Source organism: Emys orbicularis, chromosome 8 (assembly GCF_028017835.1).
Source record: "Emys orbicularis isolate rEmyOrb1 chromosome 8, rEmyOrb1.hap1, whole genome shotgun sequence".
Classification (NCBI taxonomy): Eukaryota; Metazoa; Chordata; order Testudines; family Emydidae; genus Emys; species Emys orbicularis.
The window spans coordinates 20,760,062-20,904,240 of record NC_088690.1 but is presented as its reverse complement, the minus strand read 5'-3'; the positions used below and the strand labels follow the sequence as shown (position 1 = coordinate 20,904,240).

At 42.8% G+C, this 144,179-nt stretch overlaps 2 protein-coding genes across 3 annotated transcripts; both read left to right on the top strand.

The window, feature by feature from the left end:
- The first annotated feature begins 89,055 nt into the window (after nucleotides 1–89,055).
- On the top strand, nucleotides 89,056–105,853 carry DEPDC1 (DEP domain containing 1). The gene is made up of 12 exons (XM_065409561.1): nucleotides 89,056–89,103; nucleotides 89,675–89,940; nucleotides 90,553–90,703; nucleotides 92,073–92,188; nucleotides 92,606–92,736; nucleotides 93,059–93,106; nucleotides 95,897–96,037; nucleotides 96,547–97,428; nucleotides 98,349–98,521; nucleotides 101,681–101,857; nucleotides 102,161–102,346; nucleotides 105,710–105,853. Exons 1-12 carry the CDS (start codon nucleotides 89,056–89,058, stop codon nucleotides 105,851–105,853), a joined length of 2,463 nt encoding a protein of 820 aa, XP_065265633.1.
- Nucleotides 105,854–126,215: 20,362 nt separating this feature from the next.
- On the top strand, nucleotides 126,216–143,616 carry RPE65 (retinoid isomerohydrolase RPE65). 2 transcript variants are annotated; one of them, XM_065409637.1, is made up of 14 exons: nucleotides 126,216–126,313; nucleotides 128,612–128,694; nucleotides 129,999–130,149; nucleotides 131,421–131,528; nucleotides 131,630–131,771; nucleotides 134,390–134,537; nucleotides 134,896–134,977; nucleotides 135,453–135,585; nucleotides 135,696–135,835; nucleotides 137,858–137,987; nucleotides 140,889–141,003; nucleotides 141,102–141,196; nucleotides 141,301–141,412; nucleotides 143,465–143,616. In XM_065409637.1, exons 1-14 carry the CDS (start codon nucleotides 126,216–126,218, stop codon nucleotides 143,614–143,616), a joined length of 1,689 nt encoding a protein of 562 aa, XP_065265709.1. The 2 variants fall into 2 exon arrangements, with proteins under 2 accessions (XP_065265709.1, XP_065265710.1); XM_065409638.1 differs by lacking the exon at nucleotides 126,216–126,313 and adding an exon at nucleotides 126,854–126,864.
- The last annotated feature ends 563 nt before the right edge of the window (nucleotides 143,617–144,179 follow it).

The window sequence follows — 144,179 nt, the reverse complement described above, 5'->3', positions numbered from 1 at the left end:
GTTTCGCCTAGGGCGTGAAATATCCTTGCACCGGCCCTGAGGTTAGGGGTTTGATACAGGGGTGGGTGGGTGAGCTTCTGTGGCCTGCATTGTGCAGGAGGTCAGACTAGACGATCACAATGGTCCCTTCTGCACTTAAAGTCTATGATTCAGTGGATTTACTGAACCTGTTTATAGCGAGTAGTAGTCTGAGCCCAAAACTGGGATCTGGAAACCTCCTGCTTTCTATTCCTGACACTGATTTACTCTGTGGACTTGAGCAAATGACTCAACCTCTCTGCCTATATTTTGCCAAGGATGTTGTGAGGATTGACTAACCTGTGCTAAGCACTTTGAAGCTAAAACGTGCTATATAAATGCACAATTTATCAAGCAAACACACTTACTAAACAAAATATCCCCCCCCCCCTTTTTATAAAAACATACAGTATGCATTTTGGTGCCTTTGCTTCATTTCATGTTTTATTCAGGCAGTTTCACTTTTTCAAATTTATAACATTAGGACCTGAGCCTAAAATCCTTTCTCAGGCGAGTAGTTTCACTGACTTCAATTAAACTATTTTATGTGAGAGAGGAGGACTCAGGTGTGTAAGCATTCACAAGAGCAAGCCCTTACAGTCTGGATGTGTGGTTTTTTGAGGATTCCAAATGACTACTATTAAAGCATTCTTTGCTAAAACAAAAGAAAATATAAGCTCATTTGTTTCCTTTTCAGATCGTTTTTGTATTATTGGGTAATATGAATTGAGATGAATCAGAATAAAAGATGAAAGAGCTGTGCCTTACTGCACTGTACTTCAGCTTAAGAGAGAGCAACTAGCCTGAGGAAACAGATGAAGATGTAACACTATTTATTATACACCCTCAGTGCTATTTCAGTGATTAAATCATTAGGGAGAAATATTAAAAATTATTCTAGATAAGCTGAAGTTTTAATCACACCCTCTCCCCCTTCCCCGTGAGAATTTCAAAATAAAATTCTGCATTTTAAAAATAGTTGGGAAAAGAAATACCACAGTAAAATAAATAAAATATCAATGACATAAGAAACAAAAAATATTCACGCGTGATCTAAAGTTGTTGTATTTGCTACTTGAATAAGGTGGTGTCCTAACAACATTTCCAGCCTTATTTTGCAGAAATAAAAATGGGGAGATTCTGCTTAAAAATCAATGGCTCAGTACGAGGTCTTATTACATAGGGCCCTAATTCTGCAGATTTAAATTCCATTTGAGTCCCGTTCCATTGCCCCTGAGTAAGAGGTGCTGAATTGGTCTCCAAACTTGTAGCAAGCAATATTCACCCCTAACGACACAATGATGGAGTGAAATTACAATAATTCAGTGTTGTCTTTCATTTGCAGGTTACACTGGAGTATGCTAATGTGGCGGACTTCTTCGAGCAGACTACAATAATTCGCTTCAGTTTTTCTTTACTCCTGCAGTCTGTGCAATTCGCTTCAGTCAATATCTTTTCATGTGTTACTGGGGCAGAAGACAGAAATGTTGAAATGTAAGACAGGGTTCTCTAAACCATTGGTACTGAGTTACCTATATTGCAACAGTACCCAGAAGCTCTAAACAGGGCCACGCTTTGCTAAGTGCTGTACAAAGTAATAAAACAGTCCCTGTCCCAGAGAGCTCACAATTTAGGATTATGAAAAGATGCAGCCAGCAGATGAACAGGGAAACAAGGGGTTGGATGGAGAACAAAGTAACGGTAAAGGGGGAATAAGTACATAGCCACAGATGGCAACCGCCCTCACCCATGCCGGATAATTTTGTTTTGTAGGCATCCTGGCAGAGAAAAGTTCTAAGGAGGAGTTTACAAGTTTTGATACGGAGTTCTTCTGATACTTAAGGGATATCAGGTTCTTTATGCACAGGAACCACATCTGCCAGTGCTTGCCATCCCAGCAGGGAACTGCATTAAGGACACAGTCCTGCTTTTCCTTGCACAGTCAAAACACGCATTGACTTATATTAGAGCAGGTAAGAGCAGCATCAGGATCTAAACTCTACATCAGTCTGGCAGTTCACGTTGTCCAGTCCATATATATCACCTAAGTGACATGCTGCAGCACTGCAGTTTGCTCCAGAACTTGTTGATCCTGAAAAAATAATTAAATAAATAAATAAACAAATAAGGATTGTGCTAATGAGCACAGGCAGATGCATCAAGTCAGAGTCCATGCTGCAATTCCTATGCAAGGAGATTTAAGTGAGCAGAATTTGTGGGAAGTGCAGACGTCGTGACAAACAGGAGAAGCTTTGTGAAAAGACCTGAGCTACTAAATTTAAGGAGCAATTCGGACAAAAATGTGCTTCATGACCACTGAACGTCTTTGTGACTCCACAGTTCCACACCAGCAAAGCCCTGATTAAGAATCAGCTACCAGAAAATATGTAGGTCCTTGAAGGCAGTCTCCTGCGTACAGGCCAAAACATTGTCTTCTTACAGCCTCTGACCATACACGGAGAATTCTATTGCAATGGAGCAACTGGCCACGGAAGACAAGAGTACAAGGTGGAGAGCTATTAAAAGATTAACACAGAAATCCCTTCGCCAAGAACAATATCCCTTCCTTGAAACCGTACATGCAGTCCCCAGAGGAAAGACAAAGAAGGAGAAATCAACCTCAAAATTAGCTACCATCTCCTTCCTCCAACACAGTATATAACACTAGAGGAGGCATTGGGCACCCTTATTGCCAGGGTGTATTTTTCATGCTATTATGGGTTTGCTCGGTGTCCAGGAGAAGCCGGATGTACTTGCTGACAGACGTACTCTTCGTGTAAGCTCACATGCCAGCAGGAACACAGCACTGAGACTTCTCATTGAGATGAATGGCAAAACCACCACTTCCTCCTGACCTGAAGTGACTTAGCTGGTATATTGTTTTTAATGGTTAACACACACTAAACAAACAAAAAAGAAGGGTAGGAAACTGTGGAGTTGGAGGAGGAAAGATGGAAAGATGGAAGGGGAAGAGTGACTGAAGCTAAAAGGAGGTGGAGCTAAGGTCTATAAAGGCGTTCGCCAGGAATCAGGGTAAGGCAGAACAGAGCTAATCCACTTATATATTTGGTACATCAGACTCCTGTCTTATTTCTGTTCTTTCCCTCACTGATTTGAAATGAGACTTTGACCCACAATTCCTATGTGATAAAGACAGTGTGACATCCATTTAACAAAGGCATCAGGAGTCTTTGATATCACTTACTAAAGGAAGGCCTTTTTGTGTACCATGGCTGATTGGCAGGCATGACACTACTATTATGATGGAGTGAAGACAGAAGACCAACTGTGAGCATTTTGCCCTAGTTCACATAGAAAAAGGCACTTACCAAACTCAGTTATAGTTTTTCCTTTTAAAGAACAAATTGTGTGGCCAGCCAGAGCCACCTGGTTACACAAATGGGTAGAGGATCTATCCTAGCCGTTTTGTCTATTATTTCCTTCTGCAGAGGGTGAATCAGGAGGGAAATGTTGAGGAAGGAATCTCTCCATTCAGTCCACTGAAACCATATCAACCACAGCCATGCAATCCCCTTGATGAATAGGTCAGACATGAACCTAATACACACCACCCTTCTTCTTGGACTTTAACACAGCCTGCATTTGTATGATTCAGCAGTCAGTTTGGCACAACTGTAATATGAATGGTACCACCAACCTCACAATGGTAGAGTGAGGGTTAATTCATGTATGTAGAGCACTTTGGGATCCTTGGAGGAAAAGCACTGAAGGAGTACGAAGTTTTATTACCATAAAATCTTCCCAGAATGAAGGTTAAGAGACTGGTGACATTCCTGTCTGATTGGCTCCCTTCTGTAAATATCACTGGCTTTGCAAAAGGTGCAAAAATACTTATTCAGGGCAACGTGCAGAGTGGGAGTGAGAGTCCTCTCTGAGTCACAGTGCTGAGACTGATATAAAAAAACCTATTAAAACAGCAGCATGTGAAAGTAATATTCTGAGAACAAAAGAAACCCTGAAGGTCGCCTATTTCTTTGTTGATAAGGATACAAAAGCTTAAAATGTCACCACTTGAACTAGCTTTCTCTACCACAAAGTTAAATATTCCCATACATACTATATACAGTACGCTCTCAGTTATCCAAATTCTCTTTATCCAAAAATCCTAGTTATCCAAATCCACAGTGTGTCCCGAAGTAGCCCTAAAGATCACAAGCAATACATTCACAAGGACAGACTACACCAGTGATATCCTTCCTTTTAAAGAAAATCCCCTGTGAAAACAGCATCCACCTGCCAGGGAATCCCAGAACTAATTTACAACAGCCTAACCCATGCTGTACCAGTGCACCAATGAATCCCCTCACAATATGATTCCATGGCTACAATACTGTGTCCAGTTCAAAGTGCAACCCATGTAACTAGTTGTTATCCACAGCAGCATCTCTACTCAGTGCTCCTCTCCCATCATGGAGCCCCACAGCCTGGGACATGGCTCCTCCCAGTGACCAGAGAGTTGGGGGTCTCACTGACACCACAATCATCACCAAGGGGGTGCATCCAGCCACAGCCCAAGGCAGGCAGCCTGGGCACCAGCACTGGCGGGATGTGCGGGGGAAGAGCTGACATGCAGAGCGCTGCCATTCATTGGCTTATAGCCCACAGCTAGAACCCAGCTCAAAATTGCACTTCAGTTCATCCAAATGCCCAGTTATCTGAAAGTTTCAGATATCTGCCAGGCCATTCAGATAAATGGGATTGCACAGTATACCATGTAACCTTCAGATTTCTGTATAATTAAAATCTCCCATACTGCATTCTGTAGTAGTTCACTCCCAACTATTACAAATAATAACATCCTGAAGATAGCGAGAATGGAGTAAGGAAGAAAACTGTGTGTAGGACAGAAATTCTGTTTCAAGAAGGATTTAGAGATTTCAAAAGCTGGCTTTGTTTCAAACTGGAACAAAACCCAAAACTTTCAAAGTACTCCACAGAAGAACGTTCAAAAATTAACTTTGGATGAATCCAACATTTCATTTTGACAAAACAGAAATGTTCCATTTTGATTTTGACTTTTATTTTATATTATAATACACAATGCAAAACTACAAAATGAAAACTCAAAATGTTCCATTCTGAAAATGTCAAAATTTGAATGTTTCAATGTTGTTGGGGCATTCCCCCCCCCCCCCCCAGTTTTTCTCCAAAATGAAATTTCTGGAAATTGACACTATTTCACTGTTTTGATTTTGACTGATTTGCATTTTCTGACAGAAAATTATCTCAAAGTTTTTCCAACCAGCTCTAGTAAGGATAAATATTGTGAGGTACTTACACCTTATCACAGCAGGTTTTTTGCGAAAGATCTGGGTAGCCAAGTTGCCACCTCAAAACGCCCCCTTCATGGCTGGATGTGGCTTGTGGCAGCTTTGCCTTTGTTTCCCTCATGTCCTTCAGCTTATTCCAACCGTAGGAATGGCCTGACCCTCCAGCCAAGATAATTAAAGAGTCTGACTCCTTCCAGGGCCACAGAGTCCTTTAACACATACAACAGAAATATAAAGATAACAAGATCTTCAGCCCCCATCAGTCTCATGGCTGTCCCTCTCCCCCACAGGCAGGCCTCAGCTATAATGCAAAGTCCTCACATCTGTCCTCAGGCTCGTGTCTCATTCCACCCACAGTTTAGGGCGGACACAGTTCTCTGTCTTGCCAGGATTTTCAAGCAGGTTGTCATCCCTCAGAGGCTCCTGATCATCTCAGGAACAGACAGCGTTCTTCTCTGCCCTTCCAGCCTTCTATCAGGCCCTTCCCCAGAGAGAGGGAACTCACTACATCCTCTTCCCTCCTTTAAGTCCATCCACCACCTCACCTTACCACACCCTCCCCAGGTGCAATCAGTGAGGTTATTAGCACTCTCAGCCTCCCTTAATCTTCTGGTGCCTGTGTGGTGTTCGCACCCCGTCAGGCTGAAATACAACACCCACAAAATTTGCTAGGCAAATTCTAAACAGCAGCAACGGTAAAAGTAATAGATTCCATCTGTGGGGGGAGCAGGGAAGGTCAGTGTAGACACTTAAGTATGAGTGTTGCAAGAGCTCTGTGTAAGCTCGAAAGCTTGTCTCTCTAACCAACAGAAGTTGGTCCAATAAAAGATATTACCTCACCCCCTTGTCTCACAGGGAAAAGCCAGAGACGATATGGATGCTAACTGCACTTGGACCTTATACACCTCTACCTCGATATAACGCAGTCCTCAGGAGCCAAAAAATCTTACCGCGTTATAGGTGAAACCGCGTTATATCGAACTTGCTTTGATCCACCAGAGTGCACAGCCCCGCCCCCCCGGAGCACTGCTTTACCACGTTATATCAGGTCGTGTTATATCGGGGTAGAGGTGTATTATGGTACAGCTCAAACTCCTCAATCAGGATTGGGACCCTGTGGTGCTAAGTGCTGGCTAAATATATAGGTAGACATGGTTCCTGCTTCATATGTCTTGTCTACACTAGAGAACTGATCAAATTCTTCTCAACTGGTTTAAGCACAAATGGTTCAGTGCATTCACACAAGCCATTGGTTTAAGTTTTGCTCTACATCCACAGCAGCACTCACCTAAATGGCTTCAGTTGCTTGAAATGCCTTCTGGGTACCTATCCCAGTTTCCAAATCAGCTTATAGAAGCAGTGCATGCATAAAAGGGTATTTATATGATGTTAATTTCCAATTTATTTGCTGGATCAAGAGCTGGATGAAAAATGGGGAAAAAAGATTGCAAAAAGTTTGTCTTTTTCATCAACATTTTTTGAAATTAGATGTTTTTTAATCAGCTCTAGTTAGATCATTTGCTTTTTCCTCCCTATCCCCGTCTACACAAACTATCCCCACAGCACGTCTCCAAAACTTCCTCAGAAGCTGCTTGCTGTACAGAAGACCCCCTCTCCCTGGGCTGCTGAGCGCCTGCCCCATGCAGGGGCTGTGAGGATACTAGGGCCCTGAGGTTTCTCCCACTCTTTCTGCTGATGTTTGGATGGGACGCATTGGACTCTGAGGGCACAAGGGCAATGTCCATTGATCGATTATGAAGTGTGTGCTCTGATGTCATTGTTGCCGAAGGCTGAGAATGTGTTCTCAGGGCTCATCTATTACCTCCTTTTCCCACCAAACCAACAGTCAATCTCCCAGCCCCACAAAACAGTTTACAGCGTCTGGACTTGCTGACATCTAATTGCTCTCAAGGCTGTGAATCCACTGCACCTTAGTGCTGCTGGGGCCATAAGACACAAAATATTAGCTCTGAATAGGAAGAAGGATGGTTTGGGATCTGGGCTAACTCCCTTCCCCTGCTCAAGGGTGTTGCTGAAGCTTTCTTAAAGATCCCCTCCACTTGGGATAAGCTTCGGATGGTGGCCAAGGAGGGGACGGAGGAAGAGGCTACTGTGGGAACCATGTACTGTATGCTATTTACATTATTTTATATGCAGTATTGTTGTAGCCATGTGGGTCCCAGAATATTAGCGAGACAAGGGGCGTGAGGTAATATCTTTTATTGGACCAATTTCTGCTGATGAGAGAGACAAGCTTACACAGAGCTCTCCTTCAGGTCACTAACAGAAGTTGGGCCAATGAAAGATATTACTTCATCCATCTTGTCTCTGTGCTATGATTGGCCTTACAAATACCAGCCCAGTGGAAAGGATGGTCTTGTGACTAAGGCACTGGATATCCCAGTTGTGGTTCCTGACTCAGCCACAGATTCAGTGGGAGTTTGGGCAAGTCACTTTATATTTATTATTATTTATATTGCAGTTGTGCCTAGTGACCCTAATCATGCATCAGGCCCCAGTGCTTGAATCTATACAAACACATAGCAAAAAGACAGCCCCAAACAGCTTACAATCTCTGTGCCTCAGCTCCTTGTCAGTACAATGGGGAGAATAATACCTCCTTACCTATTGAGGTTGTGAAGGTAAATTTATTGATGTATGTGAGGTGATCAGATATTATGGTGAATCATGCTGTAAAAAAGCAAATAAAGTAAAATGAGTGTCATGTGTCTAATTCTCTGATGGCACTTTACCTGTAGGAGACATAGTGCTGGATCCTGTTCGGTGCTGAGTGCACCTGCTACAAGTTTCTGAGTACGTTCCACACACACACTGACTATTTTGTATTATCCACCTACACGCAATAGCTTTTTTAGTTTAATTCCTGTTGATTTGTAATGTCTTTTAGTGATGTAAAGTCCCCGTTGCTTTGGCAATAAGGCCAAAAATACTTTCCTAAATAGAAGGCTTTTTTTCAGTTGTACTTCTCTTCTCTCTCTAAGCACTGCTATACCATAAGGATTCTGCAAGATTCTAAAGCTTGTAAAGATTTTAACAACTTTCAGGGAAGTGGCCAGGGCCGGCTCTAGGATTTTTGCCGCCCCAAGCAGAAACAATTTTGGCCGCCCCCCCCACCCGTTTTTTTCTTACCCCACCCACGGCCCCGCCTCAGCTCCGCCCCTTCCCCAAATCAACAGCCTTGCCTCCTCCCCCCAGGCTCTCAAGCCTATGAGGGAGGAGGAGAAGCGGCGCGCGTGCCGCGGCCACTCGGAGTCTCCCCCTCCCTCCCAGGCTCTCAAACCTGGGAGGGAGGGTGAGCAGCGGCGCGCGAATCAGCTGTTTCACACGCCGCAGCCGCTCGGGATCTCCCCCTCCCTCCCAGGTTTGAGAGCCTGGGAGGGAGGGTGAGCAGCGGCGCGCGAATCAGCTGTTTCGTGCCCCGTGGCGCGCGAGCGGCAGCAGCGGAGGTGAGCTAGGGCGGCCGGGGCACATTTTTAGGGGCAGCATTCTGGCGCCGGCCATGCCGCCCCTAAAAATGTGCCGCCCCAAGCACCAGCTTGTTTTGCTGGTGCCTAGAGCCGGCCCTGGAAGTGGCTAATACGAGGTTATTTATTTATTTAGCATGTGCACAGTTGTCTAGCCAAGTGATGGCATCTTCAATGGTGTGATAAAGTTCTTCTAGGCCACTGCTGAACCTAGTCAGCAGACATTCATCGACAATGTGCGTCATCGTCTGTGTTGCGTCACAGCTGCACAAAGGGCTGTCGCGAAGGCCCCAGCAATACTGGTTAGCTGCACAGAGACCTTGCCCGGTCCAGAACCTGTTCAACAGGGACCACTGGCGACAGGGCAGGTCAAAACCAGGCGGGCAAATTGTGGGGTCAGCGACGAGGGACTGGTTGGGCATTATAACAGATATCCATTCCTCTTGCCAGAGTGTTTCCGCCCTAACGTCCTGGCGTAGCAGACGAGACCATAATGGGCAACGTGATGGCAAACGTGCAGCTGGTGGTTTAAAAAAGTCATTGGCAGCGGCAGGCTTGGGTCGGCGCGTACTTTCTCCAGTAACTTGCCAGTGGCAACCTCTCATCTGATATGAGGAGGAGCAATATTGCTCAGAACTGGAAGCCATGGGAGTGGAGTCGGATGCAGGGTGCCGGAGATGATGCGCATGGCAGCATATAACTGCGTATCCACCAGTTTGGTGTGTGATGATCGACTCCATACTGTTGCGCGGTACTTCGCCACCGAATAAGAGGTGGCAAGATCTGATGTCCCCAGAGTTTGAGCATGGGCACCCTATGACAAACCTGCCAATTTGCTAAGAAGATTGTTACGCATCTTTAACTGCTGTCTTCTTCAGGTGGGCATGGTAACTCAGTGTGTGGTCTAAGGTCACACCTAGATAGACCGGTTCTACTTCATGCTTCACCTTCTGACTATTCAGATAAACATTCATTTCTCGGGTTGCGCTGGTGTGATGATGATGGAACAAACTGGAGACTGTTTTTATGATGCTTGGCTGGAGGGCCAAGTCTTACAGGAGTCAGCTAACTTTACCATGTCCCAGTTTAAGGTGGCATCAAGCTCGTGAAACGTCCGGGCCTGGGTACCACAACAGATGTCGTCTGCATAAATGAACTTTTGTGACTCCGTTGTTGGCAGGTCATTGATGTAAAGGCTGAACAGGGTTGGAGAAAGCACAGAGCCCTCGGGTAACCCATTGCTCTGTCATATGCAGGCACTTGTCTTCTCCCCCATATGGACTCTGAACTGCCTATCACGGAGGAACAGTTCAACAACGCCTGTGACCCAGGGTAGCAGGACCCGTGATACCTTCACGAGCAGGCCAGTGTGCCATACCATATCGTACGCCACTGTTAGATCAATGAAAACAGTGCCTGTTTTCAAGTTTCTCTGGAAGCCATTTTCAACAAATGTGGTCAGCGCGAGTACTTGGTCGCATGTGCTACGGCCTCAGAGGAAGCCGGCTTGGTCAGGGCTCAAAATTCTCTCCACGTTGGGTAATCTGCGCTGTAGGACCAAGCGCTCCAATGCCTTGAAGCACACCGACAATAATGATATGGGATGATAGCTTGATGCTTGACTTGGGTCCTTTCCAGGCTTTAGGAAGCCAATGACTTTTGCAGTGCGCCATATCTTCGGTAGCCTGCCTTCACTGATGACCCTGGTGAAGAATTTCACAAGCCAAAGCTGAGCACGAGGTAAGCCGTAGCAATTCATGAAGTAAATTAGGTGAGGTTCCTGTGGTTTGTGGAGAAGCTGATTGATATCAAACCTGGAATGTAAAAAGTAGCCTTATTTCTTACAGCTTTTTTTTAAGTACTTTCAGGTTTGATACTAATAAAACAGTACAGCTTTGACTGAAATGGCGGATTTTCTGAAAGCTGCAGTACACACTAGGCCTTTTTAAAAGGTCCTAACCTTAGAATGTATTTCTATTCATTTGAAATTAAAGAAAGTGAAAACTGGGGATCACTAACAAACAAAATAAAAAGGAAGATGCTACTGCTATAGAGTCATGGCTACTACAGACACCACAGAGTAGGTATTTGCCAAGCAGTAGGAAAATCTCCTGAAGATTTCAGAGCTGCAATATGAATGTTCATGGTGAAAGACTCCATGGGCCAACTTCTCTGCTGACATAAATTGGCACACTCAGTTGAAGTTAATGGAGCTGAGCCAGTTCCAACTAGAAAAAGATTTGGCCTCCTATCTTTTAGAGGTCTGGGAAGCAGAGTAGTCCTCCTCTGAACAGGACCAAATTATTCTGATCCTCAGAGCTATGTGGCATGAAGATGTGTTTTCCTCACTCAGTATAAGCATGCTCTTGTTATTACTATTTATATTGTAGTAGTCCCCAAAAACACAATCAGGATCAGGCCCCTATTGTGCTAGATAGCATACGAACAAAGTAAGAGTTTACATTTCAATTTGAATCACAATGCAACAAAGTTGTGTAACAAATATTAGCAGGGAAGGGATGGAGGGAGGCTGAGGGTACGAGTCAGAAGATTATACATTTACATGGGTTAGCTATATGTACAGCTTGATGGGTCCAAACCCTAATAAGTTTTAATTTTATAAATAAAATCCATTGTTCCCAAACTCTGCTCAGTCTAGCATTAATTTTTGAGTGATTTTTGTAGGAATCATTTCAGAAGTGGATATTTTGATAAGATTCCAACTGTTTAGGATTGAAGTAGCATCCACCGTCCACAAATTATTGTGCTAGGAGCTGTGCTAATACATAGTAAGATAGTTCTTGCCCCAATGAGCTTGTAATCTAAATAGACAAAAGGTGGGAGGGAAACAGAGACCCCGAGAGGAGAAGTGACTTGCCCGAGGTCACACAACAGACAAGAGCCAAGAACAGAAGTCAGGTCTCCCCCGTTCCAGTCCAGTATGCTATCCACTTAACCATGCTATATTTCAATACTGTGTCTACAGTAACAAACATTTTCAATGGCTTATACTAAGACCTTTTAGACCCTATTCAAATATTAATTTTGCATTTGGGCTAAGTTCTTCCACAATATTTTTATGCACGACTCCATCTGTGTATTGCAAAAGCAATTCTAAAAGAAGAATGACATATTTATATGGGGGCATAATAACAGCTTGTTAACACAAGAACAGACCAATCAAAGACATGCCTAAATGAGAACATGTAGATTCCTCTATTCTTCTTGTTTTCAAAAGTACAGAAGAGAGTTTAGGCATGATTTTCAGAGTTGCTGAGCACCCACTGCTCGCATTCATGGGAACAGGAGTTGTGGATGCTCTGCACTTCTGACAATCCGATGCTTAATGAACCCTAAAGCATTCCCAAGTCTTCCGGATTTCTCCCTAAGCTCAGACAATTATGAGAGGGGGGGTGAGTAAAAAGCAAAACCTATCTGAATATTGTAAATAATTTTTTAATTAATTCAGTTAGACGGTGTTCACTTTCCTCAAATAGCCTAGCAGTTGAATTTACAAGGAGGAATGTTCATGAAAACAGTGACTATTACTCACAAAACTAAGGTAAATTTCTTTCTCTGTGAGCACTATGTATTCACATGGGAATACCAATCAGGGATTTATGCCTCTCCAATTAGTGACCAAATACATATCATGTGACCTATGCAAAACAGTTAGAATTTTGCATCTCGAACACAGACAATGATTTGCTCACATACAAGCTACTGATCAAACTGTCATAGAGTTTATTCATGATAGCCATACAACCCTGGCAACATTTCACCCTACTGGAGGCTAAGGTGACCAGATGTCCTGATTTTATAGGGATAGTCCCGATATTTGGGGCTTTTTTTTATATGGGCTCCTATTACCCCCCAACCCCCGACCCGATTTTTCACACTTGCTATCTGGTCACCCTACTGGAGGCAAGAGGGTGTTTTAGCAACCTGGCCCAAGAGCCAGCATAAATTGGGTATATAGAATAACCCCAGCACAGGGCCAGATCCCAAAGTCTGTATTTTATTCACATCTATTCAGACAACACTCCCATTGCCTCAGTATTTGTCCCACTATGAATACATGGAAGACATAAAAAGCCTTTCACCATTACAGTTCACAGAGGTGATGGTAATGAATTTAATAGAGCCACAAGTATAGGACAACCCTTTCGTTTTGTCCCCCAAGCTCAGTATCCTGAGATGCTCAGAGGTGAAAGAGAATGCTGAGTATTGACATATACATGAGCATCCTATTCACTTCAGACCTCCTACTGTATACCTCAGAACAAACAGATTTGGTAAAGCCTTATCAAAACTCTTCTAGCCTAATCCTATCTAATGCATCCATCCATATGGCATCTGGTACCAGGATTCTAACAAAATGATATACAGTAACTCCTCGCTTAACGTTGTAGTTATGTTCCTGAAAAATGTGACTTTAAGCAAAACAATGTTAAATTAATCCAATTTCCCCATAAGAATTAATGTAAATACGGGGGGTTAGGTTCCAGGTAAAAAATTTTACCAGACAAAAAATTTATATATATATATATATATATATATATACATACACACACACACAGTATAAGTTTTAAACAAACAATTTAATACTGTACACAGCAATGATGATTGTGAAGCTTGGTTGAGGTGGTGAAGTCAGAGGGTGGAAGAGGGTGGGATATTTCCCAGGGAATGCCTTACTGCTAAATGATGAACTAGCACTTGGCTGAGCCCTCAAGGGTTAACACATTGTTGTTAATGTAGCCTCACACTCTACAAGGCAGCAGGAATGGAGGGAGGGGAGACAGCATGGCAGACAGAAACAGAGACACCAGGGCCGGCTTTAGGCACCGCGGGGCCCGATTTGAAGGAGCTGCCGCCGAAGTCCCGCCGCTGTCTTCGGCGGCAGCTCAATCGCTGCTGCAGAGGAAGGACCCTCCACCGAAATGCCGCCGAAGACAGCGGAACGATTGAGCTGCCAACGACGACAGTGCCGGGACTTCGACGGCAGCTCAATCAGCTGCCGGTGCCCTCGGCGGCACTTCGGCGGAGGGACCTTCCTCCACGGCAGCGATTGAGCTGCCGCCGAAGACAGTGGCGGGACTTTGGCGGCAGCTCCTTCAGGACGTTGCGGGGCTCTCTTAGGGGCGCGGGGCCCGATTCCGGGGAATCAGCTGAAACGCCTTAAAGCCGGCCCTGAGAGACACACACCCTGTGTGTGGGAGAGAGAGATGCGCATTGCCCCTTTAAGTACGCTGACCCCACTCTAAGTACATTGCCTTTTTAGATCAGGAAGTTGAGACAGCAGCTGCTGCCTGCAAGCTCCCTCCGTCCTGAGCCCTGTCATGTCTCCCCCCCTCTCCCCACCCCCGCTCTATGGAGAAGGGGTAAGCAGGTGGCAGGAGCAGGGGGGAGGGGGACATCCTGATATTAGCCCCCCTCTTTCCCCCCCTGCGCACAGCAAGCAGGAGGCTCCCGGGAGCAGCTCCAAGGCAGAGGGCAGGAGCAGCACATGCAGTGGGGGATGGGACAGCTGAACTGCCAGCAATTGGTAGCCTGCTGGGCGGGTGCCGCACAGGGAACTTAGGGGAGCGGGGAGCTGATGGGGGGCTGCCGATCCACCCTGGTTCCAAGCCCCCACCAGCTAGCTGCAACGGGCTGCTCTTCCTGCAAGCAGTGGACAAAGCAAGCGTCTGCCAAACAACGTTATAAGGGAGCATTGTGCAACTTTAAACGAGCACGTTCTCTAATTGATCAGTAACATAACAACGAAACGACGTTAACCAGGACGACTTTAAGTGAGGAGTTACTGTAGAGCAATAATGCTCCTGAAAGACTATAAAGCATCAGAGCCTTTCTAGTCATTTATCTTCACAGAAGTGACGCTATAGTGAAACTATTCTTGTAATTGTAGGCAGGCTTTTACAAAAAGAAATAATCTTACACTACATTCTAAAGACTGTAAGAACTGTAGACACCTTGAGTCTGGTAAAGGAGTTGCACAGTTGAGGGCCCACTGCCTAGAAAGCCTTTAGCCAACGCAACTAAAAATACTGCTCACTTCAATGGAAAATTGCAAATGTGCAGTAAGCAAAATATGAAAGGCACTGGACTAAAGTTGCAAGTGTTCAAGTAGCGTCCTATGTCTTTGAATGACATCACACATTATCATTTCAATAGATCTTCGTTATCTCAGCATACCGATGTAGAAATAGAAAATGTATCAAGTTTCAGTGAATTACACTTGGTGAAATCAAGTATCAACCACAATAAGTCAAATCAAGTGTCAAACCGCCAACACATACATGCATGCACAACTGAAGTGGCTGAGAAATCTTTTAATCAGTTCTTTGTGTAATAATCTGAAATGTATTTGTTTTTAAATTTGAGCTTGATATTGTGACTTCATGATGTTTTTGTTGATGTTATGTTAGGGCTTATCAGCCCTAATTGTCAATGTCTGCATTTTCTTATAGTATGTTTAAAAGAAGGCAAAGCAGGTTAATAATAGAAATATGGTTGACCAATATAAAAGAATGATAAGAAATGGAACAATTTACTTTCTGCAGTTGATTAAAAACTGAACTGCTTGAAGAAATAGGGGCCAAATGGGATTGATTGATTTTAAAAGATCATTGATGTAGCTTTTATAAGAAGGATTTGTATTCCTTCCATAACTAATAACTTGTCTCAACATTACTGTAATTCCTGTCATTTTTGTATTTTGTAATGTGTACCGTCAACAACGGTTGTCTTTTTTTAAAAGTTAGTAATTAAAGATATGGCACTTTATCACTGTTTTGGCAGCTAGGAAAAGGAAGTTTGCTGTGCTCCTCACAATGCCTCCTCACTGTGCCTTTGTACCCTTTGGCCTTCCAGTCTCTTAACCCCAAAAACTGTCTGAAATTTCCCACCTCTGTCCTCATAACGCTCTCCCTACTATTACAGGTGAACATGGAGAACAGCTGCAACTGTGCTGAAACCAGGCATAGCATATGTTTGTAAAAGAACTCTTTTCTGGGGAGTTAGATCCCTTGTCACTCAACTGGAAGGCACAGCTCCAAATTCCAGTGTGTGCAAGGCTTGTGTTAGTGCATTCAAGGCTTCACAATGTACCAGAGCAGACAACAGTTTGATGGAAGAGACACTGTGCTGAGGCTAAGAACAGAGACAAATGGATCCTGAGTTCAACTTTGCACCAGAGAAAGTGCTAAGAGTGAGAAGAGTCAGAGTGGAGTGGCGGTGGCTCTTTCAGCAGGATAATTAAAATGACACTATAACAAAACTGATGTTTCGTCTCAATCACTTGGCAACCCTGCAAAATTGGTTCATTCCTAGTAAAACCATGATTTCTGATCCCTCGAGATAGCACAATAACTCGTATGGCTTTAAGTTTTGTATAATGTATCTGTGCTACTGCCATGCAAAATTCATATAGCGTGTGTAAATAGAACTGCAAACTAAAGGATGTTATCACCACAAAATATCTTATATAAGATATTTTATTTTATAAAAGGAAGGTAAGGGATGATTGAAAATGGAAAGAACAATGGAAAAAGCTGGCATGAACTGGAAAGAGATATAAATAACGGTAACTACACAGGAAGGCTGTAATAAACTACCTTGTGTATGAGTGTGCCACTGCCCTCTACTGAATGGAAAGTCAGAACCTCCTAAGGAGAGTAGTCAAAAATGGAAAAGCTTTTCATGAAAAATTCATCCCTATTTCTAACCAACATTCAAAATTTCAATATTTGTTGAAACTGGGAAAATCCCATCAGCTGTACTCTTAGGTCTAATTACCCTTTACTGTATAAGGACCTGATTCTGTAGCCCTTATATCTACTGGGTTAGTACTTGCTCATTTGAATAGCTCCTCTCAATAAGTACCAGTCAACATACATAAGGGCAACAGAGTGAGACCAGAATTAGCAGAACTATTCCTTTAGTTCACTTTCTATGCGATGGATCCCTGGGTCATGATTTCTTTTGAGACACGTATGCAGTTAAACTTGCATGCACGTATATAATATGTGTCCTTCTACCATTTCAGATTCACAGGTGAACCTGAAAGAGAATATTTTAAAAATCCCATAGTGATAAATACCCATTCCCCAGAGAACGCTTAAAGCCATCAACATTTATGAGATCATTTTTCTCCATTTTAACATTATTGCAGTCAGTTCTCCTGTTTGCGGCTGTCATTAGGAAGAATGCATCATATATACTGACTTGTGATTAAATCCTTCAGTCAAAATAAAAAATATTACTGTCTAGGTGGGACTGAGTGTCAGGCTGATGGGTAATAAATGTGTTTGATTCAAAAGAATACACCATTGCAGGGGTGTGCAGGGTGTAGCTCTTGTGATAGCGAAAGGTGTGTTCTGAAGAGTAAGAGGTGTATTCCAACACACAAAACACTGATATAAGTTAATCGGTATATCAGAATATCTCACTTACATCATGAAAAAAATGTAGAAGGCTGCAAGACTAGAGGCACCTTTTTGGTTTCTGATGGGTGTTTCAGGTCCCAAACATCCTCCACATGAGCAAACAGACAGTGCCATGAACAATATTACCATTGCGGGAACTCATATTTAATATGTGATAGCGTTTGCTTTGCTGTAGCTTTAAATTAAAAGGTTGGCATGGCAACAGATGTTCCCACTCTGCTGTGTCTGCCTTGTGCTGCCATATTGTTCAGGATCCCTGGTGGTTTCAGGATTAACCGCCTACAGTATTTCATTTTGAATAAATAAGTCATTTTTGGCTGGAGCATCAAACAAGCAGCTGAAGCCTGGTACGAACTGTGTATTTTTTGTTGCTTAGCTGCTCTGTAATTTTAAAGCATGCCTTTATGCATGCAAACTATTTTTGGTATGCTTAGCTTCTGCCTGATGTAATGTCAAACAGCAGTGGAAGAATATTGTGCTCAGAACAGGAGCTGACTAATTTATTCAACAGGTATTACTTTTTTTTCTCTTTGCACATTGTCCAAACATACACAACAACTCTCAGATACACACATTATTCAGATATATTTGTCTAATACATTAAGGATGAAACTCAGCCCTGTGTTGAAGCCCTATAGCAGAAGGTCAATACTCCACTAAATTCCCACCTACAATCTGGCCTGGCCCTCTACACCGGGATGAATTTCACTCTGTATTAATGAATTTTGCGCTGCAGATTGTTTACAAGCAGTTTGTTGTGCTTGATATTTTAAATTCAAAATTACAGCCGTTTCGGTTGGGCACATGACAAAGTAGGAATTTTCTAGAATATTTTTGTGAATGATATGCAAGACAATGACTTATTTGATTTGGAATTGTTACCCAGTGGGTGCAGAAGAGTTAAAATGCTGCTTCTGGGGCAAAGCAGGATACAGGAGGTGTTTCTGTCACAAGAAACATCTGAAGAAGTGAGGTTCTTACCCACGAAAGCTTATGCTCCCAATACTTCTGTTAGTCTTAAAGGTGCCACAGGACCCTCTGTTGCTTTTTACAGATTCAGACTAACACGGCTACCCCTCTGATACTTGATTTCTGTCACAAAACGCTCTGAGGTGGTATGACTGGGTCATTAAGGACTGGCTGAAACCAACCCATATCAAAGGAGGATCCAGAAAGACAATGGGAACCCCAAGGATTGAACAACTGATTCCTAACAATGGGAAACTCCAGCAGGTGGAACATGTGACCTCAGCAGGGGTCCTGCAGGAGGACAACTATGGACCGAGAGGTGACAGGAAGCTAGGATAACAGCTGGCCTTTTAAGAGAAACAGAAGCACTTTCCTGGGACTCACAGAAAGGGACAGAGACAGAGAGAAAGGAAACCAAGATGGTTCCTATAGCAGCATAGCTTGAGGGAGCCCTAGCTTTGGCCTATAAGGACTATGTCTTAACCTTTGCTTCTCTATGCTAACCTGAGAACTTTCGCTGCTGTATTCCAGTGAACTAATAAACCCTAGTCTGTTTTGAAAAGGCTGCCTGATGTCACTGAAAATACTTGCTGACTTGCATTGGTCCCTGCAGAGGGTGAAAAGCTCTTAACAGGAATCTATCTCAGTTGGACTTGTTGGGCAGAGCTCATGGTGTGAAACAGGGGCACTGGAGACCAGAGGCACAGGCTCAGAGGCACTGAGGCAGGATAGCTTACCATTAAGGAAGAGTGGGACACCTTGATGGTCTGGCACACTGAATGGCTTCCTCTAAAGAGCTGTTTAAAAGTCGGGGCATAGCACAGATCCTGTGGCTCTGTGACACACAAACCTAAGTTATACTTCTGTTCCATGACTAAATGAGTGTAAGAATCAGATTTCTGGTGCAAATACTCCAGTATCTGCTTAAAATTGGATTTTCTGTTAATATTTCCTATCGATATCCTGTCCCAGCTGAGCGGCGAACAGCAGAGGCTAACAGAAGGAGTTTGCCTGGGAGTTCGCCTGGAGAGAGCTCACTGAGGCTTTCATCTGCAGGTTTCTCTGAGTAGTTACTGCAACAGCTGAGGAAGCTCTTAAGAGGAAGGTGATATGGAAGGTGAGCGATCAGCTGTTGTAACCTGCACAGGTTGTGCCATGTTTGTCTTTCTTCCACAGGACAGAAGCGACTTTGTCTGTACAAAGTGCAAGCTGGTCTCCATATTGGAAGAGAAGGTTCGAGGTCTGGAGAAACGAGTATCGACTCTGCGTTGTATAAGGGAAAATGAAGATTTCCTGGACAGACGTCAGGAGATGCTTCTATGGCCACAATGTTCTGAAGATTCAGAGCAGGCGCAGCAGGGACAGAAGGATGGTGAAGAAGTTTGGCAGCATGTGACCTCCAGAAGAAGAAAGAGGAGCGTCCGTGTACCAGCAATGGAGATACAGGTGAGCAATCGTTTCCATATTCTCTATACAGGTACTAATGCGGAGAGTGGATTAGATGTCCCATCTGAAGGAAGGTAGCAGAAGGAGACTCCACCGATTGGAAGGCAAAAGATGCACTGTCCTAGGGATGAGGGTTCCACAACCACCACTCCCAAGAGGAGGAGGAGGGTGGTGGTGGTTGGGGACTCCCTCCTCAGGGGGACTGAGTCATCTATCTGCCGCCCCGACCGGGAAAACTGAGAGGTCTGCTGCTTGCCAGGAGCTAGGATACACGATGTGACGGAGAGACTGCCGAGACTTATCAAGCCCTCGGATCGCTACCCCTTCCTGCTTCTCCACGTGGGAACCAATGATACTGCCAAGAATGACCTTGAGCGGATCACTGCAGACTATGTGGCTCTGGGAAGAAGGATGAAGGAGTTTGAGGCGCAAGTGGTGTTCTCGTCCATCCTCCCTGTGCAAGGAAAAGGCCTGGGTAGAGACCGTCGAATCGTGGAAGTCAACGAATGGCTACGCAGGTGGTGTCGGAGAGAAGGCTTTGGATTCTTCGACCATGGGATGGTGTTCCAAGAAGGAGGAGTACTAGGCAGAGATGGGCTCCACCTAACGAAGAGAGGGAAGAGCATCTTCGCAAGCAGGCTGGCTAACCTAGTGAGGAGGGCTTTAAACTAGGTTCACCGGGGGAAGGAGACCAAAGCCCTGAGGTAAGTGGGGAAATGGGATCCTGGGGGGAAGCACGAGCAGGACAGCGCAAGAGGGGAGGACTCTTGTCTCATACTGAGAAAGCGGGACGATCGATGAGTTATCTTAAGTGCCTATACACAAATGCAAGAAGCCTGGGAAACAAGCAGGGAGAACTGGAAGTCCTGGCACAGACAGGGAACTATGATGCAATTGGAATAACAGAGACTTGGTGGGATAACTCACATGACTGGAGTAGTCATGGATGGATATAAACTGTTCAGGAAGGACAGGCAGGGCAGAAAAGGTGGGGGAGTTGTATGTAAGAGAGGAGTATGACTGCTCAGAGCTCAAGTATGAAACTGCAGAAAAACCTGAGAGTCTCTCGATAAAGTTGAGAAGTGTGAGCAACAAGGGTGATGTCATGGTCGGAGTCTGCTATAGACCACCAGACCAGGGGGATGAGGTGGATGAGGCTTTCTTCCGGCAACTAACAGAAGTTGCTAGATCACAGGCCCTGGTTCTCATGGGAGACTTTAATCACCCTGATATCTGCTGGGAGAGCAATACAGCGGTGCACAGACAATCCAGGAAGTTTTTGGAAAGTGTAGGGGACAATTTCCTGGTGCAAGTGCTGGGGGAACCAACTAGGGGCAGAGCTTTTCTTGACCTGCTGCTCACAAACAGGGAAGAATTAGTAGGGGAAGCGAAAGTGGATGGGAACCTGGGAGGCAGTGACCATGAGATGGTCGAGTTCAGGATCCTGACACAAGGAAGAAAGAAGAGCAGCAGAATACGGACCCTGGACTTCAGAAAAGCAGACTTTGACTCCCTCAGGGAACAGATGGCAGGATCCCCTGGGAGAATAACATGAAGGGCAAAGGGGTCCAGGAGAGCTGGCTGTATTTTAAAGAATCCTTATTGCGGTTGCAGGAACAAACCATCCCGATGTGTAGAAAGAATAGTAAATATGGCAGGCGACCAGCTTGGCTTAACAGTGAAATCCTTGCTGACCTTAAACGCAAAAAAGAAGCTTACAAAAAGTGGAAGATTGGACAAATGACCAGGGAGGAGTATAAAAATATCGCTCAGCCATGCAAGAGTGAAATCAGGAAGGCCAAATCGCACTTGGAGTTGCAGCTAGGAAGAGATGTTAAGAGTAACAAGAAGGGTTTCTTCAGGTATGTTAGCAACAAGAAGGAAGTCAAGGAAAGTGTGGGCCCCTTACTGAATGTGGGAGGCAACCTAGTGACTGAGGATGTGGAAAAAGCTAATGTACTCAATGCTTTTTTTGCCTCTGTCTTCACAAACAAGGTCAGCTCCCAGACTGCTGGACTGGGCAGCACAGTATGGGGAGGAGGTGACCAGCCCTCCGTGGAGAAAGAAGTGGTTCGGGACTATTTAGAAAAACTGGATGAGCACAAATCCATGGGGCCGGATGCGCTGCATCCGAGGGTGCTAAAGGAGTTGGCGGATGTGATTGCGGAGCCGTTGGCCATCATCTTTGAAAACTCATGGCGATCGGGGGAGGTCCCGGATGACTGGAAAAAGGCTAATGTAGTGCCCATCTTTAAAAAAGGGAAGAAGGAGGATCCGGGGAACTACAGGCCAGTCAGCCTCACCTCAGTCCCTGGAAAAATCATGGAGCAGGTCCTCAAGGAATCAATTATGAAACACTTAGAAGAGAGGAAAGTGATCAGGAACAGTCAGCATGGATTCACCAAGGGGAAGTCGTGCCTGACTAACCTAATTGCCTTCTATGATGAGGTAACTGGCTCTGTGGATGAGGGGAAAGCAGTGGATGTGTTATTCCTTGACTTTAGCAAAGCTTTTGATACGGTCTCCCACAGTATTCTTGCCGCCAAGTTAAAGAAGTATGGGCTGGATGAATGGACTGTAAGGTGGATAGAAAGCTGGCTAGATCGTCGGGCTCAACGGGTAGTGATCAATGGCTCCATGTCTAGTTGGCATTCAGTTTCAAGCGGAGTGCCCCAAGGGTCGGTCCTGGGGCCAGTTTTGTTTAATATCTTTATTAATGATCTGGAGGATGGTGTGGACTGCACTCTCAGCAAGTTTGCAGATGACACTAAACTGGGAGGCGTGGTAGATACGCTGGAGGGTAGGGATCGGATACAGAGGGACGTAGACAAATTAGAGGATTGGGCCAAAGACCTCTCTGGCTTCAAGATTAGGCTAGATAAGTTTATGGAGGGAATGGTTTGATGGGATAACGTGATTTTACTCAATTAGGCAATAACGTGCCATCGCTGGTAAAATGAGGGTCCGGCTGGAGAATCTTGCCTGTATGCTCAGGGTTCTACTGATCGCCATATTTGGGGTCGGGAAGGAAGACATTTAGGTGGCTCCCAGAAATTAAAGTACTCAAAATTAGTGACCATTTTGAAAATGTTTGGATTAAAAGTATTACTAGTCAGCAGGCATTTCAGTCAGGCAGGGGGAGGAAGAGAAAATGCCATGGTGTCATCCCAATTCCATTGGTACAATTAACTCAAATAAACCTGATTCCATAAATAGCATCAGAGCATTGGCTAACTAGCATTATCTGATGCTCTGATGTCCTTTGTGAAAGTACCAAATCTGAAGGGTAGAATGACATCCTAAATATCAGTATCTGACAGTTTACAAAAAGGTTTCAAGTGCACAAAATATCAACTGGCTCATTTGCCAGTGAACATTTATTAGGTACTTTCTTTGTGTTACTTTTTCTGACTTCTGTTTAGTAACACCCAGGTGTACACTGGACCCCATCCTGCTTGTCTTATACAAGAATTTCCAGTGATGTCAATGCAAATACTCACATGAGTAAAGTGGCCAGGATTTATCCCCACATCTATTTACTAATGTTCCTTTGTGGCCCCCTCCTCAATGCCCATTATACTAATATTCATATAATTTATTTCTACTAACTTTAGCTGAGATGCCAAGAGGATAAGAAAACAAAAAACTCTCCAGGTTGTTCTGCACTCAGCCCTTGTCTACACTACTGGGGTAAGTCGACCTAAGTTACGCTACTCCAGCTACGTGAATAACGTAGCTGGAGTCAATGTAGCTTGGGTCAACTTACTGCGGTGTCTACAACGCTCTCCCGTCAACTTACCTTACTCCTCTTGTTCCGGTAGAGTACTGGAGTCGACCGGAGAGCACTAGACCCGCTAAACTGACCCTTGCTGCATTGATTGCAGCAGCATTGATCCCCTGTAAGTGTAGACATGGCCTTGGTCTGAGACCTGGATCATTGTCCATATCTAAAATGGAAACAGCTACTTTATGGCCACTTTTCAAAAATCTGTCTTTTGAAGCAACGAAAGTTACCTTTTCTACATTCCCAGGGATCTTGGGTGTGAGGTGTGTTGGTTTTAGTGCCTCCTGGCTTCAGGCTCCATTTTACCAAATGCTGCTTTTCCTGCGATGGTATGAGATGCTTGCATTCATTTAAAAAGGCAGAAAAACAGATGGGACATATTTAATTTGTGAAGACAACTGGTAATCTTGTAAGTACAGATGGAGTAAGCATCTCTTAACAATTACTATCTAACTGGTCTTTGAATAAGCCAGATGGTTTTTTAAAGTCAGGGCTCATTGCCAGTTTGATGGAGGAGAGGGGAGAGCAGAGAGCAGTATTCCCCAGGTCCAGGACACCAAAAGAAATGCCGATTAAAAGACATCTAGCCAATGGAATGAGTGCCCAACCCAGCGAGTCAAAAGCAGTGCATCCTAATGGTCATTAGGTGCTATCCATTCTCCCAGAAGGCCAGATTCACTGTGGAAGAAACAGGTTTACCAACAAGCAGTGGTCTTACTAAAGATGAATTAGGGAGATGAAGACTGTCAGCAGAACATGGTAGCAGGAGAATACAATTTTTCAATGTCAACTAAAAACAAAGGCGAAATGATATAATAAGGAGAAAGTTTGTATTATCTAACCGTTTGCTGCTTTCCCCAGTGAGGTGCATCTCTTTGCTCGCAGTCTTCCCTGTGCTATCTGAGTTGCTGGCTACCTCAGTGTTCATTCTCTGCCTTGCAAATCCGTGTATTAGCAGCATCTTTGGGCTAAATTCACTGGGAATACTGACTTAATTAAACTGGCAAATAGCAGGAGAATTATGAATGGAAAGCTCAGTCATCCAGACACTGTCGGGGTCAATGATGTTGATTAAGAAGAGGAGAGCTACACATAGCATTGTTGCTGATTTTACATTTGGGGTGGGGGGAGTATATTTTTGGAGATTTATGTGCACCACTAGTGGTAGCTACATGCCTAAATACCAGCACATCTTCTCTTGAGTTGTTAATGCAGAACATAAAGAGTAAGTAGTTCATGAGGAGGATCTTGAGGGTGAGTGAATATTTGGCTAGCTGTGGCTGTGACGAAAGTTTTGGCTGAATTATCACGTAGCTGGCATACGAAATAAAGAGTAACAGAGGAGAGATGAGCTGCTTCTTATCTATAACAAACCCACTGCTAATATGGAAAATTACCTTGGCAGTAGTTAGATTAAGAGTTGAAAAAGAATTTAAAGGGAGACTCTATAATCCCCGGAAAATACATCCAGTGGTTAACATGGTTATGAGTTAGTCCAAAGATAAAGCAACGGATAGTTCTGAGACACGGTGAATATCTTCTATGTAACTAGGAGCATATACAATAATATTGCTGAATGTAAATTACTTGTTTTCAAAGATAAGTATGATATTATTGGAATAATTTGAACCAATGGTTCTATGAATTGTAGGAAACCTATCACAGAAAAGAAGAAAACTTTTACCTGATATCTGGAAAGATGTCAACTGAAATTCTCCTGAAGTAACTCTAAACTCAGAAATGGGAAAAAGGATGATGTGGTTAAGTAGGGATGTAAAAAAGAAGTGTAGGGAGGAAGATGCAGACTGCTTTTTAAAATACAATCAATCTGGTAAGGTGTAGAACTTATACAAATAAACAAATGCAAATAAAAATGATACTAAATAGGAAAAAATACTGAATATTGGAGTTGCCAAGAATATTTCTACTCACAAAAACAGAATGTTCAAAACTGTTTGCCAAAAATATTAATACTTAGCACTTTATATTTTCTAAGCACTATTCAAATATTAATTAATCTAACCTAAACTTAATTTAGTACCTTTTAAAATTCACTTTGTGTGACACATCTATTATCCCTAAACCTACCCTAACTAACAAGCAGTCACAATCTGGGTTTATTTATGTCATTATTCAGTATTATTTGTATTACAGTAACACCCTGAGATTGAGGCCCCTTTGTATTTGTTGCCCCAATCCTTGCCCCAAAGAGCCTGAATTCACCAGACAGACAAAGGCCTGGTCTACACTACCCCCCAAATTCGAACTAAGGTACGCAACTTCAGCTACATGAATAACGTAGCTGAAGTCGACATACCTTAGTTCGAACTTACCACGGTTCAGACGCGGTCCACACGCGGCAGGCAGGCTCCCCGTCGACTCCGCGGTACTCCTCTCGCCGAGCTGGAGTACCGCAGTCGACGGCGAGCGCTTCCGGGATCGATTTATCGCGTCCAGACCAGACGCGATAAATCGAACCCGGAACTTCGATTGCCAGCCGCCGAACTACCGCGGTAGTGTAGACCTGGCCAAAGAGTGGGAGAAAGGAAGTACTATTATCCCTATTTTATAGATGGTGAATGGAGGCATGACTTGCCTTTCATACAGGGAGTCTGCAGCAGAATTGGAAATTGAACCCAAATGTCCTGAGTCCCAATTCCTTCCTAAATAGGAAAACAGATCCATACAAAGCTATTTTGAATGAGATCTTGATTTTTTGCATAGCACAGCATTCTTTTGGTGGAAAACATACGGTTTCTAATTGGATCTCCTGGGGAACATGGGTTGTGTATATGTGCAAGTTCACAGAAATTTGTGAGGACTCCACTGGTTATAGCCCATCCCTAGGCAGAAGGTGCAATTCAAGCTGTAAATGGCAAAAATACAAACATTGCATGCAACAGCCAACCCATTTTTCTGTAAAACGCAGCATGTTTACCAAAATCACCACTGTCAATGCCATGTAGCTTATTTCACCTATTAGCAGTTGTCAATCCATAAGAAAAATGCAAGGGAGTGAGCAGTCCACCTTGGTACTTTTGAGCCAACATGTTCCCTATAACACAGGAATTTTCAAAGCCTCATATGCAAAGTGTCACCTCATGCCAACAGAGAGGCGAGCAAGAGAGACTGGTGGCCCTTTTGTTACCCCATTAGTGGTGGGCTACTGGATGTCACACAGAAGTTTCTCCCACACTGCTGCATGCTTGCTTTTGAGTGGCTTTTTTAGTACAGATTTTCTCTTGGGTTTTCCTTTCTAATCCATCTCTAGAGCGACAGGAGGATTGCATTGCTGCTGCTCTTGGCTTCACAATGCACAGAGTAGCTCTTCCTTCCTTCCTTCTCTCAGCACTGCATGCCCTGTTCTGTCTTTTCACTGTCATCATAGGTCTGTAGGTAATGTGGCTGTTACAAGGGATATGCCCGGGGCTCTTTGGCACCTGGGACCCTGACTAGCCATTTTGCTTGATGGGGTGCTGCGGAAAGGTTGCCTTCACCACCACCCCCATCCTTTTCAGCTGCCAAACAGGGGGCTGCGGGAAATTTCATTCTTAGAGGATGGCTCAGCTGTACTGTGGATAAGCAGTGCAACTGCTCACCCTCCCATGAGCTGGTCCATTTCACCCCCATGACTTAATCAGTCTTTCCCCTGGGCTGGACATTCCCAAATCTCCCTCTGAAGGTAAAGAACAAAGACAGTCTGCTTAGGTACTCCAAGTCTGTGGTGCTGCTGGGGAAAACACTGGCTGCAGCTCCATGTGCCCTCTGTTCCCAATACTGGAGTCGCCGATCCAGTGTGTTCTTTTAGCCTCGATATCCTCTGCACTCCCTTCACTGGGATGTGGGGGATGTGGGTTAGTCCTCGAAGATTAACAAGTCTGTACAAGTGTTTCATCCCAGACAGAACCAGAAACACTGGGCCCAAGGGAGGAAAAAGCAGCCAAAAGCAATACTGCCATGGAATCCAATCCAATCCCCATTGAAGTCAATGGGAACCTTTTCACCCATTACAATTGGCTTTGGATCAGGCTTGTCATGAGAAAGAATCCACACTTAGCATAGGTTTAGCATTTTACTTGTCCACCTTCTTTAATAGGATTTGCTCAGCAAGGGAAGACTTGGAGCCTGTCCATTTTGTCAAGCTGCCTTCCATAGTCTGGCATCCCTATAGCTTTTATTGCTGGAAGTAAACCTCATGCTCTGTGTGAGATGTAGCACATCACACAGCTTCCACCAGTCATGAACGTGGCCGGGCACTGGGATGGCAGACCTCACATGAAGACAGGGCTCACTTCTCTTTACACAAGTCTGTCTAGGACAAGGAAAACTCTGATTTCATTAGCCTAGGAAGGCAAGCAGACTAGTATGACAAGACCATTGATACCTGTTCCTAGCAGGCCAGCAGGCTATGACATGGCATTCCCATGAGCTGGATAGCATGGACTGGCCTAACAAGCCATTATAACCCAAACTTACTTGCTATAGAAACAGTGCAGCAAGCCAGACTGATTTATATGGATTTCAACCCAGGCCTAACAAGTCTAGCAAATGGAAATGGTCATGGATTTCGGATAACGGCTAAACATAATACATGTATTGTGAGCTGGAATGTTAGAACTCTATTCACTCCAGGTCACACTGAGCGTTTGGCAGAGGAGTTAAGGACGTTTCAAGTTTCCTTTGCTGCCAGACAGGAGATACATTGGCTGGGTATAGGAGTATTCACAGCTGGAAATTATACTTTCTTTTGTTGCGGACATTCAAGTGGACAAGCAAAGCATAGGGATGGGGTTGCTATGGCAGTGGACAGGAGAACAATTACGTCAATGAACAGCTGAAAGCTTGTGTTTTAGTGGACTGCCTACAATAAACTATGTAAAACTGATCTGCTGTTACACAGCAACGGAAGCAGCAAAAGATGAAGAGAAGAACAGATTTTATCAACAGTTGGATAGTGCTGTAGATAAGATTCCTGATCATGATATGAGTTGGAATATGGGAGATGTGTGTCACAGAACGACGATATGAGTGGTCAGGCCTAATGGTTACAGCAGCAGCAGTCCGAGACAGACTCAGGAACCAAGCTCGGGATTAGAGCTGGAGGCAGGAACAAGCCTAGACTGCTGGGAAAGCGGAAAAATAAAAGCATTGTGCAAAGCACTACAGAAATCAAAGATCGGACAAGCAAAAGTTTTGGAAAGAAGAGGTTCAACAACTAGAGGCATCAAGAAAACAAGATATGAAAACAATATACAACAAGGTTAGGCTATATGGAAACACAATCAGGGCAACAATTCAAGCAGTAAGAATGGCTACCAGTGAACTGACAACAAATGCCGAAGAAGTGCTGGAAGTATGGAAGGAGCATTTTGACAAAGTGCTCAACACTGTAGTTCTTCCCCATGCAAGAATTCTAGATATTTTAGATGAAGAGGGCAGCATTCAAGCCAGAATGGATATCAGCACTGAACTACCATCAGAAAGAGAAATAAAAAGAGCAGGGAAGCAGTTAAAAAATGGGCAGGCTTCAAGAATACACAATATAACAACGGAGCTGCTAAAAAGCCAGTCAGACAAGTGCTATCAAAGCATTAGGAAAAATACATAAGAAGGTATGGAAGGCCATGGATAGGAATGCATGGTGATACTGTTCTGCTCCCTGTGTTTGTAAAGATGCTTTGGGATAAGAAGAGTAGTACACAAAGTCCCAAAGCAAGATCACAACTACACTGTGCTAGTCCCTGTACAAACACAGAGTAAGGCACAGCCCCTGCATTGAAGAATTACAATCTAAATATAGAAGACATTCAAAATGTGATAACTCCCCCAAGCTTACATAGCAGGTGTAAAGTGAGCCAGGAATAGCACTCACGTCTGTCCCAATCCAGTGCCCTGTCCACTGAGCCACTGCCCCCTCAATTTGCTTCTGGGGTGTAATTTAGAGGGTTGCCACTGATCTATACAGCTCGTATCCTGGCTATCTCGGAGACAGTCTCTCTCCGTGTGTGCCGGCATAGCAGCCGAGATCAGCTGGCACTCTCACGCTAACAGCCTCTAGCTTTAAATGTCAGGGATCCAGTGACAGAGCGTCTCATTTGAGGGCATCATTCCCTGAAACAAAATTTCCCCTACCAGTGCACCAGAGCTTAAACTTGTCCTTCAGGGCACAATACACGGCCCGTTTCTCTTCCAGAATTTCCATCCCCCATGAGGAGAATCTTCTGATCAGCCAGTTCTGTGTGTTCTTTTCTATTATTGTTCAGTGCCTAAAGACTATGTGATGATTACTTTTGTAAAACTTAATAAATAGGCAAGCACAAGCTGTTGCTAGGTAACACAACCACATCATCACTGGCTCTTCAGAACTGTAAATGCTACCCAGTGTGAAAAAGAAGCTAGGATTTCATACCTATAATTCCAAAGAGCGTGGAATCATCATATCTCTCTGTGTTTAAGCAGATCTTATTTAGTACTTGCTTTCGACGTTTCCTCTGACGTGAATCTGACCTCATTCCCTTGCCAAGCACATCTCACTGTGACAGTTAGCTGTACCAACCATATGAGAAATGCTAGTAGTTAAGACAGTGTGGCACAGAAATCTGAATTTCAGCTATGACTTGTCAGCTCACCTCCATTATGACGCACCTTGTGCAACACAGAATTATTAAGTGAGGAGGGAGTGGCGGGAGAAGTCAAAACAGCTTCCCTCTTATGGCCAAAAGACCAATTTTCTGATCCATACACACAAAAAGGGGAATTGTATCTATTCCATTGATTGTGAAATAGTTTGCACAAAGTTACAATTACTACCATGCAACAGGGATAATTTGTTATTAGTAGCAACAACACTCCTAGCATATTTAATCATTTGTAGTTAATTTTGCTTCCCAGTTTTTGCAAAATATACTGTTTTACACCACGTAAACAGAAGACATGTGGCACACTGTTTAATACCAGACTAAATTAATCATAATCAATATTACTTTATTTGTGGGTTTCTTTTTAAAAATTGCTTTTGAAGAGAGTAAATAACTTCCCTCACATTTAATTTAATGCAGAAAGTATCACACTATGGAATACATTTATAGTTACTTCATCAACATTAATATTTTATGCTGTACCACTAAAGTAACTCAAACTTGTAACCCTTGTTTCCCTATTCCGACTGTCTCTTCCCTCTGATTTTGTCTTCTTTTGTTAAGTCTCTAGTAAACCTGATCCTGCAAAGGCTGACACATATACAGTGGTTAACAATGACTGAAACAGGAGCGGGAGCTCTCACTCACCAGCCACGGAGGAGGTGACTGCTCAGTTCTCCCACTTCTATACACCTTTGCACACACTATGCTCTGTAAATGTCTCCTGCCTCAGTCTCACTGAGACACTGCTAAATTGGCTTCCAAAACTCTACCTCTAAACCCAAAGATGAGCCTGAACTGCCAGGTTTGGGGATGCTCAAATCCAGGGTCCATCTCTATTTAAAACTTAAACCAAAGAACACTTACATGGCATAACAGCTTCAACAAAATCAATCATACCTGCCTACAAGCTTTTCCATACCTCCAAATACTCCCTTAGCTTTATGCAAGAATACTTAAATATGCAATTAACTCCAAATCACAAAGCCTCTCAGTCATTGACTTATTATAGCAATCTCCTCCAGCTACACGTTGGCTCACTGTCACCTTACCCAAACCTGATATTTCATCCTCACAAAACTTACATTCATGCAAACTTTCAGGAAGAATGCTGGAGATACCTGTTTTTTTTATTTTTTGGCCTTGCTCCAAGGAAAAAGGGTTTTGGCAATAGGTTACAGAAGCCATTTGCAACATATTAAGTGAGGACACAGAAAATGAACTCCTACTTAGGGTATGTCTACACTACGAGAGTAGTTCGATTTTACTTGAATCGATATTACAAAGTCAAACGTGTGTATCCACACTAAGGACAGTAATTCGACTTTGTGAGTCCACACTAACGGGGTAAGAGTCGACATTGGAAGCGGTGCACTGTGGGCAGCTATCCCACAGTTCCCGCAGTCCCCGCTACCCATTGGAATTCTGGGTCGAGCCCCCAATGCCTTCTGGGGAAAAAAATGTGTCGAGGGTGCTTTTGGGTAACTGTCGTCATCCAACCGTCACTCCCGCCCTCCCTCCCTGAAAGCGCCGGCGGGAAATCAGTTCGCACACTTTTCTGGTCAGTGACAGAGTGGACGCCACAGCACTGCGAGCATGGAGCCCGCTGCGACTATCGCTGCAGTTATGGCCGTTGTCAACACCTCGCACCTTATCATCCACCTTTCCCAGAGGCAGATGCTAAGAAATCGGGCGAGGAGGCTACGGCAGCGCGGTGAGGACCTGAAGTCTGAGAGTGGCACAGACCTGTCACAAAGCACGGAACCCCGCGCCGAGGACATCATGGTGGCAATGGGTCATGTTGATGTTGTGGAACGGCGATTCTGGGCCCGGGAAACAAGCACGGACTGGTGGGACCGCATAGTGCTGCAGGTCTGGGATGAATCACAGTGGCTGCGAAACTTTCGCATGCGGAAGGGGACTTTCATGGAACTTTGTGAGTTGCTGTCCCCTGCCCTGAAGCGCAAGGACACCCGGATGCGAGCAGCCCCGACTGTCCAGAAGCGAGTGGCCATAGCCCTCTGGAAGCTTGCAACGCCAGACAGCTACCAGTCAGTCGCGAACCACTTTGGCGTGGGCAAATGTACCATGGGGGTTGTTGTGATGCAAGTAGCCAACGCAATCGTTGAGTTACTGCTCTCAAAGGTAGTGACCCTGGGAAACGTGGAGGTCATCATAGATGGCTTCGCCGCGATGGGATTCCCAAACTGCGGTGGGGCTATAGATGGAACTCACATCCCTATCCTGGGACCGGACCACCAGGCCAGCCAGTACATTAACCGAAAGGGCTACTTTTCAATGGTGCTGCAAGCACTGGTGGACCATAGGGGACGTTTTACAAACATCAATGTCGGATGGCCGGGCAAGGTTCATGACGCTCGTGTTTTCAGGAACTCTGGTCTGTTTAGACGGCTGCAGGAAGGTATTTACTTCCCGGACCACAAAATAACTGTTGGGGATGTGGAGATGCCTATAGTGATCCTCGGGGACCCAGCCTACCCACTAATGCCCTGGCTCATGAAGCCCTATACAGGCGCCCTGGACAGTGAAAAAGAACTCTTCAACTACCGGCTGAGCAAATGCAGAATGGTGGTGGAGTGTGCTTTTGGACGTCTCAAGGGGAGATGGAGAAGCTTACTGACTCGCTCTGATCTCAGCGAAACCAATATCCCCATTGTTATTGCAGCTTGCTGTGTGCTCCACAATCTCTGTGAGAGCAAGGGGGAGACCTTTATGGCGGGGTGGGAGGTTGAGGCAAATAGCCTGGCTGCTGATTACGCCCAGCCAGACAGCCAGGCGATTAGAAGAGCCCAGCGGGACGCGCTGTGCATCCGGGAGGCTTTGAAAGCTAGGTTCCTGAGTGAGCAGGGTAACCTGTGACTATTAAGTTTGTTTACAGAGAAGCTGAACCTGCCCCCGTTTATTTACCCAGTTAATGTTCACTATCCTCTCCAGTTACATACCCCGTTCACCCCCTTCCAACACACGTTTAAAAATAAAATCACTTGAAATTTGTTAATGAACACCGTTTTCTTTATTACTGTTTTCGCGGTAAAGTGTTGAACCTGGGACGCAGACTGTGGTGGGGAGCGGGTGTAGTGTGGTGATGCAAAGGACGCTTCTAAACTCGAGGAATGACAGGCTCCGCACTGGTGGACTGGTTGTTTCAACGGAGCCTGCCACCCCTCCTGTTCGGGACTCTGTGTGTGGGGGCTATGTGACTTTGTGGCAGGGGGAGGACGATTACAGATCCCCTGCTGCGTGGCTCTGTGATCCAGGATAAGGACCGCTGCATAAGATCTCTAACTGCCCTCCCCCACCACAAAGTCACATAGGCCCCCCCCACACACAGAACATGAAAGCCACCTCCCAGACTGACCAGGGTAACTAGTGACTGCAATGTGTGTGTGCCCTGCTGCTGAACCTGCCCCCGCATCTGTACCCTGGTAAAGGTGATTGTCCTCTCCAATTACCAACCCCCTTCCCCCCCTTCAGACAGACTCTCCTCTAAAAGAACATGATGGAAACAGTAATTAACAGAAACGTATTTTTTATTAGCAACTACACATGAAACTGGGGGATGAAACTGGGACGGGGGCTTGGGTGAGGCGGGAAGGAAAGGACTTATCAAATTTTGGGGAATGACAGCCTTCTGGTACTTGAGCAGTCTGCAGGGGTGGAGTGAGAGTTTTCACAGACTCTGCCGCCCCTCCTTCTTGGGACTTTGGGTGAGGGGGGTATGGGACTTTGTGGCGGGGGAGGGCGGTTAGAGATAGACTGCAGCGGGGCTCTGTCCTCCTGCCTCCGGTCCTGCAGAACATCCACAAGGCGCCGGAGCGTGTCCGTTTGCTCCCTCATTAGTCCAAGCAGCGTTTGAGTCGCCTGCTGCTCTTCCTGCCGCCACCTCTCCTCCTGTTCAATGTGTGATCGGTGGATTTGGGACAAGTTCTCCCTCCACTGGGTCTGCTGGGCTGCCTGGGCTCGGGAGCAGCCCATAAGTTCCGAGAACATGTCCTCCCGTGTCCTCTTCTTCCTACGCCTAATCTGCGCTAGCCTCTGGGAGTGTGATGCCAGGCTAGGTCGGGATGGGAAAAAGGGAGTGAATTCCTCAGAAAGATAAATTTAGTTGTGAACAAAGAACATAGTCTTTCTCTGTGAACAAGACCATGCACAGCACCTATCACATGCGCACTCAGGACAAGGTCGAATTTTCGGCCTTCACATTCAGTGTCTGGGGTCTTGCAGTGCAGATCAGACAAGCGGGGCAGGACAGCGGAATTTGGGTAGCAGGCTGACATGGTAAGCCGTAGACTTGTGGCTGCTTAAAACTTTAATAATAGCACTGGCCTCCTTTCACGTTCAAAGCAATGCCAGTCCCTGCTGCCAGCAATCCGGCAAGCATGAACTCTGCCCCGTCCCACCCCCTCGCGGCTGTCCCAGGGAAAGATCCCTGTATGCTGCCCCTCTCCCGCCTCCACCGCGTGGCTGTAAACCGCCGGTTTCAGTTCTGTAAAGGAACAGGCAAGCAGTCCCAATACTAACATTCCCCTACCTAATTCAAAGCAGGTCACCATGAGCGACATCACTCTGATGAGGATTTCAGAGACCGAGAAAGAAAGGATGCTTCGGGAAAGCCTGCAAAGACCAGGGCTGTATGCCGCCATGCTCTGCAAGGCAATGATCCCCGAGTACTTGCTTGTCTCCTGGCGCGGAAACGTTTCCTACCACGGAGGACCCAATAAGGCCGCTCTCCCCAGGAACCTGATGCAAAGGCTTTCCAATTACCTCCAGGAGAGCTTCGTGGAGATGTCCCAGGAGGATTTCTGCTCTATCCCCGGACATATAGACCGGATTTTACTGTAGCTGCACTGGCAGGGACTAAACAGTAGAGCGCCTAGGGCAAAACAATCATGCTAAACCGGACATTGTTAGATTTGTTTTCAGTAGTTGCACTGCCAAGGACTGAAACGTTAAGCGCCTAGGGCAAAGTAATCATGAAAAACCCATTGGTAATATTGTTAATATTCCTGTTTTGTTAAAAATAAATGTTTACATGTTTAAAACACTTACCGACTGATCCTTCCCCTGATTCTGTGTCCGGGTTAACGCCTGGGGACGGTTGGTAGGGGATCTCTGTAAGGGTGATGAAGAGATCCTGGCTGTCGGGGAAATCAGCGTTGTAAGCGCTGTCGACTGCCTCGTCCTCCTCATCTCCTTCCTCATCTTCCCCGTCCGCTAACATCTCCGAGGAACCGGCCGTCGACAATATCCCATCCTCAGAGTTCATGGTCAGTGGTGGGGTTGTAGTGGCGGCCGCACCTAGGATGGAATGCAGTGCCTCGTAGAAACGGGATGTCTGGGGCTGGGATCCGGAGCGTCCGTTTGCCTCTTTGGTCTTCTGGTAGCCTTGTCTCAGCTCCTTGATTTTCACGCGGCACCGCGTTGCATCTCGGCTGTATCCTCTCTCTGCCATGGCTTTTGAGATCTTCTCGTAGATCTTTGCATTCCGTCTTTTCGATCGCAGCTCCGAAAGCACGGACTCATCGCCCCACACAGCGATCAGATCCAAGACTTCCCGATCAGTCCATGCTGGGGCCCTCTTTCTATTCTGAGATTGCACGGCCATCTCTGCTGGAGAGCTCTGCATCGTCGCCAGTGCTGCTGAGCTCGCCACGATGTCCAAACAGGAAGTGAGATTCAAACTGCCCAGACAGGAAAAGGAATTCAAATTTTCCCGGGGCTTTTCCTGTGTGGCTGGTCAGAGCATCCGAGCTCAGACTGCTGTCCAGAGCGTCAACAGAGTGCTGCACTGTGGGATAGCTCCCGGAGCTATTACCGTCGATTTCCATCCACACCTAGCCTAATTCGACATGGCCATGTCGAATTTAGCGCTACTCCCCTCGTTGGGGAGGAGTACAGAAGTCGAATTTAAGAGACCTCTATGTCGAACTAAATAGCTTCGTTGTGTGGGCGGGTGCAGAGTTAATTCGATGTAACGCTGCTAAATTCGACATAAACTCCTAATGTAGACCAGGCCTTAGATTACTGGCCAACAAATAGCGATGAATAAAAGATATTTAGACATAGCTCAGGTCCACCTTTCATATATGCAAGAATGATCTGTATATGGGGGTTGCAGAGTTCACAAAACTCCAGTAACAGAAGACTGGCACAAGGAAACCTACATCAAGGTAATGTATATTTAAAGCAGCAGAACAGGAGACAATATTTTAGTATTTGGCAGCATACTTATTTGGAATATCTGGAAGACTCTCTCCTAGCTAATACCTACCTGGGCACAGACTTCTCATTGAAAATAACCTAGTAATATCAGGCAAATGTAAGCTGCAAAATTGAGTCTGGATCACATCTGAATTTTCACCCACTCAAAGTCCAGGGAAGTTCAGATCGAAATTTCTGATTCTGCCTTTTATAAATATCAGTATAAACTGAAAATCCAAATCTGAACTAGTTTCAAATTCCAAATCTCCCGAAGTTCAGGTGTGTTCAGATTTAGGGGTTTGGTTCAGACATAATAATACTAACAATAAATAAAAAGCTTTTAAAAATGTAATACCTGCACATTTTGCAAATTTGTTGTGCTTATACAGTATTTACATAGTTGACCTGTTAATTTTTCATCATTGTTACAGTATCCAGGGCCGGCTCCAGGCACCAGCTTAACAAGCAGGTGCTTGGGGCGGCCAAGGGAGAGGGGCGGCACGTGCGGCAATTCGGGGGCGGCAGGTCCCTCACTCCCTCTAGGAGCGAAGGACCTGCCGCCGAACTGCCGCTGCCGATTGCGGCTTTTTTTTTCCCCCCCCCCAATTGCCGCCGCCAGTCGCGATTGCGATCGCGGCTTCTTTTTTTTTTGCTTGGGGTGGCAGAAATGCTGGAGCCGGCCCTGACAGTATCTTATTCCTTAATGGGAGTTACACTCATACTACAATAATTAAATTACAAAAATAAGCTATAAAGACCAGTGCTCCATCTAGTCTGCTCACATTTATAGTTGTTTTGTTTTAATTTAGTTTATAATCCAGTTCTCTCACAACAGGAGAACTATAAACTTTGGTTTTATTGTCATTTCCCAGCCAGCAGTAATCTCACAAATGGTGAAATAACAGCAGAACTTGTAAACCCCTAATAATGTGAGTGAAGCCACAGAAGCTTATCTTCACCGACATGTTTAAGGGGTGGTGCCACTAATATCTTCAAAGGCATGCTGAGGAAATGCAGTTGTACCCTTGAGCTGCTCATTGCCTGCGTCTCCTCTGGCAGCAAACACTTCTAGTTATTGTCAACTGCTGCAATATAGCATGAAAAAGCACCGGGGTGTATTCTATACATTCTGTTATGTTGCTACATGTTAGGATGTATTCTGCTCTCACTCACACCAGTACAACTTCATTGAGGTCAACTGTATTCTAATCCTGGTTCAGCTACTGGCTCTCTGTGGATATGTTTACACTGCAATAAGATAGCTGCACCGTCTCAGCCACGCTGCCCTGCCTCAGCTGATTTGGGCTCACAGGGCTAGGGCTGTGGAGATATAAAATTCCAGTGTAGACATTCAGGTTTGGGCTGGAGCCAAGGTTCTGAGACCCTGCGAGGGGGGAGGGTCTCAGAGCCCGGATTCCAGCCTGACCCTGAAAGTCTACACTGCAATTTTATAGGCTTGCAGCCAGAACCAGCTAACATGGGCCAGCTGCGGGTGTTTTATTGCAGTGTAACATATGCGTGACAATTAAATTTGTCTCTCATATCCCCACCAATAAGACAGAGATAACACTCATTAACCTACCTTACAAGTAAAGTCTGCAAAAATTTTCTACGTATCTCCAGAAAGCAACATGGCAACATTCAGCTGGCTGCAAACTTCAGAAAATGGTGTTGGAAATGAGAATAAGAAATGGAACCAGATAAATAAACAAGTCATCCAAGCCCTAAACAGTACATAGCCTTAAACGAACCTTTGAATATACTAGGTTCATATTGTGCTCATTATTCCACTGTAATGCTTTTTTATGACTGAGACTATAACATACTAGTAGTTCAGAAGTGATATCCAGTTAGCTAAAGTCCTCTTCATACACAATAGGTATAAAAATATAAAATGTATGACCGAAACAATTCTGAATCCTTCATTTTGGATAAAGAACAGCACTTGTGGGTGTTTTAAATCTCGTGATCAAATCCATCACTTGTTTTTTTCTCAGTCTCTTTCTCGGCTTTTGGTGTATGTGTATCCCAATCAATAGTCAACCAAACTAGGGTCACATTAAAACTTCAACTTGTCAATCTCATAAATGCACAAAGAGGGAATAATTTCAAAAGGGGTGTAATATTTACTCATGACCCGAAACAAGCATAGAGGGACTGTATAATCAAAATTTATAGGATGAACATAATGGATTTTTAGCAGATGAACCTAGGTTAACGTAAGGTAGAGAGAGAAGTAACCAAAACTTAAATCATGATGATGACAGCTGAAAAGGATGCAGTAAACAGATGACAGAGTAAAAAACAAAAAAAAGGGGTTGATCCTTGTAGTAGGGTCGAGCCGGGGCTCTACCCTCCGGGACGGAGAGGCACCACACCGGCTCACTGTAGCACAGACAGTCAAGGTTCCGGCCCCTTTCCGCAGGGCTTAGCAAACACTCAGCTAGCTCAGGCCCTTTGGTGCAGGGGCTGAGCAATAGTCCACAGTTTAAGCAGGCCCAGGCCCTGGGTCAGGGCGGGGCACAAACAGTCACAGCTCAGGCCCTTGGATGCAGGGGCTGAGCAAACAATCAGTCAAGGAGCCCGGGCCCTGGTTCAGGGCGGGGCACAAACAGTCACGGCTCAGGCCCTTGGATGCAGGGGCTGAGCAAACAAGCAGTCAAGGAGCCCGGGCCCTGGTTCAGGGCGGGGCACAAACAGTCACGGCTCAGGCCCTTGGATGCAGGGGCTGAGCAAACAAGCAGCTAAGGAGCTCAGGCCCTCTGGGGCAGGGCTGAGCAGGCAGACAGTTAAGGAGCTCAGGCCCTCTGGGGCAGGGCTGAGCAGACAAGCAGTTAAGGAGCTCAGGCCCTCTGGGGCAGGGCTGAGCAGACAAGCAGTTAAGGAGCTCAGGCCCTCTGGGGCAGGGCTGAGCAGACAAGCAGTTAAGGAGCTCAGACCCTATGGGGCAGGGCTGAGCACAAACAGTCACAACTCAGGCCCTTGAATGCAGGGGCTGAGCAACCAAGCAATTGGGGTAAGCTCAGGCTCCTACACCTGAGCGTCGGGTGAGGGGGAAGCCTGCCACCCGTGAACGGGGTGGCAGGGGGGAACGCAGGCCCACCCACTCCACTGCGTTCCAGCCCGGGGCCCTAGCAGTGGTTACTGACGCTGCTGGTCAGTGGGGTATCCTGACCGAAACACACTGACATCAGCTCACAGGCCTCTGCAGCCTGACCGGGGTCGGCTACCCCCGGGCTACTTCCATGTTCCCCCTCGGGGCCTACCTCATTGGCGACAGCAGGCTCGGGCCAGTCCAGGAGCATTGGTTCCTCGGGTGCGGGGCTTGGGGGCCGGGCCGGCAGCTCTCCACCAGGGTAGCTGGCCCGGGGCAGGCTTGGCTCCTCCTCGGGGTAGCTGGCCCGGGGCAAGCTTGGCCCGTCCTCCTCGGGGTAGCTGGCCCGGGGCAAGCTTGGCCCGTCCTCCTCGGGGTAGCTGGCCCGGGGCAAGCTTGGCCCGTCCTCCTCGGGGTACCTGGCGAGAGGTAGGCTCGACCGGCGCGGTGGGGTAGCAGGCGGCTCGCGGCCTGGGGCTGTCTCCCAAGCGGGAGCTCGGCCCGGGACGTCTGCTCTCTCTGGCGGCCTGGGCTTCACTGAGCTCTGCCGGTGGGCTTTTATACTTCCGGGTCGGGGCCGTGACCTCGGAGGGGCGGGGCCCGGACCCGGTGGCTCCGCCCACGTTGGGGTCAGGGGAAGTTCGGCCCCCTGCAGGACGGAGGGGCGCCACACCGGCTCACTACAATCCTGGATAAAAATAGTAAAACTACTGGCACTAAATGGTGTGTAGGCCAAATCCTGAGGTCACTGACTTTAATGGGAGTTTGCCAGAGAAAAGAATGAGCAAAAAGTGAATGGTTTCAGAGTAGCAGCCGTGTTAGTCTGTATCCGCAAAAATAACAGGAGTACTTGTGGCACCTTAGAGACTAACAAATTTATTAGAGCATAAGCTTTCGTGGGCTACAACCCACTTCTTCGGATGCATAAAGCATCCGAAGAAGTGGGTTGTAGCCCACGAAAGCTTATGCTCTAATAAATTTGTTAGTCTCTAAGGTGCCACAAGTACTCCTGTTATTTTTGCAAAAAGTGAATAAACACCTCAAGATTTAGGCAAAAAATTGACAGCAGTAAAAGAGTGAAAGTAAAGTCATCATGTGAATGCAGATGTATAAGGATAGATTTTGGCTGTAAAGTCAGAATGTGCTAGGGTCACGTAGGAGCCCCCAGAGAGATTGTGCTTTAAGGGACAGCAGGACAGACTGATCTTCAAAAAGGTGCATCATGTGGATACCTACCCTACATAGGCCCAGTTCCCCTGGTTGATAAAGACTGGGAGAGAGGTTATTGTCCTGCACTTGCCTCTCTCCTTTGGGGAAGGTGGTGTGTCTGTTGGCGACACCTCAAGCCAGTTCTCTTGCAGAGGGAGTGAGACTGATACTGTGATTAGCCCCTGCGCATGGGATTAAGGGGCCAGGCTTCTTGCACTCTCTTCTCTACTCCTGCAAAAGCAAGTAATGGTGTGGCCCTTGCGGTACAAATCTATGGAAGTTATGTTAAATTGCTGGTTATAAAAATGGCTGTTTAAAAGAAGCAATCTGATTGTGTTTAATGAGAGTTCCAATCCATGGAGTAATTCAGCAGCCTGCACAACGGGGAATTTACTCAAGCCATCTTCTCTCAGAATCATAGACCTGGGATATGGATTCAAACGCTAGACAGATGGATATATTGAAAAATATCTAAATCTGTTTCTTTCTGATGTTGTTTGTTGCATTTAATAGCTTGCAGAATTGACTGAGTAACTAAAGAAATATGCAAGCACTGGTTTAAAAATGTATGTTGCTCTGATAGCCAGGTCCAGTCAGAGTAAAGTATGTACCACTGGATTTAGCCCTAGTGTCCTCGCATAAAGGATGCACTGTCAACAACCTGCTTTTTCTCAAGTTTGTCACTGGTTGAAATGATTTTTAATTACATCTTTCCAAGTATTTTACCGTGTCACACAAAACACAGACAAGGGACACTCAAATAAATTAAAAAGCATTTAATTTGGAACCAATAAAAAGTTCTTTCTTATACAGCCAATCGCCAACCTGCAGGGTTCACCATCAGACAGTGGCAGACCTGAATGTGGCAGACCTGAACCAGCAGAAGCTGGATGGGGGAGCATTTGCACCCATGCAGCCAGAAATGATAGATAAATAGTGTATTCCCCCAAAATCCCACCTCTGCCAATTGAACACATTAAAAGAAAAAACACTGAAAAGGGTATTCTGCAGTTTTGTTGTGAATCTTGTACACACACAGCAAAGTATTTTTCCTTTAATTAGATTTTCCACAGTTCAGAGGACACTAGGGGACCATTAGAATCTTCCTCCACAATGTGAACAAACAAAGCTTGCAGTACCATAGTAACAGCATCTGAATAATTTAAATGGAGTAGCTTACAAAATAGCAGTTTACCCAGGCAAATTTTGAATAGCCTCTATTGTGATAGTCTTGATAAAAAAGCTGTTAGTCAAGATAGATGTTATTATCCTTGAAGTAAATTGCCCCAATCTCAGCTGCTCCAAAGCTCTACAAGAGCAACTCTATAGAAAACCCAAAGCATAAGCAGCACAAAACATCTGTAGATTGCATTCAATTCAGAATTATATTTAAATAAAATATTTTAATATATGCAGAGGAAAAAATAAACTAACTACAAGGATGGAACAGCAGAAGAGCCAAGGATGGAAAGGACATGAGCCAAGATTTTCAAGTGTCTAGTGATTTTGGGTGCCCAGCCTGAGACAACTTGAAGGGGTTTGGTTTTCAAAAAAGGGTTGAGCACCCACTTTAATTCTGAATGAAGGTGTTCACACAGGGGCTAATGTAGTTTAACTAACCCACTTCAAATTCACACCTTTTGTTAATTAAGAACATAAGAATGGCCATACTGGATCAGACCAAAGGTCCATCTAGCCCAGTATCCTGTCTTCCGACAGTGGCCAGTGCCAGGTGCCCCAGAGGGAATGAACAGAACAGGTAATCATCAAGTGATCCATCCCCTGTCGCCCATTCCCAGCTTCTGGCAAATAGAGGCTAGGGACACCATCCCTGCCCATCTTGGCTAATAGCTATTGATGGACCTATTCTCCATGAATTTATCTAGTTCTTTTTTGAACCCTGTTATAGTCTTGGCATTCACAACATCCTCTGGCAAGGAGTTCCACAGGTTGACTGTGCGTTGTGTGGAAAAAAAAATCCTTTTGTTTGTTTTAAATCTGCTGCCTATTAATTTCATTTGGTGGTCCCTAGTTCTTGTGTTATGAGAAGGAGTAAATAACACTTCCTTATTTATTTTCTCCACACCAGTCATGATTTTATAGACCTCTATCATATCCCCCCTTAGTCATCTCTTTTCCAAGCTGAAAAGTCCCAGTCTTATTAATCTCTTCTCATATGGCAGCTGTTCCATACCCCTAATCATTTTTGTTGCCCTTTTCTGAACCTTTTCCAAGTCCAATATATCTTTTTTGAGATGGGACGACCACATCTGCAAGCAGTATTCAAGATGTGGGTGAACCATGGATTTATATAGTGGCAATATGATATTTTCTGTCTTATCCCTTTCTTAATGATTCCCAACATTCTTTTCGCTTTTTTGACTGCCGCTGCACAATGAGTGGATGTTTTCGGAGAACTATCCACAATGACTTCAAGATCTCTTTCTTGAGTGGTAACAGCTAATTTAGACCCCATCATTTTATATGTACAATTGGGATTAACTTTCCTGGATGTCCCCTTTGTAGACAAGCCCTGAGTTTGCAGGGCTGGCAGTTAAAAAAAAATCTTTTAATTTGTAAACTTGAGCACATTTGTCTGGAAATCACTGGAATACAACAAACACAGAACCCCACTCTGCTGTTTTTATAAAGTAATTTTTCAGAACAGAACTGCACTTTAATAATGTTAGCCTTATCAGTTATTATTCACACTCATCTTTATCCAGCAGTGCAGTTAAATGTTATTTTTCTTTCTTCTTAAGCTCCTGTTTTTCCTTTTTTTTTTTTTTTTGTTTAAATAAGTTTAATAATGTTTTTAAAGCCTCTCTTATTTTTACTGACTTGCATAAGTTCTATCTAATGAAAACTGTTTGTTCTGGCATTCAAGTATCTCCCTCAATTTCCTTCTTTTAATATCTTTAACAGTCATAATGTTTCTATAAATAGGATTTCATTCTAGGACCTTGTATGGCAGTTTTTAATAGACTTCTATTATATCTTCATTCACAAAACTCACATGGCTTTCTCCATCCTTAATATCTAAGAATTGAAATATGCTGGTGATCTTATTCTAATGGTCTTTCCTGAAAGATCCTGAGATCCATTATCATTAGAGTATTTCTCTGTGATTTTATTGCTTTAGTGTATCTTGAAGTACAGCCACATGTCCCTTTCTTGCACTACTGGTGATCTGCTCCTTTAGTTTGACCATCAAAGTAAGAAGGGGCAGAGAAATAGAATTTGTTCTGCTGCAGTCTCTTCTAAAGAAAGCATCAATAAAGAGTACATGCAGATTGAAAAAAAATTCATAGATGTTTCTCTCGTACTGTGCTGCATGTTTTGCATTTCTTCCCCCCCCTCCCCCCCCCCCGTTCTACATCATGTTCTTTCCTCTGCTGATTCTTTCCCTAAATGTATGGGCCCAGAATGTTAAAAGCAGTTTTTTCACTACTGAAAACTAATGTAGGTGAAAAACAGAGGTCTAAATTTTCAGTGGCAAAGTTCGGTACCTAAATCTATAGATAGGCATCAAAATAAGGCCCTGATTTTCAGAAGTGCTGAGCACCTGCACTTTTTTTTGGAAAAGCAGGATACCAATTTATGTCCCTATATATGGATTTAGGCACCTACCTTTAGGAACCCAATCTGAACATTTGGATCAAAGAAAGCTAACCTCACATACTTCTCAAAGTTGAAGCCCAACTATTAGAAAAATTCTGTGGAAACATTTCATTTCTCCCTCTTACTTATGTATCAGGATTGATACAGAAAAATAAAGGCTGCAATCATTAACTATTAATTATTACTTGCAATTTGCATAGCACCAGCTGCATGCTAGGCATTTCACACAAATGAGAAAATAAGCCCTCTGCACTGCTATAAGCAGGTGATGTTTTTAATAACTGGCGATAGTGCCTGTTTCCCCCAAGGAGTTCTCAAACAAGAGAGACATACAAATCCTGCATAAACCCATGATGGCTATTAATGAAGTTAATATAAATAAACAGTGAGCTGCTAATGCTGTTATTCCATAAAAATGAGACAGGACTGCAGCTCCACTAGTCGCTAACAAGAAAGGAGCAAGACCTTGGCCATGCTTACTTTCTGCTCCCTATAGGGAGGGTTGCACATCTGGTGGTAGACTGGAGTTGCCTGCGTGCTCAGCGGCCATGTGCAAAGATAGTTGTGGCCATTCCCTGAATGGGATACAGAGACTGGGAAAACTCTTTGCACACTCACCCAGGGGCTGGCCACAGTCTGGCCCTTAGTTTGAAGCTTAGAGTACAAAATGTTTATTTCAGCCTATGTTTCTAAGAGGAGAAAGGGGACGAAGGAAAGCTGTGGAAGAAGGGGGGATGGGTGAAATGGAGGAGAGATATCACAGATATCAGGAGCAGGAAATAGCAATGATGCCACCCATCTCCTAGACCTGGGACTATAATTTAGCACTGGCAGGTTCGGTGTCCCCATATACAACATGCTGCCACAGTTAACTAACCATTGCGAGTTGGAGACTACAACTTGAACTCAAATCAAGGTTGATTTCAAGCACTTTTCTCATTTCAGGTCAAATTGAGGGTACAGCATTAACCAGCTCTCCAGAGAATTTCCTGTTGCTTTGTTTTATTTTTCAACTAAAGCTACTGGGTCAATTCTTTGCCAATTGACCCTATCAGAAATGCCAATAATTAACAGGGAAATTGCAATACGGAAAAAGTAAAGAGCTCTGTTTAACTATATAGGTCTATTTCACTGCAGCAATACATTCACTATATAGTCAGTATAATTCTCCATTCAAGATGTTTATCAGATGCTGTGTATCTGATGTTTATCAGATACCTTTCCAAACTGAAAGAGGAGCTACATGTTGCAGGTTCCTCAGTTCAGTCCCTTTCTCATTTGGCAGCACCCCACAAATCAAGAGAAGATTTTCATTTGATAATACACTTGTGTTTCTAAAAAAACTCTAGTAGTAATACATTTTCTTTAATTATGGGAATATTTTGTTTGATCTTTCTGCCACTTAAATGAGCTAAGTGAAGGATTCAGCTTGGAATTTCTACACTTCCCACAGAAGGCCTATCTCATAGAACTGGAAGGGACCTTGAAAGGTCATCGAGTCCAGCCTGATCAAGTACTGATTTTACCCCAGATCCTTAAGTGGGCCCCCTCAAGGATTGGACTCATAACCCTGGGTTTAGCAGGCCAATGCTCAAACCACTGAGCTATTCCTCCCGTATACCCACTGAAGTAACAGGTTAATTTTGCAATGCAAAGGATATTCTTTCCCAAAATCTACTTTGGGACAGGCCAGATAAGGATTTGACGTAAAGTGCGTAACTTTACATAGATATTAGTATTGTGTTTTAAGTATTTTTTGAAATATGTACTGTAAATAAAGTTCATTTTGAATAAAAACCATTGCAGATATTCAAAACAAATCTCCTTTATATTTTCTTTACCATATAGATTCACATTCAGCATCAAAATCTTTTCCAACACAAAATAATGTGGATTTTTTTTCCCTATTGAAAATGGCACATACAATACATAAAAACTTCAATGTAAATCAATACAGCATAACCTTGTTACAGAAGACTCCTTTTCTTGCACATTTTAAATAGGCTGTCATGAATGCAGACCTGCAGCTTCTTCCTGAATACCAATGCAAAGTTGTACGTGCACTATCTCGTGTGTTTAAAAAAAGAAAGATGCAGGAATCAAAATCAGCAATAAAACAACGATGAATCCAATAACAGTAATAATTGCTTTTTTAATAGAAAGGATACAGTTTAGTCAATTTTATCGGTGCCACCAAAGATTTTTGTCGGTCTCTTTTCTTTTTTCCTTTAATTATTTCAAAATTCTGTTGTAGGCCTATAATTTCCAGATACAGTCAGCTACACTGCAGAGTGACAACATTTTAACAGCAGTATTTTACTTGCTGGATTATCTTTAGCTATAATTGTTGAGAACTGAGAAGTACATCTAATTTGCACTCAAGTTTGATTGATGGGGACAAGCCTGTAGTGCTTTACATTAGCTAGTTAAAATTCAGTTATTCTGAATTTTTTTAGCTGATTTCCATGCATTTCTTCATAATTTTCTTTTGAAAATGTAAGTATTAAAACTCCATTACAGAGCTGTGCCCAAAGTAGACTGCCAGATACCACCTCTTATAGAGCTTCCCTAGACCTCATGTCAGCACGATTTTGGAGGATTTTGCTGTAGGAACAAATCCAGCACATTCCTCCTCAGCCATAGAGCATCTCCTTTGTAGCAAAACAGGGACAGCTCTACTGTGGAAGTGGAAACTGGATGTGCGAGAGCAATGCAGCGAGCATGGAAGAGGAGAGCATGGTGGGCCAGCAGAGGAGTGGTTCAAGTTGGGGTATTCATCGCTGTGCGGGGTTTCCCCATACTCCTGACCCTGCACCCATCCTGACCACTTGGATGAGTACAGGATGCCTGAACTCAGTTTTAGCCTAAGTGCATAAATCCACTGCTCTGCCTCATGGGTATGCTTATTTATTTGAGTTGGTGAATACCAAATGGCAAAGGCTTGCATGAATTAAGATATACATATTTACAACTGTTCCCACTCCCACCTCTTCATCAAGGGGGGAAAAAATCTAGCTTTCATTCTTAAAAAAATACTATAACAATATAGATCTCCTTTCATTGCATCTCAGAGAAAATAGCCTCTGGAAAAAATATATTGCTAGAATTAGTGATGTGTCACAGTAAGTTTAAAGGAGCCTATTTCTGCTCTGCCTGAAAACCTCCAGCTATGAAGATGTACTAACCAGAAAACTGACATACTGCATACTGCTGAACAAATCAGAAAATAATATGGCTGGTCAGCAAACAGCAGTACTATACCTGCTAATTCTCAGACAGAAGACCATAAATTCCTTAGATTTATTCTTTATGAGATATAACCAAAATTGGTAGTAAATATATTATCCAAACAAATAGCCCTTTTCTTCACAGTTGGCCCATTGTATTATCTACAAGCTAGCCTCCATGTTATGTCGGCTCATGTTATTTCAAGAGTGCACTGCACAGTGTCTATCTAGAACAAGTATGTTGTTTTTAATGGATACTTAATACACTAAAATGGTCTATTGTCAATTAACCACACATAGTTTGACATCTTTGGTAATTCACTACCCACACATATCTGAGTAATATACCATCACTGAGGAGACTTAAAGAGAAAAAGTCATAAAAGTAATGCAAATGGCTTTTTGAAATACTACATCCATGCACAATATTCAGTCTAGATTTAAGGATAAGCATACTTTTTTTTTTTTTTTTGCCCGAGTGGCTTTTCTCATCAGCAAGATTGTCTTTTGAGATCATATATTGTAGAATAATAAAAGAAAGATCTACAGAACTACAAACCAGATAGGTTATAAGCAGGGAAGACTTTCGTAGAAGAAAATGTTTAACTCAGCACCTTAACAGTACATAAATATTCTGGCTAAAATACTAACCTGGTACCCTGCCTATGGAACTAAGGAGATTTTTTATAAATATCACATTTTCCAATTAATTTTCACCCCATTATAGTCTTGGTGCTTATCAATCAAACATTTAAACAGAGTTCATGCAATACTCTGGTGTGATAAAGCAGAGGTGGCTAAAACCCAGAACTCAAAACCCATCCCCTCTGACACACACATTGATCTTTGGGAAAGTTCTGATACATGTATTATTTTCACAACTCTGGCTTACCTCTATAAAGGGCCCAAACTGGAACCCCATCTCCAAACAACCCCACATTTGGGGAAAGCTAAGAGTTATCATGCTTTGTGCCCATCTTTATCTATAAGGGGGGGAGGGAAGGATAGCTCAGTGGTTTGAGCATTGGCCTGCTAAACCCAGGGTTGTGAGTTCAATCCTTGAGGGGGCCATTTAGGGATCCATGGCAAAATCAGTACTTGGTCCTGCTAGTGAAGGCAGGGGGCTGGACTCAATGACCTTTCAAGGTCCCTTCCAGTTCTAGGAGATAGGATATCTCCATTAATTTAAAAAAATTATTTATTTAAAGTGTCCCGTATTATAGCATGTATGTACCATACAAAGCATATATTGCCACAGTAGAAGTATATTTTCATTGAACACAGACTAAATGACATAAAACAAACTCAAGTTACTGCAACATAATTTGCTGCTGCAATGGAGCCACAATAACCTCTGCCTCTATTTTGAAAATAATAGAGTGATGGAGCCAAATTCTGCCTTGTGCATGTCAGAAAATACCTGGCAAGCAGCAGGACACAAGTGGGCTGCCTGGATTTTAACTCTTATAAATAGAAGTCCTATGATTGCACAAGCCTTTCTTCAATGACTGAGCCAATATGGTCCACGTCTTTCTGCACCTATGCATACTCAGAGGCCTCTACACAACATATTCCAGAAATTTCATAGGGGAGATGAAATTCTCCCCTATGAAGGTCCAGGATTTCACCCAGAATGTGTGAAGGGGCTGTGCCAAGCTAGTTATAGGCAAGTTACGGGCACACTTGAGCACTGATTTGGAGGGGTTGGGGGTTCATCAAAGAACTTTGTAAGAATTATTTCCATAACTCTTAATTTTAATTAGAAGGAGGAAATTTCAAAATACAAAAGATAAATTGCTACTACTAACCTAATTTAAGGAATTATGTGCTAATTAACACCAAAAACAAGATTTTAAAAGTCCCTAAAGTCCTGGCCAAAAGAATAGGACATCATTTCAAGCCCTTTGTCCATATTACCCCAACAGTAACCTAACTTTACCAGAGACCTCATCTGATGAGCTGTTCAACTCAACTCTTTTAGGGAAGAAATTACCTATAACCCCCTATACCCATCCAAAAGAATCAATCTTCCTCTCTCCATTTATATAAATTCCAGTTAACTCCTAGACCAAAGCCCGTTAATACAAAAATATTCTTTCAGTAACACCACATTATTTAATTTAATCCATCATAAACAGAACTGACTTAAACAAAACAGACTCCTAACTATTAACTACATTTTCCCTTAGTTTAAGGTTACATTTTATACCACTATCCCAGGTGCAAGAGCCCCCAGTTTGGCCAAATCCCATTACTGGGAGCTCCAACCCTCTCAGGGTTGCACAACGTAACATTACTTTTATGTGCAAATCATAAAGTCAACACGCAGGTTGCAGTCTGCTTAACGTAGGCCCAAGAGTGGAACATCAAGGCAATTGCAGGCCAAGATTGAGGTTAATTGGCAGAGAGCTATCTGGGACAGCTTGCATAACATGTGCCTGAAGTCTTCCGGGCTCATACCAACGCTATTAGCTCCACACTTTCATGAGCACTAAATTCTCTCACAATTTTAAAATAAAGAAAAAAGAGATGAGGTAAGAAACCACAAAAAAGCTAGAAATGTTCCTTTTTATCTTGATTTGAATTTCTTTTGAAGTTGCACAGCCTGTGGGGAATATGGAGGGAAAGGACTGGCTTACATTCATGCAAAAACAGGTTTCATGACTTGCAAACTTTGGACTTTACTGTACTGAACATGGGGAAAGCTCATGGCAGAAACAGGCTTCTTTAGTTAAATGGGAGTCTAACTTCGTAGTAACTTTTAAATAATACCTAACTAAGCTTTCTACTTTTCTGCTTAAAACTTTCACTTATTTGCTTTGTAGAGAAAAAAAAGGGAGAATCTATGAAGCCGAGGATCTTCTGGCTCCCATCCCAGCCCCACACACCTCCTGCCTGTTAGTGCATAGGGAGTTCCAGTGGAGCAGGTCTCCAAGCACAGGTGGTGGTGGAGGGCGGCATGTTTGTATCAAGGGAAGAAGAGCATGCAACCATTCCCAGACTCCGCTATTAGGGCTAGATCCAACTCCTACTGTAGTCAGTGAGAGTCTTTCCACTGAAATTAATGGGAATTAGATCAGCCCCTTAAAGTCCAGTTCCTCCCCACTAAAGTCAATGAGAGATTGGTTGGACCCATAGATCCTAAGAAAAGAGGCCTACCAGAGTGCTCTACATATAATAAATAATAATATATTGTCTTAATATCTCCAACTCAGAGTGCATTTCAGTGTTGAACAAAACATAAAACAAGAAAAAAAATCTCAGAAACAATGACCAGCATATATAAGCAGAAATATAATCTAGAACAGCAAGTAAAAGAAATATACTAACCTCATGAATAATAAATCCTCTTTATTCACATTGTGCTGTCTTATAAAGTGTTCTTAAATGTCCAAATAAACCACAAATGACCTATACATTTAGAATTAATACAGCCTATTAAGAGCCAAAGACAGATATTATGCTTATGAACGAGCAGGAGCACCAATGAAACAGTGAAGACAAAATGCATATAAAAATACAAGAAGAAAGAGATCCAAAATGTTTTAAAAGGATATTTAGTCTGATTGCTGAACTGACATCAGCTGCCTCAACACAATACAAAAAGCCACCAAATAAATCCACACACAGAAAGGCATCTGTAGGCATGGTTTTCAAGCTGTGACCATTTAAATGGGTGCCCTTTCTGAAAGTGAGATTTTAAATGGTCCTCTGAGATATGTTGCAAATTCCTTCATTGCAAGAGTGAAATACTCTAAGAGCCTACTTAAAATAAACCCCAAAGGAGTGAATCTCTCATCAAATGAGTGGGACTTGGCAGGTCTGTTGTGAACACACAGACACCCCAACCCACCTTTACCCACAACATTGCAGGAAACAAGAGAAGCAAGGAAAAGATTTCCTTGCCATTCAAAAAAAAGGACAAACGTGCAGAATAAATAATGTAGGTCAACGTGAAAACTCTCCACCATTCAGCCATAGTCCCATGGCAGGTCAGCTAAACAACAGGAGCAAGCTCCTGCCATGTTAAGAAGTGTTTATTATTCTACAGAAACAGCCATACTCCATGTCAGCCCTTACTGTATAGAGATTTCCCCATACTGCAACTCTGGTCTGCAGGAATAGTCAGTATGATATATCAAGCTTACGAGTTAAAGGGAAAAAACCACAGGCAAATCAATGTTAAAGACATCTGGAGAGGTCATAATAAAAACTAAAATCATAAAATAATAAGCATAAATATGAACAGATACTTTGATCTACTCTCACCTCTTTCACTATACAAAGGCAAAGTCACTGACAACAATCTCCATTGAGTAAGCTCTTACAAAGAGCACTACACACTAGATAACAAGAAATATGTAATATTAAATATCAAGAGGTCCTTCTTCCACCCCCTTAACTAAAATGTTGCCAGGGCACTCACTTACCATGGTGATAAGGACCATGTATATACCTAGAAGAATGGATGGATAGGTAGATGGAGAAATAGAGGCAACAGGAGCAGAAGATATCCAGACAGAGTGAAAGATGGATGGGGGAGGGCAATAAAGTAGCAGATGTACCTACAGGATAGCTCCTTTCAGCACAAACCAGGTTTCCCTACCCCTCTAAGGAGGAAGTTAGACCTCCAAATTCCACTCCGTCCCAATCCCCTCCCACAATAACAACATTTCAAGGAAAACTCCATGAGGTGAACCTCATATTTTTCCTCTCCACTTGACCACTCCTGAAGGTTTTCTTTATATTCAGTAATAGAAAAGAACTCCCAAAGATCCATCTACTCCTGGATAACAGCTGGCAATTGCAAAATGAAACACGATTGTGTCAGATACCTACATGTATTTGTGTCACTGCCAGCTGTGGGAGATGCAAGAAGTCTCTTGTTACAGCCAAAATCAATATTACTGTATCTGTACATACCAAATTTCAGCCAAAAGAACACGTCACCACGTTGCAGAAAACCTGAATGCAACTCATGACTGAAAGAGAAAGAAGCCTATGAAGGGGATGGTGTGCACAGACCACAATCTCTCCTTATGTTCGCTCATAATCAAAGACAAAGATCCCTTGAAATTAATAGCAAGTACATTTAGAATAAATAAAAGGAAGCCTTATTTCTCATGCTATGCAGTTGGTGCCTTGGATTCACTGCCACAGGAGGTCAGTTATGTGTTGTGGTTGAAATTCTAGAAGGGCTAAGTAACTTTATGAAACATAATAACAATATTAGTATGGCGAGGTTTATTACTGGGAAGGAGACTACTTATGGAACCCAAGGGGAGGAGACGTTAAAGGGTTAATTCAGAAGTGTATATTAGTAGCACATTAAGTAGTTCCCTTACTGAGCTGTATGTAAAGTCTTATGGGGAAGATAAGGAAGGAGAGCCCAAATGCTGGCTACAGGAGTGGACCATGAGGGGGAAGCTAACTTCTTCCTTTCTTCTTCTTATTGTCCTCATCTGAAAACATAGAAACTTGGGGAGTTTTACGTTGGGGCTCAGTTTTCTCTGGAAGTTTTCTCCATGTATCTCCTACAGCTAGGCTCCATTTTAGGTCATGTGAGAAAGCCCTTGGGAAGCTGCCATTTGCTGCTAGTTAGTCCAGCAGCATCCCCTGTTGTCAGGAATGCAGTATTGCACAAAGGTAGAACTGCAGCTCCCCATTCAGGAATAGGAAACGGCCCACAATTATTTGGTTTGTTCTTATTCTGTTTTTTCTTTTTTTTCTTTTTGGTGGCTGCGGGTGGTGGCCCCTTACTTCCTTCTGGCCAGACAAATAAGATGGAAACGTGTGGGGGGAAGCACGTATACACAAAAAATGGGGACAAAAAGGGAGGAAAGAAATTGCAGGGAGAGATGGAAGGGGGTTTAAACCAAGGGGAGACAGTTGTGTGGAGCCAATGGATTCTATAAAGGTCTCCAGACCCAGGAGTTCAGTCCAGTTTAGGACTTAGGGCAAGTTAAATCTCAGCTGAAGGGTTTTAGCTAGGTGTGGTTTTGCCCCTAAATGTGGATTATCTGAAAGGGTGATAGTTTTATACAATTGTTTTTACCGGAACTCTGTAAGTCAAATTTGTGCACTTTTTATGGGGTTTAAATTAAAGTCCCTTACTTATGATATTTACAAATGGACACGACTTCTTTCACAACTTCCTTCACAACTTCTATGAGTCTACAACCCATATCTCCCACACTATAACTGTTGTGAGACAGGGGCCTCAGCACACCGCACCCCATCCTCCCAACAGGAGAAGGAGGGATGAGAAGATCAGCTTCATGGCAGATCCTCTAATTCCACCATAGGCCCAGCAAGTATGGCCAGGGAGGCAGCCCCCCACTACTAGGCTCCACGCTCTGCATATTAGAACTGCACAAGTAAAACTGCAAGAAACTGAGAAGGAGCAGGCAAACTTTGCTCTCAAGAGAAAGAGGCAGCAAAGCTAGCTTATATCAAGCTAGTCAACAAAGGCTCCACAGGCAAAGGATTTGAAGACCAGAAAGAAAGAGGACTGAGATCAACAGAGCTGCTCTGCTGAAACCCAAGGTAGCCAGGAAATTAAATAGGCTTTCAGTCAACAAAAGAAAAACAAAACATGCAAAATCTCAGAACAAATGTGTTCCAAGACACAACTATCAAATGCCTCACTTTTGCCATATATTGAAAACATCACTCACCAGCAGCCCATATAATCAACATCACGAGAAACCAAGTTAAGCATAAATATGAAAATATATAATTGTACAAATAATTTTAATCTATTAACTCATAAAATCATACAGTGTAATTTAATAAAGGATGAGCTGATAGACTGACAACAATCCCATCATCAAAATATCCCTCTCATTCTCATGCCATCTACACAACAGGCTAGTTATCATGCAGATATGCAACAGAATAAACCGATCCTACACCCACATGTCACTTTTCAGGCTCTAATGTAATTCTCCTAAAACTTAAAGAATCATTGCCGAGCTGGAATACTGTACACGATGAAATATCTAATTGTCAGGTAACTCCCTGAGTCTGCAGTCTAAAGTAATATTAATATTCTGTATCATTTCTTGAAGATTTCAGCATTCTATATCCACAATATTGATGAGGTCTGAGAAGCAATTCAGTGCCACAAAAAAAATGTCTTCTATCTCCTCCCTGTCAGCATAAGTCTGATCTACCCTAGATCATACAAATGAGCAATCCCCACAAGAAGAATGGGTTCAGGGTCTGACACCATCCTTCCCTGTGTGAGTTCTGATGTACAGAAACAGCATACACTTAAGGAACAATAGTAAGGGAAGATGATTGCAGAGGATGGAGATCTGGAAAATTATTATTAATCTTCATACAGTAATGAACAAAATAAATCTAATGTCATATTAAAGTGTCATAATAAACTGCCATGTTAACATATTGTGACTGAAGGCTTAAAATGCATTAAGGGTTAAATATCTCATTAGCAATACAAGAGAAAAATGGTACAATTTACATCTTTGGTGAAAAACTTACTGATTTTTGTAAAGTTTTATATAAATAAGCTTAGGGTTATGATTCTTCTATTGTGCTGTCAGTAGCAACCCAGTATGTAGTTCAATGAATGTTGCACTTGGAGCAAGGCCTGTTTTTGTTTGACTGTTTTTTAAGATATATGATGGGGAATGCAGACCTCATAGGTGAATGATATTTTTCATCCTAATAAAACCTAACTGTTCTCACTAAGTCAGGGAAACTGGGTGCTGTGGTAGGGGGCACAATTCCTAGGTGACTACTGCTGATAATGATTAATATTTCATAATTGTATGTAGCACCATGGGAATGTCTGGCTAATGAGGGTAGTACCCATCAATCTAATGAGAATTCACTCAGGTGGATAGCTATAGGAAAAAACTTTCTTTGATTTTGTGCCAACATATGTTTATCTGTTATATGCAGCAACTTTTGCCATAGTATGAAGTGTTGGCTGTTTGGTCATTACTGCCACCAAAGATAACTTGACAAGCAGCATGATTACTGATTGACCTTGTACTAAGTATGAACTGCAACAATAACTTCAAATCAGCACCATTTCAAATTTCAGACAATTCAGATTTTGAATCCACTATGATGCTGGTTCCAATCTGCTTGTCTGTCTGCTGATCCATCGACCCATACCATGTCAATCTCCATTATAGCTTGGGCTGGGTCTAAAATCAGATGGAGCCTTCCTTCTGATCCTGAACAGATGGGGCTATATTTTCCTCAAACAGCAGTTCTGGTGAGATTTTTGATGAACAAACAAGAAATCTCATGAGGACAATTGACTTCTCAACATTTCCACAATTAGAGATTGCAAAAATCTGTTGAAATCAGATATTAGCATGAGAGTTCCACCATCTGAGGCAAAAAGCTCACAAGAGCAGCATGCAATATTTAGATGTTGTTAAATGCAAACCCCAAACTCTAGATTATACCAGATCTGATCATTGTCTCTTGCGCCTTCAGATCTCAACACTCTCTGCCTTGTTGCCATTGTATATTCCATTCTGTTCTAGCCACCCCATTACCAGAAAGACGTAGATAAACTGCAAAAGGCTGGAGGAAAACAATAAAAATGAGTAAAAGGATAGAGGGGCTTGCTGTATTAGGAAAGACTGAAGAAACTAAATTTAGCTGTCACTACTGTATACACTGAATGACTTGCCTAAGTGTCAACTAAGATGGAATGGGAACATGACAACAGTCTACAAATAGCTGAAGGATCTAAGAATCAATGATCAAATATGCAGGAAAATGTGGAGGAAGTAATGGGATGATATTAATGATGACCTAAAATGTTTAGAAAAGTATGCTTGTACCTGTTTTTACTTCTTGATTATCTATAATGAAGGCTTGAAATATTTTATTTAAAAGGATTTGTTTGTTCCTGTTTTATCTTTAAGATATCAGGAATATCAACATTGATCTTTCCTTATTTTTCTGTAAAACTTGTTGGAAATCTCAGAGGATGTGCACTGTTAGCTCTCATACTTTAACTGAATGAGTGGGATGTTGGATTTTAACAAAGGCTTCATTTCTCTGAAATGTTAATTGAACATTGAAGTAAAATAAATGATAAACAAAACACTGTCACATAATCAGACTACAAATCCTTCCCCTCTCAATTACTAAAATTTCACACTCTTAGCCCTTACAACACCATCTTCTCATTAGTTCTATAGTCATCAGAGTTTTCCAGGCTACATAGGATACGAATTTCTAATGCTAAGAAACAACAAAAGTCTCCACCTTTGAGACTTTCTTTATATATCATAAAGAAGCAAAAAAAGGTTTCCCTCCCCCTGGTTTGTGCTCCAGTGGTAGGATAATAAACTAGATGACCTAATAGAGCATTATGACTCTTCTTCCTATTATTCTATGACTAACATAATTTAAAATGTAGGCTCACAGCACTCCGGTCACGTAAGGAAATATAATAACTGTTGCTGAAAGCTGACCTTTGGTTGAGAATGGTTTTAAAGATAGAGTTATGAGTATGATCTTTTTATTATGCATGGTTTTAATTGTGAACAAGTGACGGTGTTTGATTTTAAATATATAATCATATCCTCAGAAACTGATTGCGTGGTATTTTCCCAAAAGGCTTCCAACTTTTCTTCTTTTCCTTTCTAGCAATGGCCTGAACAGAAAGCATCACATTATAAAGGAGCTGATGAAAGGAATACTGAGGAGCTGTGATGGTCCTTTCATCTACACATCTCTGAAGAGTAGACATGGGGCAAACATATTTTATCTTTGTTCCTTCCAGAGTTCTCTGCATCCTACATGAAGCAATATATTCTACAAAGTACCAATGTTAGGTATTTATAGCATAGGACACAGTAAGCCTGTTCCCAGGCTTTTTGCATCAGTACTGAAATATTGCATAGTGCTGCTTTTAAACCTACAATAGCCATGGAAACAGCAATCGTTAGTCTGGTATAGCAGCACAACTCCATTTAGGGCCCAATCCTGCAATCGTTACTATCAGGACTATCAGATGAGTAAGGATTATTCACAAGAGTAAGGGTTGCGGGATTGGGCACAATTATTTAGTCCATGCCTGGTTTCCCAGAGTGGTAGTTTGTTTTAGGGTTCCGCATGAGCTAGTGGGTGAAATTCAGCACTGTGCAGAGGGCAAGCTCCAGCTCTATGCACCACTTAAGCCCCATTTGGAGGACTTAAATGGGAGTTAAATGCTTCATAGGACTTATACTAGCTTTTTGCACAAGGGTGGATTTCACTCTTGTGTGAATAAACGTTTAAAATCAAATAAGTATGACTAGACCATACACACACACTGTTCAGAAAAAGAGCATTCGGACAATGTCCTGTACTCACACATGAACTAAAGAGCAAAAACCTCTCCAGGCAAGTGGAAATGGAATTATTTAAGATTCTGATATCCTTACTCATACTGAGAGTAGTACCGTACTTCTCAAGTAGCCCCAATGAAACCAATGGGACTACTCATGGAGTAAGGTGCTACTAACGCAGTACAAATGTATCAAAATCCAAGTCACAGAATTACATGAGCACTGATCAATGAAGTGTCCACTTCCCCAGGCTGTGATGTAGGAAGGATAAAAAGATGGTGGCTGCAGAATGTGGAAACAAAGACCTCAGCGAGGGCAGGGAAAGGGCTAATGAAAACTAAGTGAAAGCCATATCCTAATAATAGGCTAGTCGATTATCTTGGGAGATGCTTATTGTATGTCTTTACTGGCAGAAGAAGAACAGTTTCTCCAAAATGTGAGCACTGTGGACACGTTACATTAATAACCTATGATAAGCTACTACTACTGCAGTGAACACTTTTCATTTGTTAGTGAAACCGATAGTATGCACTGTTATCCCAGAGCCAGGCAGTAGGTAAATTATGCTAGGGCAGAGAAAGAATTTCAAGCTCCCTCTCCCTTTGGATTTTGTACCTCTTACAATAGGGCACCTCCTTTGAACACTGCTAAACTGCTTTCTCTTGCTTTGACACTCACCATTACTTTAGCTGTGATTTCTGAACTGACTAAAGGCTCAGGGAGAAATCAAACTCTTTTCTTGATCATGTAGTAGAATCTCCTCAGTGGCCTCTATGCAGGTTGAACCACACCCCTATTGTATGCTACATAATCAATGTGTCAACCTTTATCCTTAGCTGTCATTTATGATGTCTACATTGTTAACATGAAAGCTTTTCTATCAGGTCTACATTCCTAATCCCATAATAAATAACATTGTTTGAAAATAATATTTTTTTAAAACGAATAATTGCAGAGCATTGTAGTATTTGGCAATATTCTATTTAACGGAACAATTTGTTAGGACTGAATTACTATAGCCTGTAATAAATGTTGAGATTAACGAACGCATGCTTGTACTGAATTAATATTTTATAGCTTCTAGGTCCTGTGTGGGCTGGTTGTTCTACTGGAATGCTTTAGCACCATGGAAACGCTGGTAGATATTTTCTCTTAATTGCATGAATGGTTGACAGATAACAGTACAGTACCATGGAATTAAACTCTGATTGCTGATGAATTCTGATGAGCCTCTAGGCTGTTTCTGTTGTTTTAGTTTTATTTTTAAATGTTGCAACATCTATCTGTGTCCATTATAATTTCTAAAAGCTTTAATGTCAGTAGGTATTGTATTTATATGACATGCAGCATGTAATTATTACAACTGTAACTTGCATGAAGGTATACACTTTTTAAAACTGAACATTCTCCCCAAGTTAAAACAAACAGAAAAAAACAATAAATCTCTTGAGTTATTATTAAAAGCCCTTATGATTAAATATTTCTTTTCTTTTAAATTGCTGTGTTTTACAATAAGGCTCTATTTCTCTAAACAATTATGCTAACTCCTTAGTTCTAGAGTTGTTAATTAGGAAAATAGTGTTTAGATTTTGGATTATTCAAAACCATTAAAAAGAAATACAGGTTGCAATCTCCTCTTATCTAGACATCTTGTCTATTTCACATTGAGAGTGATTCAACATCTTACTGCATTGAGCCCTAAAAATCATTATATGCTATTAATTAATGAGAAATTCGGCTATTTTAAAACACCTTATTCACTCTGCAAGCACCCTTTGTGTTACATGACTCACCAGACTGCAACTATTTGTACTGCATGTGATTATTTCTAGATAAATATAATAAATGTACAAAAGAGTCTTAGAAATAGGGATGATGTAACAAGAGACTGACAATAGAATATCGACTCTGACTTGAATCACTGGCTTGAATCTGACCAAGATGATGGTTGCTAAAGGTTGCCCTATCACCATGTGTCAACTAAAAGGAGTTGGTGGTCTCAAGTCAAGATCCTGGTGGACAAGTGTCCATGTCTATGTTACAAAAGCCACTATCACAATTGGTGCCCTTTGTTACGGTTACAAGGCTGGCTGCACCTGAGCGCATCCTCCTCAGATCTTGGATCTCGTGCCTGCACCACCCTCCGGATAGAATCCTACTATTCTTCCACCCTTTAACTGGGGCCTGGGCTACGGTTCCTTCTATATCAACTGTGTTTACCATGCAGGTCTGACTGGGTTCAGGCACCTGCAGTTCTTCCCTTTGGGAGCCAGTGACCTGTGGATTCAGTGACCCTAAACAGCCTTCTTAAAACAGAGTATTGTTTAATCTTAACAGCAGGAACCAAGCATAACATAATTAAAAGGATTTTTAAAACAATAAAAGTTCTACACGCATGTCTATCTTACCTAGAGTCCTAAGCAGGCCTATCTTATCCCAGATCCCTAATCTGCAGGGGTCTAGGTCTCAGTCTGTCCCCCGTCCTTGAGGACCTATCATTCAATCTAGCCAAAGGTCTTTGTTCTCATTTTCCCATGCCTTTTGCCTTGCTGCCCAAAACCACTCTGGTAAGATCAGCAAGGTTTCAGAAGTGGAACTTCAAAGCGGGCTCTTGCATTGTCCCCCAAGTGTTGGTAGATGGATGTCTAGGTGAAGCCATGGTGCTCTTTTCTGCCTACATGCAGTCAGCCTCCATCACACCCTTGTTGGCACATTTAGTTACAGATGAACTGAACGGTCATAGAGCGTACTTGTAGGTCAGGAATAGAATAGACTGGTAGAGCAATGTAAGTAACTGCTCAGATGGTATTATCTTCATTTTTACAGCTGGAGAATTGAGGCACAAAAAGACCAAGTGACTTATCTAAATACAGGAAATATGATAGAGTAGGGTCTTCTCAGTCCCATGCCAATACCCTAACCATTGGATCATCCTTCTTCTCCTTCATTTCTGAATAGATAATTCATTTATCATTCCTGTCTATCTTGAACATTCCATGAGTACTTAATTCTCTTTTTAAAATTATGAAATGGCCTAATACTACAGAACTGCACAAGACTCTGAAGATGGACTGAATGAAACTGTCTTCACAGGAGGAATGGATAAGTTACAGTTAATGAATGCCTCATTTATAACTGAATATTTGAGAGCTTTACTTACTTTTGTTTAAAACAACGTTCTATTCCCCACCCCCTGAATTAATAATTGGTAGTGTATAATTTTTTTAAGTGAAACTTAGGGAAATTATACATTTTAATTGTAAGACAACATTTACAGTTACACAAAATATCCATAAGGAAAATATTTGTGCTGTCAAATATACTACTCTATTCTGAGGTGATAAATGAAGTTGGTATATACCACTGAGAAAATATTTAATCTGCCCATAGGAGCTTGTGGCATATATAAATATTTTGTGCACCACTTGTTATACACTTGTTATACTGTACTATGTAGTACAGAACTAGTGGGTGTATATAAATTTTCTGAGGATCATGGGATTGTTTGATAGTAGATTATGTAAATTGTGGTAATTAGTCCCAATGATCCGAACACGAGGCAAATGCATTCTTTAAGCAAACTAGTCTTACATAACCAAAGTGAGACATAATGACAATCCCTTATGACTTCAACAATAAGTGTATTGTTAGTGTTACCAGCTGAACATGCAGACTGCACAATATGCTGTAAAGTTTATGAAAAGGCAAGGGCCAGATTAACCTACCAGTGTGGCCAAAGCACAATACCCTTATGTCCCCCTACCTTCTCATGAACAACAAACAGCTGTATAGTACAGTCCCTGCACTCAGGCTGGCCATGCTGCAGCTGCTTTCATAGAATCATAGAATATCAGGGTTGGAAGGGACCTCAGGAAATCATCTAGTCCAACCCCCTACTCAAAGCAGGACCAATCCCCAGACAGATTTTTACCCCAGTTCCCTAAATGGCCCCCTCAAGGATTGAACTCACAAAACCATGTGTTTAGCAGGCCAATGCTCAAACCACTGAGCTATCCCTCCCCTTTGTGTAGGGCTGCTCACTGTGATGGGGGTTGCAACGTCACTCACTCAGGTTTGGCCAACCAACCCCCATCATGATGAAGAATCAGCCAGGCCAAAATTGAGTGAGTGGCATTGCAACCCCAATCGGGGAGAGCAGCCCCACAAAGCAGCAGCAGGATGATCACCTCATCCTGCCAGATCCACAGCATGGCCAACCCAGCTGCAGTGAGTATACTATACAGCTATTTGTTGGGCCTTGCCCATCCCCGTCCCGCCCCATTTGGACCCCAGGCACATGCCTAGTTTGTCTATACATTAATCCAGCCATGGACAAGTTAAGGGAACTTTGTGAACTCATATTGTCACCAATTTCATTTACATCTCAGTCCCAGCATTGCTTTACTGTAGTTTGTGTGGTTACTTATCATAGTCTACAGCAGGGGTCGGCAACCTTTCAGAAGTGGGGTGCCGAGTCTTCATTTATTCACTCTAATTTAAGGTTTCGTGTGCCAGTAGTACATTTTAATGTTTTGAGAAGGTCTCTTTCTACAAGTCTATAATATATAACTAAACTATTGTTGTATGTCAAGTAAATAAGGTTTTTAAAATGTTTAAGAAGCTTCATTTAAAATTAAATTAAAATGCAGAACCCCCCGGACCGGTGGCCAGGACCCGAGCAGTGTGAGTGCCACTGAAAAACAGCGCACGTGCCGCCTTCGGCACCCGTGCCATAGGTTGCCTACCCCTGGTCTACAGTATTGTAGTTAGGCATGCAACAAGTTCAGATCTAGGGATCTCAGCTCACGCTTGTGGGTTTGGGTCTGGGTTTGATCCAAAACAGGAAAGGGGGTAGGTTAAGTGGAAATATCACAAGAATATATGGTTTTGTATGGTTTCTTTCTACCATTCAAGAGAGCTGAAATCTCATCAGTTTAGCTGGTTGCATAAGATTTCTGCCAATTTGGACTGAAATTTTGCAAGAGCAGTTCATAAAAGTTTGATATCATTAAATTCAAATGTGAGCCTTAAGCCTAGTTTGGTCTCAAACTTGAATCCTAAATCTTATCCTAGACTTAATCTGGATCCAAACACCATTTCATTAACCCAAGGCTAATTTTTTATTGTACATTTTTTGGGGCATTGTAAACGTATTAAATCCCTGGAACACTTAGTAACCTCTAGTGCCATTTACACATATAGTTCCCAGGGGCAGCAGGTTTGTATAATTTTTGGTGGTGACCAGAACGGGTCTAAGTCCCCCCCATACACACACACCTGCCTTGTAAGCCGATTTTTTTTTAAATAATGTAAAAATGGACTGGAAACAGTAAGTGTGTAAGAGTTTTCTGATATTGCACAATGTGGGGGGGGTAGAGGGGAATGAGGGCTCTAGCTGGGGGTGAGGGCTCTGGGGTGGGGTGGGGATGAGGGGTTTGGGGTGTGGGAGGGGCTCAGGGCTGGGGCAGAGGGTTGGGATGGGGGGGTGAGGGCTCTGGATGGGGATGCGGGCTCTGGGGTGGGGCCGGGGATGAGGAGTTTGGGGTGCAGGCAGGCTGCCTCTGGCTGGGGCCAAGAGGAAGACTCCGCCCCTCCTTCTCCCCGCTGGCAGCAGCGAGCTCCAGGGAAGGGGTCCTCTCTCCCCCGCCAGCAGCACACTCACCCCGCACCACTGTCACTGCACGTGCTCCTAGGGCCCCTCTCAGGTCCAGGGGGTTACACTTCCCTGGAGCAAAAAATCCTCATTGAAAAACAAGAGCAACAAGAGTTCTGAGGGAAACCCAACAATCAACAAACTTTTCCCCACCCTCAACTCCAGAGAAAGATTACTAAGGGGCTGGGGGAGAGAGACTTCACGCTGTACCCAGGGAGAACCCCTGAAAGGAGCTGCTCATGTGGGGGAGGTGCTGGCCATGGGGCAGCAAGAGGCTGCATTGCACCGAGGGAGACAGAGGGGAAAGAAGCTGGGAGTGGGGAGGAAGAGAAGTGCAGTTGTTTGCATTGAGGAGACAGGAAAACAGCCTGAGTTTCTCCCCCCAAAGTGGAGATGGGGAGGAGGAAGCGTGGGGTGGGTGGTCGGAGTGCCCTGGCTACAGCCACAAAGAAGGGAAACTAGCAAAAGAAAAGAAAGTGGAGGAGAGGCAGGGAAAGAAAAAGCCCAAAGCAGGCTGAGGAGCCACCTGGGGCTCCCTGAGCTGCTGCAGTCACTCACTCACTCCTCCACCCAAACTCGTCAGCCTGCTGCCAGCGCCGCTCCCTTTTGTAGCCAGCAGTGGCAGCGGCCGGCAAGGGATTGCAGCGCAGAGCAGCAGGGCAGCTACCCACTGCCCAGGGCGCAGGCAGGGACACTCGGGTGGAGGCGTGTGGGGCGGCAGGCGGGGCTGCGGGAGAGACCCGGCCCCAAACATTCATGGAGCCCAGCCCCCAGGCCCTGAATATTGCTGGAGCATGGGCACCACGGGCCCATATAACTCACCACCCCTGATAGTTCCTGATTATTAATTATTATTATTATTTTGTTCACTTATTGCTAGTGTACACTTAGTGCTCTTTGTAGGTGATGGACCTGACAGCCCTGCAGACTGGCATCCTCTCAGTATCTACAAAAAAAGGTACAATGTGGGAGTGGCTGTGCCGTCTTCCCCACACTGCACCATCCCAGCCCTAGACGGACCACTTCCAGGATTGAAAGCCTCTGTGCCCATTTAACTTTTGGCCTCTGCTGAGACTTTCAAAAGATGCCAGTTACTGACAGTGGGGTTTCTTAATGAAATGTGTACCACTAGGACTTAAAAGCCATCAAAGAGTAACACTTTTGACTAATGATGGGCCAGAGCCAAAACCCTGACTCCAAAGAAAATTAAACCAATAAAATGCTCTGGAACATTGGATCTTCAAATTCTGCACTGAGATATGGCTCTGGATTTTGCAGATTTTCCCTCTCTTTATAACAGGACAAAGCAAACCCTAGATCTAACCCTTGCCAAGATTTGGGGTGTTCAAAATCCAGGTCTGAATTTTATAGTTTGAGCCCATCTCTTCTACAAACCTGGGCTGGTGTCAAACCAAGGACCAAGAGGTAAAAATCTCTATCGTATACCCCATTCAAGTAACACACCACCAAGCCATTAACAAATATCCCCTTTTTTCCTGATTATTGTTTCCAGAAGGCCTACTTAGCTTTATGCTGTCTCAAACAAACTGGCAGGAATCATGTCTACATATATTCAAGCAGGTCCTGCCCCATTGGAGCTTTGCTATTGACTTAAATGGGAACAGGATCAAGCCCATGGAACTCAACATTATAGGACCCCAATCTTGATTGGGCAATACCAGGGTACAAATATATTAATAATCTGATTTTATCTAACTGCAAAGGTAAAAACTGTATTAAAGGTGGTACTGAATCCCAAGGCTTCTCCTTTGCAATGCTACTCTATACATCCTAGATGGCTTGAGACTGGAATTTTCTGAAATGTAAGCAGAAAAAGTTATTTGCATAATTCGCATGCTCATCTACTGCAATTGCATTCACATATAATACACTTATAGCCCAAAATGTCCAAACACGAATACAAGAGTGCAACTTTGTGCAGGGCTGCGCGTAAACAGGATTGGGGTACGTGTGTATGTGTCTCTCTCTCTTGACATATATTGGCTGACCCTAGCATCAATAACAGCCTTCTACTTACATATAGCTTAAAGAGTTCTAACTTAGCTCAAGGGGTAGCAATTTCTGTTTCTGGTGTTGAAAGTTATGGGTCTGATCCCCCTTAACAACTGCAATGCCTGTATACCATGGTAAACATGAATGAAACTGAGGGCTTGGCTACAGTTGCGAAGTAGAGCGCAGTAAAGCAGCCCCGGGAGCTCTAACTCCTGACGTGTCCACACTGGCAAGGCACGTAGAGCACCCGGACTCCGTGGCTGGAGTGCTTATGGTAATCCACCTCCCTGGGAAGCATAATGCTTGCTGCGCCCCAGCTGGAGCGCCGCGGCACCAGTGTGGATGCCCTGGTCTATTAATGCACTCTAATCGGCCTCCAGAAGTGTCCCACAATGCCTGTTCTAGCCACTCTGGTCAACACTTTGAACTCTACGGCCCTGCCCTCAAGTGACCAACCGTCAGACCCGCTCTTTAAATTCTCTGGGAATTTTGAAATTCCCCTTCCTGTTTGTTCAGCCAGGGGTGGAGTGCTCTCAGCGCATCTTTCCAGGTGACCATGCCTCCACGCGCCAGGCGATCCCCAGTATGGAGCAATGGCGAGGTGCTGTACCTCATCAGTGTTGGGGGGGGGGAAGCTGTCCAGTCCCAGTTGCGCTCCAGCCATAGGAATTACAATACCTTAGAGCAGATATCAAGGGACATGATGGAAAGGGGCCATGACCGGGATGCACTGCAGTGCAGGGTTAAAGTGAAGGAGCTGCAGAATGCCTATCTCAAAGCCCGCGGGGCAAACCGCCGCTCCGGTGCTGCCCCCACAACCTGCTGTTTCTACAAAGAGCTAGAAGCGATACTTGAGGGCGACCCCACCTCCACTCCGAAGACCACCATGAACACTTCAGAGCCCAGTTCAACAAGGCAGGAGGAGGAGGAAAGCAGGAGTGAGGGTGCTGAAGAGGAGGGGGACAGCAGGCATCCCTAGATGCGTGCAGCCAGGAACTGTTTTCAAGCCAAGAGGAATGTAGCCAGTCACAGCAGCCGGTGCTTGGGGAAGAACAAACACCAGAGGAGGTGCCAGGTAAGTGGATTTTATTTTGGGAAGGAAGTTGTTCGGTGTGGGCTCTTGGGGCGAGGAGGGTTAGGGCTGCATGCATGCCTAGATGCGGAATAGGGCATTGATGTGCTCTCTCACATCGCGGTAATCGGCCTCAGTGATCTCTTCAAATGTCTCATGCAGAAGCTGTGCAATGTGCTTGCTCAGGTTCCTTGGCAGAGCTACTGTGCTCCTTGTCCCAGTAAGGCTAACATGTCCACGCCACTGTGCCATGACGGGTGGTGGGACCATTGCTGCACACAGGCAAGCTACATATGGGCCAGGGCAGAAGCCGCATTGTAGTAGAAGACCCTCCCTTGCTTCCCAGGTCACCCTCAGCAGCGAGATCTCTTCCAGGATGAACTCCTGTGGAAAATGTGGGGACAGTGTTCAGTATAGGAGCCCCCTGCAGCTGTTGGCTCTCCCCAAGGCACAGAACCCCAGAGGACAGTACGGCCATGAAAGAATCAGTCCCCATTGCCCCTGTGCTTACTCACCATTTTGGAGCTACTGTGGGTTATGAGTGCTCACTTTGGGACAGGCAATTTCTGATATTGTATACACTGTAGTTGTCTTTAAGTACGGCCAAATCATTGCTCTGTCTGGTGTCAACAATGCTGCCTCTGTTAAGTGTTGCATTTTGGCTTTACAGATGCAACCTTGAGATCCCAGCCGTCCTTGTTATCAACGGCCAAAAGACTCCAAAGAACCAGGAAGCATCCACGAAGAAGCAAAGAGGACATGCTACATGAAGTCATGCAGCAGTCCCTTAATGAAAATCAAAAAGTGCAGGAGTGGCAGAAGAGTGAAAGGAGGGTCCACCAGCAGAAAGCGGATCGCCGGCACCAAAGCACTGAGCGGCTGCTAAGCATCATGGAGCGCCAAGCAGACTCGATACAGGCGCTCGTAGCAATGCAGGCAGAGCACATCCTTTCCCCCCCCCCCGAAGCCCTTGTCCCAAAACTCTTTCCCTTGTGCCCCCATGTCACCGCCAACCCACTTTCCCCAACATCCGGGTTCTTATTGCCACCAGCTGCCTCCAACACCTGTAGCTTCACCACCCAGCCCTGCAAACTACAACCCTTACACTGGCCACTATGGACGTAGAAGCCCTCTACACCAATATTCCACACACAGATGGACTACAAGCTATCAGGAACAGTATCCCCGATAATGTCACAGCTAACCTGGTGGCTGAACTCTGTGACTTTGTCCTCGCCCACAACTATTTCACATTTGGGGACAATATATACCTTCAAGTCAGCGGCACTGCTATGGGTACCCGCATGGCCCCGCAGTATGCCAACATTTTTATGGCTGACTTAGAACAACGCTTCCTTAGCTCTCGTCCCCTAACGCCCCTACTCTACTTGCGCTACATTGATGACATCTTCATCATCTGGACCCATGGAAAAGAAGCCCTTGAGGAATTCCACCATGATTTCAATAATTTCCATCCCACCATCAACCTCAGCCTAGATCAATCCACACAAGCGGTCCATTTCCTGGACACTACTGTGCTAATAAGCGATGGTCACATAAATACCACCCTGTACCGGAAACCTACTGACCGCTACACTTACCTACATGCCTCCAGCTTCCATCCAGGACACACCACACGATCCATTGTCTACAGCCAAGCTCTAAGATATAACCGCATTTGCTCCAATCCCTCAGATAGAGACAAGCACCTACAAGATCTCTATCAAGCATTCTTAAAACTACAATACCCACCTGCTGAAGTGAAAAAACAGATTGACAGAGCCAGACGAGTACCCAGAAGTCACCTCCTACAAGACAGGGCCAACAAAGAAAATAACAGAACACCACTAGCTGTCACCTTCAGCCCCCAACTAAAACCTCTCCAGCGCATCATCAGAGATCTACAACCTATCCTGAAAGATGATCCTTTACTCTCACAGATCTTGGGAGACAGACCTGTCCTCGCTTACAGACAACCCCCCAACCTAAAGCAAATACTCACCAGCAACCACACATCACTGAACAAAAACACTGACCCAGGAACCTATCCTTGTAACAAAGCCCGATGCCAACTCTGTCCACATATCTATTCAAGTGACACCATCATAGGGCCTAATCACATCAGCTATACCATCAGTGGCTCGTTCACCTGCACATCTACCAATGTGATATATGCCATCATGTGCCAGCAATGCCCCTCTGCCATGTACATTGGCCAAACCGGACAGTCTCTACGCAAAAGAATTAATGGACACAAATCTGACATCAGGAATCATAATACTCAAAAACCAGTGGGAGAACACTTTAACCTGTCTGGCCATTCTTTGACAGACCTGCGGGTGGCTATCTTAAAACAGAAAAACTTCAAAAACAGACTCCAACGAGAGACTGCTGAGCTGGAATTGATATGCAAACTAGACACAATCAACTCAGGGCTAAATAGGGATTGGGAATGGCTGAGCCATTACAAACATTGAATCTATCTCCCCTTGTAAGTATTTTCACACTTGCTTCTTATCAAACTGTCTGTACTGAACCATCTTGATTATCACTTCAAAAGTTTTTTTTCTCTTACTTAATTGGCCTCTCAGAGTTGGTAAGACAACTCCCACCTGTTCATGCTCTCTGTATGTGTGTGTATATATATCTCCTCAATATATGGTTCACTCTATATGCATCCGAAGAAGTGGGTTGTAGCCCACGAAAGCTTATGCTCTAATAAATTTGTTAGTCTCTAAGGTGCCACAAGTACTCCTGTTATTTTAACCCTTACACACTGCACTAAGCCCCCATCACCATGCATTTTAGCCAGCCTGAAGTGCAGCAGCACTTATTGCACAGCACTCCAGACAGGAAGGCTGAGTATGATAACAGGACATACGTAAATCTCTGATTGTCCCGTTCCCCACCTCACCCCCTTCCCTTGTCTCACACAGCATAGTGTCATGCCTTTTCTGTTTCCCAAGCAGTTGTGTTTCTTTTCAATAAATGAATTTTCTTTTCAATAAATGAATTTTTTGGCTTTGAAAACATTCTTTATTATTGCATTAAGTAAAAGATACTGTAGCCCAGGAAAGCAACAGGCACTGCAAGTCAGTGCATCATACGTAGCAAACACAGATTCCTACTAACATTGGAACCACTGCACTTCACTCCCGTGCAGGGCACCAAACATTACTGGTGGCTTTCAGCATCAAATTGCTCCCTCAAGGCATCCCTAATCCTTGCAGCCCCGCGTTGGGCCCCTCTAATAGCCCTACTCTCTGGCTGTTCAAATTCTGCCTCCATGTGTTGAACCTCTGAGGTCCATGCCTGAGTGAAGCTTTCACCCTTCCCTTCACAAATGTTATGGAGAATACAGCACGTGGATATAACCATGGGGATGTTGTCATCGGCCAGGTCCAGCTTCCCATACAGACAGCGCCAGCGTCCCTTTAAATGGCCAAAAGCACACTCCACAGTCATTCTGCACTGACTCAGCCTGTTGTTGAACCACTCCTTGCTACTGTCAAGGCTCCCTGTGTAGGTTTTCATGAGCCATGGCATTAAAGGGTAAGTGGGGTCTCAAAGGATCACAATGGGCATTTCGACTTCCCCTACGGTGATCTTCTGGTCTGGGAAGAAAGTCCCAGCTTGCAGCTTCCTGAACAGGCCTGTGCTCCGAAAGATGCGTGCGTCATGCACCTTTCCGGACCAGCCTGCGTTAATGTCAATGAAACGCCCACGGTGATCCACAAGTGCCTGGAGAACCATAGAGAAATACCCCTTCCGATTTATGTACTCAGAGGCTAGGTGGGCTGGTGCCAGAATTGGAATATGTGTCCCATCTATTGCCTCTCCACAGTTATGGAAACCCATTTGTGCAAAGCCAGCCACAATGTCACATACGTTACCCAGAGTCACGGTTCTTCTGAGCAGGATGCGATTAATGGCCCTGCAAACTTGCATCAACACGACTTTCCCACTCCAAACTAGTTAGCTACTGATCAATAGCTGTCTGGAGTTGCCAGCTTCCAGATTGCAATAGCCACCAGCTTCTCCACCGGCAGGGCAGCTCTCAATCTCGTGTCCTTGCGCCGCAGGGTGGGGGCGAGCTCATCACACAGTCCCACGAAAGTGGCTCTTCTCATCCGAAAGTTCTGCAGCCACTGCTCGTCATCCCAGACTTGCATGACGATGTGATCCCACCAGTCAGTGATTGTTTCCCGAGCCCAAAAGCAGCGTTCCACGGTGGTGAGCATGTCCATGAATGCCACAAGCAATCTCGTGTCGTATGCATTATGCGAGTTGACATCATCGTCAGACATCTCACTGTCAGTTTGTAGCTTAAGGAGTAACTTGACTGCAATTCGTGATGTGCTGGCAAGACCCAACAGCATATTCTTCAGCAGTTTGGGATCCATTCCCACAGACCGAAAGGGAAGACAGAGCGTGCAGTACAAAAAAAGTTGAAAGATGGCGCCAAACGTGGACGGAAGCACAGGGATTGCTGGAATGCGAAGCGATGCATCATGGGGCATTGGAACAGGACCCAGAATGCCCCTCACCCACCTACCCCCTTCCCACAAGCCACAGCGCCAGAATGGGAAGAGGTGCACTCTGGGATAACTGCCCATAATGCACCGCTCCCAATGCCACTGCAAGTGCCGCAAATGTGGCCACGCCACTGCGCTTGCAGCTGACAGTGTGAATACACTGCAGCGCTTTCCCTGCTGCGGTCTCCGAGGGCTTGTTTAACTCACAGCGCTCTACATCTGCAAGTGTAGCCATGCCCTGACCATTCAGTCATTTGTGACTGTAATTGTATACATTTCTGAAAATTTGAGCTTAAATATACAACATAATTTACCACACACTTTCCTTTTCCCTGACTGCAGTGTAAAATAAAAAGGAGAAATGCCGAAGAATCAGGTGCCCCTCCCCTCATTTTTTATTATGGCTTCTACGTACATTCCTGTGCAAACACAAAGAGGACTGTCTTTATGATTAAAGTTTCTAAATTTGCTAAAGCAGGAACTAAACTTGAATATGGCTGTGATAATTTCTGAACACATCTATTTCTTTTCTACAGCTGTTAAAAAAAGGTGACAGGTTATTTATCCATAGCTAAACACCATAAAATTACCTTAAAAAATACCTATTTAACAAGGGGAGGAAAGTTTGTTTTCCACAAGAGTTCTGGTTCCAATACAAAAGAAACTTTTAATTAGCAAAACAAAACAGCTAGTTAAAACAGCTGCAGTAATCTGTCCTGCGTTTATAGAATTATGGGTAACCACATACACTGGAACTGGAACTTTCCACAGGGGAAAATCTCCCCAGAATATATTAGTGTAATATATTCTCATCAATTCGTCTACATAAGGCCAACAAAAAGTCATTTTTTACAGTAGCCTCAGAAGCAACTGAACTGCCTAAAACTGGAACTTCTAAAGGGAAGAGTTCAAAGTGTTGCATGGGATTTGACTTGCATTGAAATCAGCAGTGGCTGTGCAGCTACAACCTTACATATTGCTTTGAAAATGTAGAGATTAATGTAAATACAGTATGGCTTTGTCTGATCATCCAGTAGAAAAGTATTAAACTCCCTATGTAAAACTGATACCCAGTTTGAATTCAGATTACAGCTTTAGGGGTCTATTTCTCTATCAATTCATATTCATAACTTACATTAACAGCAACATTTATGTCCCACAGACTGTAATGTTAATGGTAATGGGACCTATTCATACACATCAAAGAGAGAATTAGACCCCTTAGGTTGAAAGGGAAGCTTAGTTTAGTGACAAACCTCTGTATATCCATGAGAAATACGCTTAACTAAGGTACTTGTTCCATATACACACTAAGCTGAAAATATATGTAACTAGCACTGAAAACCATGACTCATCCAGACTGCTCTTTGACTATATAAATGTGGGTAGGTTGGCATATTTCCATCAGCATCATCAATGCTGATTTGATTTGATTTTCAACACGTTACTATGCCGCATTTGGCATTTCTGATTCTGTAATTGCTCTTATATTCTAAAATTAGAGTTGTTGAAGGAAATTTTTAGGAAAAATTAAATAAATCTTGCTAAAAAAATTTGATACCAGGTTAATTATAGATGAGATGGTATCACCACTTATTATTAAATTTGTCTGACCCTTCCCATTATAAGAGCCATATAGCTGCTTATAATTTTGCCAAATTTTAACCATTTAGGTTGAAATTTTCCATGCTGGGTGTCTGTCTCCGACTGATTTTTTTCTGGAAAATTTCAGCCAAAATGGTTCAGACATTTCTGAGAGTGAGGTTATGGAAAAATACATTGTTTTGTTTTGCCATTGCTAAAAATTCTAGTGACCTTTTCTTTGAGAGACTCTACCATTCATCTGCTCTGGAACAAAGACTTGAAATCTGGCAGAGAGTGGCATTTGTGTCAGGGGTGTGCCCTTTGCTGTTCTTGGGAAAATCTGCTCAAATTTGGCCAAATGATAAGCCTTTGAAAAATCGTTGTTCACACATACCCAGTAGAGACTTGCCAGGGCTTTGCAGTTAAAAACTCCAAAGATTCCATCCACACTGAGTATGCTCCATCCCATGATGGAGCAGGACTTTCCTTGCAACTACAGCTCTGAGCTACTGCAGGATGCACTGGGGCTGGGCACCAGAACTGAGAGCGGGGAGCCTGTCTCCCCTGCTAATGCCTAGGCAGTGTAGAGGAGGAAGCTGCCTAGACTTGAAGACAAAAGCCAGAGCTGAGGTGGATTGCGGGGGGAGTATATCGGGACAAGGAGCTTGTGGGATGACAACACATGACTAAGACTGGAGGCTGTATGGGAGAGAGGAAGACTAGGACTGGGAGCTGTAGGAGGAGACTGGGACTGGCTGAACAAGGTCACTAGGACTGGGAGCTGGTGGGGGAGGATGGGCACCATAGGGGATGCAGAGGATTTATAGACTAATAGTTGTTAAGGCTATGAGACCATTAAATTATCTAGTCTGACCTCAGAAGAGACAGACTGGCTGGGCAAAGAGACTGGGACAGAGCTGTGGGGAGGGAGGAGTAGATTAGATGAGAAGCCCAAGGAGGGAGACCGGGAGCCTTTGGCAATGGAGAACGTAGGTGAATGGGGGACAACTGGAGACTGGGGAGAAAAGAGAGAGGTTGTACAAGGAGTGGGGGAGGGATCTGAGACTGACTGGTCAAGAGACTCAACTGGGCCTGGGGAGAACAGGTTAGCGAGGATGGGACAAAAAAGATGAAACTTGGGAGGAACCGGCGGAAGAGTCTGTGCTCACTAGTGAACACTCTCTTCCAAAATATGGAATGGAACCCAAGAGTTCTGAGTCTGACCATTCCTCTGCTGTCAGCAAATAACTGTGAAACCCACCCAGGTGTTCGATCCCCCTCTAGTGCTGGTCCACATAGAAGATGACAACCTGCTACTGCTATCAATTACTCTGTTAGCTCAAGTAAAAAGAGGATAATGATACTTCCCAACCTCATCAAGAGGGTTGCAAAGCTTAATTAATCAATGTTTGTAAAGTGATTTGGTGGAATATCCTAGATGGATGTGAAATATGAATATTATTATATATCTTCTTTCCAAGGTACACTGACAGGATGTTGCACATTAATATAATTAATTCAATGAAATTAATTGAACTATACATTACTAATTTTATTGTAGAATGAATGATGTTTATTTCACATGATCTTAGCAAAAACTAATATAAATTTTATCAAGATCAGAGCTATAGTGTTATGTAGTAAGACTGCACATAAGTAAAATAGCTGGTTTGGTTTGGTTGAGGAAAAGCAATGACCTGAACTTTTGCTGGGATTTAAGGTGAATTATTTAAAACTTTATCATTCCTTCTACTTGTTGCACAGTATAAATCCTGCCCTCATTTCATGTGGCCAAATTGTCCTCTTCATCTGTTCTCCAGGAGTTTACCTAATCAGTGTCTCTGCCATCACTAATCAAATCATGGAGAATTTTAAGTGGTTTATCTTTTATTCTTCACCAACACTAATCAAAATGTTCTGTATTAGCACAGCAGGAAAACAGTTACAAACTGCTGCAATCTGGCAAGTGAGGGCCCAGTTCTGAAGACTTTGGGGAAGTAAGAGACTCCCTTTGACTTCAGCAGGAGTTATACGCATGGACCAATTGTAGGATCGACCAAAAATGTCAAAGAGAGGAGGAAAGAAGTTACTAGTGTGGTCTGGCAAAGGTCTCTTCACATTTTCCTTCACCCTCTCTGCACACTGTCCATGTTCCCAGCCTCATCATTCTGTCTGTCAGCTGTTTGAACAATCGCTTCTGTGCTTTATTCCACATAGCCCTCTACATGGTGCACCCTCCTTCAGCTCATCTGCAAGGCCCTTGCCCTGTCTACATATTAAGTCTCCCTTAAGAAACTGCTTCTGCCATGGTTCCTACAGTGAATCTAGGTCCCTATTTGCTGTTCTTCTTCCCCTAACCTCTGTCCATCTGACTGTCTATCCTTGCATCGTGAGCTTCTCTGGGCAGGCACTATCCCTTCCTGAAAGTCTAGAAAGTGCCTAGCACATGGTGGGAGATTCTATAAACAGATGATGATGATGATGACGATGACGACGACGACGACAAGGCAAGACTGTTTAATACTTCTGTCTTCTTGCCCATAAAGTGGCAAAAGTGTTCAGTTTTCTTTCCCATGCCTGTTTGTTTTCAGACTGCTAATGGTAATCCAAGACTATATGGGACAGGTAGCAATCTTATCATATGAATGTGTATGTCAGTTAGCTTCCAGTGTCCATGAGAAATCTGCATGACATTGTATCTTGATGAGCGAGTTATACCTGCCTGTCCAGCCCAGCTGCGCTCTGTGCGGGACTGGAGGGGGATGGAAAAGTTTGACTTTATGCCACTTCGGCAGTTTCCTTAGAATAGCTGCTGGGCAGGTTAGACTTTGGAGCAATTTACAGCTGATACCTCGGGCCTGCTCTATATTCCACCCTGCTGCCTATGGCCCAAAAGGACCATTCCAGTGGCTGGGGATTGCGGAACACAGGCACCTTTTTGCTAAGTCCTTATTCACCAGCAATATGGTGGCGTAAACCTTGTATGTTGGCTCCACAACATCTCTGGCATTCCCTCTACTCAAGGGCAATCGTCAAGGGGCCTACTGGGCTGATTTCACACCCCCTTTGTGCTGCCCTCACAGGGCAAAGGATGTGGCCCAGTATTTCTGGGCCACACTATCATGTCTTGATCCTTGTCTCAGCAAGTTTAGAGCTCTGGGACACTGTGGCAAACTTTACTACAGTAGCTAAATCACAGATCACTATTTCATTCTGGGAATCGCTGTCCCTGAACAAGATGGTTACTCAGCTGACAAGCATGATCCCTTTGAGCTAGCACAAGCTGAAACCTACACAGAGATGAAATAGTATCACATTACATATAACATAATGCCTGCCAAGTTGTCTTTATAAGAACAAGGAGTTTAATTATGTAGAATGATGTTAAATGACTCAAAGAGAAAAGTCTGAATTGCATATTTTGCTTTTCAGGCAAAGTGTCATCTTTGTCTTACTGAAAAAAATAAAAAAAAAAAACACTGTCAGGCAATCAGAACTCAGTAAGATTCTCAGAGACACAAGGATCTGGGATGACTGGAAAAGTGGTGGATGATGGGGAGACTATCCTTCCTAAAGTGCAGCCGATCTATTTTCTAATAAAGAGATAGCCTTATTATATCTAGTTACAAAAATAACATGAAAATTGCACTAACATTTGTTAAACATATGTGTTATCATTGGGCTGCATTGAATAATTTTACTGCTCCAACTGGAATCCGAAGCCAATTTTCAAGCCTAAAATGAGAAGCAACACCACCATCATGTGGTAGAAAACAATCAAATCACAAAAAGTTCAGTAGAAAGTTGAGATTTAAACCTACAAAAGCACAGATATTCAGTTTAGCTTCCCCCATCCTTCCTCCTTTGCTCCTCCCTATTTTTTGTTACACTCACTGGGCTGCATCTTGTCTTGAATTAGGCCCAGATCCTGCCATCGGATCTGCGAATTCAGAATCCTGAGTCCATGTGGAGTCCTATTAGCTTGAAGTCACTCGGGCTCCATATGGACACAGGGCCCCATGCTAGTGGATCCCATTGAAGTTTTGGGCCACTAGACTGTAAACTGTTTGGGGCAGGGACTATCTTTTTGCTCCATTTTTGTAAAGGGCCTACTAGTCCAGATCGGGGCCCCCAGATACTACTGAAATGCAAGCTAATTAATTAAAACTCCCATGGAGGCATGGGGGAGGGAATGGGACTCTACCAGCTCTGCTCTTTCTACACAGCAATCCTTAGCATACGGGTCACTTTGGGGTAGGCCCAAAGCAGAGCATAGGCACAGTGGAGGTATAATGTATCAGAGGAGGGATGGGGTTGATCAGCACTCCAGTGATTCTGCACCTCCCCCATGGCCCATATGGGCCACTGAAGCAAGTACTCAACTTATCCTTCACCAGCAACCCCACCAGACCCTGGTCGCTCCTAAATTGAGGAGTCACAAGCCATCTCCTCTCTATAACTGTGTCGGCACCTGTGCCAGGGCAGAGCTAAATCTCGCCCTATCACCGTAGTTTGTCTTTCTTTAAATGTTCTTTTTTTCTACTATTATTTAACATATGGACCAAATTCTCCTTTAGTTATATCCATGCACCCTAACTAGTCACTCAGGATTTTTCTAAGGCTATGTAGCTTTCTTAACTTGTGCAAAATATATATTTTTCCCCCAATTTGTTTACATTGGCAGAGGAATAAGCTATTACATTCACACAATCTTAAGGTCATTATTGCTGATGCTGTTTTTATCACTGTAGTTTGTCTTTCTTTAAATGTTCTTTTTTTCTACTATTATTTAACATATGGACCAAATTCTCCTTTAGTTATATCCATGCACCCTAACTGATCTCAATGGAACTTTGTGGGTGCAACTGAGCAGAATCTGTCCTTAATGCTAACTATTTTGTTTTGGTTATGACCATATAGTCTCCCAATATCCAGGCAGGAATAGGCTGATGCAGAATTCTTTGTTAACTTTGTCTTTCTGTTACCTGGGGCTGTATTGCTTTAATTCAAAACTTGTAGTGTAATGATCTTGTGACCCAGTAAAGTGACCTGAAAGACCAGTACAGCTTGAAAGAATGATATAAGAAAATGCTAAGAAACCACTGGGCACAAATTGTTTTCTGGAATAAACCACTATCCATCCTTTCCATCTTCTTGGAGCTCTGGAATAGACGTTGCAGATATGGTCTTAGTATTCATAGAAAAGATGGAAAGGCCATAAAGTCAGATGGAAAAGACCATCAAGACTAGATCATCAGGTATATCCTCTACCACATCAGGATATATTCCTGCACAGAGGGAATAGCTGATTTTCCACTAGTGCTATACTTGATCTGAAATAGCAATCTGAAAAAGGCCTATTCCTGCCTGGATATTGGAAGACTATATGGTCAAAACCAAAACAAAATAGTTAGCATTAAGGACAGATTCTGCTCAGTTGCACCCACAAAGTTCCATTGAGATCAGTTAGGGTGCATGGATATAACTAAAGGAGAATTTGGTCCATATGTTAAATAATAGTAGAAAAAAAGAACATTTAAAGAAAGACAAACTACAGTGATAAAAACAGCATCAGCAATAATGACCTTAAGATTGTGTGAATGTAATAGCTTATTCCTCTGCCAATGTAAACAAATTGGGGGAAAAATATATATTTGCACAGGTTAAGAAAGCTACATAGCCTTAGAAAAATCCTGAGTGACTAGTTAAGGCATATAGAAGTTATCAGTAGTTGTCAAGAGATCCAATTATAAGTAAACCTAGTATTGAAACTACTGCTTGCTACAGTGTTTGAAGATATATAACAAATTTATTTTTCTTATAGGCAGTCTAGGAAAGAATGAAAGAAGAAAAGACCTCTGACTCGGTGAGTGAAAATTACCCATTTTGGCAAGCACTGAACACTCACTGACTATGTAGTCTTATTGTTCAAAAATGGGACAGTGTATTCAGTCAACAGCTATAATACTTTTGATTTAACTGTCTATGTCATCCCAAACATCTGCTTAAGTGGAAATTAAAATATCTTGCTTGTATCTCCTAATCGGGAAATTTTACTGCCCTCAGTGGGAAGGGCAAGTACTTACTTGATTCAAATGAAAGAGAAATGAAGATCCTCCGTTATAGGATGGCTCTTAATCAAGAAAACAGCTGAAATGTCCCCTAAGGAGAACAGTAAGGATGAGTGAATGTCAGTGCTAAGTTTCTGATAGCTAGCTGCAGTGTTTTGTTAAAGTGAAACATAGTGTACACAAAGCAAAATTAATTAATTGTAATATAATATGTTTATTCAATAGTATGTCACATTAGCCAGTATTGTAAAAGAATTATACAATTGATAAGTAATTGGCACTTAGATTCTGATTCAGCAAAGCACTGAAACATGTGCTTAACCTTACAGACAGGCTTATGTGTTTTGCTGACTTGGGGCCTTATCATCACTTCTCATCTTCAAATCACTTTGCAGACATTAAGGGTCCAGCCCCACAGACTTTACTCGGGCAAAACTCTCAGTTAAATCATAATTTTGCTTGCGTAAGGACTAATCCTCACAACACCGCTCTGAAGTAGGGAAGACCTTATCAAAATGCATAAATACAAGGGCACAGAGCAAAGGTTTACATGGAAGCTCAATTTGCATTTTCTAACTTTTGTGAGTTCATACTTCACTCATTATTAATGAATAATTTAGCTGTTTGCATGGGAGTCATATTGGTGGTGTGGAGCTGTACTGGTAAATTAAGGTTCTATGGTTAAGGAACTGACAATAGTTTCATTATAGCCCCCAACTTGGGTACAGAGTTGGTTTAATAATGGGACCCCAGTAATGAGCGACTGTTGAGAGAATGTGGACTCGGTCAGCGCTACGCTCGGCTGATGTGGCAACTCATGGAGTCGGATGCCATCAGGTGGTCGAGGGACATCTCCATAGAAAATATCACCAGACATCGGCAATACCGGGAGGGATGAGCTGGAGTGCGGATGAGAAGTGCAGTGGAGAAAGTAACTGAAATATTTCCCTCATGTCTTGTATTTTCTAAATGGACAACCTACCCTACATTTTCAATTACTGAGGGACAATCTTTACTTATTGCTATATTTGCTTTCCACAACCAACTCTCTGTATAACTTTTCATGAGTGATGTACCCGAATACTTGGATGCTAACATCTAAACTGTATTCTTAAATTTATTCACCTAAATTTGGGTTATGTATCGTATGACTTTAAAAATAAACTTTGTATTTGTGGATAATCTTAGCACTATACCCAGATATACAAGACACTCTTTTCTTAACCTGTGTACTATATAATTTTTTAACATTAGCTTTAATAAAAATTTTAAATATCTAGGTATCAAAAAGAGGTTGCTAGGGAGACTAGATGGCCCAGTAGACTGATAATTGCCCATAGAGTCTTTCCTCTCCAAGTTGCCAATTCAACTCAAGTCCAAATCAGAAGTGACTGAAAGTTGTTACCATGGCTGTCAGGTGTTGAGTTAATGAATTGATAATATAGTCCATTTTTTTAATGAATAGGTGACGAAATTTCTTGCCCCTTCCCCCATTTCTGTTAGTTGAAAAAAAGCAGAGAAGCCAAGCACTGAACAGTATGACAACCGCACTACCCTTTCAGCTGAGGTAGAGAGAGAAGTTACTACATCTGCTGTACTTGTTCAGTGCATAAATCAACCACAGTGATCTCCAAAGCTGTTTAAAACCACAGAAAGGCAATGTTGGGTAGTTAAGTCTTACCATGTGTGCGTGTCTCTCCCATTAGCATCAGTGGGAGTGATATTTGTGTACTGAATAAGGAATAATAGCCACATCATGTCAACTCAGTGATAGGGATAAGTCATCTGTCCATGAGATTTGGCATATTCAGACTCCCTGTAACAACAGATTTGAATCCTGGCAAGGCTAACTCAGCTCTTCTGATGTAGATAAACTGAGTATCATGCACTTTACTGTGGGTTTTTTTGGAAAAGACCTTAAAAAACCCAGATCCTGATAAGTCTTTGTGAATGTTAAAAACCCTACACATCACTTTTCCTAAAAATAGTTTCCCTTCAGAATTCCTGGTCAACATTTGCCTTCCTCTGCTGTTGTACTGTGTACTGGCTGGCTACCATCTTCCACCCTAGAGGTAGCTGCATTTCAGTAAGTAGTGCTGAATGTATATTATATATTTTGTGAATCATTGGGAATCTTTGGGATGAAGTTCCTATATAAATGTACAATATTAATAATTATATATTCTCTACAGATTTCAAATTTCATAATGTTTAAACTGTAAATTTATCATTTCTGTAGACTGAGCCAGATTCTTCTTTTGATGTGTGCATGAGATTTCCACTAGCACCAATGGGAGTCATGTATATGCATGAAAAAGATAATACCCTATTTAGTAGTCTACTCTTGTTAAAACATATATGTGTTCTCACCCTTTGATGTTCTGAACAATTGGTTTTCCAACTGCTGCAGTATGAAGCATATTTACATACACTTTGTATGGATGGTTAAAACCAAATGTATGATTTAGCAACAAAATGTTTGGAGTAAACCAATTGAGTAAAACAGTAGAGGGTATGTATAATCAAGCTGGATTTGAGTAACAGCTGCTTCACATTTATGGAATAATAGACCTGATGAATTAATTTGTGACAAAACTGGGCCCAGCTGTACTGCAGTTCACAAATGACAAATTGTGAGCTACTGCATAAGGGAACTAAATTTTTCAGAACAACTTGGCTAAAACTGTGTAAAGTTTTTAAAATGAAGAAGTAGCTATGTGGATCACAGTAACAGGAAAAGGCTGCTGTTTGTATTCAAAGCAAGAATTATTTAAGAGTTCATAACCGAATCAGAAAAATAATTGCTTTTTGTACAAGTAAGTGGTTAATTCAACTGAGTTTAATAGAAACTGCATGAGCAAGATGGACAGGTGGAAGCAAAGTGCTGTTGGGTTCCAGAGAAACTCCACTATAGCTCTTCAATGTGTCAGGTTACAAGCATTAAATTATCAGAACTTTCATTGGCTATTCATAGTCAGAAGCAGGCCATAGTTTACATCTTCTTAAGGTAGCAGTTACCTTTTACACATTAACCTTTTAATGGATGTAACATATATTCCAGAATTCATGACCCTTGCACAAAGCCTGTGGGGCAGTCCTTGCCAAAGGGTATGTCAGTATGTACTGAATCTATAATTCAAGATATTAAAATAAAATGCCGTTAAAACAATCATATGTTGAAAAGGTGAAGTACCACTATCAGGTCACTTTACACCCAAATTTAAACTGAGCAAAATCAATGTTTTATAAACCTTAGTTCAATAGAAATGATTCCATGAGTTTAAAAAGAAATTCAAAGGAAAACAGTTTTTTTGTTTGAAGTCACAGGTTCCAGTGTAGTGTGTGCAATCCAAGCTCACCAGCGTAGGGCTAGTACGGGGTCGGCAACGTTTGGCACGCGGCTCGCCAGGGTAAGCACCCTGGCGGGCCGGGCCAGTTTATTTACCTGCTGATGCGGCAGGTTCGGCCGATCGTGGCCCCCACTGGCCGCGGTTCGCCGTCCTGGGCCAATGGGGGCGGCGGGAAGCGGCGCGGGCGAGCGATGTGCTGGCCGCAGCTTCCCGCCGCCCCCATTGGCCCGGGACGGCGAACTGCGGCCAGTGGGGGCCGCAATCGGACGAACCTGCCGCATCAGCAAGTAAATAAACTGGCCCGGCCCGCCAGGGTGCTTACCCTGGCGAGCTGCGTGCCAAACGTTGCCGACCCCTGGGCTAGTAAATGGAAACTAGAGAATAACTCTAAATATAAACAAAAGCAGAAGTGAATAATATGTTCGTTGTCCAGTCTAAGAGAAATGTGTTGCCTTTTTCCTCTCTGCACGGTGGCCTGGTTCAATACCCACTAAAATCAATGAAGTGTCCTCATAAATGCCAATGGAAATAGAATCAGGCCCTTCTTAAACTTGTGTTCCCTCCTGCACTGTATTGTGGACAACAATGCATACTCTGTGAGGTCCAATATTCACCATCCAGATATGTTCTGTCCCTGAACAATCCAGGGAGATTTAACTATTCTAAAGTACCTAATTTTTGTGTGTGAACATTCCAGCAGATATTCACAAATACAAGATTCTGCATAGACTGTCTGGAAAAGTTTTGTCCAGCTTTACTGAACAGATTCAGTTTGAATAAATTCCCCTGCAGTTGGTCAGGCAGTTGTTTTTTCAGTTTGTTAGCTATTTTCAAGGAACTGGTCATACGCATACAGAGATCAGCATGAGAAATAGCACTGAAAGCACTTACTTTTTCTTAAAACATACAATTAACACTCTGCTTTTGATGATAGCTGAGACTGATCTGACATGATTTTCAGTGAGAAAATAAATAACCCCAAAGAGCTTCCTTATGTCTAGAGGGAAAAGGCTACCAAGATAGTCTCTGGGAACATTATCAGGCTTACTTTGTTTTTCTGCTAGCAATCTGTGGTCATTACACAATAATTCTCTACAAAACACAGGTGGTTTTAAACTACTCCTACCATACTCTGAAAAGGGATTATTTAACTAATATGTTGTAATGCACATAAAATAAAAAGGTACAGCAAACCACACTGCAAAGTTGATGCTATCAAAGGGACCAATTTAGGCAATTTAATGGCCTAAATGTGGCCAATTTTAAACATTACAATAATTGCAGCAAAGGAGGTCTGCTTCTAGGATTGATATCTTTTCTGCTTTCTTCCTGCTTCCTAGGCCTGTTTATCTGTTCCTTTTTTCATTCCTCTAGTTCAGGGATTGTAAAACACATACAGCCAGCTCTCCCTGTAACACAATGTGCAATAATAATAGGCTTTTTAAAAGCCTCTAGCACCTAACTCCCAAATCCTACTATGAAAACTAACTCCCACTGAAATCAATAAAAGTCAGTGGGACTTACGCAACTAAGTCATTTTTGAAAATGGGACTTAGCCATCTGAGTCACTTAGGCCTTAAAATGCAGAGCAGATCAATGCGTAAATACCTTTAAAAAATCTGGCCTTAGGCATCTAACCTGTTTAGGTGCTTTTAAATTCTCACCAGTAGCCCATCTGCATCTTTAGATGTTTAAAAATAACTTTGAAAATCTGTCCCCTCAACCAGATAAATCCAAGGACACTTTACAGATTTATCCACCATTGAAATGAGAGCAACTCTGTGGTAACTGTTTAAGAGCATACACTACACAACAGTTTAAGACAAGATGTGAAGAAAACCATATCCACTTAAATCTGCAGAGGGACTGATAAACAGAATGTACTTACCAGCATTAGAATTTGGCCAGGAAACCAGGGATAACAACCTTTCTGTCATAAAGAGTGCCTCGGGTGCTTAAATGATCACAGACAGCCAGGACTTCATGTTTTGTATTACCTGAAAGGTTAATAAATAATATATGCACAGCAAAATGGCTCTCTCTTATGACTGGTTCAAATTACTTCAAGCTTTACAGTAGCTGTATACATTAAATGCTTGGATCCACAACATCTTATGTGTATATTCCATTAAGATGTTGTTTACAGCTGTAAACTTCAGCAACTGTGTAAACATTAGTGTCTTGCAATTGCAGATGTTGCAGTGGAAACAGACATCATACGTGGTTTATCATTTTTTGTATTGAATGAATCTGAGTCCTATGAAAAATAAAATTTGGTATTAAAACTCTGGCCATTTTCCAAGAGGGGTGTAATGCACTAGTTATTAATTATAGATTAAATATTTCTGCAAGGCTTGAAAGTATATTTGAAGCTAATGTTAATAGGCTAAGCTCCAAACCGTCCCTTTCTGAACATATCTGACAATTCAAAGATCACATACATCTTAATTGTTCACATACATTTGATGTTAAATTAACATGTCCTTGCAAGAAGAGCGAACTGCAGACATCAATCAACCCATATGAGTAAAATATTTATTGTATTAATTTACTGCTCACTGCTACAGTTACGCTCACTTTGCTAAGTACAATCTCTTCTTTTCCAAAGCTATTTTTTGTATCTCATCTTAAATATCTTCTCATAATTAGTTGTTAATTAGTCATTGATCTGCCAGTAATTGTTGAAACATTTTGTTGAATTTTCTTTGTTTGATATTCAGCTAAACATTGAAATGTTGACATTCCTCCGATGGTGAAAAGGCTTACAGCTCTCACTACTCCTTAGGTTTGCCATCATCTTAGATTTACAACAAAGATGGCGATACTGTGAATAAGATACAGTCAGTGCTTAATTTGTAATGAAAGAGGTGCCGGGGCTCAAGCAAATTTTTTACATTAATAACAGATGCAGCAAGCCTAGAGGTGCCAGAGCTCAGCCCTGGCACAAATTAAGCACTGGGTACATTGATTTTCTCTCTCTTTCCACAACTAATTTCACTGGGGGAAAATATATAAGGTGTTTTTATAAAGTAGGGGTCCTGCTTTAAAACATTTGGTTGGTGGGCAAAATACATTCTAGGTATTTGAATTTTGAATAGCAGAAATGAAAGGCTTGTAGGGGAACCTAGGGGCAGGGATTATGCCTATCAAATCCAAGGCCATCACAGATTTCAGGGCTTTTCCTGATGATCCCATCAGTTATACAAAATATCAGCGTATTGTCTCTGTTTTTGTTAATTGCTGCCGAATGGCCACTTGAAAGAGCCGCTGGTGAGCTGAACTGGTGAAATGGCAACAGGCTCACTGAGGGCATGTGCACCTGCATGGCATCCCCACACCAGGCCTGCCACATGCTGAGACCTTGCCCTCTCTGTAGCAACCTCCATGGAACCTGAAAGGAGGAGCATGGGTTGCAGGAGGGAGGAGCTTAGAAGTGGCACCAGCAAATAGGTCTGCCTGCAAAAGGCTGGGATGTAAAGCTGAAATTTAGAGCAGCTCTGTAAATAGCTGTTTGAATAAAGAGTTTGATTTAATACGAATGGCATAGTCCGATGTTATTCAGCTCATAGAATGAAACATTCCCCACTTCAGACTCTCCAGTAAGCCTCCCACTACGTGACTTCTTAAACCAGCCCTTCCTTGCATGTAGAGTCAAATTCACAGGGTAGCGGGAAAAGAGTGGGGGTGCTTGGCTGAGGAGTTAGAAAAGTGAAAACCTTGTCATGTACACCTCCCTGATGCCCACCAGAACCATCCCTGCATTCTTTTATCTCCCCTTCCCCACAAAACTCTCTCCCATGATAGGTGTCTCACTTTTCAGTAGGAAATTCTGGTTAATCTATCCCCAAGGATCTGCTGATGTTGTTAAAATATGCCATTTTGTACAAACTGGTGTATTCCAAAGGCAAATAATTGCTTTTCAGAAGAATTTTTATTAACATGAAATAGTGATAATTCCTATGGGCTTTTTCCAAAAGGGATTTTTCCTATAGGCACAAACTCAAGGGGTTAGACCTCATCTCCAAATAGCACCCTTCGTATAAAGTCTATGTCCTAACCAAAAACAAAACAGCACTCACTACTAAAAATATTTAAGGAATGGCACAAAACATGGTTTGAAAGAAAAATGAATTTCCTTCAACATTTTATCTGCAAGCATACAGGGATGACTCCTTATCTTGTAAATCCCACTGACACAATGAAAACTTTGCATAAAACAACATTAAATACCTTTTGGTGCTATGTTTTTATACTAATTGTTTTATTTTCTTTGATTAAACATCAGACTGATTTGTAAAACTCATGTTCTAAATCTAAAGTGTTTGGGAAAGAACTGACTAGATGCTGCCATTCTTCTCAAGCTCTGCTGAGTCCAGGTGCCACACACTACATACAGTGAGCACATTATAAAGACTGAGAAATTATCTCTGTAGAAGATCAGAGGGGAATGTTTATATACATGTGTGCTAAAGTACAGATGTGTAAATGTTATGTTGGAAGCTTATATTTAAATATATGTAAGTGAAACAAAAGTGGCAAAGTCTGTATGAGGAATAACTGTAGATATACTACCCAACAGGGTTTTTTTTTAAGAGTTATTTATAGTATTCCAAATACTATTTACACCTCTACCCCGATATAACCCGACCCGATATAACACGAATTTGGATATAACGCGGTAAAGCAGTGCTCTGGGGGGGCGGGGCTGCGCACTCCGGTGGATCAAAGCAAGTTTGATATAACGTGGTTTCACCTATAACGTGGTAAGATTTTTTGGCTCCCGAGGACAGCGTTATATCGAGGTAGAGGTGTACATTGTTTTCTGTGTGCATTAATTTTAATTTTCTAAGAAACAGTATTATACTCCAAAGCTGACTAGGAACTACACCTCTCCCTCGATATAACGCTGTCCTCGGGAGCCAAAAAATCTTACCGCATTATATTGAACTTGCTTTAATCCACTGGAGTGCGCAGGCCTGCCCCCCCCCGGAGCACTGCTTTACCGCATTATATCCGAATTCATGTTATATTGGGTCGCGTTATATCGGGGTAGAGGTGTATTAACACAAATTTATCAGGATCCTATATACAGCAGTTCTTAAGTTTAAGTCCGTGAGATGCCTTCTGAAAAGAAAGAATCCTGGCCTGTACTTTAGCAAATAATTCAACTGAGGTGCAGGAAGAAGGGGGAGAGGCTTAGTTATACATAATACTGCCTTAGCATCTCTCTACCCCACAACAGAAGCAGCATTCAAACATTCTTCTCACAGTATAATCTACATTTGTCCGGAGTGTCTTGGTAGACTAATAAATGAAGACCTCTGCTCAATGTGCAGCTATGGTCAAAAAAGCTAACAAAATATTAGATGCACAGGAATGAGATGATGAACAATACAAAGAGTATTATAATACCTTTACATAAATCAATGATGTTGCCTTAGCTGGAATACTGAGTGTAGTGCTGGTCTCCTCATCTCTAAAAAGCCATTGCAGTCTTGGAATGGGTTCAAAGAAGAGTGACCAGAATGATCAAGGGCACGGAAAAGCTCTCTTAGGAAAAGAGATTAGAAAGACTGTGATCGTTTAGCTTAGAAAAGACATGAATAAAAGGGATTGTGATAAAACATATACAATTATTAATGGTCTAGAGAAGGTAGTTTGGAAGCTTCTGTTCTCCTTGTCTCATAAGAATAAGGGGCCATTCAATTAATTTAAAAAGTGGGAAAATTAAAACCAATAAAAGGAAATATTTTTCACATGATGTGTAATTGTCGAACTCATTGCCACAGGAAATTGTTGAGGCCAAGAACTTATTAAGATTCAAAAAGAGACTGGAGAATTATATGGATAATAAGAATATCCAGAGTCATTGTAAATAATGGTATAAATATTGTAAGGGACATTAAATCTTATGCTTTGGGGCTTAAACCAATCTCCAATTCAGTGGTGCACAAACTTTTCCAGTCATGCCCCCCTTTACCATTAACAGAATGTGTCCATGCCCCCCCCCCCCACTCCATTACTGAACAGCCAAGGCTTCCTCAGCAGCAGAGCTTGGGCTGATGGAGGAGATATATGAGAATATATGAGAGTAAACTCAGATATGACATTTCAGTGTGGACTAAAATGTGCTGCTTCAATAGGGTGCAAGTTATTTGACCCCTTTTGGGTTCACAGCTAATTTATGACTGAAATGTCTGCCTGTACCTCACTCATTACCACTTAGAATTCTTCCCCCTGCATGTTGATGAGCTACAATGCAAATTCGTTTTTGCTACCTTGTTTGTTTTTAGGGATGATTTTCACAAGACTGTGCTGTGTTCCACAAGCAGAAAAAATCCTCCTGGGATTCTTCTTATGTCTTCTGTGTCATAATCAATACGATGTACGTTTTCAGGCTTTTCCTCTGCAACCTGGAGGACTAGCACCTTGAAAATAAAGCTGAGATACTCGTGTAATTCCCTGAATCCAGGAGTTAGGACTTTAAATACCGAACCTTTTGAGGCTGGCAATAAAAGCACAAGAGTAGGCAACACAGCAAATGTGCTTTCTAGAGCTGGCCCGTGAGTCGTGCCGTGCTGCTAGTGAGACACATGGCCACCGTGTTACAAACAGCGGGGGTGGAGCTGCACTGGGGATGGGGTGAGCCCGCTGTGCCTGCGGGAGACGCTTTGGGCAGAGGGGCCGGTGACGCTGCCATAGGGCGAGAGCTCCGGGTCCAGGCATACCCAGCCCCACCCACCTGTTGTTCCATCCCAACGTGCGCAAGGCGCGCGCACCCACCTCTCCCGAGCCGCCTGGGGCTGCTTCCTGCTAAGTCACCTGATCGCGCTCTCTGTCACGTGGCCGCCTGGCTCCTCCAATCAGCGGCCCCGGTGCGCTCGGGCCGTCAATTCAAACAGTTAGACCGCGACGGTTAGCAAGTGTCATCCTGCTGGGTGGTCGCTCCCCCCCGCCCCCATCCCTGGCCTGCGTACGGGGCCGCGGCGAGCAGCATGGAGAGCCGGCTGGTGACAGCGGGGCCCTACCGCGCCACCAAGCTGGTTAGAGGGGATGGGGGCCGCGGGTCAGCACACAGGGCCGGGGGACGAGACTCTGCCGATGGCGGGGGAAGGGTCTGTGGGGTGCCGGAGTGTGCGGTGCAAAGCGATTCCTGGTGGGGAGGGGGACTGGAGCCCCTGAGGCGACGGGTGCCAGGGGAAAGGCAGCAAGGAGCGATGCGGGCCGGGGGCCGAGCCCCTGAGGGGATGCGGGAAAGGCAGCAAGGAGCGATGCGGGCCGGGGGACGAGCCCCTGAGGGGATGCGGGAAAGGCAGCAAGGAGCGATGCGGGCCGGGGGACGAGCCCCTGAGGGGATGGGTGACTGGGGAAAGGCAGCAAGGAGCGATGCGGGCAGGTGTGGGGACGGGGAAAGGCAGCAAGGAGCGATGCAGGCCGGGCGCCGAGCCCCTGAGGGGATGGGTGACGGGGGAAAGACAGCAAGGAGCGATGGGGGCCGGGGACTGGCTGGGAGGGATAGGGACCCGTGGTCTAAATGCGCTCAACGTTTTGCTTTAATCTTCTCTTCTCTCCCCCACCCCCGCGTGCCCCGTTCCCGTTCCCGCTCCCTTGCAGTGGAATGAAGTTACTAAATACTTTCGAGCAGGGATGCCATTGAGGAAGCACAGGCAACGCTTCAGAAAACACGGGAATTGTTTTAGTGCCGTGGAAGCCGTGGACTGGCTTCACGAACTCCTAAGGAACAACAGGAATTTTGGTCCAGAAGTTAGTAGGCAACAAACAGTTCAGTTACTAAGAAAGTTTCTCAAGAATCATGTAATTGAGGATATAAAAGGAAGATGGGGATCAGAAAATCTAGATGACAACAACGACCTATTCAGGTGCTGTACGGGTGTACACCCATTGCTAAACTGTGAAAACTAACCAAGAGTACTCTAACGAGATCAAGTTACTTTCTGTGGGGAAAGTAATTTTCAGTCAAAAGCAATACTGATTCACCAGGAAGTCTGCTTTTCCTCTACTCCTTCATTAATAATGCTGTTATGGGCTGCAGCCCAGCATTTCTGTAGCACTAAGTGCAAGGGGCCTGTCACCAACCCCACCCTGGCCCCAGAGCTTGCAAGGAGGATAGCATGCATAAGCATTCCTACATTGTGCTATCTCCCTCCCGCGCCAGTGCCTTCTATCTACAGCGTACTGAAGGTATAATCAGAGCAGAATCTGCTCCAAGGATTTAACTTGAAAGTTGAACTTCCCCCTACTGTCCTCCAATGAATTTGAAAGAAGGGAATGATATTCCAAAGCTAATTTGGAATTTTGCCTAATTTAAATTACATATATGTTGTAGAGGTGTTTTGTGTTTTCTTCTTTTTATCTTAAGCCTCTACAGAGTCTTATTGGAATCATCACTGGGCACTAAATTTTTTGATGAAACTAAGTTCTTATTTTTTAATATGTTCTGAATGCGTTTACATTTATCTTGTTAATTATAGATTCCCTTCAACCTCTCCAGTTAAAACTTTGCAAAGGAGGTCTCTATTGAAAGAGAACACAGAAAATATTCCAAAAGAGGAAGGAAGTCTCTTTAAACTACCACATTTCTCCAGGAGGACTCCTAAAAAACATGAATTACTTGATACCCTGGTAATAACTTGTGCTTCTTATCGATCATGTGTTCTTTTCAGCATTAGGAAAACAAAAATAATTACCTCCTTTAGTGGCTGCATCATCTACTTCTGTAGAATCTTCATCTCCAGTTGAAAAAATAAGCTAGCAGCTTCCTTTGGACTATTCTCAGTGAAGTACAACAGTATGAGAATGCAACAGAAAGACACAGCAGCCCTGGTAACAAAAAGCCTTTATGCTATATGTGGCTGCTTACAGCTTGGAGTGCAACCTAAGATCTTAAGAAACTTGAACGGTAGATGTTCAAAATACTGTTTGTATGAAAACCATCTTAATTGTAAACTTTTATGTGGACTTGCTGAAATCTGACAAATTGGAAATAGTGAAATTAAGTACACCTCTACCTCGATAAAACGCTGTCCTCGGGAGCCAAAAAATCTTACCGCGTTATAGGTGAAACCACGTTATATCGAACTTGCTTTGGTTCGCCGGAGTGCACAGCCCCGCCCCTCTGGAGCACTGCTTTACCGCGTTATATCAGAATTCGTGTTATATCGCGTCGCGTTATATTGGGGTAGAGGTGTATTTGTGGTTTTTAATTGTATGTAGTAGATTGAACTACACTGTACAGTACAAACTGAAATCTATATATACAAGCTCTTCTCTTACCTACAACTTTAGATTAACTATAGACTAGTATTGGCTTATTCTTTTTTTTTCTCATTTAGTCACATAATAACAGAACTAAAAAAGATCACTTAATGCTCCTCCTCATTCCCCCCCAAAATATGTTTTATATATTTAAATATTTGATTCTTTTTTGTCAAACGATTAAGATTCCTCATAAATTCTTACAAACTTTATATATTTTAGGAACACTGAATCAGGATACATTACTTAGCTGGTAACTTGCCTAACTCTACAACCTTGAATGTAGCTGCCCAGTCATTATTTGTTTTATTCTTTTGCTAATTTTTTTGTGCTTCTGACTTTCTGAATTTAGGCCCCAGTCCTGCAAGCACTTACGCATGCATTCAATATTTAGGGCCTTGGTTTCCCTTTTCATTCTGCATTTCGTTACTTTTGCCTTTAAACTTCAAAATTATGGATTTTTTTTTTTCTGTGGTGGACAGTAAACATTAGCAGTGGATGGAAAAGAGCTTTAGCCTTCTATTTTAAATTGGGATAAGACCCATTCAGTGATAAGAGAGCTTAAATTATAAAAAAGAAAATGAATGCGTTCTTTAATTTGGAATAAAGCCTTCTTTACAAGTGTATGTGAGTAGGTTTTTGTTTTTAAATAACATTTTACTGGAATTTTGAGTTTGGCTTTTGAGATACTTCAGAGAGTCAACAAAATATAACACGTATGATTGCTTATTTGTAGGAGAACATAGAAAACACAAAAAGTGAAATAATGGAAGAGGACAAGGAAAACTTACACAGGAAGAAAATAAGTCAAGAGGATATAGAAGAAATTTGGCGAAACATAATTTTGATACAGTAAGTCAATAACAAACTGGAAATAGTTGGGGAGAGTGTATGTATATATCTTTTCCTGCCAGTACATAGGGATTAGGCCATTTTAGCTTCAACATACCATCAGAGCAGAAGGTACATCCATGAGTACATGCTGTGTTAATAATCAATGATCTAAACAATTTATGAATTGCTTGCTTCTTGCTGTTGGCTCTTTCTATTGGTTCAGACAGACCTTTCTATTGGTTCAGACAGACCTTTAGTCATCTGGCATAAAAACTTACCTCTGACTCTTGGAAGCATTGGTCTTGGACTAAGAACTTCGAGTTTAATAAGTTAAATTTTGAGTTTTTCCTTGTTGAAGAGGTCCTAAAGTAATTAGCTTGTGTTCACGTGCTGCCAAGGCTTCTGAAACAACATTTGTTCTCTTCCACCCTACAGCTTGCAAACCATTTTAGGTCTACCCTCTCTGGAAGAAGTCTTGCACTCAGCCCAAGTAATTCCTCAATATGTCATGTACAACATGAGTAACACAAGTAAACATGGTGTTGTTGTTCTGCAAAACAAATCAGGTTTGGTTTTGTTTTTGACATTTGCTTGAAGTGCCAGTATTTAGTTATTGTCAAGTGGGAGATGACAGTAATTAACTATAGTAGTTCTTAAAACAGATTTGCTTAGAGTGATAAGTCTATTTTTCTTTCAAAATTAGAAAGTAGGGCAGGTGAGAATGTAATAAGTATAGTGATTTAAAAATCATTCTATGTATTCTTTTAAAACTAGTTAAATTCTATATACGATCTTCCTGTATTTAAAGTTTAACATCAGGTGGCTAGTTTATATAGTGGCAGTTGCTGAACAATTTTCTTACTTTTTTTTTTTTTTTTTTTTTTGTAGAAGACCTCCCTCATTGGGTATTGTCAGCTATGAAGTGCCTTGCATACTGTAAGTTATACAAAAGTAGTCTTTAAAATTTCAGATATGAAGAAGCTTATTTTGGGGAGTGGAAATTCCAAAATGTTTGCTTATATGTGAGAGGTACTAGGCTCTTCTACACTGGATGCAAGTTCAACTATATCTAACAACCTGACATATTCAGAAGATATAACAGTAGGCTGCATAAAACAGTTGTGTACAAAGGTGACCTGTAAGGAAGAAGAGGTAAAGATAATGAAGTTATGTGGTGTGCATTAAAGAGGAAAGAGATCCTATAGACCAATGTACTACTCCTAATCATTGAGTAGACTACCTAAATATCCTAGTGCCAGGTTGCTTTCTATGGATCCATGCATGAATCTCTCCCTACCCTTTCAGAAGGGGATGATCAGCTGGGGAGTTTAACTGAAGTGAGGGAAAGATGGCAACATTCCCCAACCAATTAGGGAATCTGCAGGAACATACAACGTAGAACTCTATTAATGTTATATGGAGCCCTGCTATGCTGGAAGACCTCCCTATCTCTTCTCACCATAAGGAGGGTTCCAAGTGGTAGCTACAGACTCCTGAGTCACTGGAAGAAGCTATGCTGGCAGGGAGCTGGGCAGAGATGAAACTTGAGTCTTCAGGCACAGTGCCTCTGTGTGGTTCCTTCTCAGATGTGGGATTTCAGGGACTAAACTACCTGCTTCTTGCACAGAACTGCCTGCTTCTCCCAGGCTGTGAAATAATTCAGAAGAAAATCTGAGCCAAACCTTGAAGAGTTTGCTAGTTTGGCCTGGCCCAGCCCATAATGTGATTATTTTTATTTTTCTGAATAGGCATCAAAAGTGCTCAAGATTTTTGGCATTTTTGATGCAAAATCTGTTCTCATTGCAGAAAGGAATATTCCATAGTTTCCACTCTAAAGAACTATCTTTATTAGCTACTATCCTTAATTGAAGGTGTGACAAACTTGCAGCACAGTCCTCTCCACTCTAGTATTTATATAGAAAAGAGGGAATGAAATGAAGAAGTGGAATATTTTCAAGACATAGGTATATGTTCCTATATTGTAGAATCAGGATAGCAAAATTAAGCGAATTCTCTTGAGAAATGAATGGGCGTCACTTCTATCTATGTAATGATCTGCACTGCATTTTTCAAGTTGTTGGCTTTGAACTGGATTAAAATAGGCTTTTAAAAAATAATGTAAAATTTAGCAAAAAGTTTATAAACTTAAAAAAAAAAATACTTTACACATGTGAAGTGGGCTAACAGAAATGACTTCACTTGGGCTTTTGGAATGTCAGTCTTTCACTTAAAAAAAAAAAAAACCCACACACACACACTTTATAAATGCTGATGAATGTATATGCATGACTGTGTTGAAAATCTTGTATCCAGTTGAATTCTTCATCAGTTGTACAGTGTCTGATATGTAACTTTTTTGAGAGAGAGATTTTGGAGAGGTAGGGAAAACATGAGTTTGACCTCATTGAGTTTCCTGCAGAGCAGTTCTCCTCAAAGAAGCAGTTTGGGGCATGCAAAATTTAGAAACATCATGTCTCCCAACTCAGTTTTCACCATTTCACATGTACTGTATCTGCACTGGTGCCTATGCCATTGTGTGGCTTTTTTGCTTCCTCTCTCCGCACAACCTCCAGCAAAACTCCATAAGAAGCTATGGTGGCATTGGCTGTGTCATTGCATGCATATATGTATCTCTCTAACTGTTCAGTAGCAGCTGCAGGAGGGGCCCATATGCAGCTAATAGAGCTTGGAGTTGAGTTTGCAGTGGGTGATTCACAGAAAGTGTCATTTCCCCCCATTCCATGCACAGCCCCTAAAAAGCCAGAGTCCATTTGTGAAGAAAACTGTAAAGGAAAATGGGGACAGGGCAGAGGATGCTGCTTTGCTTCATCCTAGCCCATCTTTCTGTGGGGGTATGGTGGAGACCCATCTGCAGGGAAACTCTGGTTCAGTTTATTCTCTCCTTGTCCTCATCCATGCCCATAAATTGGTTAATTACATGGTTCATTGCCCACTTTTGAAGATGCTGTATTGGATGAAGAGCAAACCTGAAGTGCGCAGTTGTGATCATCCGGGCGGGGGGGGGGGGGGGATATCGGTGAACAAAGTTTGCTGTTATTGCACCAGTTATGTAAGCTTTCAGTAGTGTGTGTGCACTTTAAAAAAAAAAACAACCAAACACACACCTGTCCCCTAGCTAAAAAAAAAAAAAAACTTTAGCAGCTGTATTAGTGAATTGAGCCCTAAGCATCTTGAATATGAAAAAATCTTAAATCTATTCTGAGTATCTGAAAATAAACTCCTACGTGCCTGTAATTTTTGTTTTATTGCTTATGTGTATGTAATCTGTTTGGTTTGGGGTACTTTGGGGGTGTGTGTGGTAATTTTAACAGAAAAACTAAATTGCTTCTTTGGGCTCCTTTTTTAGGGGTGGGTGAGAAGCAGAAAGGGTTGAAGTAGTCAAATAAGGGACTTCCTCTAAATTATTAATATTGAAGTATCTATCTTCTAAAGTTGAGTGACAGCTTCTTGCTCATCTGTTGCTATATAAACAGTTTTATTCTGTTTCTGCATACTAGTTACACAAGGATGAACTACTGGTCCAATGTTTGTATAAGTAGATGGCTGACATGACACTCCTTGAGAAATACTAGGCTGTCCCTACCATTCTTTCAGCTAATGTTGCAGAAGTTTTTTGTTGTGTGGTTTGGTGGTGGGTTTTTTTTTTTTAAAGGTGATTATGAGAATAGTACTGTCGTGAGCCTTCTTTCCTCACCTTCTTTTTAGGGCCTAGAAGTAATGACATGAGCCAACCAACTTACATTGGTTTTGAACGGGATGTGTTCAGAACAGTCGCTGATTACTTTCTCAATCTACCTGAACCATTGCTTACTTTTGAATACTATGAACTGTTTGTGAATATTCTTGGTATGTATGACTTGAGAAATAACCTATTTTGTTAAGTGTAAAGTACAAATTTGGGTCTAGTGGGTTACACACATGTAATTGTGTGCAGAATTTGGCCCCCAATCTTTATGGCAGTATGAATTTGTGGAAGGCTACCAGTGCAGTAGTAGTTCTACATTACAATCTGAGTGAAAATACAACTACATTCTTGTGACAATAAATCCATATAAATTATCTGGTCTGACACTGTCAAAGTATAATAACCACAGTCTCAAATAGTGTAAACTAATCCTAGTCTTGGTTTTAAAAGCTAAATGTAAAGTTTTATTGTCCTTAGTCTTGCATGTATGGGCTGTTTGTTGCATGTCTTGTTTAATGCTTTTTTTTTTTTTAGCTACAACTAACAATGTGGACTATATTAATGTCTTATATTTGTTGACTGTTCTGTTTTACTTAGCTACTTCAGTTCGTTCTTATCTTGTTCACTTTCACACCACTTGCATCTTAACTTGTATTTCATTTTCTGATAGTTGTGTGTGGCTACATCACAATTCCAAATAGACCCAGTGGAAAACACTGTATCCAAGATGAGGCGTGTGACCCACAGCCTTCAAAAACTCTGCACTTGAACTCTTTCAAGTCAACTGAATGTCTTCTACTAAGTTTACTTCGAAAAGAGACTGAAAAACAAGAGGAAGAATCTGAGTCTTCTGGAAATATTTCCCAAAATGAACGTACTCTTCAAAAAGAATGTGCTAAAAAATTACAGCACTATAACTTGGCATGTAAACGAGCCAGTGCTCATGATCTAAGAGGAGGAAACTGTAAAAATCTGTCAGGTTTAAGGAATGAACAGGCCCTGTCTCTCAAACTTAGGGCAAGGTGCTATTCTTTGGAACAAATTGCAGCTACTACCTCAAGTTTTTGTAATGAAATGGGATCCAACTCCCTCTATCAATCTGACATTAACATAATATCAGGCAAAAATAAGGAAAACCCACTACTACATTCTGGGTACAAAGCAGAATTGCTGTTGGATCTTGGATCAGATAGCACTGGGCAGAAACAACTGTGTGGTTCCAGGAGAGTGTCTGCATCAACAGTTCACGACCAAGAGCTATGTAATGGGAATCACAAATCTAAGCAACTCTGCACGTCTCAGAGTTTACTTGGAAGCAGTAAGTCCAGAAATTGCAGTGGCATCAACACACCAGTTGCTGAAATCACAGTAAAACCATATGCAATAGTTCATCTTGGACAGAGGAAGTCAAGTACTACCAGTGTGGTTACTATAGTAGAAAATGAGCCTAGGGATTCTGATATCACAGTCAATAAAAGACTCTGCAAAAGTGCAGTAGAACTTTCAGAAAACTCTTTCACTCCAGCTTCCTTTATGTTGACTGGCACGCAAAGTAAGATTGCTCTCCAAAGCATGTGGTATTGCTTACTGTGTTGACTAACTGTCTCTGCTTTCCTACTTTCTTTGGCCCCATTATTGGATTTTTAAATAGCAAAATCTGTACTTCATGGTTTGTTTAAAGAATATTCTAATGGCTATGAAGTTAAGTAACTTAACTAATTATATTAAATACAAGCTTTTGTATCTTCCATAATACATGCTCGTGGGTAGTATCCTCTCAGGGGAGAGGGATAGCTCAGTGGTTTGAGCATTGGCCTGCTAAAGCCAGGGTTATGAGTTCAATCCTTGAGGGGGCCACTTAGAGATCTGGGACAAAATCAGTACTTGGTCCTGCTAGTGAAGGTAGGGGGCTGGACTTAATGACCTTTCAAGGTCCGTTCTAGGAGATGGATATCTCCATTTTTTCCCCCAAATAGTGATGTCTAAGCAATTCACCATATTTTGCTCTTTGTTCAAGTAAGTACTATTTCTTGTGATACAAACATCTGAGAGAAAGGGAGGAATCAGCATAGATTTCCCTGCTTCTAAGTGATTTCTCTTCACGTTCTTTGAAACTGGATGCTGAATGAAGTTTCTAGGTGTCTTTAGATGCCTGGAAATTGGCCAAACAATATATAATAGAATAACAGAAAATACTCAACACTAATGTGCAGAAATAGCTTCAGTTATATTCCTCAGCTAGTCTTGACCTGCATCAATAATATGTGTCAGAACAAAATGAGATTAACTGGGGGTGAAGACCATGCAAAAAATGTTGAAATAACTGATCCCTTTTTATGTTAGAGCAGACTGTGCTATAAAGTGGCTGCTGTCTTAACTGAATAAAATGAAATTGCTGATATTGAGGTACCACTGTCCTTCATATTGTTTCAAAACTTAATTACAGCTGTTTTTATAATTATTAACTTTTAGATCTTCTCCGGCCTCATTTAGAAAGAGTTGCTATTGAAGCACTACAGATATGCTGTTTGTTGCTTCCTCCACCAAATCGTAGAAAGCTTCAACTCCTAATGCGTATGATCTCTCGAATCAGCCAAAATGTTGATATGCCTCGACTTCATGATGCAATGGGCACGAGGTCTCTGGTAAGACACCTTTTTCTAAGAGTATGGATAACTTTATTCAATAGCATAAAAATAATGCTTAAATCTGAGAAAAGCAAGAATATTCAATATTAACGGAGGAACTTAGTCTTTGTCTCACTAATTCTAGTATGTAACACAAATATGTCACTCCTGGTATACTTGTGAAAATCTGTATCAAAGTAAACTCTCTTGTTTAACTCCATCTGAACATATTCTAAATAGATTTTTGGGGAAACTTTTTATTTGAACAGCCTTTATTAACTTTTTAAAAGAACAGAAAAGATTCAGTATTCTTTTTGCTTCAATGATTCCTTCTACACCTCACTGTCAATAACTAAATTGATATTGTGAATTAAATTCCTACAAAACCTTGTAAGTATTTTTTAATTGACTCTCTGTTTTAACTGATATGAACACAAAACTTATTTTGCTTTCCTGTAACTTAAAAGGTCTAATGGATATGTTTTGAAAAATAGTTTTTGGCTAAAACTCTTGCAGTGTGTCTACTTGAGGTAGTTTATTTTTGTTTTGTCCAGTATGGAGTGAATTTCCATAGCCGAGCGTTGGCATAGCCTTTTTATTATATAAATGTTATGTCAGGACTCTAGCTATTGTACACCGATGCCACTAGATGTTAAAATTAAGAGTGGACCTAACTGTAGGGTTTACATTTTGAACTCTAGTAGGTCCAATGCCAGAAAGGAAACAGAAGTGAGTCTGTTAAAGGCTTAAAGCTGTAAGGACTGAATTTAAGCTTGCAGTGGAAAGAATAGAGGTATTTACAGTTGTTAGAATGACATCAAACCTTTGTTTAGTTCTCTTACCATACTACCTACAGTTATTTAAAAACACATTAAACAAATACTGATTAAAGAATGTTAATTAAAAATGGGAAACAAGAAATGAGTAAATACTTGTCAGTTATTGCAAGTGATGTAACAGAGGTTCTGACCATTTATGCCATCTTGAACTCTCTTTTTTGTGTAAGAGACTAGGGTGTTAGCCAGTGAGTTTTCCTACATAAACTGAAAGGATGGTGAAGAACTTAGTATAGTTTGGTTGAGGTATGGAACTAGAACAGTGATTCCAAACTGGGGTTCGTGAACCCCTGGGGATTCGCAAAATGTTACAGGGGGTTCTCAGGAAAAAATTCCCTAATGGTGGACAGAGCTGTCCCTAGGGACCCCGGGCAGCACAAGGCCAGGAGCCCCTGGACTTCCAAAAGCTAGGCAGATCAATGCAAGCATATCTATCACACTGAGGAGATTTAAACTTCAAGACTCCTTATAAGAAATGGAAAGGGAGGTGGATATTTTTTGCTGTTTTTAAAATCAAATAGGCCGCTAGTATTGTTTTCTAAATTATTATGAAAAACAAGTTTAAGCTTTGTTGTAATGTGTGTTGTTTGCCTGAACTGCTCAAGACCTGAATGCTTGTGTAGGAGGAATTCTTTGAGTTGGCTTCTTAAATACCTTCATGCTGTTTCACATCTGATACTCCTTGATGAAACATAGGAGCCTTGTCTTATAACAGGCTTATTCAAAGTGATACAAGCTACGAAAGTGAGATCTTGGAAGAGTGTTGCTGTTTTCATAATGTAATAAAAATACAGTAATGATAAATAATAATTAATAATAAATAGTGTGTAGTAAGCATGTCATAAAAATAAATTTTATATTTCCAAGATCACTGCTTTTATAATTTATACTCAGGTAAAGGAGAAAATCCCTGGAAATATTCATTTTTAAGGGGGGGTTGCAAAACTTGACATTTTAGTGAAAGGGGTTCACAGGTTGTTAAAGTTTGAGACCCACTGAACTAGAAGCTAGGCAGATCTGAGTTGTATTCCCAAATCAGTGTATATAGCCCTTACTACAGTGGGGCCTTTATCACTGATTGGGGCCTCTAGATCCTGCCACAACACAGTCTGTAATGGTTCTGGGGAATTCATAAATATTATTAATAAAGTGATTTGAGATCTGCAAATGGAAGACGGTGTATAAGTGCAAATTATGTGTTGTTTGGCTTTTTTTTAAGGAGAGCACTTCCCCTAACTTCAACTGAATATTGTTCACTTCTTACTTAAACTATTGCTGTATTGCTGTTTTGTTCAGCAACTGCCACGTTTCATCCCAAAGATGACTATTTCATAGACAAACTTATTCCTATTGTATTTTGTAAAGCACTTGGGATCCACTAATACATTTGGGTGAAATATGCCAAATAAATACTAGTTCATTATTCATTTAGCGCTGTTGGTATTCCTCTGCTACCTTAAGCAGAGGGGAGTTAAATTTGGAAGAACCTAGTGGGCAGGTGAGGAATAGAAATATCAATTCTGTGGCATTTTAGCCTCTAGATCAGTGGTTCTCAACCTGTTTACCACTGTGGGCCACATATGCAGCTCTCTATATGTTATTTGGGCTGCATCCACACTATATATACTATCTGTATGGCCCTGAGGATGTTACATGGGCCACAGCTGTGTGCTGATTGGGCCAGGGGTTGAGAACCACTGCTCTAAATCCTGCAGTATTAACTCCCTCTGAGTCTCCTCTTCTGCTGCTACTCTGCAAAACCAGGAGATGTTTCCATGGGGAAAAGTAACCCTGATAGCTATTTCAAGGTGTGTCGCTTTTCCTACATAGCAGAGAATGTGAATGTGAATGCAGTTTTCTTGTACTCTTCTTCCTGGTTAAATTTTTTTGAATTTGAAACTCAAAACTGTAAGCTCTAGTTAATCATAAAACTAGAATTATACTCTGTTCTTATACAAGCATCACTTTGTTTCAAATGGGGGAAAATGGCAGATTTCCTTCTTGCTCCATTAATATATGGCAATAGTGCAGGAAGGTGAGGTACATCTCTACCTCGATATAACGCTGTCCTCGGGAGCCAAAAAGTCTTACTGCGTTATAGGTGAAACCATGTTATATCAAACTTTCTTTGATCCACCAGAGTGCACAGCCCGCCGCCCCCCCGGAGCACTGCTTTACCGTGTTATATCCGAATTTGTGTTATATTGGGTTGCGTTATATCGGGGTAGAGGTGTACTTTGATGCAAATCTGTAGCAGGGAATGCAGTATGGAACTGCAGGGAGAAGGAAAAGAATCCAAATGCCATAGTTGTACATACTAATAACCTGTTAAAACTTCTAGATGATACAGACTTTTTCTCGATGTGTGTTATGCTGTGCAGAAGAAGTGGACCTTGATGAGCTACTTGCCACAAGATTAGTTTCATTTCTAATGGATCACCAGCAAGACATTTTTAAAGTTCCAACTTACCTACAGGTTGCAGTGCAAGATCATATAGAATCTCTAAAGACAGCTCAGGTGGGTCCTGTGACAAAAAGTTGAAACCTCTTTGCTAATTGCTGTTTATGAATTGTAGGGTATTAAACTACTACTGTCAGTTTAAAAAACAACTATATTCCATTCCTTTTTTTTAAAAAGTACAAACTTTCATGCAACTAGCTTTACAATTATAGATAGGTTTTTCACTTTTTTTAGCAATTTAACTTTTTAAAACTTGCATTTAATTTACAATGTAACTGAATGCCAGTGAGGCAATAACTTTGCAACCAAACAAGATCCTTCAAGCATGTGTAGACTTTTTTGTTGCCCTTCTTGTTTCAGTTCCAGTATCCAGGGGAAGAAATCAGTGCTATTTTGCCAACTTATTCATATTGTAAGCGAATAACTCCTCAGGAGTTCGATGAACAAAAAGTTTCTACCTCTCAAGCTGCAGTTGCAGAACTCTTGGAGAACATTATCAGGGACAAAAGCTTGTCTCTGAAAGACAAAAAGAAAAAGCTAAAACGGGTAAGAAAAGAAATGGGCTATTCTGTTTTTGGGGGGTTTTTTGGTGGGACTTTGGTTTTGGGGTTTGTTGTTTTTTTAGAACACTCAGTTGTAGTTTGCAAGATGGTTTTTAAAAATTCATAAAGGTGGAGGAGAGAATTAGTTATCTAATTACTAGATCCTGGCACATCAGCAAACTCTTTAAAAATGAATTCTAGTCTGATAGCAAAAAGAATTGGGTACAGCCATCTGGATGAGTACTTGTCATGATGGCAACTTCTGATCCTGTTTTGAAGGGGGCTTGGTCTCCACTATAAGAATTCATGTTGGTTAGCAACAATGTTTTTCAAATTAAGTACAATTTAAGAGTAAAACACAAATCATTTTTTTTCAAAGCCCTCTGCATTAAATACCAACTCTGTGGTAGGAATTAGAGTTATTTCTTGTGATATACTAAATGCACCAGGTTTCTTGCTTAATTTTTGAGCCAGGATCTTCACTAGGTAAAACTCTGATGTAAAGGGTGCAAAAATAAAAATAAGTGGTTTTGGTTAAATTTTAAGACCAGATTATTTGGAATGAGAAGCCCTCTTCTGACCAAGTAACTGGTACTTTCTAACATACTGATAGAGTTCTGAACAACTTACATATTGCTTCAGGTTATCTGATATTTCTAAATTCTACTAATCTGCTGTCTAATAGTCAAACTAAAAGCTCAACAACTTTGGCAGGACTTAATGCTGGAGGATTTTTTTCTCTTGCAGAAAACCTTTGGCAAATATCTCTGATCAGTGAATAGTGTACTTGTCCCAGAATTTACTAAGCACATCTTGTGACTCAAACACAGCTCCACAAAAGCTGCTTTTAAATGTTCAAGTTGCCCCCTTTTCCCTCTTCCCCTCCCCCAGCCTCCACAAAAAGAATGATTTTGTAGGACTTGAAATGTTTCTTAAACTTGGTCACAAACCAAAAGGCTGGGCCTCCATTTTTTTTTAATTAATTGAAACTGGCTATATGAAATAAATAGTACCAGCATTGGTAGAGTAAACCTTTTGACTACCCCCAAATTTCTTTGTGGAGCCGGGAGGGAATTCCCCATGCACCCCTTGCCTTTCAGCCCTGCAAGGATCAGGCTACAGCCTCTGCAGAGTAAGGAGTGTAGAGAGAGCTCTAGCTGTACAGCTGCTTCCTGTGCGGGGGGGGGGGCTTTGATTTTGGGGCTCACTGCATTTGCTCTAAACTGGCCCTGTATGCATGTGTATTTTTGGACAAAAATGCTCTGGTGTTGTGATATTGAAATGCACAAGTTTGCCTCAGTAGCTCAAGCTGAGGCCTAGGTCTAGCAGAAAGCCACACAGATAAAAGTACAGTGCTCATCTGCACATCCACAACACACTAATTGCTAAATAAAATTACTGTGCTGGAATAGTCAGTGAATGTTGTGCCTTCATTATACCTGAAGGCAACCAGAAAAGTGCATATTGCTTCTCTGGCATTTTCTGGCACACTGCAGTGCGTGCAATGACTTTTTGTTTGAAACTGAAAGGTTGGGGGCAGGGGGTTATGAATATTGTTTGGTTTTGGTGTACCACTTCCAACAAGCACATGCACCACATTCTGGGAACTTCTCATATAAAGTCAATTAATTTGTAAGACTGCTTGAGGCCATGAGAATATGTAAGAATTAGTAGTTTTACTCTCCGCGATTGAGGCAGACACTACATACTTTCCTGAAATGATAACCCTGTGGAGCATGTTGGCTTTTTTGTTGTTGTGGGTTTTTTTTAATCCATATGCTCTTTCCTTTAGGAGTAGGTCCAATTATTTCTGCCATCCACCCCAAGCCTATAAACCAGGGGTAGGCAACCTATGGCACGGGTGCCAAAGGCGGCACGCGAGCTGATTTTCAGTGGCACTCACACTGCCTGGGTCCTGGCCACTGGTCTGGGGGGCTGTGCATCTTAATTTAATTTTAAATGAAGCTTCTTAAACATTTTAAAAACCTTATTTACTTTACATACAACAATAGTTTAGTTATATATTACAGGCTTATAGAAAGAGACCTTCTAAAAACGTTAAAATGTATTACTGGCACGCAAAACCTTAAATTAGAGTGAATAAATGAAAACTCGGCACACCACTTCTGAAAGGTTGCCGGCCCCTGCTATAAACTGTGCTGTCATTTTGAAAAAGCTGACTTCATCAGCAGAAAGTTTTTGATCTGTTGAATAAAGTTCATATACCACTTCCCTCTTCCGGACCACTGCATCAAAAAATAGAAGAAATAATAGGAAAGCAGCTTGGTTTCAGAAACCCATTTTTGATGTGATATTCCATATCTACAGAGCTGTAGATATTCCAAGCTGCTTTCCTATTATCTCTTCTATTTTTTGGTGCAGTGGTTGGGAAGATATCTACAGATATGGAAAACAGGATGAGTAGGAAGCTTTCCTAGTACCATCAAAATTTGCATAATTTAAACTTTAATGCAAAAAACTAAATTTCTGTTGTTATGGTCATAAAAGATTCCAAATGAGAACAGAGTGTGTGCCAATGCAAGATTGTCTTCCTTTGTCTGCAGATAGCTAGCTCCAGTTTTGCTATGCTGCAGAAGGGTGAAAGCTGACTGGAATGTTCAGAACTTTGTGGATGGTGCAAACTGATAAGCATGATGTGTATGTCACTGCTGTTTGACAAAGTCAGGAACAACAGCAGAGACTAACATTTAAAATGGAGAGATGGGTGTAGTTCTGCATAAGGGTAACTGGCATTGGCTGAGTACAGGATAGAGGAGTGCTTGCACTTACCTCCATCTCCAACACAGTAGCCAGTAGACCATGGAGTGGGAGTGGGAAAGAAAGAGAATGTACTTCTTTTTTGTGTGAGAGAGAGAGACTTCAAAATTATCAGAGTCGGATCTGAAAGATAAAACCCATGAACAGGGTTCAAGCATGCCATCCGGGTAGGTATTCTAGCACCTCTTTCCCAGCAGCTGTTGGAGGCAGAAAGAGAAGGAAAAGAGGATACTTAGCACTAGAGAGGAACTAAAGAGTTAAGCCATGCTATATTATAGAAAAGAAAATGTAGAGTAAAGCCTTGAAGGGAAGTAAGGCCTGACAAAACAAAATAGGGAGTACTATACACTTTTAAACAATGCATTAAAAAGAAATGGGATAATATTACAGTTGAATGCAGTACAAAATAGTTATTTTCCTGTAGGGCAGGGGCCAGGGGTTTGGTAGGATATCACAGCAAAGATATTTTTCATCCTGGCTAGCAGGCTTACTCCCCAGACTAATAGGTGACTAATCAGGTTGTTATATTTTTCAAGCTCTCTGTATCTTCTTTTAAGTAGTTTTTTATAATTACTCTTTTGTTTTTTAGTTTCAGAAGGAATATCCACTGATCTACCAGAACAGATTTCCAACTACAGAAAGTGAAGCAATATTATTTGAAAACAAACCAACAATTAAGCAACCAATGCTTAGCCTGAAAAAACCAAAGTTTCGTAGTGTAAGATACTATTAGGTATTCGACTATACCTCTTGAATCTATTTATCTGATAGGTATATGCATAATCTAGTGAAGGACACTTACTATGAAAATCTGATATTTACTTTGTGGAAGGGGAGAGAGATGTGCACATGCACACTTTATGTTGAAAAGTGCCAAAGTATCTTTCTTCTGAAGATCACTTTTCACTTATCAAATCTTGAAATGAGATAAATATTTAATGTTTACAAGTTACCCAACACATGCAAACAAATATTGAGTTGTATGTGTTGAATCTCAGAAGTAGAAAGAAATGTGAAAAGAAACATGAAGTTATTAGTAACCAAAAAATGTCTGTGTGTTATTACTACAGTCTGGGAAACTAATGGTATACATATTGTTGTAACTTTTGTGTTAAATCTGTTTTGGAAATGATGCTATTTAAACTGTAGTTTTGGTTTTTAATCATTTCTTGTGTACTGTATAAAAGCTCTGGTTGGCTACTCCGTATAGTGTGTACTTGCAACAAAACATTACCTTTTTGGATTGAGAAAGGTGACATCCGGGCCCCACTGACTTCAGTAAGGCTAGAAATTCACCCTAGGTTAGGAATTAATCTGTTTATCCAACTTCAAACTCGTATATACTTTTCATTTGCACTCATTTGTAAATCATTAAAATCATCTTAACTTTTTAATATATTTATACATGTTAAAACTATTATACTTGATTTTATATGTATTTCTAATTTTTGATGGAAAGCTGATCTCAAATACATGGATAACTGACCTGATATTCTGCTCGAACAAAATAAGTAAGAGGGGAGGATGATATATGCCAATTTGGTTCAGTGTAGGTATATAGGTATTGTATATTAGGCTTCAGTGTTTTATTTATAACACTGCTGAGCTGGCTTTTACAAGACTTTTGGAAAATGTCCGTATTGTTCCCTCTCTTAAACATCATGGGTGATATTATGGCCCTAATGAAGGCAATGGGAGTTTTCCTGTTGACTTGGTGGCTAGGATTTCATCCCTTATCTTCAGCAGGATTTTAAATCTCTGTGCAATAAATTTCACATCTTGAAAGTAGTTTTTTTTCCAGGTATTTCCATATACTATGTTATCATTTGTGTACTATTTTTGTTGTTGTTGTTGCCAGGGTTTTTTGTGGGTGGGTTTGGTTTTTGTCTTTTAAATTCAGGACAACTTGTGCATATGTAGAATGTAGGGGGCTTTTGTTGAGAGGGCGGGTTTGTTTTATCCATTCAGTTTTATGGATCACTTATTTGTGTATTGTATTTAAGCACTTTTGTGTATTGTTAAAGGTATACATTAGATGTAAATGGTCACTGTTAGTTATGCTGGTGATTTAATGTAGTTAAATCACAGTTTATTATCTATTTAATGCAGAAGACTTGTCATATTGTTAAATTCTTTTGCACACTGTACATGCATATTAAGCCATACCGAAACTAAACTTTGATTGTAGGGAGCACGTGTTTTTGTGTGTGTGGTTTTTAAACACTGGATTTGTAGATAATCTTTTTGGATGAAGTCCTGGCCCTATTGTAGTCAATGAGAATTATACCATTCATTTCAGCAGGACCAAGATTTCACCCTTTAACAATCCAGATCCAGCCCCTAAATTCAAACATGTGGAACTGTAAACATGTGAGTAGCCCTACAAGGGGATTACTCTTTGTAAGTGTTTGTAGAATTGGGCTTGCAGCTTGTACATAAAGTAGCTGCACTACAGCTGTAAAACAACAACCAGCTAAATTATTTAGAATCAGTGAGAGATAAAAAGACTTCCTTTAAAAAGTGGAAGTCAAATCCTAGTGAGGCAAATAGAAAGGAGCACAAACACTGCCAACTTAAGTGCAAGAGTGTAATAAGAAAAGCCAAAGAGGAGTTTGAAGAACGGCTAGCCAAAAACTCCAAAGGTAATAACAAAATGTTTTTTAAGTACATCAGAAGCAGGAAGCCTGCTAAACAACCAGTGGGGCCCCTTGACGATGAAAATACAAAAGGAGCGCTTAAAGATGATAAAGTCATTGCGGAGAAACTAAATGCATTCTTTGCTTCAGTCTTCACGGCTGAGGATGTTAGGGAGATTCCCAAACCTGAGCTGGCTTTTGTAGGTGACAAATCTGAGGAACTGTCACAGATTGAAGTATCACTAGAGGAGGTTTTGGAATTAATTGATAAACTCAACATTAACAAGTCACCGGGACCAGATGGCATTCACCCAAGAGTTCTGAAAGAACTCAAATGTGAAGTTGCGGAACTATTAACTAAGGTTTGTAACCTGTCCTTTAAATCGGCTTCGGTACCCAATGACTGGAAGTTAGCTAATGTAACGCCAATATTTAAAAAGGGCTCTAGGGGTGATCCCGGCAATTACAGACCGGTAAGTCTAACGTCGGTACCGGGCAAATTAGTTGAAACAATAGTAAAGAACAAAATTGTCAGACACATAGAAAAACATAAACTCTTGAGCAATAGTCAACATGGTTTCTGTAAAGGGAAATCGTGTCTTACTAATCTATTAGAGTTCTTTGAAGGGGTCAACAAACATGTGGACAAGGGGGATCCGGTGGACATAGTGTACTTAGATTTCCAGAAAGCCTTTGACAAGGTCCCTCACCAAAGGCTCTTACGTAAATTAAGCTGTCATGGGATAAAAGGGAAGGTCCTTTCATGGATTGAGAACTGGTTAAAGGACAGGGAACAAAGGGTAGGAATTAATGGTAAATTCTCAGAATGGAGAGGGGTAACTAGTGGTGTTCCCCAAGGGTCAGTCCTAGGACCTATCCTATTCAATTTATTCATAAATGATCTGGAGAAAGGGGTAAACAGTGAGGTGGCAAAGTTTGCAGATGATACTAAACTACTCAAGATAGTTAAGACCAAAGCAGATTGTGAAGAACTTCAAAAAGATCTCACAAAACTAAGTGATTGGGCAACAAAATGGCAAATGAAATTTAATGTGGATAAATGTAAAGTAATGCACATTGGAAAAAATAACCCCAACTATACATACAACATGATGGGGGCTAATTTAGCTACAACGAGTCAGGAAAAAGATCTTGGCGTCATCGTGGATAGTTCTCTAAAGATGTCCACGCAGTGTGCAGAGGCGGTCAAAAAAGCAAACAGGATGTTAGGAATCATTAAAAAGGGGATAGAGAATAAGACTGAGAATATATTATTGCCCTTATATAAATCCATGGTTCGCCCACATCTCGAATACTGTGTACAGATGTGGTCTCCTCACCTCAAAAAAGATATTCTAGCACTAGAAAAGGTTCAGAAAAGAGCAACTAAAATGATTAAGGGTTTAGAGAGGGTCCCATATGAGGAAAGATTAAAGAGGCTAGGACTCTTCAGTTTGGAAAAGAGAAGACTAAGGGGGGACATGATAGAGGTATATAAAATCATGAGTGATGTTGAGAAAGTGGATAAGGAAAAGTTATTTACTTATTCCCATAATACAAGAACTAGGGGTCACCAAAAGAAATTAATAGGCAGCAGGTTTAAAACAAATAAAAGGAAGTTCTTCTTCACGCAGCGCACAGTCAACTTGTGGAACTCCTTACCTGAGGAGGTTGTGAAGGCTAGGACTATAACAATGTTTAAAAGGGGACTGGATAAATTCATGGTGGCTAAGTCCATAAATGGCTATTAGCCAGGATGGGTAAGAATGGTGTCCCTAGCCTCTGTTCGTCAGAGGATGGAGATGGATGGCAGGAGAGAGATCACTTGATCATTGCCTGTTAGGTTCACTCCCTCTGGGGCACCTGGCATTGGCCACTGTCGGTAGACAGATACTGGGCTAGATGGACCTTTGGTCTGACCCAGTACGGCCTTTCTTATGTTCTTATGTTCTTATGTTAATCTTAGTGAGCTGCAAAAGGTGGGATGAAGGAGGGAGGGGGTTTGTACCATTCTTTATGCATTTATAAAAGCATAGCCTGAAAGTCATTTTGCCCACCCCTCAAAAAACAAAAAAATCCTGATTGTTTTCTTACAGTAGAAATGCGGGTCTTGTCTGCCTTTGACTTATGGGAGATGGTAGAATTAGTGAAACTGATAGAAGAAGGGAATGGATTTTCTTTTAGGGTGGTTTGAAACGTAGTGTTTGTTAATGCCTTTATACAGCGTATAGTAGTAAAAAAGCACAAACCTTCTTCCCTTTCCCTATGCAAGTCACCTTTAAAGATTCCGAATCAATAGCTATACACTGTGAAATACATCAGAAGTATTATAATATCACCTGTGAAAGATAAGAATTTGTATCCAACAACAATTAGCATACATGGTGACGGAGGGATCATGAGATTCATGGACAATGTTGCTTGAAAGCTGGAAGAGTGACTTATGTAATGGAATATTCATTTTGATACCTGTCTGTTTTAGTCTTTTGTGGGAAATCTATGGGATGGGAGAGTTTTTATTACCATGTCATCTGAACTTGCTCAGAACAGGATGGGATGATGTGGAAGTAAAAGTGCATGGAGGTTAAAAACATTGCTCCATTGCTGCCAACCGTGTGGCTGCATCAGTGGTAAAGGTGAGGTATGTGTGGAGTTTAGTGATGAGCCAGGCTGAGTGCATTTAGGCTTAATTCTTGTTTAATGCATTTGGAGATACTTGGAGGGAATGTAACTAAAGTGTAAAGTATAATTAGTCTTCAAGTAGTAGTCCATAAGGACACAAGAATGACCATACTGGGTCAGACCAATGGTCTATCTATCCCAGTACCCTATCTGCTGACAGTGGCCCACGCCGTATGCTTCAGAGGGAATGAACAGAACAGGGTAATTACTGAGTGAGCCATCTCCCATCATCTGGTCCCAGCTTCTGGCAGTCAGAGGCTTAGGGATATCTAGAGTATGGGGTAACAACCTTGACCATCTTGGCTAATATCCATCGATGGACCTATCCTCCATGAACTTATCTAATTCTTTCTGAACCCAGTTTAGTCTTCACAACATCCCCAGCAACAAGTTCCACAGGTTGAGTGTGCATTGTGTGAAGAAGTACTTCCTTATGTTTGTTTTCAACCTGTTGTCTATTAATTTTATCTGGTGACCCCTGCTTCTTCTTTTATGTAAAGGAGTAAATAATCATTTTCTTCACATCATTCATGATTCTATAGACCTCTATCCTATCCCTCGCCCCATAGTTGTTTCTCTTCCAACCTAAACAGTCCCAGTCTTTTTAATCTCTCCTCATATGTAAGCTGTTCCATACCCCTAATCATTTTTGTTGCCCTCCTCTGTACCTTTTCCAATTTTAATATCTTTTTTTGAGAAGGGGTGACCAGATCTGCACACACTATTCAAGGTGTGGGTGTACTATTGATTTATATAGTGGTATTATGATAGTTTCTGTCTTATTATCTATCCCTTTCCTAATGGTTCTTAACATTTGTTAGCTTTTTTGACTGCCGCTGCACATTGAGCAGATGTTTTCAGAGAACTATCCACAATGACTCCAAGATTTCTTTCTTGAGCGGTAACAGCTAATTTAGTATTTTGTATATATAGTTGGGATTGTTTTCCAATGTGCATTACTTTGCATTTATCAACATTGAATTTAATCTGTAATTTTGTTGCCCAGTCACTCAGTTTTGTGAGATCCCTTTGTAACTCTTCGCAATCTGCTTTGGACTTAACTATCTTGAGTAGTTTTGTATTGTCTGCAAACTTTGCCACCTTACTGTTTATGCGTTTTTCCAGATCATTTATGAATATGTTGAACAGCACTGGTCCCAGTTCTGATCCTGGAAGACCCCACTATTTACCTCTCTCCACTGTGAAAACTGACCATTTCTACCTTTTTGTTTCCTGTCTTTTAACCAGTTACTGATGCATGCATGTACCTTCTCTCTTGTCCTATGACTGCTGCACTCCATGTGCCTTCAGCCAATTAAGTCAGCATTCCTAGTGGCCATACCATCAGCCAGGAGAATAGAAGAGATTCAGGCCCTCCTATGCTATCTTTCTGAAGGACAAAGTCACTCTTAGGCCTCATCCAAAGTTTTTTGCCTAACAGTCTGATTTTTCACATTAACCAGTGTTTTCACCTACTGGTCTCTGTTCCCCAAACTTCATTCTTCACCAGCCGAAGCAAAACTTCACACACGGGTTGTGGTTAGAGAGTTCTGTTATTTAGCCAGGATGAAATTGACTAGCGCCTAACCAAGACTGTTGCATTTGTGAAATAAGTGAGGACCACCAGTATCCTCACAGAGATTATCTAAATGGATCTCCAACTGTATATGTACCTGCTATGTGTTAGCAAAAAAAGGAATCTCTGTGGACACATCAGGTCTCATTCAACTTCAGCCCAGGCAGCCTCCACTGACGTTTTGAACAATTTCCCTCTGACTGAAATATGTAAGGCAGCGCCATTGAGTTCAGTCCATACTTTTTTCTCACTGTGCCTTGGTACAGGCCTCTAGATCAGATGCAAGCTTTAGAAGGGTGAGCCTTCAAAAGATATTTACACAGGACTCCTTTAACTGCTTCCGAGCATGGAATACTGTCTGCTAATCACTGAGAGTAAAATCTATGTGGACAATGTCTCAAAGAAAAGAGAACGGGTAACTAACTTTATAGTAATTGTGGTTGTAGTTCTTTGAGATGTGCTGTCCATACAGATTTGACGACACACCCTCAGTCCCCATTCTGCCATTCAGAGTCGTTATTGGTGAAGAAAATAAGAGGTGGTTTAGGCCACCCTGACCCTTATAACCTCTGCTATGGTGATTGTGAGGGCCCCCAGAGTGCAGCCCCAAAGAACATTGCTATTAAAAAAAATCCAATTTCATGTACAATTTCACGTGCATTAAGAGAAGAATCTATGCAGACAACACATCTTGAAGAAAAAACAGTTACTAACCTTTCTGTAACTGTTGTTCTTTGAGATGTTTTGCACATATCCATTCCAATGTAGGTGTGTGTGTGCTCTGAGCACAGGTGCTGGAAATTTTTCCTTCAGTGATACCAGTCAGGGTGGCTTTGATGCCCTCTGGTGCCATGCACTCAGCGCTGGTATAAAGAATCCAGCCAATCCCACACCTCCTCAGTTCCTTCTTTCCAGCCAACTCCAAATGAGTTGTGGAATGGACATGTGCAACACATCTCAAAGAACAATAGTTTTGGAAAGTAATTGTTGTTTTTTCTGAGTGATTGCACATGTCCATTCAAATGTAGGTGACTCCCAAGTAATTGCATAGGAGGTGGGATTGGGGTTCACGGACATGCTGACTGTAAAACAACTCAACTGAAACTGGCATAATCTCTAGCTTATTGAGTAATGGCGTAACAAGTAGAGAATGTACACACTAATGACCAAGTTGCCACTCTGCAAATGTCCTGAATGGGGACCTGAGCCAGGAGTGCAGTTGATGATGATTGCGCTCTCATGGGGTGGGCAGTCAGGATAGCTGGTGGCGGAATACCCGTCTGCTCATAACATGTACGAATGGACGATGTGATCCATGACAAAAGTCTCTGAGCAGAGATAGGGAGATCTTTCATCCTTTCTGCAATAGCTACAAAGAGTTGGGTGGATCTACGGAATGGTTTGATCTGCTCTATGTAGAATGCTAGGACATGTCTAACATCCAGAGTGTGAAAACATTGCTCCTCCGTACTCACGTGTGGCTTTGGGTAGAAAACAGGTAGGAAGATTGCCTGATTACTATGAAACTGGGAAACCACCTTTGGGAGGAAGCTTGGGGGAGGACGCAACAGCATCTTATCCTTAAAGAAAACCATGTATGGAGGCTCTGATATGAGGGCGTGGACCCCCGAGACTCTTCTGGCTGAAGTAATGGCCACTAAGAAAGCCACCTTCCAGGAAAGGTACAACAAGGGACACGTTGCCAACTGCTCAAATGGGGGACATGTATGTTTTGATAAGATCTGGGTTAAGTCCCATGGAGGGACAGGTTTCCGTACTTGGGGGTATAGTCTTTCCAGGTCCTTGAGGGAATGGATGGACATCTCGTGTGAAAAAACAGACCGGCTTTTCACTGGGGAGTGGAATGCTGAATCGCGGCAAGGTGGACCTTAACTTAAGGCAATTGCTAAATCTTGCTGTTTCAGGCGTAGCAAAATAGTCAAGAATGTCCTGCAGAGATGACTATGTGGGTGAGACTCTGTGCTGGGAGGCCTATATGGAGAACTGCTTCCATTTTGAGAGTTACATAGCCCTGGTGGAGGGCTTCCTGCTCCTAACAGGACCTGGCAAACCTGCTCCAAGCAAGCCAGCTCTCTGGGATTTAGCCATGGAGCTTCCAGACAGTGAGATGGAGGGAGCTGAGGTTCGGGTGGAGCAGATGACTGTGGTCCTGGGAGATCAGGTCCAGATGCAGAGGGAGCGAAATTGGAGCAGTCGTGTAAAGGCCTAGCAGTGTGGTGAACCAGTGCTGACCCGGCCAAGCTGGGGCTGAGAATGACCCTCACCAGTCCCATTTGATTTTTAGCAGAATCTTCTGCACGAGCGGGATGGGGGGGGGAAGCAAAGAACAGGTGACCTGTCCACGGGAGCAAGAAAGCATCCGTGAGTGATCCTGAGCTATGGTTTTGGGGGAAGCAAAACTGGTGACGCTTCCTGTTAGACCTGTTTGCAATCAGGCACATCTGGGGAGTCCCCACCATTGGAAAATGTCCCTCGTGATGTCTGGGCAAAGGGACCACTTGTGGTGATTGAAGAAAGATCTGCTGAGGTGATCTGCCAGTTTGTTCTGCGCGCCCAGAAGGTGAGAAGCCTTGAGGTGAATTGAGTGGGCTATGAAAAACTCCCATAAGAGGATGCTTCCTGACACGGGGGAGGGAAGGGGGCGTGAGACTCCTCCCTGCCTGTTGAGGTGGGACATGGCTGCAGTGTTATCCATAGGCACCAGCATGCTCCTGCCCGAAACGTGAGGCAGGAATGCTTGACAGGCCAGGCGAACTGCCCTGATCTATGATGTTGATGTGTAGCGAGGGCTCTTCTGGAGACCACAGGCTTGGAAGTCTGAGGGGCCCTAGGTGAGCTCCCCAGCCTAGTGCTGACGTGTCTGAGACCAGGGATATCGACGGATGGGGCTATGAGAAGGGAACGCCTGTGCAAACCGTCAGTGGGTCCAGCCACCAATTGAGGGAGGTGAGAACCGGGGAAGGTATCGTGAAGACTGAGTCCAGATGGTAACAGTTTGGCAAAATACACTGAGGCCAGCCATGTCTAAAGGGGCTTGAGGTGTAACCTGGTGTGCTGCACCACATACGTGCAAGAGGCCATGTGACCCAAGAGCCTCAGACAAGAATGGGCTGCTGTGTGTGGTCCCTTAGGTACTAACAGGGACATGATCATCTGAAACTGACCTTCTGAGAGGAAGATTCTGACCTGGGTGGAGGTGAGTGTGACAGTTTGGATCACAGAAACCCCCTTTGGGCTTGCTACCTGATGTGCCGAGACTGCCTCTGAGCCCATTTTCCCAGGCAGCTTGGGACTTCAGTGCCCGCCTAGTTTGAGCCAGACACGCTAGCTTGCTACAAACATAGACCCAGGTCTGAACAACATCCCCCAAAAGCTGCAGGCTTAACTGAAAACAACTTAAGAAGTGTTCCTGTCTCCAACACTCAGATGCCCAGCTCCCAATGGGGTCCAAACCCCAAATAAATCCATTTTACCCTGTATAAAGCTTATATAGGATAAACTCATAAATTGTTTGCCCTCTATAACACTGATCGAGAGATATGCACACCTGTTTTCCCCCTTCCCCCCCAGGTATTAATACTTACTCAGAGTTAATTAATAAGTAAAAAGTGATTTTATTAAATACAAAAAGTAGGATTTAAGTGGTTCCAAGTAATAACAGACAGAACAAAGTGTTTACCAAGCAAAATAAAATAAAACACGCAAGTCTAAACCTAATACAGTAAGACAACTGAATACAGATAAAATCTCACCCTCAGATGTTTCAATAAGCTTCTATCACAGACTGGACGCCTTCCTAGTCTGGGCACAATCCTTTCGCCTGGTATAGCCCTTGTTCCAGCTCAGGTGGTAGCTAGGGGATTTCTCATGATTGCAGCCCCCTTTGTCCTGTTCCATCCCCTTATATAGCTGTGGCACAAGGCAGGAATCTTTTGTCTCTCTGGGTCCCCATCCCTCCTTCTAAATGGAAAAGCACCAGGTTTAAGATGGATATCAGTATCAGGTGACATGGTCACATGTCCTGTGAGACCCCAAGCCTTCATTCCTCCCAGCCTGACTCACAGGAAGGCCTGCAAGCAAACAGAGCCATCCACAGTCAATTGTCCTGGTTGATGGGAGCCATCAAGATTCCAAACCACCATTAATGGCCCACACTTTGCATAATTACAATAGGCCCTCAGTTATATTGCATATTTCTAGTTTCAGATACAAGAATGATACATACATACAAATAGGATGAACACACTCAGTAGATTATAAGCTTTGTAATGGATACCTTACAGGAGACCTTTTGCATGAAGCATATTCCAGTTACATTATATTCACACTCAGCATATTTTCATAAAATCATACAGAGTGCAACCTCACAGTGAGCACCATTCCAATAATCTCTATCCTCTGTACCAGAATGAGGGTAGACTTCTGTGCGTTTATGAGCAGGCCTAAGACCTGGAGCATCGACTGAATGAGGTGGAGGCTGGACTCTATCTGAGCCATGGACTGGCCTCTGACTAGCCAGTCCTCCAGATACGGGTAGACTTGCACTCCCTGGCTCTTCAGGAAGGCCGCCACTACCACCATGCATTTTGTGAACACCCACGGGACTGCTGAAAGTCCAAACAGGAGTACGGCAAATTGGCAATGCATCTGGTTCACAATGAACCTGAGGAACCTTCTGTGGCCTTGGAAGATGGAAATGTGAAAGTAAGTGTCCTTTAAATTGAGGGCAGCATACCAGTCCCCGGGATCCAGGGAGGGAATAATGGAAGGCAGGGACACTGTGCAAAACTTTAGTTTTTTGAGGTAGCCATTGAGCAGGCGTAGGTCTAGAATACATCTGAGACCAGCCTTGGACTCTGAAATTAGAAAATAGTGAGAGTAAAACCCCTTCCCTCTTAAATCTCTGGATCCTCTTCCATGGCTCCCACCCAGAAGAGAGTTTTCACCTCCTGGACTAGATAGGGCTCTGAAGAGAGATGGGGAGGGAGGGAGGTTGGGATGGTAGCAGTAAATTGGAGGGTATACCTCACTTGCACTGTGTTTAGCACCACGCTGCGAAGAAGAGTGACAGGCAGTCTGAAAATAAAGGGGAAACAGGATCTGGAAACATGGGAACTGGTACAATGTCCTTGAACGTCCCATCAAAAGGCCTACTTAGAACTCCCTGGGTGTCTGGGCAGGGCAGGCATTGATGCCAAGTTAGAGGCGGGTGGTGGTCTATATTTAAAACATCTGCGCCAATGTCTCTGCAGGTCTTGATGGGATGGCAGGGTGGAGAATTGGGTGAACTGCTGAGGCTGAAATGCTTCCTCGAAGTTTATGGGATATATATCCCCAGGCACTTGAGGGTCGCTCTGGAGTCCTTCAGCTCATGGAGCTTAGCATCAGTCTGCTCCGAAAAGGGTGAAGTTCCCTCGAAGGGGAGGTCCTGAAGTGTTTGCTGGATCTCATATGGGAGACCGGAGGATTGAAACTATGAACTACTCATGGCTACTGTAGAGGTCAGGGACCTGGCCACCAAATCCACCGCATCCAGGACAGCTTGCAAAGAAGCCCTGGCTATCAACTTCCCCTCCTCTACCAGTGAGGAGAACTCCTGACTGGTCTCTTGGGGAGTCCTTAAATTTCAACATGGTGTCCCACATGTTGAAATCATATCTGCCCAGAAGCACCTGCTGGTTAGTGATACTAAGCTTCAGCCTCCCGGTAGAGTAAACCTTTCTACCAAAAAGGTCCAGTTTCTTGGAGTCTTTTGCTTTAGGAGTCGCTTCCCTGCAAATCCTGCCTCTCCCTTTTGTTGGCTGCAGACACCCTCAGGGATCCTGGGAGGGGATGAGTGTAAAGGAACTCATAACTCTGGGCGGGCACAAAATACTTCCTCTCAGCTCTTTTTGAGGTGGGGGAAGGAAAGCAAGGGTTTGGCCCAGAGCTTTCACTGGGTCCATAGTGACCTCATTGAAAGGCACAGCTACCTTTGACGGCCATGCCACAACCAAAAGTTAACCAGGCTGTGGGAGGATTCCTTCAATACCTCTGCCTGCAAGCCCAAGTTTAAGTATTCAGTAGCTCCTGGTGGGCCTTACAGATGTCTTGGGGAGGCGACACGCCCGGCCTTGACACAGCCTCGTCCGGGAAGGAGGAAGCCTGCACTGGCTGAGGGCACCTCCTTCCCTTCTGCACTGACAGGATCCTGCAGAGCCAGTTCCTGAAACTTGGTACCAGAGTCTGGATCAGGTGATGCCCAACGAGACAGATGTGCCCTTCTCTTGGAGGCCACCAAGTATGAGCATTCTGAATAGGGTCCTGGGATCGGGAGTTCCAAAGGGGTCATTGCACTGGCATAGGCTAGTGACCACTAGGCCAAGCACTCAATTGCACTCCTATGCCAGGGTTCACAGCAGGGAAAGGATGACTGGAGGAGTAGCAGGAGCGACTGCTCAGCCGAGAGGCGTACGATCCAACCTCCAATTCTGATGACGACCATGGACATGCGGTTCCCACTTGTGCTGGAGATCGGTGCCGAGGCAGAGTTTCCCTCTAGAGGGTACTGTAGGGCCCGGAACTGAGTGGCAACTGGGGGCTATGTGCTTCCTCCTAGCCATCAGCACCGATGCCGCTGACTCTTGTACTGCCAGCGACGGCGATATTGAGAGTGCCAGCAGGTCTCTGGCAGCAGCAAATGCCTCCAGTGTAGACAGCACCGCAATGGTGTTGGTGCCGCGTTGTCCCTCCAGTGCCGACAGTTCGTCTGGTACCGGAATCAAAGGTACTCACATAAGGGCCAGCCTCAACAGTGCTGACTGCGATGCTGAAGCAGAGGAGTGGCCTGACCTATGTTGCACTCAGCTCTGCTCCCCATGCCTGGCCTTCTTAGGAGTTGGGGAACATCCACTATATTGGCCAGCTGTCCCTGGTGCCTCTTCCTCAGCACTGGGGATGGCAAATAGTGCCAGGACTCCCACACCATAGGAGGAGCACTCCTCACCAACACTGAGGGGCATGGTGCTGAGTCCAACCGGCTCTGCTTGGAGGAATGTCTCAGTGCCGCCTCCACAAGGAGAAACTTCATTTTAGCCTCCCGGTCCTTGGTACGGGGTTTGAAGTCCCTGCAATTTGACAGTGGTCCCTAATGTGAGCCTCACCCAAGCACTTCAAGCAACTAGGTCGCTCAGAGGCATCACCTTGTTGCAGGTGGCACAGGGCTTGAAGCCCGGTGACCGAGGCATACCTCGGCACCAAGTATGGAGAAAACTTTGCTAACTAACTGAAAATAAACTATACTAAGTAACACTTAATAAACTATTTACAATAATCAGAAAGAAGGTCCACTGAGAAGCTTGTCGTAGCAAGGGAACAGTTCCAGCGACCGTCATGGGTGGTAAAGAGGGAACTGAGGGGGTGCGGGATCTGCTGGGCCCTTTACACTGGCACTATGAGCGTGTGGCACCAGAGGGCGCCAGAGCCACCCCGACGGGTACCTCTGAGGGGAAATTTTCCAGCGACTGTGCTCAGGGCGTGGGGGCATGCACACACCTACATTGGAATGGACATGTGCAATAACTTGAAGAACCACAGTTACTATAAGGTAAATAACCACTTCGTTCTGTAAACATCCTTAATTATACCCAACATTCTGCCACTTACTCAAATATTCTGTAAAAACTGCTATTTTACATAATGGAATAGTCTACAATAAGTTTTTTCACTACTGTAATATTTATAGTTTGATCCTGAAAGATTTAACCATGTTCTTAGTTTCTTTTCAGCTACCCATTTGAAATTTAGTAGGTATCCTGCTCTGAATCTTAGCTGTTTGCATGCTGTTTTGCCTGAGCTGATCAGGCTTGTCAGAACACCTGATATTCAAGCCCATGGTTTTTAAAAAAAACCTGTAATCTCAATTGGTATTCAGGTGTACTCTCCACTGCAGAATTCTCCTCTTGCTCACTGTCACATTTCTTTTAGTGTGCTTCAAGGTGTTATTAAACATAGTGTCACGAGTTCACTAATAACATCATTTCAGTGTAAAATAGAGGCTGGAATTCGTCTTTGATTTAAAGGCAAGTTGAGCCATGCAGTTGAAAGTCTGTTTTACATTTTTGTCTTTTTAATTACCGTGCTGCTCCTTGATAAATTCTTAAACTGCCCACCTGCTTGCTCTCTGTCATTCTGGGGGTGAGGATGGAAAGGAGGCAGTACTATCATTTGATTGCATTGGGCAATACGGGGGAGGTGCTGTGCAAGCTCACATGCAATTCCTTCATTTTATGCTTTAGTTCCCCCAACTTTAGCCTTCCCCTTACTGGTCCTGGTGGCACTCTACAGATCCAAGTTGCGCGGGGCGGGCGGGCGGGCGGGGGGGGGGGGGGGGATCAAGTTGTACTGTTTTAGGCAGCATGGCTATCTTATGTTCCTTCCTCACACGATGCCGCTGTGCTATTCCTCCTCCTTTCTCCTCACTCCCTACATTTCCCCTCCCCCGACCAAAACAAAAAAAAGAATCTAATGCTGACATTTATTCCCAGGTACATCACAGCACTTAAATGGCCAGGCACACTAAGGCCTGGTCTACACTAGAGGGGGGGATCGATCTAAGTTACGCAACTTCAGCTACGTGAATAATGTAGCTGAAGTCAACGTACTTAGATCTACTCACTGCGGTGAGTCGACTGCTGCCGCTCCCCCGTCTACTGCGTGCACCTCTCGCGGCGGTGGAGTACAGGAGTCGACGGGAGAGCACTCGGGGGGTCGATTTATCGTGTCTAGACTAGACACGATAAATCGACCCCTGCTGGATCGATCACTCCCCGCTGATCCAGCGGGTAGTATAGACATACCCTAAATTAATAAGTGTTTGTCTACACTGCATTGTAAACCTGAATCTGGGGGACCTGTGCTTGTGAACTCGGTGTTTCTAAGCCCACCCTGGAGCATCCACACTGCATTGTAAGCCTAGATTTACAAGTGCAGGACCTGGGTCTCTCAGCCCTGCTAATGTGGCCATACTGCACTATGCAGACCTTCTGACTCAGGTCTGCAGCTTTAGCTGTTTTGGATGTGAGTCGCAGCAGGATTAGAGCTCTGACTTACCCGCCTGAGCAGGGTCCTGGAACCTGGGTCTTTGCTGTTCTGAGTCAGACTGATTTGCTGGTAGACAGAAGGGGGGCTTGAGTTCAAACCATTATCAGAGCCCAGGCTTAATTTGCAGTGCATACACACCCTCAGACTAAATATGTTTAAGTGCATTACTGAGTAGGGATGCATGGCTGAATCATAGCCTGTGAGGGTACATCTACACAGCAATTAAGCACTCACAGCTGGCCCAGGTCAGCTGACTCGGGCTCACGGGGCTCAGGCTATGGGACTAAAAATTGCAGTACAGATGCACGGGCTGGAGACTGAGCTCTGGGACCCTGTGAGGGGGGAGGGTTCAAGATCCAAGGCTCCAGCCAAAGCCTAACATCTACACTGCAATTTTTAGCCTCTCAACCCGAATGGAGATTGGGGAAAAGCCAAAGGGAGCAGTAAGGTGAGCAGATTGGGAGAAACACAGGGACAGGGTGGAGGAGTAAGAGAAAATGAGACCAGAGAGATAAGTAGATCTTGAAGAGAGGACAAGCAGTTTGAATTTGCTGTGGTAAGAGACCGATGGCCTATGAAATTACAATAGAACTGCCCCAAAGCCAAACACATCCAAACTAAAATGAAAGCAAATTAGTATTGATTGCCAGGCAACCAAGGATCCTCTAGGCTTTTAGTCAGTCTTTTTTCCTGGAGCTTTTTTATTCAATATTTCATGGGGAGATTTCCCAATAACTTTGTACCAGAATTCTCATTCTGGGATAAATATGCTTTTGCCAGCATAACACATGCAGAGTTTGCCTGAGGATGGTCATTTCTATTTCTATCATTTAGTCTATTTTTAAGCATGAAGTAGCTCTTTTCTAAAGCAATGAAACTGCACCCATGTTCTTCCCCCAAAATACCTTATTTCTTGGGGAAATGGGGAGCTACAAATGCCTCTTACATTCTGCAGCTGAAATAAATTCCTGTTCCTTGTCCAGGTGACTGACTGGCATTTCCTGAGCAATGGTCAATCTCTAAGGAAGACTGATACAAATCTTTGTCAACTAAGAAAAACTTAACAGCAAAATAAAGAACTTCATTTTCCCTTTAAAAAGCTAAATAATGCATCTTTCACCATCATGTGGCTGATAATCCTCATCCCTTTGCATTGCGCCATCTGGAATTGCAGTGTTCTTCCTAAAAAGCTTACGGTTTTGATTCTGTGTCCTGCTGTGCTCCTTTTGATTTCTGTGGGATTTCTATGCATGTAACAGCAACAGAATCTCACCCTCAAGTGTTTAAAAAAACAAAACCTGCACAGTGGGCTCTCAGAGTGAGGAAATCTCCACAAGGACCTTCTCACAGAGATGTCCCCCCATTATTCCGTCAAGGAGATGGAGTTTGCTCCTATGAGGGCCTGTCAGCAGTACTGCAGGATCTCAGAAGGCCATCTGCAGACAGGCTGTGGACCCAGTGGCTACTCACCCTTGTCTCCCTGTCACGTTGGCTGCAAGCTCTTTCTCAACCACATCTGCCTCCATGAAAAAAATAATACAGACTCATCTTATCTAGGGATTCTCTGCAGGACAGGAGACATGAGGGAATTTGGGGGTCTCATAGTCTTGCTCTCTTCCCAGCCACCCCCCATCTCCTGACCCAGAATGAACCTGCTGGATCACATGGGGAAGCATTAGCAAAATCTGGAGGGATGAGTATCGGGGATAAGTACTGCAAAGGCAGCTGAGCCTCTCCTCTATATTGAAAGAGGAAAATCCATGCAAAGAGCCCCCAGGTAGGGATCTAAGAGGGAAACATCTGGTCTTGGAGCTCTGTTCTAACATAGTTTGCTCAGTTTTCCAGGCAAAGCAATTGTTTTTTGCCTCTGCTTGTGGAAATTACAAAAGGCACCATCTGTGATGCAGCACAAACAGTTCTTGGGGAGAGAGAAAAATGCTCACTAGCTGTAGTATGAACTTGTGTCTCCTTTCTTTGGTGCAACAGGTTATTTTCTAATAGCCAGGATATGTCTTGGAACATTAATGTGTGCTTTCCTGCTATAATCTAGTGTTTAGGGTGGTGGGCTGTTGTTTTGTGATGGGAGGCAGGGGATCCAGGATAAACTAACTTCCAGTGTAAACTGGCTGATATTGGTAATTTAATCAATGGCTCTTTTGTCTGTAGAAATTGTTTTTCATTGATGCTGTTGCTAGTAAGATGTATGTCATCTAAACGCAGTCTGGAGCCAACAGTGCTTATAAAGGATTGCAAACCCCAGTACCTGCCTAACCTTACTCACTGTAATGACTTCTATTTTGTTCTGTTCTGTGTTAATACTTTACTTACTTACATGTTCCAGATAAGCAACTTATTAGGAAAGAGGCTGACATTTCTTTGGATTTAGCTTTCAGAGGGCTGCCCCAATTATTCAGAGAAAGTTCCTGATCCATGTTATTTAATCTGTAGTCCAAGGTCTTGACATAAACTAAAGTAGTAGCTAACTAAATTACAAATCTAACAACATGACAGTTAACACCTTTAAATGGATGATGTTATAAAAATGCTCATTCTTTTGTTTCATTTTAAACTATACTCCTATGGAATTGTCCGTTTTCTTTCTGACTCATTCTAAAAAGTCTACTTCAAGCTGGGCAGTATTCATTTTAAGTACCATGCTGCAAAGTTAAAATTAGCCAGGAGGACCAATTAATTTATCAGTTGAGTTCATTCAATCTTCTGTAGCCTATCAGAGTTGTGTACAATATAGTAATAGTTCTTTGTTCTTAAAGTGTATTTCTGTTCTGAAAACTGACTCTGTAAAACTGGCATCATGGGGTTCCATGTTTATTGTCTCTCAGTGACCCGAGATCAAATTTCTTCATTCTACATGTGAAAAGATGGGGTTTAGCACCCAGCTCTGTAAACTCATTCTGGGATTTAAAAGTTAAATCTGGTTGTTGTTGTTTTCTAAAATAAATAAATTAATGGAGATATCCTATCTCCTAGAACTAGAAGGGACCTTGAAAGGTCATAGAGTCCAGCCCCCTGTCTTCACTAGCAAGACCAAGTACTGATTTTGCCCCAGATCCCTAAGTGGCCCCATCAAGGATTGAACTCACAACTCTGGGTTTAGCAGGCCAATGCTCAAACCACTGAGCTATCCCTCCCCCCCTGTATCACCAACAGTAAAGATTCTGCACTGTGGATTTAGTTAACAATTATCATTGTAGCACAGGGAGCTGGGTGGTGAGCATGGGACAACCGGGCCATGACCTGACTATTTTTTGACCAGGCCAAACCTGAGTGCCACTGCAACCCCATGTGTCAAGTTGCAATGCTATTCACTCAACTCAAATTTGGCCCAGCTGCAGAGGGTGTAAGGGCTCATGGGTTGGTGGTGGGGGGGTCAGGATAGTGAGGTAGTGGAGGGGCCTGAGAGGAGAAGGAGGGAAGCAAATCTATGGGCCTCCCACTTTAAACTGCATTCCCCAGTCCCTGTTTATTATTATTATAATGTATGAGCCAGATAGAATCCAGTTCTCTCTCCCTGAATACTAAACCATCTGTACATGCTGCAGCAGCATGATGTAGTGGATTGGACAAAGAACTAGGAGCTAGTTCTTGAGGTCTAATCTCAGCCCTGTCACGCAGGCCTGGTCTACACACAGACTTGCACTGGTTTAACTAAAGATGTGTTTTTAAATTGATGTGGTGTAAGTTTGTGTAGAACTCTTATTTTGGTCTGAGTGATTTAGTACAGTTTAACTTAATCTATTTCTTCACAGCATCAGTCTCTCAGTTCCCTGATCTGTAAAGTGAGAACATTAATACTCGTCAGGGGTTTTGAGGATTATTAATTAACTAGTAACTGTATATTGCTTTGAAAAGGGATTGTTAAATTTTTAATTGACAGAAAGATGCCTGATACCTAGTGCAGTGGACAATCTGTGTATGGACTCAGGTGGAATTTGTCTTTGTGGTTTATTCTGTCTCCTAGTGTCCTACCTAACCAGAAATATCCATCCTGCACACAAGGTCCCCATAGTCTCTTACCTGCTACTGGGTATTTTGGCACTTCTGTGTGGTCTAGCTGCATCTGGAATACCACATGGATTGTTGGCTGTCAGAAGTACCTGTAAATGAACTCCAGGCCGCTCTTTCCTGAATTGTTTGCATAGGGCCAGACTGAGATGTCTTAACTCACATAGACTATTACCCCATGAATAGTCCCATTGATCTCAATGGGATAAGGTGCTACGCACCATGAATGGTTGTATAAACTAGCCCGTAATCATTCTGTGGCAAAGATGCATCAGTATGTTCCATCCTGTTTAAGGAGATGTGGTGCCGTGTGACAGCACAGTCACTAGAGACAGTTTTCCAATAGAAAGATGTCTGCTATAGTGTTGACCCATGCAGGAGTTTGGTCAATGTATGATCGGCACCAGTCTGTTCTAACAGAGATATGTGTGCAGGCAGTCAACAGGCCATGTGCATGGAATATGTTCGGTAAGACATAGTTCCCAGCCTGGAGTAATGAAGCAGCAGTGTGTTCTGAGTTTGCATGCCTGTGGTTAAGAGGATATGCCATTTTTATTCTAGGTCTAAGTTGTTTAGCTAGATATTACACCATTAAATCAGGCTAAGCACTGCATGGAAGTGAAGAGACTCTTTTGTTTTATGTTGTTAAGCAAGACACAGTAGCAAGATAAAAGGTACAGACAGTCCCTGACCCACAGTACCTGAACTATCTTATTCTTACTATGGGGAGTACTGCACGGGCTTAGGTAACATGATTTGCTTAAGGTATTATCTACTGCAGTGTAGCAAGTTTTTAAGGCCAGTCACAGTACAGCAGTCAGTGGCAGGCCCAACATGATGGGGGAAGCAGATGGTAGCAGATGCGTGGTACACTGGGGCTAGGAAGAGAAGTCATCCATGGCACAAGGATGGGGGATGGAATTAGTAGCAGGTAGATGTGGGAAGTGGTCAGTGCTAAATCAGAATGTGATGGGGATCGGAAGTGGATCAGTAGCAAAGTGGCAGACTCACTAGGACTAGCTACATAAGATTATTATCTAAACACCGATATTGCACTTTTTATCTATAGATATCCAATGGCTTCACAAAGAAAAGTAAGTGATGTTATCCTCCTTTTACAGATAGGGTCACAGATACAGAGAAATGAAGGGACTTGCCCAAGGTCACACAGCAGGTCAGTGGCAAAGCTGGGAAGAGAATCCATGATCTCCTGATGCCTGGTCTAGTGCCTGATACACAGGACCACAAAGACTCCCTGGGGGGTAGAGAGAGAGAATTCTTTGTCCCTCAGCTGTGCATTGGGAGACTGTTTCCTTGCTGCTCAGATCCAGCAGCGCCATGCACAGAGCCAGTCTGAGTGGAGGTGGTGGTGAAGGGCAGAGCACGTTACAGACTGTGTGACTCAAATGCACTCTCTTTCCCTTCTTGTTTCTTTGTAATCCATTTCTGCTTGGGAAGGAATTAGGTCTCTGGAAAACATTCAAAGACTTTGTTGTGTGAACAGCAATACAAATAATAAATAAAGGGTCAGGAGGATTTCAGTGGTGAAAGCAACTTCTGTTCCCTGGTACAAGCTGATTGGTTGGGATGATTTCCTTGAAGCTATTTCTCCCTTCAGTAGGACTTACCACTCATATAAATACCCAGCACATAGTTCTGACTTCCACACTTCGCAGTTGGCTCTGGAAAGCTCAAATCCTTGATCAGGGAGAAAATGTCCAGCCAGTGAGTATCCCTATAGGCTTTTCTCTGGACTAGAGACTCGGTGCTTATTATTAATGTAGTAATTGTATTACAATAGCCCCTGGAGCCCCCGTTCTCAGGAAGGGCCCCTTTTTGTGCTAGGCACTGTACAAACAGAGTAGCAGACTGTCCATGCCCTGAATAGCTTTCTCTCTAAATAGAGGACACAGACATGCGGGGGGGAGGGGGAAGGAAGGCGAGGGAGATAAAGCACATGAGCGGAGGAAGCAATGTAATAGGATGCAGATATCAAGTTAGTGCCACGATTGTTTGATTGTTTGTTTTTAAACTTATTTGGTAGAGTTTTGCTGGGAGGGAATTAGCTAACCAGACAGAGAAAGGAAGGGAGATGATACTAAGGGAAGGGGAGCATGGAGGGAGGCTGAAGGGAAGAGACTGCGGGGAAAGGGGGAAGCAAACAGCCAGTCAGCACAGGGGAGAGTTTTCCCAATGAAATCTATTGAGTGCTGATGATGCCACCAACTTCTGAAGGTGCCTGCTACAGCTGCTTATCTCTGCTCCTACTGGCTGGCTCCTCCCAGGAGATTTTCTTCCCTAAATTCAGATGGCTGAAGTGGGGGGGATATGAAGCCTGATATCAGCTCTCCCCTCCTATGGGGAGTATTGGGGGAAGGAGTTACACTGTCTGGCTCTCTCCTCCCTCCTCCATGCTACAGCTGGATCTGCTGGATTTACTAGATACCTGAACATACCTACTGTGATTATTGCACGTAGCATCTTGTTGCAGCTTGTTATATTCTCAGAAATGGAAACCCACTTCAGAAGTTGCAGTATATGGGAATAATTCAGCACTCTGCTCTCTAAGGAGCAATGTGATAGTTGTCATAAGCAGGGACTGACAGGGGACCTCCAGAGCTGAAAGCATAAGTCTCCACAACATGTGCTAAAGAGCCACGCTCTGTAGCAGTTGGCTGTAGCAGACTTGCATCCTTAGTGCATCAGGGAAGACAGAGGGGGAACATTACAGTAGCACTGAGAGAAGGTGACCAGGTCCTAGAGAGCGGGGTGCATCAGAGTCGGGGAGGAATTTCAGTCTGTGTTTAGGGGTGCAGTATATTCTATCTATGCTAATGTGGGTGTGCAGATTGTTCAGGGGGGTTACAGTCTGGGGAGGGGGGGCAGGAGGATGGTCTGCACCTCTGGATGAGAGGGCAGGGCAGTGCAGTGTGGAGTATAGTCTATATGTAGAGTGCCTTGGATATTGTAGTCTGTACTTGGCAGGAGGAGAATCAAGTGTATGATTCTTAGCCAGACACACACATTACAGTTGGCAGCAAACAGCTGGCCTGGGAAATGGAACTTGTGACTCTTGGCACTAAAATCACAGCCCACTTCCCTGACCTCAGGGTTTCTCTACCCATTGCCAATAGTATTAGGGCTTTGCCCTGTTGCAGAGCAGCCACCGGGGGCTGAGGCATTCACAAACATTAGTTCAGATCTGATGCCCAGCAATGAAGACACATGATGACGCTCACTCTCTTTCTTCAGAGTCTCTGTGTTATTTTTAATCAGTTAATGCAGCTCATCAGGCTTCCCCTCAGTTCCATTCAAACCTTCATTCTTCTGAGGGCCCCTGCTTCTCCTCAAGCTGATTGTGCAGCTTTGTTAAGAGTTCGTGTGAGTCAGAAACTATCCCATCTAGAAACAAAGCCCTGTAACTCTGACACATTTCCAGAGCTCTTATCTAAGCTCTCTTAAAACCTTTCAGAATTGAGCACCCAGCTGGTGGATACAAGAAGCTTTTTGAGACCGTGGAGGAATTGGCCGCACCAGTAACTGCTCATGTCACAGGTTTGTGCATTTCTAATGCTTTCCTTTCACGCTTCCTCGGAACCCAGCGCTTCTCCCCAGGGTCACTGCATGCTGCTCACCTGATCCCAGGGTGCTGCACTGTGAGGTAAATGGATTAAATGTGTCACAGGGGCAGGAAGTACAGTGGTCTGTACATCTCAGGGTAGTGGAAGCAGGTGCTGCTGGACAAGCACAAATTCCTTTCATACCCTGTGCTGTGATCCCATCAGATCTCTTAATGAAGCTGAGTCATTACCAGGACAGACCTGTAGGAACACCTAACAGCTGAAGAAATAATACTGACAGTTCCATAGGTCACATTCTTTTCTGAGAGTCAGTACTGAAATAATGCATGGCCCAGTATGCTGTTAGGAAGCACTGGACTGCTGGAGGTAACATCTTTCGGAGACATAAAACCTGACCTCTTGTGGTCATTAAAGATCCCATGGCATTTCTGTAAGAACAGGGATGGTAACTCTGCTGTCAAACTCCAGCTTTGAGAGCAATGTTCTTCCTAAAATTGGCATTCTGCCTGTAAATTCCTCTTGCATCTTAACATGTGTGCAGTATTCTTCTTCACCTTTTGTCCAGAACTATTGTGTGGTATTACTGTGCAATCTTAAGTAGTTGCTGCGTTTCACCTCAGAGGAGGCTGTGTTTCCGTGGTGGATGAAGTAATCCCTCTATAAAGTTGTACATCAGACTAGTTAGGTTTGTAAGGTGACTTGGGATCCTGTATAATGGAAGATCATTATACACCTCTACCCCGATATAACGCGACCCGATATAACACGAATTCGGATATAACGCAGTAAAGCAGTGCTCCAGGGGGGCAGGGCTTTGCACTCCAGCGGATCAAAGCAAGTTTGATATAACGCGGTTTCACCTATAACGCGGTAAGAGGACAGCGTTATATCGAGGTAGAGGTGTAGTTTTAATTGAGAATTCAAATCCATAGCTCACTCTTCTACGAAATTCTAAGTTCCTTTCATTTTTAAAACTTGAAGAGGAGGTGGAAAGAGATTGGAATTCAATAGATGTTAAAAAAAAACTTCTACATTAAAAAACAAAATCTGCTCCTTTGCATAATAACAATTTGCTGATTTATTTAGTTCCATACTTGGGTTTATTCTAGATATTAAGTCTGCAGAATAAGAAAAAAACTGATCTCAGACATTGCAAGAGCCCAGTGTTCCTTGTTAAAAGAAGAGATTAATAAACATAGAGAGAACTCAGATTGAAAGAGGGATGGTGCACTTGGAATTAGCATTCACAAAATTACCTCTTGATTACCTTTCCTATAGGCAGGATTCCGATATGGCTTACAGGCAGTCTGCTTAGATGTGGGCCTGGCTTATTTGAAGTTGGTTCGGAACCATTTTATCATTTGTTTGATGGCCAAGCGCTTCTTCATAAATTTGACTTTAAGGAGGGACATGTCACATACCATCGCAGGTAAGTGCAAAACATCAAAGCAAATATAAAGAGATAAAATACAAAATGTTAGGGCCACATTCTGCCCTCTGACGCCTGCAGGATTCACCTTGACTTCAAATCGGTTAGCTGATTGTAAGATCTCTAATGCTGGGATTATTATAATTTGTTAATAATGGTAACATCATATTTATGCTTAGCACCAACATAACACTTTCCATTTAAAGATTACAGAATACTTGCATTTTGCAAGTGGATCATTTTACAGATGAGAGAACGGGTAAAGAAGGAGGTTAAGTGACTTCCTCTGAGTCAGTGACAGAGCTAGGACTCATGATCCTCAATCCCAGGTTTTAATCACTAGACAACTCTGCCTTCCTTTAGTTAAATAAAGTCCTCTATGAAAATTGTTGCAATGTCCTACAGCAATAGTCAAAACCCTGTAGCTTAGCCTCTTGTTAGTGCAGAGTTTTGGACCATTACTGTAGAACACTGTTGTAGTTCTTAATCAGGGGTTCCATGCTTGCACCCAAAATTTACAGCCACTTTGTATTCGACAAAGTATATAAGTACCTGTTTCAATTTGGCAGGATCAGCATTTGTTTGATATTGAAGGTCCAGAGACTTGACTGGCATTCAAGCTGATCAATTCAGGATACAAGATGATTAGGGCTGGTTGAAAATTTTCCATTGAAACATTTTTCAACAGAAGGCATTTTTAGTGGAGAGTGTCTGTTTTCCTTGAATTGTGTGCGTGTGTGAGAAAACCAAAAACTGAACATTCTGTGGGTTTTGGTCAGGCAAAATCTGCCAAAAACCAAAAAAATTCAGCTGAAAACTGAACAGTTTAAAAAAGAATTCAGTTTGGGGGTTTCCATTTTTTGATGAAAAGTTGAGACTTTCCAAGGAAAAAAACCTCTGTCCAGGTCTGAATAGGACATCTGAGCTTGCAAGGAAGACATAACTGATGCCATTCTGGAAAACCACTAAGAAAAGTCTCAAGTCTGCAGTCCTTAGGCAAAATTCCAGTTTACCTGGTCATCAACTTCCCAGGTGTTTCCCATGTCTGAGCATTTGGGAAGAAAGAGAAGCAGGTTTCAGAGTTGTATACTCTTGAAATGTGACATGACCCTCTTGATAGCAGAAATATGTTTATGAAACTCAGCTCTTTAAACTTCACATTGAGTTTCATTTAAATATTTTAGGGATTAGTTGTTGTTTCATTATATAACACTGTAGCCATTTTTGTCATCATGTCCATTACATCCCTTCTATTTCTTGGCTTTCTCTAGGTTCATTCGGACTGATGCTTATGTAAGAGCAATGACTGAGAAAAGAATCGTGATAACTGAATTTGGCACCTATGCTTACCCTGATCCATGCAAGAACATATTTTCCAGGTGACTGAGAAAGTTGCATGTTGTAGGAGAGTGACAGGTTTTCGGTGTCATGGTTTGAAAGCCCCACTGTCATTGATCATTTGTTGACTTTGTTTGCCCAGGTTTTTTTCATACTTCAGAGGTGTGGAGGTCACTGATAATGCCCTGGTTAATGTGTACCCAGTGGGTGAAGATTACTATGCCTGCACAGAGACCAACTTTATCACCAAGATTAACCCAGAGACTTTGGAGACAATCAAGCAGGTAGATATTTGTACTTAGGGTATGTCTACACTACCCACCGGATCGGTGGGCAGTGATCGATCCAGCAGGGATCGATTTATCACGTCTAGACTAGACGTGATAAATCGACCCCCAAGCCCTCTCCCGTCGACTCCTGTACTCCAGCACCACAAGAGGCACAAGCAGAGTCAACGGGTGAGCGGCAGCAGTTGACTCACCGCGGTGAAGACACCACGGTAAGTCGATCTAAGTACGTCGACTTCAGCTACGTTATTCACGTAGCTGAAGTTGTGTAACTTAGATTGATCGCCCCCAGCGTAGACCAGGGCTAAGAATTTAAAAATGTGGAGGAATTAAAAATAAAATGAAGACTATCAGCAGCACATTACAGATGGGTAATATCCAAGGTATTACCTGGAATGGGCAGTTTTAATAATGATATCAACTAGCTTGATCATTTATTAAAGTGGTTCTGAGGCATCATGGAAAATGGGACAATGTTCTCTTCACAGCATGCTGCCTACATCATGCTTGCAGATGGAAATAGGATCTTTGTTTTAAAGAGTTTTCTCTGCTCCTCTTATTAATTCCTCCCTTGAAATCAAAGGATTCTATTAAAATTCTGCCTTACAAACTGTGACCAAAGTGCATCTTCATGTACAAAGTAGACACCTGTGCAGGTGAGGAGTGTGACTGGGATCCATGACCATGGCTGATGAGAAATGAAAGGCCAACTCTACAGATAACAGTGATGTCCATGGGCCTATTCACAGCAGAAAGCAATATGCCAATCATGTTTGCAAGACTGGGCCCTAAGCTAGGTGCATCTGCTGTCGATCTGTCTAAGTACTTGTAGACTGTATTATCTAAGCACGTCAAATAGCAATGAATTTACTGCACCTCTTTATTATTATTATTATGGCTGGCTTAAAATTTTCCATTGAAATTGTTTTTCAATGGAAAATTGCGTTTTCACCACAAAATTACATGTTTCATAAAAAAGTGTCTGCTTTCCATGGAAAATGTCATTTTTATGTCAAAATATTCTGGCCCAAAACCTAAAGTTTTCAGCTGAAAACTGAGAGTTTGGCTACAAATGAGCATTGTGGTGCTTCATGGAAGCTGTAGTTTGCTCCTCGTGGTTCCATTTCTTCTATGGGCTGGGATCCCCAGTTGAACTACATCTCTCATAATGCACCATAGCCAGGCACTCCATGTTCCACAGCTTCTCCTCACCAAAAAGTGAGACTGTGAGGCATTATGGGAGATGTAGTCCAGTTTGAGGGTCCAGCCCACATAGGAGAATAGGGATATGAGGAGCATAGATCCCATGACATACTACAACCCACATTTGCAGCCAGCATCTTTTGATTTCCAGTTTTCACCAAAAACATAAAAGATTTTCCATGGACATTTTGACAAAAATTAATATTTTTTGTTTGTGTCAAAAATGTTCATGGGGTAAAAAAAAACTGGACCTGTTCTATTATCCTCTTTTTGGAGATGGGAAACTGAGGCACACAGAGACTAAGGCTGGCATTTTTCAAAGGATTCTCAGAGTTGAGTGCTCAAAATCCAATGAAATTCAGTGGGTGTTGGGTGCTGTCCTCCCTTCAGTGATTTGTCCACACAAGAAGTCTGTGTCAGATGTCCCAGTTCAGTGCCTTTATCCCAAGGCCATCCTCCCCATAGGACCTCGTTTGAGTAGCATGGCAATGAAGACACAGCTAGTGAGCAATCCTTAGTATGAGCCAGTGACTGCCATGCAGCCATGTGCTAATGGAGTCCCAGTGCTCTGGTGACAGGGCAAAATGTTCACTGGACACACAATTGTACTGCCGGTCTCTGGCCCCCCTGGTGGAGCCATCGTTGTGCTTATTGGCTTGCTGTCTGTTTTGCCAGGATATTTCGTTTTTGTAATGGCTGTCAAAAGAACAATATTCCTGTGCAGCCACCTGCAAATCTGAGTGCATGAGCTGATACAGACTTTGCAGACCCTGGAAAGTAGCACCAGAGTTAAGGTGAAGGGAGCTGCTTTAATCTTAGACATTACGATCAGGTACCCTTACACCCATTTATACCACTGCAGCATGGAAGTATGAGCACATCTCCATTTTCACTCTCTTCTGGCACTCCACTCCACCCCATCCCCAATTTAGCAGACCTTTCAGTAGCTCATAGGGGGATTACAGCAGGGTACAAATCACATTTCTATGTCAAGGCCGAGGAATTGAATCTAGTGTATTGTTTCTTTGATCAGAGCTAGAGGTTTTGGGAAGGATTCTGACCCCCCCAAGTGGAGGGATGCAGAACTGTCTCTAACCTGAATACTATCTTCAGCAGCTTGTCCGTGAGACATTAAAGCAGTTTTTTATTTTTAAACTCTTTGCCTTTGGACCTCACAGTTCTACATACAGAGCTCCTCTTGACTTAAATGGGAGTTGTGTGCATGCCATTGCTGCTATTTCTCTAAATATTTGTAGATGATTTACCTAGAGGTGTGAAATGAGAACATTCCTTAGCTAAAATAACAGGACACTCCCAAGCCAAGTATTTCATTACATTCATAATGATAAGTATATACCTCCTCCAGATAAAGCTTATGATTCACCCCAAGTCACCTCTCTCTCTTTCTTCAGGTGGACCTTTGTAAATATGTTTCAATCAATGGCGTAACTGCTCACCCCCATATTGAAAACGATGGGACGGTTTATAACATCGGCAACTGCTTTGGAAAAAATTTTGCAATTGCCTACAATATTGTACGGATCCCTCCACTGCAAGCAGGTTAGTTTATGTATTGCTTAAAAGCAATGTCTGTGCCCTTCAGACATTCATGCTGTAGAAATCCCTTCAGGTGACAAATTAATCTGTCACCTTTGTATGTTGCATCATTTTTCAGTATTCAGATAATTTTTTTTATTTGATTTTTTCTTTTCTGTCCCTTCCTTATCTAACTACAAATTTTTATAAGAAACTTTTTACAGACGTTGTTCTTTAAAAAGACAGTACATGTTATTTTCAGAGAATAATACTTCTCGTGTTAAAGGCCAAAAACTTTCCTAGCTAACATTTTGTAGCATGGGCTTACTGAGCCATTCCTGGGGCTGCTTCCATAATCATTTAAATACTATTTTTATTTCAGACAAGAAAGATCCAATGAACAAGTCCAATGTGGTTGTGCAGTTTCCTTGCAGCGATAGATTTAAACCTTCCTATGTGCACAGGTAAATTGTAGGCCATTTCTGTAAACAGCACAGTGAAATATATAAACCAGTTCTGTATGCAGCAAAGTGAGACTTTCTTGCTGTGAAACCTGTATTTCATACCTTTGAGCCACATTTGAAAACAGCCATTTCTAGCAGAGAACCCACTGTCATTTATGCAAATAACACAAAAGGTACAACTGTCCTGTGATGTGGACAGATATATTTTGCACAACGTTTGATTGGTTTTTTTAAACATGGTTTATTCAAACGCTCTTGCTGTTTTATACATGGGAAGCAGAACTGCTAAGCATGCAGTAAACGACAGCTAACATTAAGAATTTGCAGATATCAGGAGGATTATGTTCCAATAACATTAAACTGACTTTTAAATGAAGCAGCCACTATTTGACAAGCTACCATTCTGTGTATAAACATACTGTTGTCAGAAATCACCACAAGCAAACTTACAAGCTCCAACTGTATTTCTGAACAGCTTTGGGCTGACTCCAAACTATATAGTGTTTGTGGAAACACCAGTGAAAATTAACCTGCTCAAATTCCTTTCTTCTTGGAGTCTGTGGGGAGCCAACTACATGGATTGCTTTGAGTCTAATGAAACCATGGGGGTAAGTGAAATTGCATTGTTACATACTGGCCACATGTGAGGTTGTGTCATGTTAAATATACCTCCACTATTTCTCATGTGCCAAAAGCAAAATGCTTCTTTGTTTTCCAGGTCTGGCTTCATGTAGCAGATAAAAAAAAAGGAAAATACCTCAATATCAAATACAGGACCTCAGCCTTTAACCTCTTCCATCACATTAATACCTATGAAGACAATGGATTTCTTATTGTGGATCTCTGCACCTGGAAGGGGTATGTAAGAGCGCTCAAGTGATTGCCGGCACGGCTATTTATAAATACAATCTAGAGATGTGCTGAGAGAAATCTTGCACTGAGAAGGGGATGGGATGGGCAACCTAATGGGTCTTTCCCATATCTAATTGCTATGATTTGGGGCCTGACTCTCGGTGATAGACATTAGTGAGATTTTTGTCATTGTCTTCAATCAGAGTAGGATTGCATCCAAGGAATGGATGGATGATTTTGTCATCCAAGGCTATAAATCCATTCTGACTGAAAAAATACCTGGCTTGTCTGGATAATCCAGCAGCAAGTTTGTTTTCTAAGGAACCAGGGATAACCACTACACTAAGGGTATGTCTACACTGGAAATGCAAGTCGACCTATATTAAGTCGATTTACAGCCACTGCAGTAATTACTGCGGTAGTGCATGTCCACACTACCCTTCTTGGGTTGGTGGTGCATGTCCTCACCAGGAGCATTTCCACCGACCTAAGAGCCCAGTCTCTCAGCTCCGCTGGCAGCTGCCTGCCAGGAGCTCAGCTGCCCCACAGTCTCCCGGGCTCCTGGAGGGCTGCCCCCCCATCTGGTCCCTGTTCCCCGTTGGGAGCGAGGAAAGCTGCCCGGCGCTTCTCCCCTCCCCGTTCCCTGCTGGAAGCTGCCCCGGGCTTCTTGCCCCCAAGGAGTGGGGTCCAGCTACCCTCGCTTCTTGGGCCTCCCATGTCCCCCACCCGCTCCCCACCAGGAGCTGGGCAGCCTTGTCAATTTCACATCTCATCCAGTCATGAAATTGACAAGGCTGCCTGCCTCCCAGCAGGCAGGGAGGTCTGGAGCCCCAGCTGCCTTATGTCAACCTAACTGTGAAGTGTAGCCCAACCCTTAATAATTTTGACCTGGAAGTATCTAACTATAATCAGTTTTAAAGCAGAAAGCTGAAGTGACATCTCCTCATAAAGTACTGCGATGCTGTGATCTGGTTAAGGAAAATAAGTTGGCAGACTCTGATTTTTTTGTTCAGACTAAAAAATAACTGGGTTTCAGGGAAAATGTTAATTTTTAAAAGCAAAATATTATTTTCCTGAAAGTGATAGAATTTTGTGGCTATGTGACTATTTCATTACAATATGTGAAAAATCTTACTTTTTGATGTCAGTTCCTGCAGGGCACTTAGGTATTAGCAATGAAGTAAGGCTCTGATTCCCCCAAGCTGACCCACAAGTGGACATGGGATCTGTCTGTGGGGAATCAGTTTCCAGGGTCAGGGCTTAAAGCAGGACCTGATTTTCAACTATCTTCTTTCAGAATGTTCATATTGATCACTTTTGGTTTACATGGATATTCAGTTACTAGTGTGTGCGGAGGATTTTGTGAAGTTTTTATAACTGATTTACCAATGCTTTCAGTTCACTGTTAGCTTTAGTAAATGGTATTAATTGTTGAAATACCTCTGCTACTGCTAGTCCAATGGGCACAAGTCTCGATTAATTTTGTTAGGATGATAGGCAATAGTCACAGAAATACAGAAATAAATCTGTCAGCATAGACTTTAACTTTCCAGCAGTGATTCTGCACCATGGCCACTCAAAACTTCATGGTGACAGCAAGTACAGAAGTGGGATTATCCTGCTCCAAAAGCAGCTAACTCTATAGAGCCTGTGACGTGCAGCAGAACAGTTCTTAATTCCATCCATTAGAGAACAGTGCTGTGCACACACAACATCCCCCCAAAGAACACTGCATTAGGAGCCCTAACAGATCTTGCTGTTCACTTGTTGCGGGCGTGGGAATGAACACGTGCATTTTGAACTCTTCTCTTTAAAAAATAACAGGAGTACTTGTGGCACCTTAGAGACTAACAAATTTATTAGAGCATAAGCTTTCGTGCATCCGAAGAAGTGGGTTGTAGCCCACGAAAGCTTATGCTCTAATAAATTTGTTAGTCTCTAAGGTGCCACAAGTACTCCTGTTATTTTTTCTCTTTAAAATGACACACAATTGTTCTGGCTCTTATTTCTGATTCTGTCTTTGTGCAGGTTTGAGTTTGTTTACAATTATCTGTACTTAGCCAATTTGCGGTCCAATTGGGAAGAAGTGAAGAAACATGCAGAAAAAGCTCCTCAGCCCGAAGCTCGCAGATATGTCCTTCCCTTAAACATTGACAAGGTAACAGTTTGACTAGGCTATGCACGTCTGGAAGTTTAACTACGTTCAGTTCTCTGAAATGCTACAGCCTCCATGGCTCCTGCAAATCTGTTGCAGACTGTTTTCAGTCTAACTTAGTTTACATTTCTTTTGAAGGAAAAACCCCTTAAAAATCTGTCTTCATACAAATAGAAAACTACCCAGCACTTTCTAACAGTGTCTGTCCCACAGAAAGTTCCCATGTATTGCTTTCCAAGTTAGAGAAGTGTAAGGTGTAAGTGCAGTTCTTCCATAATAGGCTGTTTTCCAGGAGGTGTAGTATGTTGATTGGAGCTGGGTGAATAATTTGTCAGCCATCTTGTTTGCTAGAGTATTTGTAGAGAGCAGACACGGCTGGAGTGAATTTCTGGATGAAATCCATTCCCAGCCCCTGGTCTGGTGTTGGGATTCTGACACATGACCAGTCTCAACACAAGGTTTGTGGGCTCTGAATTGACACACCAAGCAGCTTGTGTTGGACAAGTTTGTCCTACTGCTCCCTTCTAATCCACTATCTTCAGAGTAGCTGCAGGCAGGTGCTGGAACAATTTTTATAGCAGGGGGGTGCTGAGAGTCTTTTAACCAAACTGTAAACCTTGGATATAATGGAAACCACTTCAAGCCAAGGGGTGCAGCAGCACCCCAAGGTCCAGCAGCACCCCAAGGTCCAGCACCTATGGCTGCAGAGCTAATTTCTCTGGCTAACAGAGTGCTGAGGTCCATTGTGCATCTGCTCCTCCTGTGCCCCCCACCCCACATAGATTTTGTAAAGCAGAGGCCCTTACATTTCACCCTTACTGTTCTAGATGATTTTTAAAACTAATCTTTGCTCTCAATCCTGACTGTGTTGAGAACAGACAGGGGTGATACTTCCAATCAAGTAAATTGGCCTCAAAGCAGTGAATTTCAGTGGCACTATATATCATACACCTCATATAATTTAATTAAAACATACATGTACATATGTCAGCACTTAATTACCTCAGGATAACTTTAGGGAAGATTCTCAAGAAGAATTAGGCCCCTGTGTTCCATTGCCTTTCAGTGAACATTGGGTACCTAACTTCTCTTTGTGAAACCTCTCCCCTAAGGACCAGTGGCCTGATTCTGATCTCATGCCAATGTAAATCCATTGGTTCCTGATTCACACTTAAATAACAGACCAAAATTTGGCCCCAGCTTTCTCTCTTTGTTTTCATTCTTTTAAGGAAAACAAAATGTGGATTTTGCTCATGATCAGATATAGTGCAGCAGAGCCTCATAAATTTATACTAGCCAATGGGAAACCCATGTGAATTCACGAGTTGTGAAAATGAGCCAGTAAATCCCAACTGAAAAGTCAAGGATACTGAACTGCAGGTTGTACTTCGCTTATTTGTTTTGGGAACTATATCTTAGTTTCAATTATGTCCTGAGACTTCATAGTATGCTGGGAAATATACAGTTATATGTTTTGTAAAACTAATGAAGTCTTATGGAGATGAGCTCTCATTAAAGCACCTTGCTGTTAAGTATTAACTGAGAAACGGGAAGAGACAGCCATTTTGTGTAGGTGAATTATAAATTTTGCTGCTTAGCAAGGTTCTACTGTACAGTAACTCCTCACTTAACTTTGTCCCGGTTAACATTGTTTTGTTGTTACGTTGCTGATCTATTAGGGAACAAGCTTGTTTAAAGTTGTGCAATGCTCCCTTATAATGTCGTTTGGCAGCTGCCTGCTTTGTCCACTGCTTGCAGGATTCTCTGGAAGAGCAGCCCCTCCTCGTGGGGATTAGCACCAGGGGGAGCTAGCAGGCCCCCATCCCCATCAGCTCCCCTAAATTCCCTCTACGGTATGTGGCTCGGCAGCTGCCCAGCAGCAGTTCAGCTGTCCCTCCTCCCTGCCATGCTGCTCCTGCCCTGCCCTCTGCCTTGGAGCTGCTCCCAGGAGCTTCCTGCTTGCTGTGTGTGTGTGTGTGTGTGCTGATATCAGGATGTCCCCCTGCTCCTGTCCCCCCACTCCGTACCCCCTCTCCACAAAGCGGAAGAGGGGGACAGGGCTCTGGGACAGAACGGAGGGAGCTTGCTGGAAGCTGTTGCTGACTGTCTGTCTGAACTGGCTGATCTGCTTAAAAGGGCAATGTACTTGAAGTGGGGTCAGTGTACTTAAAGGGGCAATGCACATCTCTCTCTCTCTCTCTCTCTCTCTCTCATGCATGCATCCCCCCAGCACTTTGGAAAGTCAGCACGTGTGCAGCCGTGCATGTGCTGTCAGGAGAAGGGAGTGGTGCGCTCCAGCTGGATAGCGTGGGCTCATCATCATGTTCAGTTTTTGCAGGGAAATGTTTGCAGCTACTGCCCTGCATCTATTGTGTTTCCTCCCTCCTGCCTCAGCCCATGCTGCCTTGTAGAGTGTGAGGCTACATTAACAACAGCGTATTAACCCTTGAGGGCTCGGCCGAGTGCTAGTTCATCATTTAGCAGCAAGGCATTCCCTGGGAAATATCCCACCCTCTTACTCCACCACCTTAACCAAGCTTCACAATCATTCATTGCCATGTACAATATTAAACGGTTTGTTTAAAATTGTTTAAAACGTATATTGTATATGTATAGAATGTCTTTTGTATGGCGAAAAAAATTTCCCTGGAACCTAGCCCCCCCATTTACATTAATTCTTATGGGGAAATTGGATTCGCTTAACATCGTTTTGCATAAAGTCGCATTTTTCAGGAACATAACTACAACGTTAAGCGAGGAGTTACTGCACGTCACTAACTGCATTGCAGGTGTGCAAAGAAAATAAACATTAGACAGTATGTGGTGCAAAAGTGCAGAAAATAAACGGAGTTTGGAATGCAGTTGTTTCTTTGTTTCTCAAAAGCTGTTGCTTCTTTGTTCTAGGCCGACACGGGTAAGAATTTAGTCACCTTGCCCTACACAACAGCAACTGCAACTCTGCACAGTGATGAAACGATCTGGCTGGAACCAGAGATTCTTTTCTCTGGGGCTCGCCAAGGTAAGATGTTAATTCTGAACCTCAGCCAGAGGCAGCAAAAGCAGTTTACTAAATCCAAAACCCACTAATCCCAGCAAATGTGTGCTCTCATTTTCTAGCCTTTGAGTTTCCACAAATCAATTATAAGAAATATGCTGGAAAACCCTATACGTATGCATATGGCCTTGGATTGAATCACTTTGTTCCAGACAGGGTAACTATTGATATTCTAATGAGGACATGTTTGACTTAAGGCATGTTATTTTAAGGCAAAATTAACAAGGAGCAGTACTGAGATGATTTTTCTCCCTTTTGCAGCTTTGTAAGCTGAATGTTAAAACGAAAGAGACTTGGGTGTGGCAGGAACCAGACTCATATCCATCAGAGCCTATCTTTGTTTCACATCCAGACGCCTTGGAAGAGGACGACGGTAAATGATTTTAGGTTATGTTTACTTTTGTTCAATTAGATTCTTTTATAAGTTTGTATCCACTGACCCAGGGACCCAGAGCTATCTTGAATGCCAAGTCCTTTAGATGGACAGTCAATAAATTGCCGAGTGAAAGAGAGGCATCAAGCAGCGAAGTGCCATAACAACACTGAGGCACTCAAACTGTGCCCCAAACAAGGGTTGTTTTCATTACTGTGAAGCAGAACTGTCTAAAACAACTGGGAGGAGTTTCTGAAAATAGACCAGAGGCCAAGACTGAGGAAGCAAGAGTTCTAAGGTGTTGTGAATTTGTCCCTGCTCTTGAGCATTTCTATCAGGAATTACAATATTAGAAGCAATTCCAATAGCAGAGTTTTATGAAAGTATAAACCTAAGAACAAATGTCATTATAGTTTTAATGTGGGGGGAGAGGAGTGAGTTTAGTGGTTGTGTAAGTGTAGGATGCAAAGCACCCCACTTGCACAAGGCATAATGCAAGCTGGCTCTGTGCAGCCGTACTCCTGCGCCCCAATACTGAGTGTCAGCAGCAGCACTAGTAAAGGTAAGGAGCTATCCCAATGGTTTCCTGTATCATCCTGTCTCCCAAAATATGGTTAAAAGACATTGGGTGAAATCCTGACCCCATTGAAGTCAACAGTTAAATCTCCCATTGACTTAGTGGGTGAAATTTTGATTCCATTTATGTGCTCAATTCACGAAAGCACTTACGCATATGCTTAACTGCTATTTACTTAAATGGAACTTAAGCACACGCTTGCATGCTTTCCGGAATTAGGAGAACATCAGCTCTGGTTCAGTGCTTACATTTTTACAGACTTTGTCCCAAGAGTTTTGACATTGTTCTTTGGTGCTGCAGCACCTGTCTCTGCCCCCCAGGAGTCACTGATAATTTTTTGGTATCTTAGTGACTTTGTTTTCCATGCATCAGTATTTTTTTTTCTTTGCACCAGGTGCTTGTTTCTCATGTTTCAGTATTGCTGTGGCACTCCGCTATCAGCATGTGGGCTTAATGTACCAGTGCCTGAGTTTAAGGACACTGTCAGCAATTCCTGCCACTTGCATGGAGGCAGATTGAAAATCAGTGAAGAGGGCTAGTTGGACTCAACGGAGCGATAGGCAGAAGGAAATAGGGCCTTCACGTCTCACGCTATACCCTGCTTCGACTGGCTGCCAAAAAAAAAAAATCTTAAGAGGTAGGGGAGTTCTGCCCATCTCGCACTTCAGCCCAGAAGTGAGGATCAGAAAAGTAGAATTAAAGTAGGGCTACGACTTTCATGTTGAGTTTTCTGTGACTTGAGCCCCCGGCACCTGGGAGCTCTAGGGTCCCTGCCACCCAGGCCAACCCCGCAGCACCGGATCATGGAGCACCACAGCCAGCAGGAGTGCCCTGGAGCTCCAAGCAGAGCCACCACAGGTGGCGGGGATGCTCTGAGCTTGGAGCCACCAGTGGCGTGGGGACCCTGCAGCTCCCCATTTTGTCATGCATATTTTTAGTAAAAGTCATGGATAGGTCACGGTCTTCCATGAATTTTTCTTTATTGCCCGTGACCTGTCTGTGACTTTTACTAAAAATATGCATGACAAAATCTTAGCCTTAATTATAAGGCAAATAATTTTCCCTTTCTACTTCTAATGTGATATGAATTCTACTGAGGGTCAATTGTCACAGGATCTTACAATATCATTTTTATGGTCACCTTTAGAATAAAGCCCTGCTTTTAAAACATTGTATACAACTGGGCTGCAGCTGCCATGCTATAGCGAACCTGCCTCAGAAATCAGAAAAGCACTGGCTTATTGGAAAAGCAAGTAAAAATCCAGAATGCTTTCTGAAGAGGAAAAGCCTTTTCCTTTCAATAACAGTTTATGGCCTCCATGCTTTTAGTAATAGCTGTGCTCTGCCAGGATTCTGGAAGTAACTGATAGTTTTGCCACTCACAGGTCAGTGGGTGCCCGCGTCAGAGCCTAGTGTGGTACTTGAATGCCATGTGTTTTTTGTTTATATAAATCATATTTACTTCTGCTTGCTAGGTGTCGTTCTGAGTGTAATTGTTAACCCTGGCGCAGGACAGAAGCCTGCCTATCTACTGATCCTGAATGCAAAGGATATGAGTGAAGTTGCCAGGGCTGAAGTGGAGATGAATATTCCTGTTACCTTCCATGGAATGTTCAAAAGATCGTGACGATTCTCTTCAGTGCACTTATCGTAATTTGCTTTTTTGACTTTGAAAAGGTACATTTCTAGTTACAAAACTCAAATATTCTATGTTCCTTCAATGTCTGATTTGTAAAACTCATTAAGCCTGAAAATTTCATTTTTCTTGAGGTTTTTTGTAGCTGTGTTGGTCCCAGAACTTAGAGAGACAAGGTGGATTAGGTAATATCTTTTATTGGACCATCTTCTGTTGGTGAAAGAGACAAGCTTTCAAACTGCACAGCGCTCTTTAGGTCTGGGAAAGGTACTCGGAGTGTCTCAGACCTAAAGAAAAGCGCTGTGCAGCTTGAAAGCTTGTCTCTATCAACAGAAGTTGGGCCAATAAAAGATATTACCGCCTTGTCTCTCGCTTTTCTCGATGGTCACTTAAGTATTCTCTCATCAGATTTTTCAGCCTTGCAAAATCATTGACAGGATTTTAAAATGAGCAGCATCGAGCATTTTAAAACTTAAAAGAATGGTTCTTTACAGAGTTAAACTTTGGGGCAGAGATGCAGTTGAAACAGTACTATGTGAAATTCAGTGTGTTGT

What these genes read in the sequence shown, in the direction of transcription:
- RPE65 (XM_065409637.1), top strand. Translation starts at nt 126,216, where the DNA reads ATGGCTTCACAAAGAAAAGTAAGTGATGTTATCCTCCTTTTACAGATA. An exon ending in GATCCCTCCACTGCAAGCAG is followed by an intron (nt 134,538 to 134,895) that starts GTTAGTTTATGT and finishes TTTTTATTTCAG; the next exon opens with ACAAGAAAGATCCAATGAAC. An exon ending in CGCCTTGGAAGAGGACGACG is followed by an intron (nt 141,413 to 143,464) that starts GTAAATGATTTT and finishes TCTGCTTGCTAG; the next exon opens with GTGTCGTTCTGAGTGTAATT.
- DEPDC1 (XM_065409561.1), top strand. Translation starts at nt 89,056, where the DNA reads ATGGAGAGCCGGCTGGTGACAGCGGGGCCCTACCGCGCCACCAAGCTG. An exon ending in TATGAAGTGCCTTGCATACT is followed by an intron (nt 93,107 to 95,896) that starts GTAAGTTATACA and finishes CCTTCTTTTTAG; the next exon opens with GGCCTAGAAGTAATGACATG. An exon ending in TATGTTGACTGGCACGCAAA is followed by an intron (nt 97,429 to 98,348) that starts GTAAGATTGCTC and finishes ATTAACTTTTAG; the next exon opens with ATCTTCTCCGGCCTCATTTA.